Genomic DNA, 144,179 nt, shown 5'->3' with positions numbered 1-144,179 from the left:
GCCTGTGTCCTGTCCCTTTGGAAGAGGATGCGGTGCGAGGTGTACTTGTTGTCATTAGCCATAAACAGAAAGGGTTACACCTACAAGTTGAAGGTGTCATTAGTTTTAGGGATTTGCCATTACCGTGGACCAGACGCAGTGGAGGGAATTGTCTTCCGTACAATGACATGACAAGGCGGCTCTGCAGATCTGAAGTTTGAGGAACATTTAAGTAAGATTTTCTTTTACATATATGGACGGCCACACATGTGCACACATGCACAGGGTAAAAGTGAGATCTTAAAACATAATTTCTAAACTTTTTTTTTTTTGCTTGTAAATGCTCTCCAGAATCCAGACATTTGATTCAAGACAGAGTACAGTATTTTTTTACCTTACTATGATCCTCTGTTTTTATCAGGGAGGGAGGGGGAGCAACAGAAAAGAACTAAAAAGTTTAAAGATTGTCCCAAAGGGATCTGTTTAGACATCAAATAGTTTTTACAAAACCACACATTTTGATGAGTTAAGTGTAAATTCATCAGAAACATATGGATTTATTTTCCTATAAAATTCACATGGACATAAAATATCTCCCCGATCCCCCTCTTTCAATGGTGGGGGGGGGGCACTAAACAAAGACATGTGATATTTAGTTCTTGTCTTCCATCATTTACCATATTTGGACATAAATTTTTAAAAATTGTCAAACATGGACTTTGAAAACTTGAGCAAAAGTACCTTAAAAAAGTACCATTGTTTTAATAAAAAGAAATCATTCCTCAAATTCAATTTACCAAACAAATATCCATGTACTTACCAAAATGAAAAAACCCCACTTAGGACCAGCTATGCTTATGGGAATAAGTGAAATAGAAGCCATTGAGGCCATCTTAGTAATGACTCGATAGGATATGATTTCCAGAAAATGAATACTGTCAATTGAAAATAACAGCCAGTTAACAGAATTTCCATCAATATTTGCCACTTTTGATTACTTGTAATTCTTTCAATTAATGACAAGAAGGAAGAAAATGGAAACATACATATGTTAATAATAAAATTATAGAAAAACAAGCAAGATGGATTTTGTGAATTTACATTTAGGGAGTTTTTAAGATGTGGCCAGCAGCCCCCTAGGAACTTATTCTGACAAGTTTAATTTACATGTTTTAAAATGAGCATTGTCAAAGTTGGCAGAGCTAAATTACACCCAGTTTACCCCTCCTCCATCCCCTGGCTTTTTGTTCTCCCATATCCTACAAATACCAAGGGCATGGGTAATAGAGTCTCTTTTATGTATGGAAGATTCTTTGGGTGATTTGTTAAATTAGTATTGTAAAAATTAATGTCTTTTTAAACTGCCTACTGGACATTTCCATTTGGATGTCCAACTCCACATGTCCAAAACAGGCTTCCAAATGTGTCATGCATGTGCTTTTCTTTCTTTTTGTTTTTAAATTTTTTTAATGTTTTATTTACTTCTGACAGAGCGAGCGAGAGAGAGAGAGAGAGAGAGAGAGCGTGAGCAGGGGAGGATCAGAGAGAGAGGGGAGACACAGAATCTGAAACAGGCTCTGAGCACAGAGCCCGACACGGGGCTCAAACTGTGAGATCATGACCTGAGCCGAAGTCGGATGCCTAACCAACTGAGCCACCCAGGCACCCTGTGCTTTTCTATCAACTGCATTTTTTCTGCCACTGAGGCTCAAAATCTTTGCTACCACTTTTTCTTTCACCACATCTCATTAGCTATCAGCCCAGTAACCTTTTTCTTCCAAGTTTTTCTCAGATCTGCCCCTCTATTTCCTTTCTCTTGGCAACCTTCCTAATCCAAGGACTCATTACCTCAATTTAAATTAATGAAAAGTGCTTTCATTTTTGTCTCCTAACTACAGGAGGCATAGAATACATCATTTCCTTATCAATCTTGCTCCAGAGCCAATTTAATCATATCTCATTCTTCTATGCAATAAAAATAACACTGGATTTGTGCAGCTTCATAATCCACAAAGCACTTTCATGTTAATTAATTTGTTTGATTTTCACACCAAGCCTGTGAGGTGGACAGAACAGGTATTAACATTTCCATTTCCATTTTGTAGATGAGGCAGATAAAACTTGCAGAGGGTATACCTTGCCTGAGACCATTTACACAGTTACCAGTTGGAGCCAGGAGTCCGACTCAAGGTTTTTAACTCTAAGCCCAGAGCTGTTTCCATTCCACCATACTGTCCAATGACTACACGCTGCCTAAATGTCAAAACTGCTTCAGTATGCTCAAGGCCATTTGTCACCTAGTCCAAATGTATACTTATAACTTTATCTTTCATGGTTATCCTACAGAAACCTCTGATCCAACCACAATGATTTACCTCCATCCACGAATTGGCTGGGCACTTTTTACTCATACTGTGACCTTTTAATAAAAGTCTTCCCCTACTCAAAGTCTACCTTCTTACCTTTTAAAATGTATTTCAGGGGGTGCCTGGGTGGTTCAGTCAGCTGAGCCTCCCACTTCCACTTCGGCTCAAGTCATGATCTCGCAGTTTGTGAGTTGAGCCCCAGGTCTTCCATCTCTTCTGTCCCCTCTCTCTCTGCCCTTTCCCTGCTCATGCTTTCTCTCTCAAAAATAAATAAACATCAATAATCAATCAATAACATACAATTCAGTTTCCCTTTTCCATGAAGCTTTCTACAACCATTCCATTAAATGTCAATTATTTTTCACATGCTCAAACTGTCATTTTTGGAATACTTCTTTATATATGATCTTCTGTCTCTTCTTAAATTGTTGCTTTTTTGCCATCTCATTCAACTTTGCACACATCTTTGCCTTATCTACCCCTATAGATTATAATCTGCTAGAGAGCATGGCTGTGTCTTTGTATCTCCTTCAGAAGCTAACAAATGCAACATAAAAGATGTTCAGTAAATATTTGTTTAAATGAATTAAATTCATTTTGATTGAGTTTTGTTAGATGATTTTATATTTGGGATTTCCATTCTGGCCTTATAATAGGATTCCATATACAGGTATCTTGACTGCCCTCTTCAGATGCTTTCCATTTAACTTGATATGTTTTTTAAATTATAGTTACTTTAAATACTATACACATTACATTATTAACCATCATCAAATGAGGAATTTAAAATAAAGTAACTTTTTTTCTTAGTCTCTTCTAGAAATCAAGTTTTCATGTGATGCATTACTTTCTGATTAGGTTTACACAGAGATGGTGTTCACTGGCTAATAGAAAACCAAAGACAAAACAACTTTGATAGGAGAAATATGTCACTAATCAGTAGTATTCACTGAATAAATTGTAAAGCTTTGACAACATACCAAATGAAGTGGACATTTGCCTATATTTTATTCCTATATTTTATTGCCTTTATTTTACGTATTTATTGATTATTTTAAGTTAATTTCTAACACAAGCACAAATATGATAAAGCTCAGCATTTCAATTTGCCATTCAAGATCATTTTCTTTTCCTATTGTTTGAAAATACAACTAACACATTTTTTCAAGGTTTTCTATATTTTTGAAATGTATCTTTTGCAAAGCCAATCATACTAATCCTGGCTTATCTGCATTTATTGGGTCCTTAGCATTTCAACATCTCAACATCATTGTAATATCAACTATCAATGTAGAATAACATTTATTTTATATAGGGTCCTCTCATCTACCTTCTTGAACATAAGGAGTATGTATGATAGCTTTTGTAACATACTGTGTGCTAATTCTGTCATCTGTGTCATTTCTGGGTCTATTTCTACTGATTGATTTGTCTTCTCATGTTACTTTGTATGCCTGGTAATTTTTTCTTAGATGCCAGACATTGTGAATTTTCCATTATTAGGTGATAGAGATTTTTATCCTTAAATATTTTAAGGTTTTTCCCTGAGATAAAGTTAAGTTACTTGGAATTCATTAAATTTTTCTGAGGCTTCCTTTGAAGCTGTCTTAGGAAGGTCCACACAGCCTTCAGTCTAGGTCTACTTTGGCCCTAATCCTCTTTTGAGCCAACACTTTTCTGAAGACTCGATTTGATGCCCCGTGTATCAGGTGATCTTTCCATTCTTGACTGATTGGAACATAAACTATTTCCAGCCCACCAGGAGCCCTAAAGATCATTCTTCTTGCTCTTTTCCAATAGTTCCTCCCTGAGCCTTAATAGTGTCTTCTTATGAATGTGACGATCAACACTCAAGACCAGAAGCCAAAACCCTCTATAGATCTCTGGAATTCTCTATGCAGTTGTTCCCACTCTGCAACGTTGCCTTGGGTCTCTGGCCAGGTTGGCCTTCTTGAACTCTGAGCTCTTATCTTCTCAACACAGGGAATCTAGTGGGTTCTGTTTGAGTTCCCCCTCAGTGAGCAGCCTAGAAATGCTCGCTGAGGAGAAGCCGAAGCAATGGAAGGGCTCACTTTATTTTCCTTCATGTAAAGATCACAATCCTGAACTTACTACTGTTCAATGTCTGAAAACCACTGTTTCCAATATTTTGTCTGCCTTTGTTGTTGTTGTTGTTGTTTAAGGCAGGAGAATAAATCCAGTGCCTATTACTCCTATCGTGACTAAAAGTGAAAGTTCTTAGATAGCATTATAAAAAGTAAAGGTTACTCTAGGGCACAGAGGAAAAATTGAGCTTTTCTTCTCAGGAATTACCAAAAATAAAACAAAACAAACAAACAGAAATGGACATTTACCCTTTCTAAAATAAACCCTTTAGCAATGATATTCAGTTCAGAATAGAAAGAGTAAAATGCATCAACTCTTTAGAATAAAATCCTTGATTTATACATGTGTGAGGTGGTAATTCAACATTTTAAAGGCGATGTACCTAATCTCTTTCGAAATCATTTTAATTTCTTAAAGGTCACAAAAACCATTGTATTGTGTCAGTGGCCAGAAATATGTTCTGATATACTATTAAAATATAAGGTATTTCTCCTTTTGTGTGATTTGGTAGAAAAAATTTAAAAATAGCGTGTTCATAGTCGAAGGGAAAAAAAGAGCAAAAGGAAAATAAAATAAACAGAAAAATCGGTCTGAGCAAGCTGGTACTTTTTTTTCCTTACATGCCCCACTTTGTATTGGTAAGACCAGATAATGAGTAGCACTTTTTCTTTGTAACAATTCATTAATCAGAGAAATGATCCTTGCTAGTGTTTAGATGTTTTACTTAATTTGGTACCTCTGGCCTGCTGCCCCACTAGTGCCAAAATTATTATTTCTCACCCAGCAGGTGATAAATAACAACTTCAGTCGTGATTAATACCATGAATCCTTCAACCTGACTAATGCAAAAAAACTTGAGACCTACAGAACAAGTGGGTGATAATTGTTGTGAGGACTGTTGGAGCTCTGCTCAGCCTGGGAGGAAAGAAATCCACAGGAAATGAAGCGTTTGCTAGCAGGCCAGCTGATCCTAAGAGGCTTCATTAAGCCCAACTCAGCGACATTCGCCATTTGAATACCAGTGCTCGATTTTCTCCCTCCCAACACTAAGTTTTAAGTATCTTCAGAGAAAAGAAACCACTAACTCATTTTTGCATGCATTTAAATATTTACTGAATGGAGGAATGAATGCATGAATGAATAATAAATGAGAAAATAGGAAGTTTTGCCCAAGCACTCGACATGGTCCTGTGGGTCATTGGAGAGCTACATATGGTTATCTCCTGTCATTTCTCTAATAATGCAATTGTGCACAAACATAGTTTTGCTCAAACCCATAGCAAAATGAACATTCTCTGCTGGCAAAAAGAAAACTGTTAGCAATGGCCAGTAACCAAAGCCACCAAGTGCCATCAACTTGATTATTATCATTTAACACTGCACAGTAAGGTAGCGTACCAGTGGTTCCCAGTTAGGCAAACGGGAAGGGGACTATATATTGTTTGAAAAGCTTCACACAATATTCCTCGCTTAGTAGTTGAAAAATTTTTTTAAGTGGCACTATATATTTTAAGTCACAAGTCAATGGATTCATAATGGTGGTCAACCAGTTTAATATGGCCTACGGACATGTTTGTTTGGCAGGCAAGTTACTTTAATTTTTCTTATGTTATTTTAATGCTTTGGGTAGAGGGATGCACTCTCCAGTTTGGCATAGCCCCCACTATTCCCTATTGTCTTAATATCCAGTCTGTCTCATTCTATTCATTACAAGCCTGGCTTCTGAATTGAATTTGTGATTCCTGGCTAAATGGAGAAGTATTAAATAAAAACTGGGGGGGTGGGGTGGGGGACTTAAAAAGAAAAACCTAGGTTTGGGATATGCGGCTAAATATATCCAGAGAGTTTCAAGATTCACAAATTATATAAGCATCAATTTCTTCAGTTAGGAAATATCTTACTTCTGCCCTTATCTTAACAAGAAGGCTAAAGCCTGGCATGGTATCAAAACCACTTGGAAAATGCACAATGTTGCAAGTGATATGGAAACACAGAAGAGGGGAAGGTAACCAATCTAGACTCAGGATAACTAACTCCTAAGACTATGGGGTGCCTAGGTGGCTCAGTCAGTTAAGCCTCTGACTTTGGCTTAGGTCACGATCTCATGTTCATGGGTTCAAGCCCCACATTGGGCTCTGNAAAAAAGTATAGTCCTAACTAGGATTTAAAGTATGTGGAGACACAGGATGAAAGGAGAACCTTCTTCCCTCAACAATATCTCATAATTCTTAATAAAAAGTAAAGAAAAGTACTTGGAATCTAGAATACTGATCTATCACTGATTTACTCTTAAAATTTAGAGAGGAAATTGAAAACCTATACAAATTGATGACCAAAAATATAAATTGAGTTAACAGTCAAAAATCTACTCCTTTCCCAAATCCAATAACTTTTAAAGAATGGTAATCTCTATCTTATGTAAGTTTCAGAGAAGAGAGAGAAAGTGTCACCCAACTCATCTCTTTAAATCAACTTTATTCAAGTATGGTATAATTTTCACAGAATAAAATATAGTTCGATGAGTTTTGCCAAAATGTTTTACACATCTTACAAATGACACCATAATCAAAACATAGAATTTTTCCATTATCCCGAAAAGCTCCCTTGTGTCCCTCTGTATTCAATTAACAAAATAAATAAAATGAAAAATGTTGAAGCACCTTACCCCATGCAACCATTGATCTCTCATCACTATAAATTAAATTTGCCTACGCTAGGATTTCATATATATGTATATCGAGTGTATACTTTCATTTCTGGCCCCTTACCCTCAATAAGGTTTTGAGATTCATCTAGGTTGTTACAAGTAACAATAGTTTCTCCCTTTTTATTATTGGGTACTAGTCCACTGTTTGAACAAACTATAATGTGTCTACACACCTATAGATGGACTTTTGGATCTCTTTCAAAATTTAGGCCATTACCCTAAAATGGGCAAATCAGAGGACTCTAGATGCTGGCGAGGATGTGGAGAAACGGGCACCCTCCTGCACTGTTGGTGGGAATGTAAACTCGTACAGCCCCTCTGGAAAACAGTGTGGAGGTTCCTCAGGAAACTAACAATAGAACTCCCCTAGGACCCAGCAATAGCACTGCTAGGAATTTACCCAAGGGTTACAGGAGTGCTGGTGCATAGGGGCACATGTACCCCAATGTTCATAGCAGCACTCTCCACAATAGCCAAAACATGGAAAGAGCCTAAGTGTCCACCAACGGACGAATGGATCAAGAAGATGTGGTTTATCTATCCCATGGAATACTACATGGGAATGAGAAACAATGAAATCTGGCCATGTGTAGCAACGTGGACGGAATTTGAGGGTGTTATGCTAAGCGAAGTAAGTCCAGCAGAGGACAGATACCATATGTTTGCACATATAGGAGGATTAGGAGGAACTTAACCTGAGGACCGTGGGGGACAAGAAGGGGAAAAATAGTGGGGGAGAGGGAGGAAGGCAAACCATGAGAGACTCTTGAATGCTGAGAACAAACTGAGGGCTGGTGGGGGTGGGGAGGGAGTGGAGGGGGGGTGATGGGCATGGAGGAGTGTACTTGTGGGGATGAGCTCTGGGTGTTATATGGAAACCAACTTGACAATAAACTATTAAAAAAAAACAACAAAATTTAGGCCATTACCAATTAAATTGCAATGAACATTTGGGTACAAATCTTTATATGGATATAGTTTCATTCCTCTAGGGCAAATACTTAGAAATGGACTTGCTGAGTCATACAATAAATACATGTTTAAGAAACCGCTAGTCGGGGCGCCTGGGTGGCTCAGTATGGTTTAGCACCAACTTTGGCTCAGGTCATGATCTAATGGTTCCTGGGTTCAAGCTCTGCATCAGGCTCTGTTTTCGGATTCTGTGTGTCTCTCTCTGTTCCTCCCCTGCTTGCACTAGGTCTCTCAAAAATAAACAAACATTTAAAAATCTTTTTTCAATTAAAAAAAAAAAGAAATCGCTAGTTTTCCAAAATGCTCACACCAATTTATATTCCCACTGGCAGTGTATTAGAATTCCAACTGTTGGGGTGCCTGGGTGGCTCAGTCGGTTAAGCATCTGACTTCGGCTCAGGTCATAATCTCATAGTTCGTGGGCTCAAGCCCTGCGTCGGGCTCTGTGCTGACAGCTAGCACAGAGCCTGGAGACTGCTTCAGATTCTGTATCTCTCTCTTTCTCTGACCCTCCCCTGTTCACACTGTCTCTCTGTCTCTCTCTCACAAATAAATAAAAATAAAAAATAAAATAATAATAATTAAAAAAAAGAATTCCAGCTGTTTCTCCCCATCTTTGTCAATACTTGTTAATGTCAAACTTTTCAATTTTAGCTATTTTAATAAGTGTGTAGTGGTATCTCATTGTAGTTGAATTTAAATTTACCCAATAACTAATGACATTAAGTTTGTTTTCACACATTTATTGGCTACATATATATATACATACATACATATATATATATGATATAATTTCTGTGTAAGTCTTTTGCTCAAGTTTTAACCTGGATTGTCTTTTCATTGAGTTCTAAGAGTTCTTTATGTGCTCTAGATAGAAGACATTTATCAGATACATTATCGCAAATATTTTCTTCCAGTCTGTGGCAACCTTTTTCATTCCTTAGTGTCTCTGGAAAAGCAGAGACTTTTAATTTTAATGAAGTCCAATTTTTCAATATATTCATTTTTTGTAAGTGTTTGTGTCCTATCTACAAAATCTTTACATACCCCAAGGTCACAAAGATTTTTCCCAGTATATTCTTTAATATTTTTTTTGATGTTTATTTATTTTTGAGAGACAGAGAGAGCACAAGTTGGGGAGGGACAGAGAGACAGGGAAGACACAGAATCCAGGCTTTCAGCACAGAGCCCAACACGAGGCTCGAACTAACGAACTGTGAGATCATGACCTGAGCCAAATTTGGATGCTTAGCCAACTGAGCCACTGGGGTGCTCCTCCTAGTATCTTCTTTTAGAATTTTTAGAGTTTTAACTTTTACATAGACCTATAATACATTTTGGGTTAATTTTTGTGTATGGTTGAAGAAGTTTTTTTTTTTTTTTAATATGATATTGAGTTGTTCCAGAACCATCTGTCTAAAAGCATAACCATTTCTCTTTTGGAATTATTTAGTTTTCTTGATTATTCTCCATTGTGTTTCTATTTTCTATGTCATTTTCACTGATTTTGTCTATTGTATGTCCATTTCATATTTTACTTGTTTCAATTTTTTATCATTTTCTTCATAGTACTTATCAGGGGTTAGTGCTCTTTTTCTGTTCAAAAGGTAAAAGCTGAGATCATAGGTCATAAACCTTTTCTCCTTTTTTAATATGAACAATTATTTTTTTCTAAGTTTATTTATTTATTTTGAGAGAGAGAGCATGGGCAGGGTAGGGGCAGAGCGAGAGAGAAACAGGGAGGGAGGGAGAGAAAATCCTATTCCCTCTGTACCGTCAGCACGAAGCCCAACCCAGGGCTCCATCTCATGAACCGTGAGATCATGACCTGTGCCAAGATCAAGAGTTGAACACAACCAACTCAGCCACCCAGGTACCCCTATAATATGAACATTCAAAGCTATAATTTTCCCTTTTGGCACTGCTTAAGTTAAATCCCACAAATTTAGATACATTTTTTTGTTATTCTTAAATTCAAAATGTTTTCTAATTTTCCTTGTGATTTAAAAAAAAAAAATTAATATTTATTTTTGAGAGAGACAGAGCGCAAGCAGGGGAGGGGCAGAGAAAGAGGGAGACACAGAATCTGCAGCAGGCTCCAGGCTCTGAGCTGTCAGCACAGAGCCCAATGCAGGGCTCAAATCCAGGAAGCGTGAGATCATGACCTGAACCAAAGTCAGATGCTTAACTGACTGAGCCATCCAGGCACCCTTGTGATTTTGTTTTTGCTTCTGGGTTATTTTGAAGCATGTTGTTTCATTTCCAAATATCAGGGGATTATCCCTGACCTAAATTTACACATTAACTATTTGTTGAGTATCTACAACAAGTAGGTACACTCTTGGAGATAAGGGGCAGTAAATTAGGCAGCAGATCCTTATCCAGACAACTTACCTTGCACAGACCTTGAAAACTAAAGATTTTTACTAAATAAATGAAAATAAGTACTTTGGGGAATGTAAACATCAAATCTGATTGGAGCTTAACTCCCAAGACTATTAGTCTAGTGATGAAATAAGAATAAGATGCCAAGAGAAAGACAACGGCGGGTGGGTATTCAGGAACTTGATACATTGCTTCCTGCACTGTCCAATGAGAAATTCAGCCCTTCTAAATTCTCCAAGAGAACAGACAATGGATGCCCAAAATGTTCCTGCTTTTGACTGGAAAAAACTTTAAACATCATATAGTCAAATGACTGGCAATAAATACTACTATGAATCTATATTATATGAATGTGTTAAATTAATATTTACATAATTATGGCCTTATATCCAGTAATATATCATAGATTAAGTAATCTTCCAGTCTATTTAAAACATCAACTATTTATGATGAACAACTCGACTGTTAACGGAGTAAGTACTCTTTCCTCGTTAGAAGTCTGGACATTCAAAAAATCATTAATTGCCTTAATTTCATTATTAGCTTTGTCTTTTTACTTTGAGACTCCATGTATGGTCGCTAATGAGACTTGCTATTTGTTTCTCCCCATGGTATATTCTTCTCGGTTTTGTTTCTCTTTCTGTTGTACTAGTCCTAAACAATCTTCCTGTGATGATACCTCACTTATTCCAACACACAAAAAATAAATAGGGCCAGGAATTCAAACTAAATACATACAACAAAAACCTAAAAATACCAATATACTTAATGTTTTATTTTTAATTCTCTCTGGTTTTACAAGAGTGAAACATTACACTGATGACACCATATTGCATTAAGCTCAGTAAGGCAACATCTCTGATTTAAAGAAAAAAAACAGCATAAAATTAATAGTTTTATTTTATAGTTCTTTTACACATTATTGTTTTTAAAAACAATTTTGTTAAGTTTAATTTGAAAACCTAGGCAGTGAAAAACAATAAGGAGCTAATGCCCCAGAAACAATTTTGTGCCTATGAATGGTATTTCTTTAGAATATATTAAACCAAGATGAAATAATTACATGTTCAACATTAAGAAAATATACATGTTATATGGGAGCAGAGAGTTTGCTTTCCTCTCAGGAACACAATTTTAACTCAATAACCATTGAAAGTGCACATATTAAACACTAGGTGTAAAAACCACAACAATATTAAGTAATATCTAATAAACCAAACTTAGGACATTGATCAAACAGTCAGTATAATCACCTAACTTCAAATTTCAGTAATTTGATATACTTGGTCAAGTTTTCAAAATACTTCGTAAATAACAAAGTGTTTTTTTAAATGTATAGTCTTTGACTATCTCACACTAATGGAAAAAGGTAGGAGTCAGGAGGGAAAAACATCATTTTTCAAATTAAAACAATGTTTTTTCCTCCTACACAACCTCATCGGTAGGTAGGCAAGGATAAAATGGGTGCTGTATTATCTTTAGTGTTTTAGTGGGATGTGAATGCTATAGTGACATCATCAAGATGGTGACCATAGGTTCTTCCTGATTTCACTCCCTCTCACAAGAACAGCTAACAACTATTCAAGAACAAGACATCTTTTGGGGCACCTGGCTGGCTCAGTGGGTAGAACACGCGACTCTTGATCTCAGGGTTATGAGTTCAAGCTACACATTGAGCACAGAGTTTACTTTAAAAAATAAATAAATAAAGAGGGTGACTGGGTGGCTCAGTTGGCTAAGCATCTGACTCTTGATTTCTGCTCAGGTCATGATCTCACAGTTCATGAGTTTGAGCCCTGCATCCCTGCATCATGCTCTGTGCTGGGCATGGAGCTTGCTTGGGATTCTCTCTCTCTCTCTCTCTCTCTCTCTCTCTCTCTCGGGATTCTCTCTTTCTTTCTCTCTCTCTCTCTCTCTCTCCTCCACTTGCACAAGCAGGCATGCATGTGCTCTCTCTAAAATGGAAGGAAGGGAGGAAGAGAGGGAGGGAGGAGGAGGGAAGAGAGAGGAAGGAAGGAAAGAAGGACGGTAGGTAGAAAGGGAGGGAGGAAGAGAGACACCATTGAGAGAATCCTAAAACATGGGGTGAGACTGAAGCACCCCCAGCCCTTCAGAGACCAAGAAAGACTACATTAGAAGGCTAAGAAAAGCAGCTACATGCTGACCGCTTTGCCCCTCCCCAGGCCAGCATGGCACCATTCAGAAAGGTCTCCCCTGAGCCTCTGGTTCCTCCACTGGGAACAGAGAGCGCAGGGGGAGCAACCAGCCTCCTTCCCAGCACTGTGGGTCACTCTGCAGTAACATCTTCTCTGACCTTGCACCACAAGAGCGCAGGGGAATCTGTGAGGCCCACTGGGACTGGGACTATGACAGAGAGGAGGGGCTTGCAACAAGCAGCACGCAGATCTTGGCAGACGGAGTGCATGTCTGCAGTGCCCAAGGAGCAATCCCAGCCAGTGGCTTTCCTCATCTGCAGAACCAAGTCAGGGCTGCACTCTGACCAGGGAAACCCAACAAGGTGCAGATCTGCCTGATCCAGATCCTCAGACAAAGTTTTGCTGGCCCTAGAGCCCAGGGGCTCATGCGCAGGCAAGGTGCTGAGTCACAGCCCCACTTACAGCGTCTTCCAGTCTCATCTGAGCAGAAGAGCTGGTGACAACTTCTGAAAGCTGTGCTGGCCGAGCAGCACCCACGCTGAGAGGCAGGCAGAGCCAACAGTTTGCAGGAAAAGCTGATAGTCCTGTTTGGTCGGGGAACTTGACGTGCTGGAGTCAAGACAACAAACAAAGAGCTTCGCCAGCTTTAGCGCTAGTTCTCCTACTGTGCCTGGGCAGGGAATCTAACTCATAGCCCTGCTCGTTGCTGAACACAGCCTGCAGCTTCTCTGATCAGGAAACCTAATCAGGGCACATAGGAAGCCGTGAAGCCCATTCAACAACCCTATGTACAGGGACGCCTGAACAGAGAACGCGGCCCATGGCTTCCCCTGTCTTTAGAACAAAACTGGTGGCCTCACCTGAACAGAAAGTTAAGTGCACCCTCTGGACTTCCCGGGGTTCCCAAACAACAAGGCGTATGGGTTCTGGTTCCTGTCCTGTTGTCCTGCCAGGGCAGGACAGCACAGCCCCACCCATTCCTATGGCACCCAGTCCCAGCCATCTAGCAAGCCTGACCAGAGAATCCAAGCAACCATGGAGCCCATTCTACAGCCTCACATGGGTAGAAAGCCAAGCCAGCAGTCCTATCCACCTGTTCTCAGTCAAGGTACACACCCCACCATCCCAGTCCTTAGAACTCATACAGTTGCCTCACCCAAAATAATTAATAGCAGGCCCTACCTGCCCAAGCACATTACCAGAAAACACATCTAGAAACCCAAAATGAGCTGGGGCGCCTGGGTGGCTTAGTCGGTTAAGCGTCCGACTTTCGCTTAGGTCATGATCTCGTGGTTCGTGGGTTCGAGCCCCGCGTCGGGCTCTGTGCTGACTGCCAGCTCAGAGCCTGGAGCCTGTTTCAGTCTGTGACTCCCTCTCTCTCTGACCCTCCCCTGCTCACGCTCTCTCTCTCCTAGAAATAAATAAAACATTAAAAAAAAAAAAAAAGAAACCCAAAATGAGCTGAATGACTAGGCTACCAAAGCAAACCTGCAAAGTGTGAAAGAGAAGCCTGATTCCAATGTAAGGAATCAAGGATATGAAAAATCAGGTACATCTGACACCATCAAAGCAAATTACTAGAGCTCCAATAATGGACGCCAAAGAAACAGAGGTCTATGAACTGTCAGAGAATTCAGACACCCTCTTAAAGAAGTTTAATGAACTACAAGAAAACAGACAACTAAATGGAATTAGGACTACAACACATGAACAAGACAGGAAGTTCAACACAGATATAGCAACAGTTAAAAAAAATAAAAACAGACATCCTAAAGTTGAAAAATACAATATCTGAAGAATTGAATAGAGTTACAAAAGGAGTTGACCTTGCAGAAGGAAGAAATCAGTGACCTGGAGGATAGGACATTGGAAAGTACCCAGAGGAAAGTCAATGGGAATTAAGGGACTCAAGGAAAAGAAACAATATTTGCATTATGGAAATTCCAAAAGGAGAAGAGAATGGGACAGAAACTATATTTAAAGAGAAAAGGCTGAAAATTAGCCAACCCAGGGGAGAGAAATCTAGATCCATGAGGCTCAAAGGACCCCAAATAAGTTGAATCTGAATAGGGCCATACAGAGACACATTAAATTGTCAAGACTCACAAAGAAATAATTTTAAGAGCAGTAAAAGAGAGAAGTTACATACAAGGGAACTCCCATAAGACTACTGGTGGGTTTCTCAACAGAAACTTTTAAGCCAAGAGAAATATTGTTCAACCATAAAAATTGAGGAAATTCTACCATATGTGACCGCATGATTGGACCTTGAGGGCATTATGCTACACGAAGTAAGTCAGACAGAGAAAGACAAATACTCTGTGATCTCACTTATATGTGGAATGAAAACGAAAACAAAAAACCAAACTCATAGGGAAAAAGGTGGGGCTTGTGGTTACCTGAGGCAGAAGGTAAGAGGAGGGGCAATATGAAAAGGTACAAACTTCCAGTTATAAAATAAGTATTAGGGATATAATGTACAATATCATGACTATTGTCAAGACTGCTATATGATATACACGAAAGTTGTTAGGAGAGTAGATCTTAAGAGTTCTCATCACAAGGAGAACACTTTTTTCCATTTTCCTTTCTTTCCTTTATAAAAAGATGGATATTGGCTGAATTTACTGTGGTAATCATTTCACAAATATGTAAATCAAACCATCATGCTGTATGCCTTCAACTCATGTATGTCAGTTATTGCTCAATAAAACTGGAAGTAAAACAATAAATAATGATGTGAGTAAATCAAAGTTTTAGAACTTTATAAAGGTTAATAATTATGATATAAACATGTATCTCACACTCTAGCAACTACATATATCAGTTAATTGGCACTAAAATTCACTCTAATTACAACTGATTTTAATAAAAATAACCCTAAAGCATTATAATATCCTAGAATACTTTCAGATTCATTCTGAGAAATTCAAATTCTACCAGATGCAACTTCATTAAGCACATTCCATTGCATTTTAATTATTTGAAGACTGATAATCCATGTAACAAGAAATGCAATAGCTTACTATAATAACTAAAGTCACTGTAACATTTCTGGACAAAATTTCAAATTACAATTTAATATGATAAATATAGCTCTTCCTTTTTTTATAAAAATTTTATTTTTGAGAGGGAGAGAGAGGGATGGGGGGGAGGGAGGGAGAGAGAGAGAGTAGAAGCAGAGGAGGGGCAGAGAGAGAGGGAGACACAAGATCTGAAGCAGGCTCTAAACTCTGAGCTGTCAGCACAGAGCCCAATGTGGGGCTTGAACTCGTGAACTGCAAGATCAAGACCTGAGCCAATGTCAGACGTTTAACTGACTGCGCCACCCAGGAGCCCCTAAATATGACAATTCTAATCAGTGAATTCATAAAATGACATTGGGACAACAGTCTAGCAATTTGTATAAACAAGTAAATAAATAAATACACAAACAATAAAGCCAAGTCCTTAACTGTCTCATTTCTTGCCTCGAAATTTCGGGAATGACCATAAGAAGCACATGGATCCGAGAGCCACAATGAAAACAAATACACTTAAAATTTTAATGTATTTATTTACACTTATATTACATTTATTTATTTACATTAATGTATTTACCTTTTTTTATTTATTTCTGAGAGACAGAGAGAGAGAGAGAGAAAGAGAGAGTGTGAGCAGGGGAGGGTCATAGAGAGAGGGAGATACAGAATCTGAAACAGGCTCCAGGCTCTGAGCTAGCTGTCAGCACAGAGCCCGACGTGGGGATTGAACCCATGAATCATGAGATCATGACCTGAGCCGAAGTTGGACACGTAACCGACTGAGCCACCCAGGCGCCCCTGTATTTACATTTAAAACAATACATGTAAAATGTTTAAATTTACTTCTGGAAAAAATAAAGTCAAAAGCAAATGCCAAGCTGAGGACAAATATCCACAACACCTATGAAAACGATGCATTAATTTATCTGTGACACAAAGATCATGTCATATAAATCAACAAGAAACAATCCAAATGGCGACAGACAAAACCAGAGGTGCAAATAACCAGTAAAGATATGAAAATGTTTAACCTCACTTATCTAACTGGAGATACAAGACGCAAGAGTAATGGGATATTTTTTACTTAGATTGGCAGATATAAATGTTTCACAGTGAAACAGTTTTAGGGGAATCTAAATTGATATAACTTAGCTATGTGACCCTGAACAAATTCCTTAATCTCTCTGTACCTCCTCGGTTTTCTCATCTTGAGAAAGGAGATGATATTCAATCCTAGGTTTACTGCGAAGAATAAGTTATTTAATATCTGTGCAAAGCTTAGAACAATGCCATATACACTACTGGCACTATATGTCTTTATTAAATAAATATGTTCTAAAAACCCAGACTATTTTTTAGAGCAGTTTTAGGTTCACAGCAAAGTTGAAAACAACAGAGACTTCCCTTGTACTCCCCGCCCTCACATACACATTATTATTGAGAACATCCCCACCCAAGTGGTACATTTGTTACAATAGATGAACCCACATTAACAGACCCATCATACCACCCAAAGTCCACAGTTCAGAGAACAATACAGTTCACTCTTGGTATTGTACACTCTATGGGTCTGGACAGATGTAAATACACTTTTTGAAAGGATAATTTGATAATATATACTTTTAACATTTATTAAGAACCAGAAGCATATACTCTTTGACAGAAAATTTCTACCGTTTGGAATTTACCCTTCAGAAATATTTATATAAACATGTGAAGATATATGTTCAACAACGTTGATTATAACTTATACACCATTAAAACCATTAAAATCTCTTATTAATGGCACATCTTCATATAATGAAACATTATGGGACCACTGTACATGTGTCCACAACCTCTACTCTATAGCCCATAAACTGTCAAAAGAAGATATATATGTTTTTAAAAATATATTCATAACAACAGTGAAAATCACCAAGAAAAAGTGCTCCCAGAGGGTCAGAAATTCTGAAGAACTCCTGATTAAAACAAATAATGCAGATGGCATTAGATCTACAAAGAAATGTTTGGAAGAAATCAAAGCTCCAAATGATAGAAGGTTATCACAAAAAAAATGAATGTACGGAAAGTACATCAGTCAGTGGCACGTTATACAAAGCGCAGAAAGGGGTCCTAGGTATTCAAGTGATTAGAAAAAAATGAATTTTGAGAAGCCAGGCTAATGGAGCGCTTCTCCACCTCCAGCTTTTGCTAAGAATACGAAGTAAGTGTTCAGTCGCAGTATTGACTCTCAGATGACGCGGGGAGCACAGATTTGGGATCAGAGAGACAGAAAAGTACACAAGGAGCAACTAATCCCTAGAATGAGGAACAACACACTCACAAGACAAACTGCCACCAAACTCAATTTAGAAGCCTATCATGACAAATGAGAGCCAAGTAAGGTTACATTACTAGCACCTGCAAAGAAATGACTAGCAATTCTCAAATGCAAAGAAAGATTAGCAGACAACCCAGAATTGTCAAACACATAAAGAAAACCAACCCCATGAGAAAAAGACCCCAAATTCAAAAGAGAAACTATCATCCAAAATGAGTAACTTAGGCAACCAAAGATAAGTTTAAAATAACAGTATCTTCAGAGACTGCAGAGAATACTGTTATCTGTGAAACAAAAATAAATTAAAATCTGGAAATTAAAATCACTCTTATTTGGATAGCAGCTTCTGCTAAGATAAGAGTAATAGGGGCCAGATTTACCCTCCAGCCTGAAATACCTAAAAGTTCAGACAAAAACATGAAACAATGATTTCAAGACACTGGATATGAGGCAGCAAAGGACAGTGATCCCTGAGAGATGAGAAAAAAAGTGATTCCTAGGCTTGCCCCCCATTATTGTCTTGAGTTTCCAGGACAGGGCACAGGGAAGAGGAACCCGAGCAGGGCCGGGCAGACTCCCTAAACTGAGGAGGTAGAGGGGAGAGTCCAGGGAGACAAAGGCAGCTAGAGTTTGCAGGGTAGAATAGTAGAAGGAAAACGGAACTCCAGAGATCAACAGAGGGTCCCCTTTGAATGTACAGCAGGATACTGAGCAGTGCACATGTATGAGGAAATTATCTGGGGCTGAGGCCAGAACACCTAAAAGGATTAGAGAGGACTGTATGATTAGAGATCCTACAAGGGTAAGAATAGTGTCTATTCTCACCAGTGAGATTTTAAAATATAATTCACAAAATGTTGGTGTATTTCAGAGTCTTGTCTCAGGAGAGAATAATTAGCCCTAAATACTGTTCCTCTCATGCCTGACAAATACTACAAACAAGACCTCAAAGGATCAAAGTATTTCCAAGTAAATGAACTGCATCCCAGAACAAAGCTTGAGAATTGTCATAGAAATGCAAAATTCTCCAGGTCCCCAAAAGATAAAATTCACATTATCTGGCACCGAATGAAAAGTTACCAGGAATGCAAAGAAACAGAAAGATAAAACCTATAATAAGAGAGGGAAAAAAAAAAAAAAAAGCAGTCTACATGTGGGAAAACATAAAACTTTCATGAGGCAAAATGAAAAATCTAAATGAATGGAGAGATTTACCATGTTTTAAGACAGGAAACTCTATTTTTTTAATGTCCATTCCCACCTAATTTATTTTCAACAAAAAGATATTTTATTCTTATTTAACATTATGTTAGAGGTGCTAGTTACCATAATATGACAAGAAAAAGAAACAAAAATGTAAAAGAACTAAAACTGCCATTTTCTAGGAATTGTATTATTTTATCCATAGAAAAAAAAGATCCTTAGGTCATTAGAAGAAGGTTCAACAGGATTACAAGTGTAGATTTCACATAAATGTCAAGAACATTTCTTTATACCAACAATTTAAAATTTTAATTAAATATCATTTATAGTAGCTAAAAATAGAAAAAGTGAGCAAATAGCAACAAAATCAACAAAAAAAATTTCTCTGTGGAGAAAAACTTTATTGAAGGACATTAAAGAAACATATGGAGGCATGACACATTCATGAATATACTCAAGTTTGTAAAGGTAGTGATTCTTCCCCAAGTAATCCAGGGATTCAATGTAAATCCAACCAGAATCCGAGTTTTTGTTTTGGGTGCAATTTTAAAAGTGGACTCTAAAATTTGCATGAAAGTGCAAATATCCAACTTCAACTCCTGAAGACAAAGAACATGATGAGATATTTGCCTGATCAGATGTCAAAACTTGATGTAACTACAGTAATTACGATCATTTGGTTTTTATTTTTTATTTAGAAAATTTTTAATGTTTTTTATTTTTGCAAGAGAGACAGAGCATGAGTGGGGGAGAGCCAGAGAGAGGAGGAGACATAGAATCCGAAGCAGGCTCCAGGCTCTGAGCTGTCAGCACAGATCCCGATGCAGGGCGCAAACCCAGGAACCGTTAAATCATGACCTGAGCCGAAGTGGGACACTTAACCCACTAAGCCACCCAGGAGCCCTGAGCATTTGAATTTGATGCAAAGTAGGTTAGTCAATTTATTAGACCACTGTCATAGTATAGCCAAGAAACAATCCTATGTGCAAGGGACAGGAAATAGAATTGGGATTATGTACCAGCCAGGAGAAATTCAGACCAGTCAAGGTCAATAAGCACTGTTGGGAAAATTAGTTATCCATTTTGAGAAAAGGATGAAGTTAAATAGCTACCTCATACCATCAAAAAAACAAAACAAAACAAAACAAAAACAAAAAAAAACCCAGATATACTTGGTACATTAAGAACATGAATAGGAAAGACAAAACTTATGTCAGAAAATGTTGAGGCGTGGCTCAATACAGTGGGTTGATGTTCAACACCTGTGACACTATCCTTTTAGGGTTCTGTTCTCTCCTGCAGAAGCCAGAAATTTAAAACTTGCATTTTCCAGACTGCTTTACAAGTAGGGCCCTGGAGGTTACTTTGTTTCAATCAGATGCATTTGTGAAAATCTTGAAAAGTGAGTGACATGCAAGGTACAATTCTATTTCTCTAGCGAGCATTTCATAAAGGTTGTTGTTTCTGTAGCAGCATCAGCAGAGGTCCTGGTAGTCTGGTCCCTAGCATTGTGGAATTCAGAGGCAGGGTGTGGGTATCCACGTTGCCAGCGCGTAGGACAGCTGGCACCGTTGGACTCCTGCTCCATGCTGCGGCAGGCCAAGAGCATCCCCATCCTGGCAGCCTGTTGGTCACAGCAGTGACGGAACGGCTGGGGAGCCCACGGTTTCCCGACAATAAGAGGCAGAGGCCTCGCTGGTGACCAAGTTCTAAGGAATCATCCCTGAAGGTACAACCTAGATGTTTCTTCAGTACTTTCAAAATTTCTGTCAGCCATTAATATCTGATAACAAATTCCTTCTTGTTTAAACTATCTAGAGTAAATTCTAGTGGGGTTTTGTTTAGTTTTGCTCAATGTTTTAAAAGATTTGTTCATTAATAGGATCATCATATACTGTCATCAAAATACCCAAGAGGTAGGTGAGCAGAGTTTAGTCCTTTGTAGGACAATTCTTCAGGCCAACCAGTACCTGAAGAATTTGACTTTCTTTTTTTTTTTTTTAATAGTTTACTGTCAAGTTGGTCTCCATATAACACCCAGTGAGAACTTGACTTTCTTTCCTTAACTTTTATAGAAGTGTGCTCTGCAGTTGAAAATTTTATCTTTCTCAGCATATCTGATGTCAGTTTCATTGTCTTCCTCCACAAATTTCAACGAAAGAATGTGCTTCGGAATTACACAAAATGTCCTTTGCCTGTATTACTTGACATATGATTTTTTAAGATATCCCCTAAGTTGGTAAAGTAAGCAAAGCGTACAAAAGGAACACTAAAATACACAGAAAAATTCTACTCGACATCACACAATGAGCTTATTAGCTTCCAGTTATGGGCTCTATGACATGAAGATCCACTATAACCATATTGGTTCCCAAGACTGTGTCCACTTGAGAGGTTAATATGCAGAAAATAAACCAGCCACGAAGACTTAGGAAAACAGTATGGCCTTCTTATTCTCATGAATGATGGGACACTAAAACTGACCCCTGAATTATACATAAGGATTGGGAAGGGTGTCTTTTTTTTTAATAAACAAGGCACAAAAAGCTCAAATCATAAAGGAAAAGACTGACCAACATTTCAACTATATAAAGCTTAAGAACTTCTGTACATTAGAACATATCATAAATGTGCTGNAAAAAAAAAAAAAACAACCTTAGACTCTTACTTCATTCCACTAAAATTAATATAAATCACAGAAATTGTCAGGTAGTCCAAGATTCAATTTTCAGCTGTTTATAAGAAAAACATCAATCTTTTTTAATGTCTATTTTCTGAGAGAAAGAGAAGGAGAGAGAGAGAGCAAACACAGGAGAGGGGCAGAGAGAGAAAGAGACAGAGGATCCAAAGCAGGCTGAGAGCAGATGGCTTGATATGGGGTTTCAGCTCAAAAACTGTGAGATCATGACCTTGAGCTGAAGTCAGGACGCTTAACTGACTGAGCTCCCCAAGTGTCCCATAAGAAAAACATTTTAAATATAAGCTTATAAGTAGGCTAAAAGTAAAATGATAAAAATAAATAGATCTTGCAAATATTAGTAAAAAGAAATATAGAGTAGCTGTACCAAATAACTAAAGTAACCAAAATGACTAAATATCAAACAAAAAACTTTAAACCAAGAAACATTACCAGAGATAAAGGACAGTACACATCAATAAAGGGATTAATTTTCCAAGAAGAAATGATAATCTTAAATATCTATATATACACCTAACAGAAGATCTTCAACTAGTATGAAAAAAAAATTGATAGAAATGAAAGGAGGAAAAAAACACAAAATTCTACACTCTTCTCAGTAATGCAGAAAAGTAGGCATAAAATTAATAAGGTTATAAAAGACCTGAATAAATTGTTAACCAATTAGACTAACAACATTTACAGAATAGTTATCCAACAATAGCAAAATACTCTTTTCAACTGCACATGAAACATTTACCAAGATAAACTATATTCTGGACCATAACACAAACTTTAACAAATCTAAAAGAAATGAAATATAAAGCATGTTCTAGAAATAAAACCAAATTAAACCACAAATCAATAATAGAGTGACATCTGGAAAATCCTCAAATATTTTCAAATAAAAGAATACACTTATAAATAATCCATGGGTCAAAGAAGAAAGCATAAGGGAATTGGAAAATATTTCAAACTGAATGAAAATAAAAGCACAACATCTCAGATTTCCCTCTAAGCAACGCTTGGAGGAAAATGCTTAATATTAAAAGCTTATATTAGAAAAGAAACTTCAAATCAGTCTAACCTTCCACAGTAAAACTATAAAACATAGAGCAAGTAGGGGCACCTGGCTGGCTCAATCAGTAGACCATACCCAACATGACCCTATCTTGATCTTGAGGTCATGAGTTCAAGACCTACCTTGCATATAGAGATTACTTAAATAAACTTAAAAAAATGTAGAGGAAGTAGAAGGAAGGAAATAATAAGAACAAAGAAGAAACTGAGAATGACAAAACTACACAGAAAAATCAATGGAATCAAAACCTGGATTTTAGGAAAAATAATTAATACAACTAATGAATCTCAAAGCAGACTAAGAAAAAGAGAAGACAAATATTACAAATATAAAGAAGGAAAGAAGGGATATTACTACAGATGCTACAGATATAATCATGGAATACCAAGAACTCTATGCCTTATAAATTCAAAAATGTGTAGAAAAATACGCAAATTCTTTGGAAAGGCACACACCAAAACTCTCTCAAGAGAAAACCAATAACTTGAATACTCCTAAATCTATTCAATAAATTAAAATTTAATGTTTAAAATCTTCCAACAGAGAAGCTTCGAGGCCTAGCCAGATGCATTGATAAATTCTACCAAACATTCAAGGAAAAGATAATTATCAAATGTAAACTCTCCCTAGAGGAAGAAATACTTCCTGTTTCATGTAATGAGGCCAGCATTAATCTGATACCAAAACAAAAGGTATTACAAGATAACTGGAGACCAGCAACTCTCAAGAATATGAACACAATAACCCTTAACAAAATCTAGAAAATCATATCCAAATACATCATAATCATACAGGATTTATCCCAGGTAACTAAAGTGGACTTAATATTCGAAAATCAATTAATGTAACTCTTCATTTCCACAGACTATGGGAAAAAGAGCATATGATCATCTGAATGGGAACAGAAAAAGCCTTTGATAAAATACATCATTCATTCATAATTTAAACACACATACACAAACTCTACAAACCAGAAACAGAAAGGAACTTTCTCAATCTGTTAAAGGGCATCTACAAAAACCTATAATCATACTTAATGGTGGATTAAATACTTTACCCCTAAGATCATGAATAAGGCAAAGATGTCCATTCTCATCACTCCTGTTCAGCACTGTACTAGAAATCCTAGTCAGCGCTATAGGCAAAACCAAAATTCAAAACAAAGCTAGCAAAATGCACATGGATTAGAAAGAATTAAATAAAATCATTTCTATTCACAGAACACAGGACTGCCAAAGTCAAAAATCCAGAGAATCTACTAAGTTTAATCACAAATTCAATTACTGTAATTTGATAAAAATGTAAAAAAAAAAAGATTCTAAAGATATAAATCCAGTCCCAATTCTTAGGAACTTAAAAACAGTTTAGGAAAATAATTATATCAGTCTAGATATAATCAATCTTTTTAATATTTCCTTTTAAGACTCAATAAAATATATAAATTGTTAGCTCATAAGACGCAACTGGTTATAATTAAAACAAGTTCAAATAAGTTCAAAAAGTTATAAAGTTTTATTTTAGAAAACAGTATCTTGAAATATCTCAATGCATAGCTACATTTAACCCATCCTCATCAAGCAACAATCATACACAATGGCAATAAAAATAACTACTCATTATCTGTTCTTCAAAAAAGTATCAAGATGTATTAAATGAACAGATTGACATTTTACAATTCAACTTTCCTAGAGTTGGGCTCCTAATGAACTAACACAATGTCTACTTGTCCAGTAGTCAAGTCAGTTAAAAATAGTAAGTTGGGACTTCTAAAGGGTTTAATAGGAGACATATTAAATCTATAATGTCCGTCATTCAGAAGTCATCAAATGATACTGTAGACTGTATCTATCTTGATTTAAACTTTCTCCACTGGGTGTNGAAGAGCACTGGGTGTTATGTGGAAACTAATTTGACAATAAACTATTTGTAAAAAAAGAAAAAAAAAGAACATATCATAAATGGAGTGAAAAGACAAACCACCAACTAGGAGTACAAATATTTGTAGCACTTAGGGCCAAGTTAGCATTAATATCGGTAATACACAAAGGACTCCTTTAAATTATGAACAGGCGGGGCACCTGGGTGGCTTAGTCGGTTAAGCGTCCGACTTTCGCTCAGGTCATGATCTCGCGGTTCGTGGGTTCGAGCCCCGCATCGGGCTCTGTGCTGACTGCCAGCTCAGAGCCTGGAGCCTGTTTCAGTCTGTGACTNAAAAAAAAAAAAAACCTCTCTCACTATTCATAGTTTTAATTTAAATAGAGGATCATGCTACTTATTTTAAAGTTCAGTACATATACTAGGTATTTTGTCAGTAACACAACACTTAACTTTTTGTACAGCAAACTAGCTTTTCAGTGACCATTTTTAGATACTATAAATTGGCTTTGTAGACCCAAATTTAAAAGATAAAAGCAGATAACTAAATCACCATAATGGATGGTCAAGGTTTCTACTTTCTAATCCATTATTTTGATGGTGATTTACTCAACACTAGGGAAAAACAAGGCCTCCCAGAGTGATCCACAATAATAAGTCTTAAGGAAGAGTAAATAACTCAACTTGGAAGAAATAACCATTGTCTCCGAATGTTTCTCATTTTAAAATAAAAATACAGACAGTAATAAAGACAAAGATCCCAAAAAAATGAAAACAGAAGGAAAGCTTCTGGACTCATTCTGTGAAGCCAGCATTGCCTTGATTTCCAAACCAAAGACCCCACCAAAAAGGAGGCCGATATTNCTAGAAATAAATAAAACATTAAAAAAAATTAAATAAATAAATAAATAAATAAATTATGAACAGGCAAATAACCTAACAGAAAAACGAGCAAAGCCAACATGAGTAGTCATATCACATGTAAAAAAGGGAAAAAAGAACTGGCCAAAAAATATATAAATATATACTTAGCTTACTGGTAATCTTGAAAATACAAATTATAACATTAGGAAATACAACGAATAATTCCTTGGCAAAGAACTAGAAGTATAAAGTGCAAACTGGCACAAACATTTATGAAAACAATTCTTAATTACGTACTTAAGTTAAATATACACATACTTGACAACCCAGCAATTATACTCCTAAGTATATGCCCTGGAAAAGTTGTTGCACGTTTATACCAGATATGTACAGGATTGTTCCTGAGCAACATTTTTTTAGAACATCAATACTCTGGACACAATCAAAATGTCCACTGATAAGGGAACAGAGAAATCAAGTGTTATATTTGCAGATAAAAGAATACTATGAAAAATTTTTTTTAATGTTTTATTTATTTTTGAGAGAGAGATAGAGACACCATNTTCACCATGATCAAGTGGGATTCATTCCTGAGCTACAGGGCTGGTTCAATATTCAAAAGTCAATCAATGTGATACATCACATTAATAGAAGAAAGGATAAGAACTGGAGGATTCTGTGAATAGATGCAGAAAAAGCAACTGACCAAAAACAGCATCCTTTCTTAATAAAAACCCTCAAGAAAGTTGGGATAGAAGGAACATACCTTAATATCATAAAAGTCATATATGAAAGGCCCACAGCTAATATCATCCTCAATGGGGAAAAACTGTGAGCATTTTCCCTGAGAACAGTAACATGACAGGGATGTCCACTCTCACCACTGTTGTTTAACAAAGTGTTAAAAGTCCTAGCCTCAGCAATCAGACAACAATGGGGTTGGGTGGGGGAGGCATCCAAATTGGCAAAGAAGTCAAGCTTTCACTTTTTGCAGATGACTTGATACTCTATCTGGAAAACCTGAAAGACTCCACTAAAAAACTGCTAGAACTGATACGTAAATTCAGCAAAGTCGCAGGATAATAAAATCAATGTACAAAAATCAGTTGCATCTCCATACACCAATAATGAAGCAACAAAAAGAGACATCAGGGAATTGACNTTTGAGAGAGAGATAGAGACACCATGAGCAGGGGAGGGTCAGAGAGAGAGGGAGACACAGAATCTCCAGGCTCTAAGCTAGCTGTCAGCACAGAGCAGGATGTGGGGCTCGAACCCATGAACCGTGAGATCATGACCTGAGCTGAAGTCGGACACTTAACCGACTGAGCCACCCCAGCAAGCCAAAAGAATACTATATAATTAATCACTGCTAAGTACAAGAAAATGGATGAAATTCAAAACTGTAATATCGTGGGAGAGAAGCAAAACACAGAAGAATGCATATAGCATAATACCATTTATAGAAAGATCAAAAGCAAAAAAATTAAATCATGGAAATTAACACAAAATTCAGGACAGCAGCAACCTCCAGTGGTGGAGTAAAGAGCTGAGATTAGGTGAAAATAGTGTCATAGAGAGGTCTTTTAGATACTAGTAAATGTTGTATTTTTTTAACTGGTGCCAATATGATCTATGTAACAATATATTAAGACACTGTGAAAGAAGAATGCATTTGTATGTTATATCTTCAAAAGCAAACTTCTATAAACTTATGTATAACATGTATTAAGTAAATAAAACTTATAAAAAAAGAATGGGATAATTGACTGCCCTCAGTAGCATTTGAGGCAAGGGAGTGGCTCACTGGTATACAGGAGTTTTAATTATTTTCTCCTTTTTGTATATTTAAAATTTTACATAATAAAATCTCTTTAAGAATTTAGCACTTTTCATTCTAAATGAGCATTTCTTGTCTCAAGATTAAAATGTAGCCTAGATTTCCAGTTTTAGAATGTAGAAAGCTAAAGAAAGTATTGCTCCCACCCTTGTAATAATGATGAACTGACAATCAACAAATTCACCCCAGTTCTTGACCGGCGGAAAGCGGAGACTGCACGGCCAATGAGCCAGGTCTAAGGAGAAAAAATACACAAGCATTTGTTTAGTTTAAACAGACACTATTGAAATGTAAAAAAATAAACAGACACTACTGGACAACGGTAAGAACTCAACTAAAATTTCTAATTAATTGCTACAGGCTGAGCGCAGCCTGACAAAAGACTATTAAAATCCTGGGGCCACAGCAAAAGAGGAATTCACATTCACTCCCAGGATCTTGTCTAAGGACTTCACAGAAAGTTTACAAAAAAAAAACAAAAACAAAAACAAAAACAAAAAACTCAGAGTCAGAGTAGGAATCTAATAAAGTGTCCCTTGTGGTCCCTTGACAAGAAGAACAGCAGTAGCTGCAGTAAAGTCACAAAGACCTCACCTGGATCCTTCTCCTCTCTTTCTCACATGGAACAAAAGGTGTCANAAATTGAAGAAGACACAAAGAAATGGAAAAACATTCCATGCTCATAGACTGGAAGAACAAATACTGTTAGAATGTCAATACTACCCAAAGGAATTTACACATTTAATGCAATCCCAATCAAAATAGCACTAGCATTCTTCTCAGAACTAGAACAATCCTAAACTGTATATGGAACCAATAGCCAAAGTAATGCTGAAAAAGAAAACCAAAGCTGGAGGCAACACAATCCCAGAGTTTTAGCCTATACTACAAAGCTGTAATCAAGACAGTATGGTATTGGCACAAAAACAGACACATGGATCAATGCAATAGAATAGAGAACTCAGAAATGGACCCACAAATGTATGGCCAGCTAAACTTCAGCGAAATAGGGAGTATCCAGTGGAAAAAAAGACAGTTTCTTTAGCAAATGGTGTTGAGAGAACTGGACAGCAACAGACAGAAGAATGAAACTCTACCACTTTCTTACACTATACACAAAAATAAATTGAAATGGATGAAAGGCCTAAATGTAAGACAGGAAATCATCAAAACCCTAGAGGAGAAAACAGACAACCTCTTTGACCTTGGTCACAGCAACTTCCTATTTGACCTGTCTCCGAAGGCAAGGGAAATAAAAGCAAAAATGTACTACTGGGACCTCAACAAGATAAAAAGCTTCTGCACAGCAAAGGAAACAATCAACAAAACTAAAAGGCAACCAAAAGAATGGGAGAGGATATTTGCAACTGACATATTGGATAAAAGGTTAGTATCCAAAATCCCAGTGAACAAATGGACAGAAGACACAGACACTTTTCCAAAGAAGACATCCAGATGGCTAACAGAAACATGAAACGATGCTCAACATCACTCATCATCAGGGAAATACAAATCAAAACCACACTGAGATACCCCACACCAGTCAGAGTGGCTGAAATTAACAACTCAGGAAACAAGAGATGTTGGCAAGGATGTGGAGAAAGAGGAACCCTCTTGCACTGTTCGTGGGAATGCAAATTGGTACAGCCACTCTGGAAAACAGTGTGGAGATTCCTCAAAAGATTAAAAATATAATTACCCCACAGCCCAGCAATAGCACTAGTAGGAATTTATCCAAAGGATACAGGAGTGCTGCATAGGGGCCATGTAGCCCCAATGTTTACAGCATCGCTTTCAACACAAGAGGAATAAAACATTATTAAAACATTGTTGTCTCAAAAAAAATAAGATCCTTGAAACTATCCATTTATCAAATATAAATTGTGGGTGCTCTGATGAGATGTTTAAAAATTCAAGGGGCGCCTGGGTGGCTCAGTCAGTTAAGCATCCAACTTTGGCTCAGGTCATGATCTCACAGTTCCTAAGTTCGAGCCCTGCATCGGGCTCTGTGCTGACAGCTTAGAGCCTGGAGCCTGCTTCGGATTCTGTGTCTCCCTCTCTCTCTGCCCCTTCCCCACTCGTGCTTTGTCTCTCTTCCTCTCTCAAAAATAAATAACATTTAAAAAATAAATAAATAAAAACAAACAAACTTCAACTCAGTTTAGATATGAAGAATGCTTTTAAATGGTAATCTGTTCCAGGATTTAAGTACCTTGCAATTATTTACATTTTCTGAGTACATACTTTTGAAGAACATTTTTCCCATGCTTAGGTTCACCATGTACCTATTAAAGTAATCTTAAAAGTATGGAACACAAATTACTTGCCTTAGAAAAGACAGTTTATTCCATGTATAAAAAGCTCAGAGTGGCTCTCAGAAAGATCGGAAAGAAATAAATACACCAGCCATCCAGTTCTTTGAGCTTTATTTTTATATGCATACATGTTTGAAGAAAAAAAAAATTTCAAGATATAGAGAGTACAACATAGCAAGTGAAACCATTCAGAATTACTTTAATTAACAGTATAAAGTACGTGTATAGGATACATTATATAATTTATTCTGAGGTTTCAGAAAACAGTGTTTTTGGTTTTAAAATTCTGATACCATCATTTATCAGGTCTTTCACATAACATATTTCAAGTTAATTTTTTTAAATGACTAAATTAAGACGTGTCTCTAAGATGATCTGATAGATGAGCTGGCTTTACCACGATCTTCAAAATAGTGCTGTTCAATTCTTCTACAGAAAGCAAGGAGGTTGCTATAGTTTTTCACCTTCTCAGAAAGTTCATCATTGGTCAACTGTGTGGTAAGAATGGTATACAAATGGCCAAATACCAGTGCATCTAGTTCAGTAGGCCTAAAACACAAATAGAAATGAGAGTAACATGAACAGCATTTAACCTGTATGGTAGAATATACACTACTTTTTAAAACATTTTATTCATCCATTCAAAAGAAAGTCACATAAGAAATAAATCCTACCTCAACTTGATAGACTTTATTTTGTTTTTACTTGGAGTTTCTGTTGTAAGATAGGGAAAAAAAAAACCTTTTATGTTATGATTTGCTAGCTGTGTGACTTGCTTTTTAAAGTAGTAATACATTAAAACAATTTTGGTGTCATTGATTATATTCATTTTACTCATTAGTTTATCTGCTGAACAGTTCTCCAGTGTGCCAGGAAGTGTGTGCTAGGTGCTAGAGATACGAGAACCCCAAAGGTTCTAAGACATGAACACAAAACATAAATTACCACAGCACAATTTAGTAAGTGCTTTAATAGATGCATAAACAAAATGGTATCAAAGCACAGAGGATTTCACTGTGAGGCAGGGACAAATGACACCTGAATACCCAATCATATATTAACAACAGGATTTAATTTTATTTTTACCACTTTTTAAGTAATTTAGCTTTCTGAAAGAGAAATAAACATAGCTTCAACATATATTTTCTAGGGCTTTTTCCCTTTAATTATATATTAGTAACAAAAAAACAGAAATTCATCTACCTCACTACTAATGGTCTATAAATGAGGCATCGCCAAACTACATTATATTAAAATAATTGCCAGCACAATCTTACTAAAAAGAAAATATCATCATAATTAGGAGCTAATTATTGCTGTCAGTCCCACAGTGACAAAAAGTTTTTGAGAAAATATGTGTTAGCCTACCTAAATGTCAAAGCATGTTACAATAATCTAGTTTAGAAGAACAGATTTTGCGGTCCATCATATCTAAGTTTGAATACTATTTCTGCCACTTACTTACTAGCTATGTGGCCTTGATCACTAATGATCAAAGACCTCATGCTGCTGCATGGCTTTAAATACCTCTTTATGCCACTAATTCCCCACGATTTGCCTCCAATCCCAGCCCCTCTTCTAAACTCCAGAATCATACATACACACATACTCCATAACACCTCCACCTGAATGATGAATAAGCATCTCAAACATGCTCACCCCATTTCCTAAACTAAAAGGCACCACTACCCTCTCAGCTATCTGTGCCAAAAATCTCAGGGTTACTATTGAGTCCTCTCTTTCTCTTGCCCTCATATCTATTAGCAAGTGTTGTGATACACAACCACCAAACGATGTCCTGGCTACTACTAATTCTCTCTCTCCATTATCGTCTACTCTGAGCCACCATCTTCTCTCCCCTAGACCACTGCAATAGTCTCCTAACGCCGGTTCTCTTCATTGTCCAGAGTAGCCAGAGTGATTTTTTTTAAGTCATCACACATACCACTCCAAGCATAAAATATTCCCATGAATATCTATTCCACTTACAGTAATATGCCAAACTCATTACATGAAGCATACAACGTCCAGATGACCTGGCCACTGCTTATCTCTTCAGCCTCATCTTCTACCACTGTCAACACACAGCCAATAATGGCCTTGCTTCTTCCATTCGAACATAACAAACTCAAGCCAATCTTACAGCCTTGACGCAATTATTCCTGCTGCCTAGAACACCCTTCCCTTGACTTCACATTGCCGGCTCCTTATTTTTCAGAGTAAGGTTTAAATGTCACATCTTAAAGCCTCCCCTGAACACCCAAACTAAGTGGACATGCAGTCACTTACTACCATGTGATCCACTTTAATTCTCCATGCAGCACTTAATACTATCTAACATTTGTTGTTAGGTGTCTGTCTCCCTCTACCAGGGAGATCTCCACTTGTTTCCTGCTGTGTCCCTAATAATTAGAACAATGCCTGCTATAAAGTAGGTTCTTAGAAATATGTTTTGAATGATTAAAAGGGTGATGCATTTCTATCACCACACTAAAACTGTGTCCACTTGTTTCCCCTCATTATGTTTTTTTTAATGTTTTTTTTAAAATTATTACTTATTTTTGAGAGAGAGAGAAAGAGACAGAGTAGAAACAGGGAAAGGGCAGAGAGAAGAGGGAGACACAGAATCCCAAGCCGGCTTCCAGGCTCTGAGCTGTTAGCACAGAGCCTGGTGCAGGGCTTGAACTTGTGAACCACAAGATCATGACTGAGCCGAAGTCAGAGGCTTAACTGACTGGCCACCCATGTGCCCCTTCTCCAAGCTCTTTAAAGGTAACACTGTATGTATCTTTTATATCCCCAGTTCTTAGAAAAGGATCTAAGGAACTGAATCTGTATTTGCCGGATGCAAATAGAGAGAGATGCATCCTGCCTAAGGTATGGAGGATATTTAGTTTTTCAATAGTAGTTATTCACATTCTTTCAAAGCCTTCCCTTTTTTGACACACTCATGAAGAATTACTATTCAGACTGAGGGTAGCCAACAGGATAGTTTAAAAAGATCACAAGTGTCCTTGGACTTAATAGCACCATGATCCTATCATACAAATGAAGATTCAATAACAAATGGATGCCTGAAAAGAACCAGGGATGTAGAAGGTGGATAAATGTAGAGCTGAGGCACTTTGTGAGAATTAATATAAACATTAACTATTCCATATCCCTAAACATATTTCTTAAAAGATATATCTTATCTCACCAATTTTTCCTAATCCTTGTTTAGGATTAACTACTCTTTGCTTCCTGAATTAGATCATGAAAAAAGGTGAATTTATTTCCTGATGTAACTTCCAGTAGTCTATGTAGGTGGGCATCTTTTATCAATAAATGAAAGCTCTGAAGGAGTTCAAATATAAGTATATTTTCAAACTAGTGTGGTCCAGAAGTACCTCTGAAGTGGTCAAAATATTATTTACTGCAAATATACCTCCACATAACTTCAAAAGTTGCTGAATTATAAGGGTAATAGGCATACAGAAATTGATCTTATGTTATATAAAGATAGCAACTTTGTGGCAAGTTACTTTAGAATATCTAACAGGCAGTAGAATACAATATACTGTATCAAATGAAACATACATAACTTCTAATGCATATTTTTTGTAATCTTTACAAATTTCAGCGATTACTTATATTAATTATATATATATGACATATATAAATTACTAATNACCTAAAAGTCAGAGCTATAAACATAAAACTGTCAATTTTACTATATATAAATACCGTAACAAACCTAATTTTTTAAAACAAATTTTAATGTTTATTTTTGAGAAAGAAAGAGCGTGCGAGCATGTGCGTGCAGGGGAGGGCGGGGTGGAGGGGGGTAGACAGAAGATCTGAGGCAGGTTCTGTGATGACAGCAGAGAGCCCAATGAGGGGCTTGAACTCACAAACCATGAGATGGTGACCTGAGCCGGTCAGATACTTAACCAACTGAGCCACCCAGGTGCTCCCAAATTTAATATTAATTTTTTTTAAGTTTATTTATGTTGAAGAGAGAGAGAGAGAGAGAGAGAAATAGTACATGTGCGTGCACAACAGGGGAGGGGCAGAGAGAGGGGGAGTGACAGAATCCTAAGAAGGCTCTGCACTCTCAGAGGGAGCCCCACACGGAGCTCGATCCCACAAACCAAGAGATCATGTATGAGCTGAGACAAAATCAAGAGTCAGAGGCTTTACCAACTGAGCCACCCAGGTGCCCCTAGACTTTATCAAAAAAGGGGGGGGGGGGGCAATAAACTCAGAAAATATTTGCAATTCATATGCAAGAAAAAAAAAACACTTTGCCCAATATTTCTACTGAATTGTTCAAGAGCCAAGATCCTGATGAACATCCAGTTTTAATACCTTTTCCTATACCATATTAAAAAAAAAACCAACATTCCTACCCTTCTGCTAAGTAGTGGATTATAATTTGAATACTGACAGCAATTCTCCTAAGATTTTTAACATCTTTTATATATATTATTACAACTAGCTTTATAGACTTTTTATTAGAAAAATATTCAAGGGTCATAAATATATTTTTAAGTTCCTTATTTGCATTATCATTCTCCCCACATTTCTGTTATTCTTTTTTTTTCCCCTATTTTTATTGAGAAATAATTGACACACATCACTGTATAAGTTTAAGATGTAAAGCATGACGGTTTGATTTACATATACTATGAAATGATTATCCCAGCAGGTTCTGCTAACATCCATCAGTTATCTACTCTTCTTTCATTTGAATATCAAAATAAAAATACTGTAAAATGTGAATGTTTTCTTCATCTTTCCCATTTAAAATTTTTCTGCACTCAACTTTTTTGCTTTATTATGATTGCATATTTCTTTCTGATGCCTTTTATAGTCAGTCTAAACACATTAATTTTGTCTCAGTGTTCAAGTAGTTTTTCTCTCCCTTATATTACTAACTTGCCATGTCTTCATACTCTAGCAATAATCTACGTATTCTTTCTTTATATACGAATCACGGATCTTTAGGATTGTCGTTCAAGTTTGTAAATCAAGTCCCTTGCCAACCTTTTTTATATATAATCTTTGAAATTTTGTCCTTAATGTTCTTGGGTGGTGACTTTTAAACTTATTATTATTAAAGTATAATAGACACACAATGTTAGATTAGCTTCAGATGTACAACATACTGATTCAACAATTCTATGCAGTACTCAATACTCACAATTACTAGTCACCATACAACATTATTACAATATTATTGACTATATTCCCTATGCTATACTTTTCATCTCCATGACTTATCTGTCCTATACCTAGAAGTTTGTACCTCTTAATTCCCTTATCTATTTTGCTTATCTTTCCCATCCACTTCCCTTCTAGTAACTGCCAGTTTGTTTTCTGTGTTTAAGAGTCTGTTTTTTTGTTTATATATTCTGTTTTGGGTTTTTTTAGATTCCAAATATAAGTAAAATCATATGGTATTTGTCTTTCTTTGACTTAGTATAATACCCTCTAAGTCCATCCATTTTGCTGCAAATGGCAAGACTCATTCCATATGATTAATACTCCATGTTATATGCATATATATCATATATAGTGTATTTTATTACATATTACGTATATACACCTACATATATCCATTCACCTATTGACAGATACTTGGGTTGCTTCCATAATTTGGCTTTGGTAAATAATGCTGCAATCAACAATATTAAATATGTACTGTTTCTCACAGTGGCTGCACCAATTTACATTTTTATCAACCATACACAAGGCTTCCCTTTTCTCCATCCTCACCAACACTTTATTTCTTGTCTTTTTGATAACAGCCATTCTGACTGGTGAGGTGATATCTCACTGTGGTTTGGATTTGCATTTCCCTTATGATTAGTAATGTTAAGCATCTTTTCATGGGTCTGTTGGCCATCTGTATGTCTTCTTTGGAAAAATATCTATTCATGTTTTCTGCCCATTTTTTAATCACATTGGTTTTTTGATGTTGAGCTGTAGACGTTCTTTATATATTTTTTATATAAACCCCTTATCAAATACATCACTTGCAAATATCTTCTCCCATTCAGTAAGTTGCCTTTTTGTTTTGTTGGTGGTTTTACTGTGCAAAAACTTTTTATTTCGGGGTAGTACCAAGTTTATTCTTGCTTTTGTTTCCCTTGCCTGAGGAAACATACCCGTAAATATGTTGCTAAGGGTGATGTCTAAAGGATTACTGCCTGTTTTTCTTTTAGTTTTATGGTTTCAGGTCTCACATTTAGGTCTTTAATCCTTTTTGAGTTTATTTTTGTGTCTGGTGTGAGAAAGTGGCCCAGTTTCACTCTTTTGCATGTGGCTGTCCAGTTTGCACGCCATTTATTAAAAACACTATCTCTTCCCCATTGTATATTTTTTGTCTCCTTTGTCACAGATTAATTCATCATATATGTGTGGGTTTATTTCTGGGCTCTCTATCCTGCTCCATTGATCTATGTGTCTGACTTGGTACCAGTACCATACTGTTTTGGTTACTACAGCTTAGTAATATATCTTGAAATCTGGGATTATGACACCTCCAGCTTTGTTCTTCTTTCTCAAGATTGCTTTGGATATTTGAGGTTTTCTGTGGTTCCATACATATTTTAGGATTATCTGTTCTAGTTCTATGAAAAGTGTTATTTGTGTTTTGGTAGGGATTGCATTCAATCTGTAGATTGCTTTGGGTAATATGGACATTTTAACAATATTAATTCTTAAAATCCATGAGTAGACTACATCTTTCCATTTGTTTATGTTCATGTTAAATTCCTTTCATCATGTCTTATAGTTTTCAGGGTATAGGTCTTCTGCCTCCCTGGTTAAATTTATCCCTAGGTATTTTTATTCTTTTTGGTGCAACTGTAAATGATATTATTTTCTTAGTTTCTCTGTTACTTTGTAATTAGTGCATAGAAACACAATAGATTTCTATAGATTAATTTTGTATCCTGCAACTTTACTGAATTCATTTGTCAGTTCTCATAGCTTTTTGATAGAGTCTTTAGCATTTCCTATATATATTATCATGTGATCTGCAAATAGTGACAGTTTTACTTCTTCCTTAACATCTTCTGGATGTCTTTTATTTCTTTTTTTATCTGATTGCTGTGGCTAGGATTTCCAGCACTATATTGAATAAAAGTGGTGAGAATGGATATCCATGTCTTGTTTCTGATCTTAAAGGAAAAGCTTTTAGTTTTTCACAATTGAATTTTATCTGGGTTTTAATATATGGCCTTTATTATGTTGAGGTATGTTTCCTGTATTTCCACTTTGTTGACAGTTTTTATCATGAAGAGATGTCATATTCTGTCAAATGCTTTTTGTGGTTCAACTGAGATGATGACCATATGGTTTTTATCCTTTCTCTTATTAATGTGATATAGCACACTGATTGATTTGAGAATGCTGAATCACCCCTGCATCCATGGAATAAGTCCCATTTAATCTTGGTGAATGATCCTTTTAATGTACTATTTCATTCAGTTTGCTAAGATTTTGTTGAGGATTTTTACATCTATACTCATCAGAGATATTATCCTGGTTTTGGTATCAGAGTAACGCTGGCCTTATAGAATGAATTTGTACGTTTTCCTTTCTCTTCTATTTTTTTGAATAGCTTGAGAAAAATAGGTATTAACTCCTCTTTAAATGTCTGGTGGAATTCACCTGTGAAACCATCTAGTCCTGGACTTCATTTGTTGGGAGTTCTTTCATTACTGATTAAATTTCTCAATTGGTAATTTCTTTATTGAATAAACCTCAATAAAACCCAATTCCTCTCTGAAATCTTTCATCCTAAGATTGCCACATGTAATTTTCCTCTCTGAAATCTTTCATCCTAAGATTGCCACATGTAATTTTTTTTTTTTGCCACATGTAATTTTTGCAGCATTTCTTCAATATCCTTTCCCATCGGTATATGAAGGTTTACTTTCACCTTTTACCATTTAATAGTTAATAACAATACTCTTCCTTTTTCAAATATAACTCTTCCAATTTCTCAATTTAAGCTAGTTTTGAAAAACATTTACTGAGCCCCTGCTACCAAATAGGTTTTGTTTAGAATACACAGACGTGCAGGGAGCTCATAAATGCTTTACAACAGTGTAATTCACTCAGTAATAGAAATATTATTAAAAATATATATGTAGATAATATAAAAATAACACTTTAAGAAAAGTTTTACTTTTTTATTCCAAGTCCATGCTCACAACATGAAAAAGAACAAATGACCTAGCAGTCTTTCAGTAAGTGTCNAGTGTTTTTCACTCAGTAATATAAATATTATTAAAAATATATATGTAGATAATATAAAAATAACACTTTAAGAAAAGTTTTACTTTTTTATTCCAAGTCCATGCTCACAACATGAAAAAGAACAAATGACCTAGCAGTCTTTCAGTAAGTGTCTTAAAAGATATCACATCAGCAAGATAGCTTTATATAACAAGGAATACAGATTTTGCTTAACAGCATTTCAGAAATATGACTTACAGATTTAAAAGCTACCAACACTATATACTATTAAGAATAAAGAGACCACCCAATGTTAATAATTGTCTTGCATTATTTCTAATTTCTTTCAATTTCACTCTACTTTTTTCTTTCCACCATTTATTTTCTTTGTCCTCTTTTCCCAATTCCTATTCTTGCTGCAGGATCTCCCTCAACTACCCATTCCCCTTCTCTCATCAAGTACAAATACTGAGTTTCTTTCATGAGTTCTCTCAACATCCCCAGAAGGTAAGCTAGGAGAAAAACTTATTCTAGTTTTAGAGGGTAAGGGGAGGGCACACAGGGAAGTAAAGTAACTTGCCGAAGTCTGATATACATTAGAGCCAGGAAGAGAATTCAGGGCCACTGACATGGAATCCAATACTACCTGATCTCGTAATATCTTAAGTATCCTAAGCTAGTGTTCTATTCACTAAGGTATAGTATCTCACAAAGTAATGACTCCTGACAGATAAAAGGATGAGAAAAATTCTGTCATATCAAAGTGAAAATACAAGTTACTTTTTCCTAATTCCAGTTTAGTATTATTAGACAATGGGGTAAAACTAAAGTTAAAAATAAAATCTATTCATTTTTCAATCGTTAGGGGAAAATGTTTATTAAGTCTCATACAAGATAAAATTATTTCAGAAATCTACATCTTAATATTAAACAGTTCCTCCATAGCAAACTTTTGCCTGTTCTAAAGTTTGAATTTTTCATTACAAGCTTAAATATAACTGTATCCTTAAAAGAAAAAACATTTTTTTATATTTCCACTAAATTACATGGTAAATGATAGCTGGTTATGAAGTCCCTGATACTGAGTTAACGGAGAAAAATAAGTGAGATATATTCTCCTGGCCTCTCATGAAGATCGCATGTGTAACAAAATTAACTCCGAACACATAACAATGCACTTCAAAAATAAAACACACCTCTTCTGGGTTTTCCAACCTCTAAGAATTCCTTATCAGCAAGACAAGGAACTACTTGATACTAACATGTGGATACATTTCTTTTGTGTTAGACACACAGAGATCTGTTGATCTCTGAAGCACAAATAGATTCTATATTGCAAACATTACTAACACAAGCTGTAAACATAAAATTGATAATTTTACTACATATAAATACCATAACAAACCTAATTAAAACAAAAAATTTTTTTAATGTTTATTTTTGAAAGGGAGAGAGAGTATGTGCGCATGTGCAAGCAGGGGAAGTGGACAGAGGATGTAAAGCAGGTTCTGTGCTGATAAGAGAGAGCCCAATGTGGGGCTTGAGCCGAAGTCAGACACTTAACCATCTGAGCCACCCAGGAGCCCCTAAACCTAATTATTAATTTTTTTTAAGTTTATTTATTGAGACTGTACGTGTGAATGCACAAGCGAGGAAGGGCAGAGAGGGAGACACAGAATCCCAAGCAGGCTCCGTGCTCTCAGCCTGGAGCCCAACACAGGGCTCGATCCCACAAACCAAGAGATCATGCACAACCTGAGACAAAATCAAGAGTCAGAGGCTTTACCAATTGAGCATACAGGCAGAGAGAGGGGGAAAGGGGATCTGAAATGGGCTCTGTGCTGACAGCAGAGAGCCTGATGTGGGGCTTGAACCCACAAACTGCAAGATCATCATCTGAGCCGAAGTCAGACACTTAACCAACTGAGCCACCCAGGCACCCCTATTTTCATTAACTTTTAAAAGATAAGTTCATAACAGTGCTTGTCCATCCAACAATATTTTATTTTTATTCACTTTTCTAATCCCCAGGGTATGACCCTATATAAAAAAGTATAGTTACTCTTCATGTTTTAACAGTACTTTGCAAATGTAGAATTTTATTAAGATTATGTAGTTCCATACACAGCATCTGGAACTACCCCTAGTAGCACCTCTATCATATCAGAAAATAATAACTGGTTTACATGTGTGCCCTTAAGACAAATTTTTAATGGCAAGAACTACATTTTAGAAATTTTAGTCTCCCAGAGCCTAGAGCTATGTCTGATACCCAAGAAGTGCTAAGTAAATGTCAAATGAGGGCAAAAATGAATTTAAATAGAACAAGATCTTTTCACAAATATTTCTTGATAAAACAATTCCTCTATGATAAAATAAATTTGTAACCTAACAATATAGAAAAGAAACTAAAAAGAGATAAAATTTCTTACTGCTTATTGAAGAAATATGGTTGTGTTCCCAGTCTTTGAGAAAGTGCTTGACAGCACTGGTCTACATCTTCTAAGACCTAACAAAGGCAACAGACCACAAAGAAAGTATTTAAATTAGCAAAACAATAAAATGTGTCTAATACGTAATTTGCATCACAGTTTATAACAAAAATACAAATTTAGGTAACCTTTTATAATATATTTAAATGAGACCACAGAACACACAGAGAATAAAAGCGGTATTTTTTTCATAAGCAAAACTTTCTGTGTAACGAATAGGAAGACAATATAAGAACAGATGTCCTTTAAACACAAGTACACTTAAGTTACTTATAAGGATTACTATCAAGAAAGTTTTTATCTCAAAACTCTACACCCTACAAAAATGTTTTCCTGAATCCATAAATTCAAATGACTGTATGTATATTAAAAAAACTTGCTTCATAAAGATGACACTGCTGACCCACCATGAGTAAAAGCATTTGAGTTGTTTTCTTGCTAGTGGAGATGGATTTCATTTACTCAATCCCTATTCATTTGCCCAATCCCCCTTGTGGCCAGTGGCACACATCGGTAAACTGGCTGCTAGGACTATGAGAACCTTGGAAAAGAGACATTATTAGTTTAATCACTGAATTAGTTCAATCTCATGACCTTGACAAGATACATATTTTTTAAATTTTGCTACTTCAATAATTTAAGATTTAAAAAAAGATATATTAACCACTGTATTTAACAAGGTTTTGTTGTGTTTTTTTTAAGCCCTGATGTTACAGATCTATATTTATTGACATAAAAGATGCCCACAATGTATTGGTGAATAGGAAAAAAAAAAAATCAGAATGTAGAGTGACAGGTATAATATGATCCCATTTAAGGAAAATGTTATTAAGAGATATCCAGAAGAATGTTCTCCAAATAGTTAGCAGTGGTAATTTCTAGGTGGTAGGATTTCAAGCAATTTCTATTTCCTTTTTGAAGTTTTCTGTGTTATGTAATATGTTTTACAATAAGCATATATGATTTTTATAAAACAAATGAAAACCACTTCAAGTCAGGAAAAAGGGCAAATTTTTTCTTAATTTTTTTATTATGCTGGGATTTTTTTTAAAAAATTAATACAAAAAATAAATTTCTTAATGCATTAAAGTCAACGCTTTTGTCAACTTTAACCTGAACTCACCTGGTCCAGAGTCTTGTTGCCCCATCCAATAGCTTTCATCTTACGTTTAACTTCCCACTGTTTCTGATAGGCCAAAATATGATTCAAGGGCCAAGGGTAAGGAGATCCATATCTAGCATGAGTGATCTAGAGCAAAAAGATTTGTTATAAACATGACTCTTTCTAAAAACAAAGCCTGTTTTTACAAATAGAATTCTTAGGAAAACATATTTTCAGAACACAACACAGCAATTTGAAAAAAATACATCGCTTGCAATCTAAAAAATTAAAATTTTAAGCCATTCCCTTTAAAAATATATAAACTTTTATGTACTTTGCAACCAGTTATATCAAACAATGACACACAGCTTCCCTAAAATGTATGTGCAAGCAAAATTAAAGTAAGTGAAAAACTATATCACTAATGGTATAAACCACAATGTTTCATTTATGAGCAGGGACTTAAGATTCTGAGCAAAAGTGTTTTCTCATTAAATTTTAATTAAGATAAATGCTGCAGAACCACTCACCTCCCCTACTGTAGCTTCATCACACCACTGAAGATACAACTAGGAACAAAAGAACAGTCACTAAAACTTTAGAACACCAAAGAGAAAATGGATAAAGAAAATTATTTCTTGCCATGGTGATTTTTTATAAGCCAACTTTATAAATGTCCCATATAAGAGAGTTTTCCTTCTTTGGCTAATGTTGCTATACAGAATTATTAAATTTAATTAATGGTACTACTTAATAAAAGTATTTCTTACTCATATAGTATATCTCTAAATACCATCGAAGATTTTACATATATTAATTAAGAAAACCTCCCAAGACCAAAGTCAGATAATGAATGGGCAAGAATCACTCCTTTTTACAAATAGAAAAACTAGATCTGAAAATGTCAGGCAACTTGTTCAAACATAATAACCAAATAATGCCAGGAACCATCCTAGTCCTAGAACTGACTGACTATATTCCTATTTTGCAATAATTTTTAAATAACCCATGAGGAAAGATTATCTTTTATAAGAGGAAAAGCTTATTTTCAAGGCCTATTATCTTCTATTGTACCTCTGCAGTCAACAGCATATTGTTGACTAATTCCATGTAGGCTTTCATTTCTGCTTTTTGGACTTCATCCAGCCCATCACTAAGAGAATGGCCCTAAAGGGAATTTAAAAAAATTTAAAAGAGCATCATATTAAATAGACAAAAACTTTCAGTTATCTTACTACCAAATAATATAAATGTTTTTACATCAATGTTTTTACAACAAATGTCCAGTAAACTTCTAAAATATCTCCTAAAATAAAATTTTATAACAAAAATGGTTAAATATCTGCTACCATGACAAAATAATACGTACTGTTTATATGCTATCATAAAAGTGTATCTTTCAATGGACAAAATTACATTTTTAGTTATTTCACAAAAGAAGAAAACAAGAATGGTCAGTAAACCTTGTTTTTCTAAGAGACTAATCTTATTAGTAATAAAATAAATGCCAAAAGATTGACATGTGCTGCTTATAAAGTGTTCAAAGGTGAAAAAAATGTTAGTAAATATATAGGGAAATAGACATTAATTTTTAAATTCTAATATACTATAATAATGAGAAAAATGCATAAAATGGTATACCCTTTAGTTCAATCCAGCCATCTGTGGTGAGATTTTAAAAATGCACACCCCCTTCAACATCACAGTATTACTCTTAGGAATTTATCCTAAGGAGATAATCTGACAAGTTTACAAAGGTGTCTGCAGAAGAATATTTACCTGAATACTCGGTAAGAGCCAAAAACTGACTACAACTTAAGTATCCATCAATAAAGACTTAAATAAATAAATTATAATACATCCATATAAAAGAATGTATAATACTATACAACAATTTAAAAGGACGATGTATTTCTGTCATCATTAACATGAAAGAATTTCCAAACGTATTGACGATTTTAAAAGGCAGGTTGCAAAATAGCACATAATAGTAAGATCTATATTTTTCTTTATATGCAAAGAAAAAAGTCTGGAAAGATGTTCCCCAAAATGTTAATGGGGGTCGTCCTTTATAACTATTTTTTTTGCTTTATAACTATTAAACCTAAACTGAATAATTCAAATGTATATATTAATATTCAATTTCCAAATATATCCTATATTTCCTTCTCAAAGGTTAACCTGACATTTTATAACAACCTAAGTTTTCATTTATGACCAAAATTCTCATAAGTGTAAGTCAGAAAATTATCTACCATTTTGTAAAGATCAAATTACATCTTTTGCCATTGATTTACATTATGGAGAAATAAAACTTACACTTTAGAAATATTTCTCCACTAGTTTATATTGGCATTTTATGAAACTAGGTTAAAATCAATGTAAATGTTTAGACATGCTAAAGAATGATGAATGACTTAAGAGTAACTGTGATCAAATATATTTAATATCTTTTTTATTACCTTTGCTTTAACGAATTGTACTATTGGACCAAGTTCTGATACTACTTGATTTCCTACATGAATAAAAGGTACTTTACCTGTTGGGGAAAAAGAAATGCATGAAAACACTTTCAGTAAATTAACATAAAAATGTAATATGTTTTATTAAAATACTGACCTTGTAACCCTATAACTTTTGAAAACTATAGTTAAATGTGTACCTTAAATTTTATGAACTTTTTTTAAGTTTATTTACTTTGAGAGAGAGAGAGAGAAAGAGAGAGTATGAGAAGGTGAGGGTCAGAAAGAGAGGGAGAAGATCCAACACAGGCCCTGAGTTATCAGCATGAAGCCCAATGTGGGACTTGAACTCTCCAACCCTGAGATCATAACCTGAGCCAAAATGAAGAGCCAGACGCTTAAATGACTGAGCCACGCAGGCACTCCAAATTCTATAAACCATTACTAATTTTAAAAGAAAAAAAGGAGATTCATTTCTAGAATTCTCACTTGTATATAATAACTGACCACAATAATATTCCCTTTTCAGAACTAACACTAACAATATATAGCAATATATATATTTAATATATATAATATATATAGCACTATACATATATATACTATATAATATATATAACACTAACAATATATAGCAGTAAATGCTAATTATTCAACTTACATGAACAGGCAGGACATTGGTTCACAACCACTGACAGGTTTGTAAGAAATGTAGTGGGTCTTTTTCTTCAGAGTACAATGAATCAATCTATTTTTAAACTACTTTTAAGAAAAGACCTTTTTACATCTACTTTTAAACCTCGGACACCCATTAAGTTCAATATATTAAGCACATGATGGTACATTAATAAATGTCTTTGACTCAAAAAAAATTGTAATTAAGAGAATTAACAATCTTTGAAGGTATGCTAGTTTATGAATTCTAATACAAAGTATGCTCCCAGATACATTTGGGGGGAAAAAATAAAAGCAGGCTTATAAAAACTGGTTTCTCTATATAAACGTCATATTAAAAAAGTAATATTTCATTTTTATGAAAACTAATAGTTGATGAAATTATCAGAGATGATAACAGTCTCCAAATAGCAATGAAGTTCACCCCAAAAACTAGAGGATGAAACCTGCTGTCAGAGCTAGTTCAAATAGAGTTCACACTAAGAGCAGGCTTCTCCACAGTCCTCTTCAACAGCTGGACTCCCTAGGCCTCATGCAGCCCTAAAGTAATGGATGAGGTGCACAGCACCAACAGAAGCTTCACCTACATTCATGAGATAACATTCATTACATGGGAAAGGCAGGTCTTCAGGGAAACAACTCAACAGATGTATTTCAAAGACATTTCCATGTTACCAATATAAAAACACTGCATTCCACATCCCTTTCTTCTAATCTCGCAAAGGAGAAAAGAATTTATCTGGGTAAGTATTAGGTCATAGTGTTTTTTAACTTGAGATAAAATCTTTGTAAGTACTGTAATGCTAGAAATAGTGCAGGTCCTCTGAGATAAAATGATCTAAGAATGAAAACTATGTGTGGATAAATGCCTAGACTAAGGCTATTTTTAGGGCATAGCATTTTGAAAGCGAAGTGTATTTCTCATTTTGAATAACCAGTTAGGCATTTTTAGATGGAGTTTGTATTTTATTTCTTTTCTTAAAAATACTTTCAGTATTAGGCACCTGGGTAGCTCAGTTAAGTTTTCTGACTTCGGCTCAGGGCATGATCTCCGTTTCGCAGGGTCAAGCCCCATATTGGGCTCTCTGCTCTAAGCACAGAGCCCACTTCAGATCCTCTGTACCCCTCTCTCTGCCCCTCTCCTGCTCATGCTCTCTCTCTCGCTCTCTCAAAAATAAATTTTAAAAAATATGTTTTCAGTACTGTAGATTATGAAGCAGGAAATCAGTGAGGGTGGTTAACTGAATACTCCTATATCTCTAAATATAAAGAAATATATAAAAATCAAGGCAACAAATTAGAAGTAAATAATGTTTTTTGTCACTAGCCTGACTTAGAGCGGAGCCAATGTTGGGGTGCCTGGGTGGCTCAGACAGTTAAGCATCTGACTCTTAATTTCAGGTCGGGTCATGATCTCAAGGTTCTTGAGTTTGAGCCCTGCCTTGGGATCCCTGCTTAGGATTCTCCCCAAACCCTCCCACCCCCAACTCTCGCACACTCACATGCTTGCTCTCTCTCTCAAAATAAATAAACCTTAAAAAAATGGAGCCAGTGTTACATCCTTATTATTTCAGGTATCAAGCAAAAGCACAGTGAGACATTTATCCTCTGGCACCAAAGACCATTTAAAAAAATGAGGGCCCTATTTCTTATTTTAGGCAAAATAATCATTTTTACAACTTTTGTTTTTAGGGGCTCCTGGCTGGCTCAGTCGATAAAGCATGTGACTCTTGATCTCAGGGTCATGAGTTCAAGTCCCGCATTGGGCATGGAGCCTACTTAAAACAAAGATTTTTTAAAAAGTGCTTTTAAAAAAGAACCTTCATTTTTAAAGGAAGCAAGGAGAAAGCAAGGAAGTTTGCAGGTTCAGAAAACATTAGAAACAAAAAGAACCCCAGAGACCATCTAATGCAATCACCACATATTACAGATGAAGTCAGTGAAGCTCAAAAAAGAGAAGTGAAATTTCCCAAAGAAACTGTTAATAAGTGACAAGGTCACAGAAGGATTAGAGTAAAAATTTTCCTAGCTCTTAGCCAAGCAGTCTTCTGACCACTCCATGATGCTCTCTGCTTTAAAAATCTACAAGATCACGAAAACCAATAAAACTACCCCTGATCATGCCAAATCATATGATTGAAGAGAATAATACTAGTCATAAGATGAAATTTAAATAAATGCCTTAAGAGAAAGTGCCATTTTCATCTACTTACAGGAGACTCCTCCCTATGAATGTATATAAACACACATATACATACGTGTGTGTATGTGTGTGTATATACATAGATAGACAGACAGACAGACAGATAGATAGATATGTAGCCTCTATAGTATTTATTTATCTTTCATAGAGTCTATAAAAAGTCAGATATCTACCTAGGTGATACTCAGTACAGTCATTTTAGGAAAAGAATGAATTATATGGCTTTACCTCATCTGCCAAAGATAGTAATGTTAGTACTATTAGAATGTTAGCTTTTTTATATGAATAGCTATACTCTTTATATGACTATATAAAGGAAAAAGATAGAACTCAATATAATTCATTTCACCAGAATTTAGAAAGTTTATAAAATCTCTACACAAAATTAACAGAAAATGAGTCAATGAATGGTCTTCAAGAATCTAAAATATGTCTATGCTTACAAATCTAGAAATTCTTTTGTGGAGATGTTTTAAAATGTATATTCATAAATCTATAAATGCAGATGTATTAATGTAGAATTTTCAGTGTATATGGAGGCTTTCTTCACAGCTTTTAATAATTATTACTACCTTTAACAATCTAAGATGCAAAGAAAAAAATGCTTTATACAAGTCATTTCTTTTTTTTTTGTTTTTTTTTTTAATATTTTTATTTATTTCTAGGAGAGAGAGAGAGAGAGAGAGACAGACAGACAGACAGACAGCATGAGCAGGGGAGGGTCAGAGAGAGAGGGAGATACAGACTCTGAAATAGGCTCCAGGCTCCGAGCTGGCAGTCAGCACAGAGCCTGACGCGGGGCTCGAACCCACGAACCACGAGATCATGACCTAAGCCAAAGTCGGACACTTAACCGACTAAGCCACCCAGGCGCTCCTATACAAGTCATTTCTAAGTTATCTTCACAGTGAGGAAACAGATAAATGTCTCCCTAAAAGAAATGTAACTCACACATCCCAACCATTTATACTCATGGATTTACCCATAAAGGAGTGATTCTGTGTTATTACTGCACCAGCAAAACCATACCAATTCTACTTAACATCTATGAGCTTTGTGGCACTACATTTTTATAAAATTATCTGTACCAGGGGCACCTGGGTGGCTGGGTCAGTTGGGCGACTGACTTTGGTTCAGGTCATGATCTCACAGTTCATGAGTTCAAGCCCTGCATCCAGCTCTGTGCTGACAACTCAGAGCTCAGAGCCTGGAACCTGCTTCAGATTCTGTGTCTCCCTCTCTCTCTGTCCCTCCCCATCTCGTGTTCTCTCTCGCTCTCTCTCAAGAATAAACATTAAAAAAAAAATAAAAAACTGAAAGTTACAATTAAAAAAATTTATCTGAACCATATTTATTTAAAACTATACCCTAATCTACTAATACATGACACACAGAAAAGGCAACACTGATTATAAAATACAGCAGAAAGGCTAAAATTTTAATAAAAAGTATTTTAAAACCTGTTGAAATAAAAATAAAACAAAATTAAATTAGAAACCAAAAGCTTTCAGAGATGACCTTAAGATCTTTGACAAGTTAATTATTCCACAATCTCTCTTCTTCCCTCTGTATAATAAGAGAGTACAGTTTAGAGAAGTGTGTTTAATAAAAACTGGATTCATTAATATTAAAATTTGTTTTCTGAAGTGGAAACAGCACTATGTAAATAAGATTGGGGATACTTGAGATTATGTATTTTCTTAATATTTCTTAGTATTTCCTGTAACTTTCCACTAACCACCTGTGACCACAGAGTTGAAATGAATAGCCATGTCCACCCAAAGATTATCAAGTTTACAACTGTTACTTTATAAAACCATGGGAAAATTCTTCAAAGGGTAAACAAAACAAACAAAAATAGGCATTTTTAAAATCTAGGTACAAACTGAACTACCGTTACAATTTTATCAATACAGAATATTAATGAGAATTTTTAAAACACTTACCAGATGGAGACATATATTCTGCATTTGCCCTACAAACCACTTTGACAGGCAGGTTACACATCTGCAAAAAGGCCTGCAAGTCAATACAAGTATAATTAGCCTCGTGAAAGTATATATAAATTTGAACACAACTTGTTATTTATTTTCTAAGCTTAAGTAATAGCTCATAGAGTAACACCTTATTGGAAAAGAATGAATCAATTTAAAGTGAAATACTTGTCCAAACAAAATCATATGTCATTTCAGTGCTAAAAACATCAAGAACTTAGACACAGTAAACATATGTATGACACTTAGACCATTTATACACACTTTTAAAAATGTAAATTATCGGGGCGCCTGGGTGGCTTAGTCGGTTAAGCGTCCGACTTTCGCTTGGGTCATGATCTCGTGGTTCATGGGTTCGAGCCCCGCATCGGGCTCTGTGCTGACTGCCAGCTCAGAGCCTGGAGCCTATTTCAGAGTCTGTGTCTCCCTCTCTCTCTGACCCTATCCTGCTCACCCTGTCTCTCTCTCTCTCTCTCCTAGAAATAAATTTTAAAAATATTTTTAAAAAATGTAAATTATCCATAATTGTTTTATTGCATTAGTTTATGTAAGTCAGCAATACTATATGTTGGTTTAATTTTCTTTAATAGATGACTATAAAGTCCAAATTTTATAAGGTATTGCTTAATTCCACTACTCTTTACAGGATCTTCATCTTAGTCTTAGAGGAAAACTCTCAAAGCATTATTTTTGCTACTTCCAAGTTCTCTCCTATATACTCAATATTCTAATGGGTAGCTTTTATGCTCACTGATTCACTTTTTAAAGACACAAGTTGTTGATTTTCACTTTGTTTATAGTAACAAAAATTTCAAAAGCAACTTAAATGTCTAACAATAAAGAACAGGTAAATCATTTATAGTGAATCCAAACCATGGAATGTTATGTAATCACTTTTAAAAAATCATGAATTATATCTTCATACATGGCTGTCTGAACTAAGTTTATTTCCCAGCCTCCCTTACAACTGGATGTGACCAATGTCTAAATTCTAACCAATGGGTCTTAAAGTTCTGGGCAACTGCTGGGAAGTTTCTTCAAAAGGACGGGAGATAACCTCCCCTCTATTTTTCCTTCCTGCTCACTAGAATATAAAAAGGATGACTATAGCCACAGCAGTCAAACCAAACTACGAAGCAGAAGCTGAGAGAAGACCGCAGAACAACAAGGGGACAGATGCCTAGGTCCTTGATAATCACAAAGTCACCGAACCTACATTACCTGTGTTTATAAGAAAAGAAATAAACTTCTATCTTTGTAAGCCTCTGCTATTTTGGGTCTTCCATAACCTCTAGCCAAACCTAATTCTAACTAAATTCACAAACAATTACCGTGTCTGGCTTTAAACCCCACCTCAGCCAACCAGAAGTGATTCTGTATAAATGTACACTGTCATCTAAATACTATCCCCTGTGCTTCCAAATTGTAAGAGTCAACTACTTGACTGACCCACAAGTATACACTAGGATCAAAATTAGGTGGAAGGCTTATTAAAACATAAATTGCTAGGAATGGAAGAATTAGAGACGGTAAGTATCAACAGCTCTTTTAAGAAGAATGGATGAGAAGAAAAGAAAGAAGGGATTAGAGGGGTCCTTCCTTCTATTAATGTGTAGCTGTACCCGATGATGGAGAAAGGTTGGGCCTGTTAAAACATAAGCAGGAAAAAAAAAAAAAAAACCAGCAAAAACACACTGAAATGATACGAAACAGGCAGAACAACAGGCATACAAGATTCATGAGAAGGTAAAAGGGATGTAAGAGCACAGGTAGAGGGATTTGGTTATTTGTCAGGAAACAGGACAACTTTCTACTCTGATGCAAGGGGTGGCCGGTGTCAGTGATAACTGCAAGATGGTAAGCAAGAAGGACAAGAAAATGAGAATGTTCACATTCTGTGAAATGGGAGAAGCAATCATCTGCTGAGAATGAAGGAATAAGGAGATAGAGGCCTTCAGAGAAGAACAAAAAGAATCTGAAAGAACTACTTAATATCTTCTCAAATGTCTCGTTGATATTCCCTTGTTAGTTAACAATTATAATACTATAAAAATAGTAAATACGGTATACTTTGCTAAACTAAATGTACAGTGGCAACTATACTAATCTTTTCCAAAAAGCTGTATTTCACTTAAAAAAGATTAAGCAATATGATAATGTTCTGCGATCAAAGCCATGTTTCCAGTCCTGTGAATTTTTTACTTTTTCACTTAAAAAAAGTTTAGCAATTTAGCAATGCTCAACTTACCACAGACCTCAACTGATGACATAATTCTAGTTACCCAAAGATTAATTTTACAACATTTACTACAATTAATCTTCATCCTTGATTCAAAAGAAATTTTATGAATTAACCTGCAGTTCCCAAAGAAGTCGATGTCACAAACAGAACATTTTTATTCAAATATTAAAAATTCAAACTAGAACTGTCTTTGAGAATATAAAAACTTCAAATCCAAACCAGGCTTTCATCCAAACAGTATTTCTCCTTTATGTTGTAGGATGGAAGAAAATTTCTGAGAGGTTCCAAAATAGTATTTTCAACATTTACTTTTACTCTCAATCTCTTTCTTAGGTTGGAACGATACACCAACCTGAAACACATTTTATTTTCAATTCTGAAATTGCAGTCTGTGTATGTTTATCCTCATGTGACTCCAAAGAAATATGTAGTTCTAATTATAATAAGGAAATTAGAGTAACTCAGCTAACTCCTAATCCTCCGCTGGATATTTTACTCTGAACTAATTCAAGTGATTAACAATATAAAATAATTTGCACCAAAAACTTAGCACATACTATCAGAATAATGATCAATAACTGTGCTGTCCAATATGGTAACCACCTGTGGCTATTTAACTTAAATTTAAAATAATTAAAATGGAATAAAATTTTTAATTCGGTTCCCCAGTCACACTAGCCACATTTCAAGTGCTCTATAGCCACATGTGGCTAATGTCTACCATATTTATTGGTATGAACATTTACCTCATTGCAGGAAGTTCTATTCGACAATACAGATTTACAGCAATGGTAATCAGTGCACAAAAGACATCTTAGCAAGACAGGCTGACATCATCTGAAAGTGATCAGGCTAAATATTATGAAAACAATCTGTACAATATTAGAGTGCCAATAAACTCTGCAACTGATCAATCAACTTTTGATGACAGTGACACATAAAGCACCATAATATTTTCAGTTAAAAAAATCTAAACTAAATAGGGTTTACTCTGAGCAAATCTGACAAAATGGTTAGATAAATTTATTAACATGTGAAAACTAAGAACTTAAGAATGAATAAATTAAAACTACAACCAATAAATATATTCACTCTTTGAATGTAAGAAATTTTTTAAATACACACACATACACACAAATTTTTTAAACACACACACATACACACATAGGACATAGTACCTGCCTTCTAAACTCTGAAATTTAATAAGCTTGATGTAGTTTCAACATATTGAATAAATTAAATTCACAGCATTAAAAACTGTATTGAAGCGATGTTGATACATTTTTTATTTCCTAAAAAATACACAAAGTAATACCAGATCACAGATAAACAAACATAAAGCAATGAAGTTACACATTTATCTCTCTAATCTTCCAAAAATCTACTAAAATAACAGCGAAGAAATAGAAACTGATAAACCCAGAAAGACACAAAGAAGCAGACCAGAGCTATCTGCCCATTTTGTCAGATAGAAAGCAGACTCAGCAGGGCAGAGGAAGCTGACACCCAAGAGCATGCAGAGGGAAAAAACCAATGTGTTCACATCACAGAAACTAGGAAGATTCCAAAACTGAAGGCACCACGTACCACAGACAGTGGAGGTGAGGTAAAGGACTAAAAATAAGAGTGGCTGAAGTCTGTACAAGATCACACAACTAACCCACCCCCGACCTAGTAGGAGACAGGTTTATTCTCTGAAGAAACCAAACCAGAGAGACTCCTGACTCAAGGCTCAAGCAGCACAGCAGGGGGGAGTCACACTGAAAAGAGGAACTTAAGGGAGAGTGTACACACTGATGGAAAAGACCCACAGCACCCCTGTCCCTTCTCAGCTTTCACACACTGGCAATGAATTTAAGTACCTCCAAGATAAGAAAGATAACTAGAGAAAAGTCCTATAAATGCTGATAGTTTTAGTAGGGATGGGGGACGCTGGGATAGTCACCAACAAAAATGGCAGCTCACTGTGCAATCAGTCTACAGTTAAGTCCACATGTCAAAAAGTCCCTCATCCCCCCATCAGCTTTTTAGTGCCTCACTCTTAAATATAAATTGCTAGGACAGATCAATAGCGATTTGAGGAAAGCCTCGAACATAAAATATAGAGCCAAAACAAGCCACAAAAAAAAAGAAACTGCCAGGAAACAAAAAAATACAGAGAGAAAACAACCTCAAAGAAAAATTATAATTAATATTTACTGAGCGCTTACTAGGTACCAGGTACTTTGTGGCCAAGAGGTAGGTACAACAAATATGCCTATTTTAATATGGGAACACACAAACATATAATGAGGTTAAGGGATCTGAACAAGCATACAGGAAGGAAGAAAGGAAAGGAAGGAAGAAAGAAGGGAGAGAAGACAGTAGAGAAAGAAAGGAAAGAAAGGGGAAAACAGAAAAATGAAATTGAACCATACAAAGGACTGAAAAAATAAATGACAATGACATTCAATGCCTCAAGAGCAACTCTAAAAGCTCGATGGTAACTTGAAAGCTCAAGGGCTTCCAAAATCTTGTCAACCTAAAATTCTACATGTGGCCAAGGTATTAATAAACTGTGAAGACAGAATAAATATAGTACCACATAAACAAGGTCTTTAAATTTTTATTTCCCGTGTACTCTTTCTCAGGAAGCTAATGAAGAATGTGCTGCACAAAATAAAAATAATAAACCGAGAAAAAAAAAAAAGAATACAGGATCCAGAGACTATGGGGATCGAACATAAAAGCAAATAGAATTCCCTGGATGATGATGAATAGCAGTCATAAGAAAACAGCTCTTCCAATTTAAGCAAAAGGAACAGGAGTTTCCAACACAGTATTTCTGAGAAAAGACAGAAAGGATCTGATGTATTTAACCACTGTAAGAGGGAGTATTATAGATCAGTCAGCATTTAGAGGAGAGAAAACTATTCAAATGAATTAAAAAAAACAATTAATAACCCAAAGGGAGAAAATCCTAGAGAAAGAATATGTTCATAATACACAGAGCCACTCAACTGAGATCAACACTTACATTCTAATTATAATGTAAACACTGAATATTAATGTAATCAAGAAAGTGAGAACACTATTGGGAAGATGGAGAAGGAGAGGGGGTAAGTTTTAAGTGAAATAGTATTTTAAATGAATAAATTAATATTTTAAATGAAATAGTAACATAAGCATCTTACTTAAAAATACAGAGGTAAATACCTGGAAAAATAATACAGCTAAAAGAATTGAAAGTAGTTATCTCTGGATATCCAGCTCTGGGTGGGGTAAGATAGGAGAGTAGACTTTTTCATTTGTGATGAGGCTCTCATACATTACTGGTGGGGGTGTAAATTAATCCAACCACCTTGAAAATGTGTGGTATTTTCTACTAAGCACATGACTATCCTATCAGCCAACAATTCCATTCTCAGAAATATATCAAAAAGAAACAAGGCATATGTAGCCACTACCCTACACATATACAAAAATGCTCTTAGCAGCTTGATCGTAATAATTAAATACTGGGAACAACTCAAATATCTACTAATATGAGCAACAAGCTTGACTTTAAAATCCCTAACTCCAGGAATGTCTGAGTGCCTCAGTCCGTTCAGTCTGTTACGCGTCTGACTTCAGCTCAGGTCATGATCTCACGGTTCGTGAGTCAGAGCCCCTCATCAGACTATTTGCTGTCAGCACAGAGACCACTTCAGATCCTCTGTCCCCCTCTCTCTTTGCCCCACCCCTTCTCTCAAAACTAAACATTAAAAATAAATAAATAAAATTCCTAACTCTAAGCTTAAAAGGACATATAATGTCACCAACTGCTATTATGAGAAAGGAAAGTATACACAAGGGTTATATTTTTCTTGATTCTGAATTCTTCAGAAAGAGCATTCATTGAGAACTTTTAAATCAGAGAAATTCTAGAAACAGTCCCAGAACATGATACCTACAATACTCCATAAAGAGCCTAAATTCTATGTCTTCAATAATTACTTCTGAATTGTATCTTCTGGGAACCATGGCTCAGATCTTTTTGTAAAAACTGGTTTTGAAAAACAAAATATATTTTATTTGCATATAAGTGAAAGTAAAGTCAACAGCATAGAGAACAAGAACATCTGTTACCAGTCAAGTAGACCATTACAAATACCTTAAATCCTAGATTCAGAAGGTGTTGTTTTTAATAACAATGCCATTGCTTTGATCAGATTATAAAACTAAAAGTTTAAATGTTGAGAAAACCTTTTCAAATGTTGTACATAACAGCATATAAGGAATACAGACAGGGATTCTGTTACAGTAATCTTTCAGTAACATAATGACAAGCTTCTGATTCTTCTCGCTTCTCATTTCAGATTCCTCTCACTTCTCATTTCAGATTCCTCTGTCTTCTAAAACTAGCGTTTACTGTTGAAATTCTCAATTATATGCCAGATAAGGATTATCAGCTCAATAAACAAATGAACAAACATGAAAATCTCAACAATACATCAAATCACAAAATGAAGACTAAAGAAGTCTAAATCTCAGTAAATCTTCTAGTGTTCTTCCGATGTGAATTTTTTTAATGTAGCAACAGAAAATTCTGATAATAAAAACATTTTTTTAAAGGCTGCTTAGTCAAAACATAAAATTTGTATTCAATCACGAGTTGGAATATGAATCAATAGAGTTTCTTGAACAGTAGTTTGGCAACATCTATAAAAATCCTAAATGTACATGTCCTTTGACCCCACAATTGTATTGTTAAGAGTATATCATATGGACATATCTGCCTAAAATTACATAAAATATATGTTAGGATATTCATGCCTAAACCCCACTTATAGTATAATTATACTATGCTTATAATAATAGCCTAATACCCATCAATAAGAAACTGACTCAGTAAACTGCGGTGAATCCATCAATGGAATATTTGTAGTCTTCAAGAAAGAATGAACCCCAAAACCTAAAAAGAACTTATCAAACCCAGGGCAAGGAGTGGCTCGGTCAGTTAAGCATCCAACAGTTCATGAGTTCGAGCCCCACGTTGGGCTGTGTGCTGACAGCTCAAAGCCTGGAGCCTGCTTCTGATTCTTTGCCTCCCTCCTCTCTCTGCCCTCCCCTTACTTGCTCCCCCCAAAAATAAGTAAACATTAAAAAAAATTTTTTAAGAATTTATCAAACCCAATACCCAAAATACAAACAATCCAGTGAAGAAATAAATAGACATTTTTCCAAAGAAGACATCCAGATGGCTGTTAAACACAAGAAAAAATACTCAACATCGCTTATCATCAGGGAAACACAAATCAAAACCATGATGGGAGACCACCTCACACCTGTCAGAATGGCTAAAATTAACACAGGAAACAACAGATATTGGCAAGTATGCGGAGAAAAGGGAACACTCTTACACTGTTGGTGGTAATGTAAGCTGGTGTAGCCACTGTGGAAAACAGTGTGGAGGTTCCTCAAAAAGGAACCTTACTCAGCCATCAAAAAGAATGAAATCTTGCCATTTGCAACGATGTGGATGGAGCCAGAATGTATTATGCTAAGCAAAATAAGTCAGAGAAAGGCAAATACCATATGATTTCACTCCTATGTGGAATTTAAGAAACAAAGCAGATGAACACATGCGAAGGGAAAAAGAAAAGAAAGCAAACCATACAAGACTCCTATGGAGAACAAACTGAGGGCTGATGGTGAGAGGTGGGTGGGGGGTGGGCAATCATAATAAGAAGGACACTCGTGATAAGCACTGAGTGTTGTAAGTGATGAAATCATTAAATTCTACTCCTGAAACTAATATTACACTATATGTTAACTAACTAGAATTTAAATAAAATTTTGAAGAAAAAAAAAAAGAGAAGAATAGAGTTGCTCCTGAACTGAACTTTTTTATACTACACTCCAAAAGTCATTTCTCATCTGGAATCGTCTGTGTGGCTGCCGAATGACATGAGACAACATACACCAAATGCAAAATTGCTTTGTGTTATTTTTCTTCAAAAGCTTGGGGCAAAACATTAAAACACAGCTCAATAAGGCCTGAAAATGGCTAATTTATTTTGTCCATGCATAGGTTCCTGTGAACTAACTTGAAAGGAAAACATGATTCTGAATATCTAGAATGAATGGAAAATATTTATACATTCATCCACATACTCAATACATATTTACTGAGCAGCTACTATGTATCATGACTGTTCTAGGCACTGAGAATAGAACAGTGACCTTAAAGTCTCTGCCTTCACCCACCAAGTTTACATTCTAATGGAGAGAGATGCTATGCAAATAAACCTGAAAATATGTATGGTGATTCCTGCTACTAAGAAATACAAAGCAGTATGAAGGTATTGCTATTATACATAGAGTGGTCAAATGAGGGCTCACCAATAAGGTAACACTGGGGCATAAACCTGAAGAAAGTTAGGGAGCCAGCCATGTTCAAAGGCACTGAAACAGTCTTCTGCTTCTACCGGTGTGTCCGAGGAACAACAAGACCAGTCTGACAATGCAGATTAAGGAAGTGAGTGGTAACAGGGAACATCAGAGACAATCAAAAGAGATCAGGTAGGGGTTACAGATATTTGTAAGGATTCTAACTTTCACTTTGTATTAGATAAACAATAATAAGACGGTGCTCAGCTGAAAACTGCTGGAATCTAACGTTTTAAAGGATTACGAGCAGCTCTTCAAAGATTAGATTGTAGACAGTAGAAGCAAACAAGCAGAAGCACTGGTCGGAAGGATTCTGCAATAATCTAGGAATGAAATGATGGTGGCCTGGATTAAGATAGGAGTACTGGAGGGGACAAGAAGTCGGATTCTGGCTACATTTTTAAACTAGGGCTGAAAAGGTTTGCTGACAACTGGGTGTGGATATAGGAAAGAGAACTCCAAAGATGGCTCAAAGATTCTGACATGCAGTCGGAGAAAGACAGATACCATATGTTTTCACTTACAAGTGGATCAGGAGAAACTTAACAGAGGACCAGCGGGAAGGAGAAAGGGAAAACTAGTTGGGGAGAGGGAGGGAGGCAAACCATGAGAGACTCTTGAATACTGAGAACAAACTGAGGACTGATGGGTGTGGGGGGAGGGGGGATGGGCATGGAGGAGGGCACTTGTGGGGATGAGCACTGGGTGTTATATGGAAACCAACTTGACAATAAACTATGAAAGAAAAAAATAATAAATAATAAATAAATAAAAGACCGTTGCCTATTTTTAAAAAATTCTGATGTAAACAAGTAGAACAATGGAAATGTCATTTACCAAAACGGGAAAAACTGTGGGATGAGCAGGTTTTGGTAGGAGGAGGGAGACTTAGGAGTCTTTAGAGGGACTATTCTAATATCCTTCCTTGTCAAACTTCTGACAGGCAATGACTAGCAGACAACTCTGCTTTCTTTTCAAAGACCTGGTCACTAAGGCACAGTTATACGCTTTGAAACCAGATCAGCAGATTCTACCGAAATGTCGAGAAACCCAACTTTAGAGGCCACTCACCCCACTTTTCTTTTGTGGACAGAGGTGACAGAAGTACCTACAAATCAGTATAATCTTTCTTTGTCAACACTTTCCTGCAAGTATGGTAATATCGAGGTACTAAGAAACGGGTAGAGCTATAGTTATTACGCAGAATAAAAACACAACCAAGGACAGCTTTTATCTATGGTCTCTTCTGTCCCCTGAAACTATAGCACACCAAGTTTAAAAAGTGAAAAGTCAATGCCCAAAGTATAAAAAGGATGGACATAAGTCAACACCAAAAACACCAAATAATCTGATTAATAAGTGAGCAGAGGACCTGAATAGGCATTTTGCCAAAGACATACAGATGACCAACAGACACATGAAAAGATGCTCAACATCACTAATCGTTAGAGAAATGTATATCAAAACCACAGTGAGATTTATCACCTTTACACCTGTCAGAATGGCTAGTATCAAAAAGACAAGAAATAAAAAGCATTGGTGAGGATGTGGAGAAAAAGGAACCCTCATGCACTACTGGTAGGAATGAAAACTGGTACAACCACTATGAAAAACCTGCATGGAGATTCAAATCCAGTCATTCCATTACTGAATATTTACCCAAAGAAAGCAAAAACAGTAATTCAGAAGATATATGTTTAAGTATCCATCGATACATGAATGGATAAAGATGTAGTGTTTGTATACACAAACACAAACCATGGAATATTACTCAGCCATCAAAGGAATGAGATCACTTATATGTGTTCTAAAACATAAAACAAATGAACAAAAAAACAAATTGACAATTGCCAGAGGGGAGGAGGGTAGGGGGATGGGAGAGTGGGAGATACAGGCTTCCAGTTATGGGATGAGTAAGTCACAGGTATAAAAGGTACAACACAGAGTTACATGGTTCTGTACCTTATGGAGAATTATAAGTCCTCAGGAGATTNCAAGTCTTATAATTAATATAAGAAAATTATAAAAATAATAAATAAAATAAAAATAATCATCTAACAAAACAAAACATCTCAAAAATTATGCAAACCTAGTTTAAGTCTTTGTTCCCAAAGAAATATACAAAAAATATTTCAGAAAGAATCTGGAGGGGCAAACTTAATGAAATTAAATTTAAAGCTGAAAATATCATCAATCTCTTTTATGGAAAATAATAAATGTGATGCTTCCTGACAGGAGAAGGAAAACAGAATCTGCAATATCAAAAACCCTGAAATATCAAACATCTTTTAATTGCATTAGTTTAACAACAATAAAACAAAACAAAAAGGTAAATAAAAATATTCAGTTCATAAAACGACGAGAATGGAAACACAGCTAGCCAAAAACAGGCTTGCCCTGGCCATTACATTTGCACAGGGAGAATGCTGTGACATTCTGTTCTACCATCATTTAGAGTAAGGTGACTTTCTGTTGCTGACTCATACACCATACCAATGACTGGGTGACAATTAGCACATCTCCACTCCTTAATGGTTACTGGTTAAGTGCCTAGCATAACCTAATGGATCCGAAGAGAGTATAGACTTAAGAAGCACAGTGTGGAAGACGACTAGAATGCCTTTTGAAAAATGAAAATCCTCTGCATCAATTTTAAGAGTCTGTATAGAACAGTAAGACTTAACAGAGCAGAAGCCTCCCAGCAAGACATCTCTGGGTAGAATCTTGGTGACTGACTGTTACAGAGGTCCTTCACCTGATAAGCTGTCTTATTTCTTTTTTTTTTTTTTAATATTTTTTATGTTTATTTATATTTGAGAGAGACTGTACACAGGCAGGGGAGGGGCAGAGACAAGACAGAATCTGAAGCAGGCTCCAGGCTCTGAGCTGTCAGCACAGAGCCCACCCACATGGGGCTCAAACTTACAAGCCATGGGAATCATGACCTGAGCTGAAGTCAGATGCTCAATCGACTGAGCCACCCAGGTGCCCCAAGCTTTCTTATTTCTTAAATGAAGACAATTTATTAGGCAGATTAATTGAGGTACTATATGTAAAACACTTTACCATTCGGCACACAATAAATATAAGGCATTACTATTAAAACTAGGTAGTAATAATATTAGTAACAAAAAATACTCATGTATCCATTTGCAAAGGAAGAAAGACTATTTAACCTTGGTGATTTCAAAAGAAAGCTGACTTATTTTATTAGCTTTAACATCTCCTTAAGAGAAAAGATGAATAATTATTATATACTGTAATTTCATTATATTTGTTCCTTTATAATCAAAACAGCAAATTGTACATAAGATAAAATCTCTAAATAGGTACTAAAATGATAAATAAGGGAACATAACCAAAAGTATTTTTTTTTTAATTTTTTAACGTTCATTTATATTGAGAAAGACAGATAAAGTGCAAGTAGGGGAGGGACAGAGAGTGAGAGAGACAGAGAATCTGAAGCAGGCTCCAGGCTCTGAGCTGTCACCACAGAGCCCAACACAGGGCTCGAACTCACGAGCTGTGAGATCATGACCTGAGCTGAAGTAGGACACTCAACCAACTGAGCCACCCAGGCATCCCCAAAAGTACTTTTTTAAAAAATAAGGTAAAGGGTAAACATATGGTTTCTATATTTGCAGTACCTTATATAAAATCTTTTAAACAATACAAAAACAACTGAATAAACATGTTTTGATACTGACATAAACTTTTACTTTATGAATAATTTTTCAAAGTCAAACACAATCACAAAACTAATAAATGAATTGATTATAGGCCTCCCTGTCCAGACTGTAAGCTCTATTAGCACACACTGACCATGTCTATCTTGTTCACTATTTTATCCTCAGCATACTATAGGTTCTCATGTAACATTTGCTCGAGGAACAAGCCATAGATAGACACAATAATAAATACAAACATACCTAAGTTTGTAGAAAACTAGTAAACTACAACAAAGACTAGCATTTTGTTATTTTATGGAACCAAAGGTTATTTCATTAAAAAATTAGATGTACCTCTTGTTAAATTCAGAGTTATTTTTAAAAATCAATAAAATGATAAATATCAACAAGCAGATATTTTTTTAGAAAAATAGTTATAAGATTTTAACTTAAAAAACATTATCAGATATAAAAAACTTTAAATAGAGCAAATCTGGTACCAAAACCAGGAAAAGCTACTGAGAGCACATACGAAGACAGAACACATCAGAGAACAGATCTTTTTTAATACAACGCTCACCTGAAGACTACTTTTGGAATATTTAACCAACTTTAGGTACATCAAGATCTGATAGCTGTACAAAAAAAAAAATCAAGGGGCACCTAGGTGGCTCAGTCAGTTAAGCGTCCGACTTCAGCTCAGGTCATGATCTCACAGTTTGTGGGTTCGAGCCCCACGTCAGGCTCTGTGCTGACAGCCAGCTCAGAGCCTGGAGCCTGTTTCAGATTCTGTATCTCCCTCTCTCTCTGACCCTCCCCTGCTCACACTGTCTCTCTCTCAGAAATAAATAAAACATTATAAAAAACAAATTTTTTTAATCAAGTTCAGAAAGAGCAACAAAAGAGATAACAAGATTAGGAAAAGATACAAGCTCTCCATGTTAGAATTAAATATAAAAGTTGTAAGGTCAATATTAAGCATAAGGAACTATAAAATGGTCAAAGGCAAAGAAAGAATAATTCTTATAACCCAAGAACCTAAAGCAATACCAGTCACATATTTGGCACTCAATGAACAATTTGGAAGTAAAGAAAGGAAATTACTTTTTTTTTTGAGTTCCTATAATGAGTATTTTAAAGTTTTATTATTTATAGATAAATATTCCCACTGAGAAAGACAAAAACAACAACAACAACAAAGCCCACCAAATTTTAAATTTTTAGGAGAAGCTAAATGTTAGATGGCAGGGATCTAAAATTTATTCATTTTGGGGCACCTGGGTGGCTCAGTCGGTTAAGCGTCTGACTTCGGCTCAGGTTATGATCTCACAGTTCATGGGTTCGAGCCCCACGTCGGGCTCTGTGTTGACAGCTAGCTCAGAGCCTGGAGCCTGCTTCAGATTCTGTGTCTCTCTCTCTCTGACTCTCAAAAATAAATTAAAAAAAAAAAAACACATTAAAAAAGTAAATAAAATGTATTCATTTTGATAAACTAATAGCAACTCCATATTGGATCATTTACCAATAAGCAGCACCAACTATCTTCTTTCTTCTTCTTTATTCCAAAAACAAAATGAACATTTACTTGTCTTCCAAGTTAAACACACAAGAATACTCTGTGTTTAAGTAATAAAATCAACACTGCTTGCTAATAAAAATATAAAAATGGGGGGGAGGGGGTGCCTGGGTAGCTCAGTTAGTTAAGCATCCTACTTCGACTCAGGTCATGATCTCATGGTTCGTGGGTTCCAGTCCCACGCCAGGCTCTATGCTAAGAGCTCAGAGCCTAGAGCCTGCTTCAGATTCTGTTTCTCCCTCTCTCTCTCTGCAACCCCCGATCCCCAACTCATGCTCTGTCTCTGTCTCCCAGAAATGAATATTTTTTAAAAATTTGTTAATATAAAATTTTAAGGAATTGTTCTTAAAGTTTTAAAAGATTAGGTGCTTTATGCTGATCAATATTGTGGAACTTAAGGGATTATAAACATGGCTTCTAAATGTATGTAGATCACATTAACAAAGTTACCAAATTCTAGATAGGGAAAAGCAATTTTCAGTCTAACCATGTAAAGCTATCCTTAGACAGCAGACCCCTCCAGTTTTCTGTTTTAGGACAAAGCTTCTATTCATTTCATAATTAAATTTGAAATATTTCATATAAGAATTCCCTAAAGACTATTCAAAAGCATGGAATACCATTTTCAGGGCACAAAATGAAAATGGTTCTGAATTTTAGTTCATATCTTGTTTTACCAGGACACAAAAGAAAATCTATGACAACAAAGAATTATTTCCCCCTTACTGAAGAAGCATGTTTTAAAATTAAAAACCATGAACAAATCTACCTACAAATAATTCATTTTTTATATCAAACAGCTGCAGACCCTGTAATTGAAATAATGTATCTAAGGTTACAAATGAAAAGTGTTAGATATCATTCTTGAAGTGACAGATTAAGTTTCTAATCCAGTTAAAGTAATAGCCATATTTGTAGTTTAACATAAATTAAGACCTTAATTATATTTGTGACTATTTTAAACAAAATAACAAATTTCTTTGTACCTGAGAATGTAATTTATAGCAAAGCCAGGTTCATTTTCCAAACCAATCTATTTCACACTGCAGAAGTACTCTGGTATAATGGTATAATGTAATTCTTGTTGTAGAATGTTGAAAGAGTAGATACACTAAGAGCACAGAAGAGGTTTGAAGATAAATGAAGATGCTATTCATTCAAGGGTAATTTCATCTTAGAACTATATGAAAGATGTTTTGTTCACACAGGCTAGTGTATGGCCTCAAATTTAAGTGTATTTTCAGCTCAAATATAATGCTGCTAGATCGATTATGCTGATACTGTATATCTAATAACGAAGAAGTCTAGCCTTTTTCTATTTAAAAAATAGACTGCCATTTTTTCATCGTACTGCTAGATCTTTATTGTTCTGTTTAATAGCAACAAATTTTAAAATCCTGCTTGCTATTTACTTTTTAAACAGAAAAGTATATGGTTGATATTCTAAATCACAATCTCTCCTGACTGCAACAAAGTGCATTTTTGCTAAGTTAAAGAGATACTGATGTTAGCAAACTATTACCCTACAAAACCATTTTATTTCACTAATTACTAAAACTGACAATTCTAAAAGCCACCTAATTGTATTCTGAATATACTGAATACACTTCATTCTCCCAAATCCTGTAAGACTAATTTAAATGTTTTATGTATACCATACCATTTATATGCTGAGGAATTAACACTGAAAATGTTTTTAATTTGCTAAATTCTGTGTGCAATTTAAATTTGGTTTTAATTATCTCAATTTAAATTATCTTTTCTGGAGATCATATTTTATATATTTAAATTCTTTCAAGTTTTAGAAGCATAAATCACCAAAATACTTTAATACTCCTGGGTATATAAAAGGTGATATAAGACATTCAATCTGAAGAATTTAAATTCAGTAATATCAAGGAAACATCCTGCAGCCTCCATTTTTCTCATTTTAGAATACTGAGAAGGATTTTACAAGTCTCCTTATGTAACAAATGTTCCCTGAATTCTCTCTACCTCTAGCTTTCCTTCTTCTAATCTTGAAAGTAAATAGAGAAACCTCATTTTGCAGAGGATGATCAAAGTGGGACAGATAAACAAACATCAAAAAACTTGAACTTAGATCTAACATTTTAAAATGTTTAAAAACATGTTAAAAATGTTTCTTATAAAACAGTGCCCTCTTAATTATCTATTGAAATATATCCACTGGTCCCACCTTTGTCAGGTTTGAACTGACACTTAGAAATTGCATACAACCATAAACAACTTGTTTAAAGAAAAAGTCTGTCCAACCAAACTGAAAATTCAAAATCATTTCCTCTACAGCTGTCAAGGTAAGCTGTCCACAGTTGCCATCTGAATGCCATGACATGTGTACAGTGGCTCTATTTTCATAATCACTGTTATTTCTCCAGTGGATCAACTGACTCGCAGTCCAAAGGAGAGCTACTCCTTTCTCCTGGTCTTCCCAATCACTACATGAGGATATTATCGTTTAACTATTAATACGCCCACCTAAAAGGCATCATTTGCTAAAAGGAAAAAGCAAGGGTCAGCTAACAATTTATCAGCAGATCTGACATGTTCATGTTCGTGGTCCAGAATTAACAGGGTCTATAAAAATGTTGACTTTTTCAAATGATACAACATATTCAACATAAAAAAAAAATAGTCCTTTTTCTATTGTCTTCCCTTTCATTCTTAGAGACAGTATTTATCCACAAAAAGTATGGAAAAACTAGAAAATGAAGTACAATGGTGATATTTCCCTTGACCAGGGCTTAAGTGTCATTTTTACAGGAAGTGAGTATACATACTGAGTGAAGTAAAAAGCAGCATTCTCCTTTATGCAGCGTTCTAATAATGATCATCATTATTGTTTAAGACAGTCTAAAAATAAATTCCAACTTTTACAATAGAGTAAGCCATACAAAAAAGGAAAATACGTTTATTTTTAAATTGGCTTCATATATAATAAACAAAATCCCTTCTAAAACTTAGTAGAAAGTAACATTTTATTATGTACATTCACAAAGTATGTATATATAAATCTTTATAGTCAAAATAGGTTCTAATTCAGCATTCAACATCACCTTGTATTTCTATTGCTATTTCTATTGCTTTCACTATTTTCAAAAGAACTTCTCATTTATTATCTAACTTGAGCTTCACAATAACTCATAATATAGGTAAGACTGCCTTTTTCACATCTCAGAGATCTAAAAGCTGGACACATTTATCTTTCACACCTTAATGTAATCTATAAATTATAAGATATAGCTTGCTAAGAAATGTCAGAAATGATTTTTGAATTAAATGTCCACTTATGTTTGGAGAAAAATTCAAAGACCTGCATCACTGGACTGGACTACTATGCAACACAGTGTTAGGAGCATGGATTCTTGACCGCAGACTCCCTGGGTTTGCACTCTAGCCCTGCCAGGTACCACCTAAGGAGGTTTGAGCCATGTGCTTTAATTTCCTAATTTGTTCAATGGAAATGATAACACTACCTACTTCCTAGAATTGCTGTGTGTGAAAATCATCTCTAATACCTAAGGTACATTTAACAAGATGTGGCACATGGAGTAAGTGCGATGTAAATTTTAGCTTCGGTTATTATGGTTGTTCATAGTAACGTTACCTGCAGAATGCAGATTATAATAGCACCTACCTCATTTAGTTGTAAGGACTGAAGGAGTTGATAAGAATTACGTGCTCAGCACAGTGACAAGCACATGGTAGGTATTCAACCAATGTTGTTGCTGTCTGTTACCTCCACAATTTGGGGCTCTGTGACCTCGGGCAAAGCTTTCCTTCGTTTCGGTTTCCACATCTTTAAAAATGAGGTTCATATGGGATGCCTGGGTGGCTCAGACAGTTAAGTGTCCGACTTTGGCTCACTGTTCCCAAGTTCGAGACCTGCATCAGGCTCTGTGCTGATGGCTCAGAGCCTAGAGCCTGTTTCAGATTCTGTGTCTCCCTCTCTGTCTCTGTCCCTCCATAGCTCATGTTCTGTCTCTCTCACAAAAATGAATAAACATTTAGAAAAAAAAAATTAAAAAATAAAATAANACTACTACGCTTATGGTAAGGACTGAATGAGATTATTTCACATAAAAGCTCTCAGTAGAATGCCTTAATCAATAAAAGTATTCAACACTTTTAAAACAAATCTTATTCAGTAGTTTTTTAAAAATACATTGTTTGAGTTAAAGTATTCAGTATTAACATTTTTTGGGTACGGCATAAATGATTATAAAAATTATTAATTTTCACACAAATTCATATATGTCCAAAAAAATTATTAAACCTAACATTGATTTTAATGACTTCAGTGTGTTATGGCATTAGAAAGCCTGCAAACTTCCATTCCTCCTGCTGACATGGATTATATACACTTCTGTCAATGAATAGGAGAGAAAGAAAAAATAACCAACATCAGTTGCATATTTATATTATGCCAAATACTTTTTTCTAAGTGCTTTCTATATGTATTAACACATGCAATCCTCATGACCTCCAATAGAATAGCTTCTATTATAATTCCCTTTTACAGATGAAGAAACTTGAAACAAAAAGTAATGTTTCAGGTATGCTGTATTTGGATGAGACCAGCTGCCCATTTCATTTGTGGAAGCTGCTTTAAGATAGCATATTCCAAATCAGTAAAGACCTAAACTTCTTGAAGAAAATAAGACATTTTTTTTGCAGAAAACTTGCAGGGGAGTTCATATGTATTTGCTCATACTGTATTTCTTGACATGTGCTATTCCATATAAGAGCCATCAGCTACATGTCGCTACTGAGGCATCTGAAATGTGGCTAGCAGAGTGCTCGCTTCGGCAGCACATATACTGAAATGTGGCTAGCAGAAAGTGGGATGTGCTGTTGGTGTAAAATACACATCAAATCCTGAACTTAATATTAAAAAAAGTAAAACCTCAGGGGCGCTTAGGTGGCTCAGGGTGAAGCATCTGACTTCAGCCCGGGTCATGATCTCACAGTTCACGAGTTCGAGCCCCGCATCAGGCTCTGTGCTGAGATAGCTCAGAGCCTGTGATCTGCTTCAGATTCAGGCTCCTTTCTCTGCCCCTTCCCTGCTCACACCCTGTCTCTCTCTCTCTCTCAAAAATAAATAAACACTAAAATTTTTCAAAAAAAAGTAAAACAACCCATTAATAAATTCTGTAGTGATTACATGTTAAAATGATAATATACATTGAGTTAAATAAAACATTATTAAAATTAATATCATGTTTCTTTTGAAAAAATGTTTAAATGTTTATTTATTTATATATTTTTTGAGAAAGACAGAGCACAAAGGGGGGAAGAGCAGAGAGAAAGGGAGACAGAATCAGAAGCAGGCTCCAGGCTCTGAGCTGTCAACATAGAGCCCGACGCGGGGCTCAAACCCACCAACCAAGAGATCAAGACCTGAGCTGAAATCAGATGCTCAACTGACTAAGCCACCCAGGCACCACTGGCCTTTTTTAATGGGACTATTACAAAACTTTAAACTACATATGTGGCCAACACTTCATACATTATATATCTATTGAACAGTGGTTTAGGTTTAGGAAGTGAGACAATAGTAACAGAATTATTATCAAAGTTCTTTTCCCAAACACATGCACATAGATTGATATACATATATATACATACATATACTGCCCCCCCACACACACACTGCTCATGACAACCAGAGGAACATGATACATTAATATGTCATTATATTCAACATACAAGATTATTATATAACTAGGCAAACACTTCAGATAACAACAAAATTTGTGGATGAGAGGGAAAAAAGCAAATCTAAGAGAAAATAATAGCCATGGGGAAAAAATTTATTTTCTTTTAAAGTGAAATCATAAGGGTTCCTTTAATCAAAAAAGATCCAACCACTTAGTTCCAGGAGTATAATAAATGCCAAGTCTATGTGTTAGGTAAAATTTAAATTTCCTGATGGCTTAACTGGCAGACTATTAAAATATCTGATGCTTCATATCTGGTATCTTCTAGAAAATATCCAATTTATGGATACCTGTCACATTGTTTTGATCAACTTTACACATTTAACTGATTCTTCTAAACGGATACTGGCCCACTATATAGAAGAAAATTACTCCATAAAGTTTACATCAGATATCTGGAAAAGTCACATTTATAGTCATGGCTACTATCAGCTGTCAAGTCAAAGAATATTGAAAAAACCAAGAATTTTTAATATATGCTGGTTAATTTATCATCTAGGTGACATATGTAGGATAACAAAAAAATTGAAATGGTTAAGCAAAATACTGCATTTTTAAAAGGTTCTTTTTTCTGGTTTTATTTTTAATTGCAACTATGATTTTAAAAGCCATGATTAAAATAAATTAACAGGAACCATAAAAAACAGAGTTGCTAAATAAAGTACACACTATTTCTTTTTTCTTCCCTTCTCCAGATTATTTAAAACATTATTTTTTTTAAATGGTAATATACTGGGATCTTGGTTTGTACTGAAAACTAGTTAATTCCACAGTTTCTCAACATTGATACTATTTTCATTTGAGGCTGGGTAATTGTGGAGGGACCATCCTGTGCATTGTAAGATGTTTAACAGCATCCCTGGCATTTACCTACTAGATGCCAATTGCACCCTCCCCAACAGTTAGAACAACCAGAAATGTCTAAACGCTGACAAATGTGTTCGTGGGGTAGAAATCTCCTTCAGTTGAGAACCCCTTCTATTCCTACTCAAAATATCTTCCTATTTGGTAAAAATTACTTTGATAACGCTAGGGGCTCTTCACAGGGGATCCCCAGATAGCTTTAGCAAGATCAGTAAACCCACTGCAACCACATACAGAATAGCCTAGGTATGTTCCATTTGTGTGTGCACACTGGCATGTTTTCTGGAGAAATGTTTTACAGTTTTCATCAAGTCCTGAAAGAGTTATCCCCAAAATGGCAAGGAATAAAGGGTTAAGAATTAGTGCTTCAACTAAAAGATTAACTGTGTCTTAAAGCTATTTTTTTTTCAAGGAGAAACACTGAAAATACTATTTTATACGTAACAAATAATTTGCTTGTGCTATCAGTTATCAGGCAAAATTGCTTTCACCACACTTACAAACCTTTCACTCAACAAATATTTACTGAGTACATCCTGTATGCTACGCATTGTTATTTATTAGTATCTGAAAGCTAAACTTAAATTCTCCCACAGCAAAAAAAGAAAAAAACAAGATTAACAGCAGCATAAAGCCCATATTTATTGCATACAATCACTGAGAATTTCTGCTTCTCTAAAGTGAACATAAGAAAAAAATACACTAGTTATAAAACTAGTATCTAAAGATAAAATAAAGGTAAATAGATAAAAATAAATGTAATTTACATTTCTGATAAAAAGATACACAATAAATCTAAAAGAAAGAAACTTAAAGATACTTATAGATCCTATGAATAAATTATTGTCCAAATACATTTCTTTCCATGTTTTCCTTCTTTCCCTGTCTTAACAAAAAAAAACGTACTGAATGACATGCTATCAGACAGTTACTTAACCCAGAGGATACCAAGTTGAACAAAAAAATGTGAGATGACCAAGTGCCTTATATCATGCCTAGAACAACACAGCACAAGCTCACAGGCCCTTCTCTTCCCTTTCCTTCTGTCCTCCAGAAGTTCACAGTCCCATCTCCAAAAATGTCACGTCTTAGGTTTCTCTTTTATCTTTTAGGTGTGCCACAATAAAACCCTCTTTGTGATTCAAACTATGTAAGTTAACTAAATAAATAATAGCTAACTGTGTAAAACGTTTGAATAATTTTAATTCTATAATCTACATAAACATTTCTTTTTTTGTTGTTTGCTTAGTGAATTGTGGTATATTCAAACAGTGGGATAACATACATCAATAAAAATGAGTAAATTAGAGGTATATCTATCAATATGGACAAATATAAAACACAATGTCAAGTACCAAAAAAACAATCAAATAACATACAGAATTTGTTTTAAATTTACATGAATTAAAAAAGCGATCTATAATACTAGTTAGGTTTGTTCCTTTTTTACATATGCATAAGTTATCCACAGTCAAATCATATGATAAGCAAATTCAGTATAATGAAAGAGAAGGGAGACAGAAGCAGACTCACTGAAGGTTATACTGGGCCCTTTGGCAATATCTATAAGGATTTATTTTTCTTAAGTTTTTCTTTTAATTCCAGTTAATTAATATATGTTGTTATATTAGTTTTTAAAGCAAATAATACACATGTATCCTATTCTTCCTGTAGTACAGTTTCAAGTTTATAGGACCAATAGCCTTTTTTGGATTCCACAACTGTAGCTACAATGTGAAGAGCTACTGCATGCAGTAGTGGTTTAGGGGTAACAGGCATGAATATAATCCATAAATACATAAGGAATACCTAGCGAAGAGTATGTCTACTTTAAGATTACCAAAAGGATTTAGGCTAGGCTGAGCACAATGAAAGACTGATGCTTAAAACTATGTGGTAAATAAATGTTTACCAATAAGTTATTAAATTGTGTCCATAAATGAACTTATCACCACAAAAAATCAATACCATCATATGGAGCCAAAAGCTAAACTATGAAGAGTTTAAGCATATAAGTGATTTTTATAAAAAGAATGAAGACTTTTATTTTATAGACTGATAATAATTAACTGAAAATATTACATAATAAAATTATACTTCACAGAAGAGATGTTATAGTGGTAACGGTAAATCACATAGGAAAATTATAGACATACCACATCAGAGACTGCCTGGTGAGGAAAACACAGTTGCAACTCAAAGTGAAAAAATACTACATTATTTACATATTCACCTGCACAGCAAGAGAAGCTGCATTGTCAGAAAGCAAAATTTGCTCCCCTGTGGAAATACAATGAAAGGTCTGAGTCAAAAATGAGATTGCTAAACAAGTAAAATACACTTCTAAATATTTTTATTTTAAACCTCTATTCTTATTTTTAAAAATAAAAGGTACAGCCTTTCACCAAAGTGAACAAGTTCTCTATCAATGCTATTTGCAATCATCGTTTTGATTAAAGTATCATAAAATGTACATAATGATAAAACAAGACTGTTTCCTCCAAAATTATTTGATCATTTATCGTACTTTACCAACAATATTTAATTAAAATCACTCACTTAAAAACAAATTTATTTTTCAAGTTTTCAAGAAATATTATTCCTCTTTTCATTAAGTAAAATAGTATGTGCTCAAACCCCTCTAGTTAAAAGTAAAAGCATTCAAAATCATATAAAACCGGCTTGCAGTTAATATTGCACAGTGTGTCTAGGTCTGTCACACAAAAGAAAGATGACAAGTTTGCAGCAATAAAAATTCCATGCTTAGAAGACTGGGGCTGCTGCCTATTAGTCTTCATTACTTTGCAGTCTTCTGACAACTGCAGCAGGCTGCTGAGCCCCAAATGGGGTCCATAATGTGATCTGATGATATATGAAGAGCTGCTAAAGGGAGCCTGAACCATCCTAGCCTATACATTTTAACAGTTCCTTTTTACTGAGAGCCCACTTTACCACAGGACTTCAAAAATCTGCTGTGTCAGCTATTGGCGCAGTAAATCTGCCAACTGCTCCTGCAACCGCATCATTTTACACTGCCTACAGCAGCCAATATAATGAGTCAATAATAAACTAAGGACCTTATTGGCCATGAATAGTTGGTTTACACTGGCAGATACAAGTTTAGACAAACTCTCCAATACAAATTATACGAGAGAATCCACTCTTTATGTTTTATGTTCTCTCTGGGGGTTTTTGGGTAACAAACATATTGTTATACATAACCCTTTTTAATTGTGAACAAGTACCTACCTTTCAGCTGCTGATATAAGGTAGCATTTTCAGGCCAAGGCTCTGCAGCTGTGGAAACAAGGCAGCGATAATTAGGTACCTAAGGCAAATGCATATCAATAACCAAATTAATAAGCACAAACATTTGCTTAGAGCATTTAATTAAAAGTCAATCACCAAGGTTACCTTATATATATGGCAACTAATCAGAGCACCTTAGATTGTATGGTATCCTGTATAAGGAGGTTATTAGATCATTTCTTTTAAATGCATGTTTGGTTTATTATTTGGTGGTGGGTTGTGTTGCTGTTGTTCTTATTGTTGTTGTTGTTGTTGTTGTTGTTTTAATGGATAAGAAGTGGAAGACATCTTGCCCAATCAAAAGTGAAAATTTAAAAACTAAAACAGCCTATATGCTACTACTGCTTTAGCCTCCAAAAACAGGCATCCCAAAATGTTGCTTAGAAGATACTGAATTTGATTCACTATCAAAGAAGTGAAACAAAATTTTTAATATTTTATTGTAAACTTTTAACAAAGTAAAGTTTTAAACAGACATCACTGCATGAAAGAATCAAATATATCTCTTTCGGGCTATGCATCTTTCCTTATAAGCTGGTAGTATTTAAACTTACAGAAGAACCTTATTGTATTCTAGAACATTCCATTGTCTTGAATCCACCACCACCACCACCACCACTCCACAAAAATAAATTGGTATAACATGATGAAGCAGTACCTACAATGTGAAATAAAGCTACTAGTAAAACTAATTTCAGGCTTGAGTCTGGGCTTGACGATAATCCTTAGCCTCTCACTGAGATGCACTAAACAGCCCAGGGAGTGGGGAAGGGAGAGGACCTCTTTAATTTGTTTTTACTCATACTTCAGAATGAAAAGAAAAACACAGTATCATTATAAATTATAAATGCTACTTTTGCTTTGGTTTGGACTACACAAAATCAAACTCATATTTAGGAATAATACCATGAAATCATCAAGCAAATAATGGACCATACATAGTTTTGTACGCTGTTGCTCATAATATTATACATATACGTAAAAGCTACTGAATTTCAACTCACATACCAAAAAACAGTAAAAATTAAATATTTATATGTTACTATAAAACTTTTAACAAAGTAAAATTTCAGTAAGAACCCAATTAACCTGTGTAACAGTGTTTTTAAAATAAAAGTCAGGGAAACAAAAACAAGCTGACATTAGCAAATTACTAAAAAATAACCTTTTAGGATAAATTGTATGGTCAGCACACCTACACTGTTTACATCTATATGAGAAACAATACAATGAGGTTCATTCGTTCTAAGATCCTACATCACTGAAGATTCAATTATTTTAAAAAATTCAATTATATGCATCTTAATCTTATTAAAGCAATAAAGCATAAGAATAAAACTTACAAAAATTTCAAAGATACTGAAACTATGTTTCTTGAGGGCACAGATATGTCCAATCTATGTTACCCTGTACCATGTTCTGCATACATTAATTGTGTGTAGAAAGAAAGAAAAGAAAGAAGACATTTGATTAAACCTACCACTCTGTTCCCTAAACATTGTGGCTAATCAAAGTTTCACTGAACTTAACATTATCAATTACGCTAAAGTAATGGAGTGTTCTAATTAGATATTGTGGTTTATTTTAACTTACGGTTAGCTGGGTTTTACATGTACTGAACAAGGATTACTTTTCAAAACAATGGAATAACATACACCTAGCACTAAGCATATACTCAAAATAATTTTAAGTATTCTCTGATTACTCAGAAGCTACTTAACTACTCTGCAATACTGCACAGTTCTCATATGAACAGCAATTTACATGTTCAGTAGCTCCAGGTAACAGTTAATTTATTATTACCACCATGGATTCTCCAGTTCTAATACAACAGACATTTGTGAAAGTAATAGAGACATATCACTTGACTACAAATAAAAATAAAGAAGTTGCCTATAAATACTAAAATCTCTGTTATAAAGAACAGAAGACACAAACAAACCAGAGTGAAGGGTTATGTTTTCCCTGATCCATGATACAAAATATATTCCAACTCAGAAACTACTTTTGAAAATAAACTCTCAAAAGCAACTCTGCCAAAACATCTGATGTTATCTTCACAAATAAAACCTTTCCTTTAAAAAGAGACAGCAAGTAGATTGCCTTTATATATATGTCATATGTATGTATACATATGTGTATATGTATGTATATGCATATGTGTGTGTATACATATATATATGTGTCAGTTTAGCAGCCTAGCATTCTAATATATCCATGGACCAGGAGGCAAGAAATGGTAGAGTATGCAAGAAATGATCAACTGCCTATCTCACCCTTGAGCAGCTCAGAGTTTACAAACATCACTGATTTAAGTGCATCGCCCACAGGAACCAGCTCAGATAATTACATTTTAAACATGACATGGGAGAAGAAATACCTAGAGTGTTATTCGATAGAGTGCCAAAAGTGAAATCGTAAGTTGTAAGGCATGGCAATGGATCTACAAACCAACCATGCAAGTATCTTACTAGGAAATGAACTCTGTTAACTGCCTTCATAAGTAAATCCATGAATCATGAACATTATTATCCATACATAACAAATATCAATGCTTGTTTCTTGGTTTGGGCAATATTAATTGAAGTTCTCTTTACTGAGAATGCCTATTATGTGAAAGACAAAGCCCAAAAATGCAACTGCTTTCCCTATTCCTCTTTCCCAAGGTTAGACAAGTCAATACCCACTCCTTGCTCCTGACCACGTGTAAAAGAAGGAGATTAAGAATTTAAAAGTATGGTGCTAGCAACAGATCTTAAAAATCTGTAGCATTTAGAAAGAAATATCTTGGGGTGCCTGGGTGGCTCAGTCGGTGAAGTGTCCCACTTCAGCTCAGGTCATGATCTCACAGCTCGTGGGTTCGAGCCCTGCATCAGGCTCTGTGCTGACAGCTCAGAGCCTGGGGCTTCCTTCTGATTCTGTGTCTCCCTCTCTCTCTCTCTCTCTCTCTCTGTGGCCTTCTCCCACTTGTGATCACTCTCTCTCAAAAATAAATAAAACATTAAAAAATTCTTTAATAAATAAATAAAAAGAAACATCTTAATAATAAAACATTTTCATCTCTTACTAGTTTTACTTCCATTGGCCCAAAATGTTTTAAACCACAGACTAATTCAACAGTGAGTAAAATTTCATGACTCACCTATGCTATGTTCAATTTCTACCACCAAAAGTACTCCCTGGTGCAAATTCAGTGCCTTTTAAACTTGCCTTTGGGAAAGAATAGCCTTAGAATAAATATAAAAAGTAAAACTCAAAGCTTCTGAAAAAGAGTTTGATAGGAAACAGGGACTAGGAAAGAATGCTGTCCAATGCTATCAACGTACAAGATATGGTATTATTAGTGCATCAAAAGTAAACCTTATGCTTAACACACATCAACGGTTGGTGTGGCTCTTGGAATAAAGATCAGAATCCTCAACTTGGCATTACATACCACCCTCTCTACCTCTCTGGCCTTCTGGCCTCATCCTAACTCCCCTCTGCCAATGCTACACTCTAGCTACACTGGCCTTCAGACAGCTTCTGAATGCACCATGTTCCTTCCTGCCCCAAAAATTCATTTGTGCTGTTTCTTCTGCCCTGGAGCCATTTTCCACTCCTAGTATGTCTCAGGTCACACATGCTGAGATGTGGGGCCAGCTTCCTAGACGTGCTACCTGAGCAACTGCACATGGCTCACACTTTAGTAGGACTCCACTCCTGATTTTTAAGGCTATTACACACTGCTACTACAGCCTTGGTATTGCTTTGAACACAAGGAGCCTCACGTTATCATTTTGCACTGGACCCTACGCATTATGTTGCCAGTCCTATCCTCAGAGAAGCCTTCAGTGACCTCCCCAAATAGTGCAGATACTCTCTTTACAAGCTTGAAAAGCATGCAATATCCTTTGTTCCACTTATCATAGACAACATTTTTACACTGGTTTGAGGACTACCTGATGTTTATCTCCCCTACTAGAACATAACACCATGAGTCTAGTGTTCATTTCTGGTCTTTGCTTACTACTTCATCCCAGGAATCGAGCACCTAATAGGCACTCAGTAAATGTTGGCTGAATAAATGTTTTTATTATTACCATTATCAGTACTGTTATTATTCTGTACTGTTTGGGTTAAGAATGTAGCAGACAAGATAAAGAAATTACAAAACATGGCCAAAAGGGAAAAATTTTACCAAGTAAACTTTAAAACTACAATCAATAACTCAAATACAAAACTATCAAGCAGTTGCCTAAATAACTGGCAAAATCTAATTCTATAAACTTACCTATGCACTGACCCTAAACCTGGCAATTTGTTTCTTTGTTTTATATCAAATATATAGTTCCCATTTGATATTACTGTTGTAGCATTCCTAAGAGGAACACAAGGCCTTCTGTTATCTGACAAGTCATCTCAGTATTCCCCTTTCCACATCCTACAACTCTAACTCAAGCTTTACCACTTTTTAAAACCTAATCCCCATCAATAAAATATTTGAGGTCCAAATATTTCAGGTCCAAATAGATTTAGCAATCAAAGGGCTGGTATCCCTAAGCTAACAGATCATGCATGTTAAAAAGCATACACTAAAAAAGAAAACGGAGTTAAAAAATAAATTGAAGTCCAAGCTCCAATACTTTCTTCCTATACATCAAAGGATTGTCTTACATGACACAGAGTGAATACACCCCACTCCACTTTGGAAAACACTGCTCTAATAACTACTTATCTGATGTTTTAGCAGGGAACCCAGCTGCTCACATATCCCTGAACAAAGAAGAGTCCTCTTCTTTTCTAGAGAAATCATCTTTTTTGACGATGAGTAAAGGTTGTAAAGAACACATACATACAAGTTAACAAGACCCTCATATCCCCCTGGAATATTTAATGCTATATATTCCATGCTTTCTCACCTCTGTGACTTCATTCAACTTACTTCCCTCTGGACGGAATACTCCCTTCACCACCAATACCCAAATTCTAGACCTTTTGCAACACCAAGTTTAAATGCCACCTACATCAAAAAGGCTTTTTAAACTGAACAAATTTAAATTCTTTTATCTGTACTGTCCATAATAGTTTGTACTTGTTTCATACCATATATTACTTTCAACTCTATTCTATGATTATGTCAATATCTTATCTCTCTTTCTAAGCAGTAAGTTCCTAGAATGCATAAAAAAAAAAAAAAAAAAAAATCCTATGTTCCTAAGATTACTTATTAAAGGCTTGACTTCTCAATGCTCCAAAGTGAGTGGGGCATTTACAGTAATATATGTCAAAATATGAAATACAAATTAAGCTAAATTTAATTTTCTTAGTGTCATTAAAGTTAATATCTTTATTACAAGAGTTTCAAAGAAAAACTACCCACCTTTCAGAAATTCTTTCACAATAAGAAACCTCTATATCATTTTCATAACAGCAGTAACTTACTCGAGGGTACCTAGTGACCCATATTAATTCATTATCTAAAATCAGAATAACTTCTTATTCCCTAGCAAAAGACCCATGAAAGTGTTTTATTATTTTTATAAAGAAAAAACATATTTTATTATTATTTTATAAAGAAAAAAATCTAAAAGCAAATATCAGAACACCTCATAACTAAGAGGTTAAGAAACTTAGAAAGTTTCTTATCTGATTAACATTATTAAAAGCCTTTTACCTACTTATCCTTTTACTTATTTTCCAATTCTGCCAAGGCAAAACTGCCGTGATTATTTTTACATTTAGTGCCTTTTTTACCAGAAGCAATGGAGATGCCTCTCAAAGTTTCAGTCTTCAGTGAAATGGTGAGTTTTTTAATCGAAATGAGTGTTTTTAAATTTTTCAAAGAAATTTTCTACATTCTTGTAAGTATTTATTTTGGAGGAGAACAAAGTTTTAAAAAAAGAGAGAGAGGGGATACATACTCTTGGACTTTTGAAAGCTGTAAGATAAAATAAACAAAAGCATAAATAGTGTTAGAAATGTACACAGGGTAAAACAATATACATAGCCCCCCAAAATACATATTTGTTTCTCATTTAATTATCTTTAAAGTATCCTCTATTTTTAAGCTTTATCAACCAACACAACATAACAACAACAAAATCAATATCCTTTACTACTAGTCTATTATAACTTTTAGAGAAATGACTACTGGTCCATAACTTCACATATAGCTAACCCTATGTCTCTTCCAGATGCTATATTTTATCTGCAGGTAAATTATTCTCTCAAGTTTCAAATTGGGTCATTCCAGAGGCAATGTTCTATCTATGCCATTCAATACAGAGTATTTCATGGTATGAAAGTGCTATGAGCCAATAAACATCTTTTGAGGATCTAATCTAAGAGGACAAGAGAGGGGCCATGGAAAGAAGTGCCCTCTGTTGTGTTTTTTAAGTTCTGCATTCTTAATGCACAACATGACTCTTCTGGCATATGAATGTAGGTGAAGACATAATTTGTAGAATAATAGGCACTAATATTACATGCTACTTCAGGACTGTCATATTTCCAATCCATCAAATTGATTAATGCTATAATAACTATACACAACCCTATCATTTGTGCACTAATGAAGTCAAACCCCGTATATCCTTAGGCAACTAAATTCCAAAAGCTCCTGGATGTCATCTCTTCAGCTTCCTAAGACTATTTAGACAGTGTTATACAAAAGGAGTAAGAAACATATGTAGCCTATCTCTAAATTTGGATGGCCTTCTGCCAAAGGTATGAATGCAAATACTACTGAGATAACAAAATACTCAAAAAGCATTTGGCAGCTCATAAACATGGACAAGTTACGGCAAGACACACCGAGAAAAGAAGGAAATAAGTTTACTAGTTTGACATAAATACTATGCTGATGATCTCCATGATATCACCACAGACATCTATCAAGTTTCAGGCAATTATGATATAAAGCCTTCATTTAAAATGCACTTTTCAGATGTTTAAAGTATGGTGACATGGGACATCATCAAAACTAGAATTTTAAGAGCTATGTGTTAGATTCAACAGCAATTTAACCTGCAGACTACAGTACAGTTCAAAGATAACACTATATCCCAGAAAATGCTGATTGAAAGTATTAAATATCATGTCCCTAAGCTACTGTTTCATAGGATATGTTTAATGACACTACACAGCATGTATAAGCAGGAAGTGACCCTTCCCATAAAAAGAGTTTAAAACCATTGTGCCATCACCCAATAGTCAGAGATCAATGTTCATGTCAGAAAATGGCTCATGTTGGAGAACAAAGAAGTGCAGTGTCATGGTGTCTTTCCATAAACCTGAAAAAACTGGCAGGTAAGCATTTTCTAACATAGTAGTACGGTTACGTGTCTTAGTCCATTCGGGCTGCTATAACAAAATACCACAGACTGGGTGACTTATAAACAACAGAAATTTCTCACAGTTCTGGAGGCTGGAAGTCCAAGATCAGGACGCCAGCATAGTCAGATTGGGGTGAAGGCCTTCTTCTGAGACTCTACCTGCTGATGTCTTCTTGTGTCCTCACATGGCATAAGGGACTAAGGAGCACTCTGGGATCTCTTTTACAGCGGCAATTTAAATGACCCAAAGTGACAGCATGTGAATGAATGACACAGCAGAATTACTATCCAAGGCAAACAGGTTCTAATAACTTGCCATTCAGAAAGCAGAAGACAAAAAGTAAAACTGATTGAAAATGCAAGAAAACTAGTAGAGGGCAGAACTTCCCCTTTACAACAAAAGTTAAGGCCCAAATGAAAGTAGAAAATAATGAAAATCTATCTCCTTCTGGTCAAACACTACCTAAAACTCTATCTAGGTAGATAATGATAATGATGACAATGGTGATAACAGCTAAGATTCCAAGACACATAAAGCTTATATCCAGAATACATATAGAACTCTTACAACTCAATAATAAAAAACAAATAACACAGTTTCTTTAATGGGCATAGGATCTAAAAAGACTGTTCTCCAAGGAGATAATATGAATAACCAACAACCACATGAAAACATACTCAATATTAGTCATTAGAAAAATCCAAGTCAAAACCACAATAATGAGATACCACTTCACACCCACAGAATGGCAATAATCAACAAGATGGGGTAGGGGGGACAGAAAATAAAAAATATTTAAAAGATGTAGAGAATTTGGAACTCTCACACACTGCTGGTGGGAATATAAAAAGTTTGGCAGTTTCTCAAAATGTTAAACACAGGATTACCATATGACTCAGCAATTCTACTCCAAGATATTCACCCAAGGAGAAATGAAAAAAACATATATCCACATGAAGACTTGTACATGAAAGTTCACACCAGCATTATTCTCAATGACAAAAAGTGTAAACAATCCAAATGACCATCAACTGATGAATGGATGAACCAAATATGTTATATCCATACAAAAGAATAGTGTTTGGCAATGAAAAGGAACCAAATGTTGATACATGCTACAAAAGGGATGAACTTCAAAAGAATTATGCCGAGTGAAAGAAGCTAGTCACTAAAGAAAACAAATCGTATTACTCCATTTATATGAAATGTTCAGAATAGGCCAATCTACAGAGATAGGGAGTAGATTAATGGTTTATTGAGGCTAGAAATAGGAAGTGATTATAAATGGGCAAGGGATTTCTTTCTTTTGGGAGTGATGGAAATGGTCTACAATTAGATTGTGGTAATAATCACAACTCTGTAAATATCTTTTTAAAAAAAAAAATCACTGAGGGGCACCTAGCTCAGTTGTTCAAGCATCTGACTCTTGCTTTTGACTCAAGGTCATGGTCTCACAGTTTGTGAGTTCGAGCCCCACATTGGGCTCTGTGCTGGCAATGCAGAGCCTGCTTAGGTTGGGATTCTTTCTCACCCTCACTACTCCTCTCCTGCTCACGCTTGCTCTCTCTCAAATTAAATAAGTATTTTAAAAAATCACTGAATTGTACACGTTAAAGGGTGTGTAAACTATACTTCAATTAAGTTGAGGTAAACAGAAAATTTTAAGACTCTTATTGAGTCTATTGTGCACTTAAGTGCCTGACATGTTAACTATCTCACAACTTTATGAAGTAGCTACTATTATTATTATCCCTAATTTACAATAAGAAAACTGAGACACAAGCATATGTAATTTACCCAAAGTCACAGTGTTTATAAGTGACAAGAGCCAGGATGTGACCCCAGGTAGTCTGGCTCCAGTCAGTGGACACACGATTGTATTAGCTAAAAACACAGCCCACAAATAAACATTCTTGGATAATAACTAAATATTACAATTAAAGCAACTATAATCATCTTACAACAGTGGTTCTTAGCCCTTAGTATGTAAGAATCATCTGTGGAGCTTCATAAAATTATGTATTTCCACCACACCCTAAACTCCGAGATTCTGATACCATACAGAGATGAGGACCAAGAATGCAAATGTGCCACAAGCACTCCCAGTAAATCTGATGCAGATGGTCTGTAATTACCACCAAAAAATGACTGTCCCTGGGACACAGAATGCACCTGATCAAAGATCAAGTTCTTTTCACCTCTTTCATTAATTTGCCTCGGAGAATGTGGTAGAGAGGCTCTGTGTAGATTAATTTTATTCAAGATTTCTGCCCATCTTATTCTACTTAAATATTTGCGCATATGGCTTAAAGCCATGTTTTAAAACATGCCTTAATAACATGTTGCAATTTTACAGTGTTCCAGAGTAAGCCTTTAAGATTAATGAACAGAAGCATCACTTATTTTGGAACCAAAGTGGTCAAATGATAGTTTTTCCATTAAATGTAATCAATAAGGAAAGTAAAATTAAGTTAGTCATTATGAGACTTGAACATGAACCATCTAAATCTATCTGTGTGAAACTGGAGATCAATTTCAAAATGGCATTCAAAAATCAATTTCATAAAACTAACAAACTTCTGGAGGTTAACAAGGGTCAAGAAAACTAATTCACAGCATCAACACGCCAATAACTGAAGCTAAAGTGAATACAAGTTAAATTTAAAACCTTCCATTCTTTCTTAGTAAGTACATGTTTCATCATTCAAATAGTCATGTTTAGACTTTGTCACATTATAAAAATAACCAGCCATTTGTCATTAATTTCCAATAAAAAGCAGGTCAACTACATGTGATCATAAATAGACATGAACCTTATAGCTAGGACTCAGGATTGGAATTCTCTTTTTAAAAATGGTCATCTGGGGCACCTGGGTGGCTCAGCTGGGTAAACCTCCAACACTTGATCTCGGCTCCAGTCATGATCTCACAGTTGGTGAGATCAAGCCCCACACCAGACTCTGCGCTGTCAGTGCAGATTCTCTCTCCCTCTGCCCCTCCCCAGCTCACACACACACTCTCTTTCTCTTGGTCTCTTAAAATAAATAGACATTTAAAAAAAACAGATACACTACTATATTGAAATTATCTGTTTCAGGGGTGCCTGGGTGGCTGAATTGGTTGAGCATCTGATTCCTGATTTCAGCTCAGGTCACGATTCCAAGGTTGTGGGATCAAGTACCCCACTGGGCTCTGTGCTGAGCATGAAAACTGCTTAGCAGGTTCTAAGATTCTCTCCCTCTCTCCCACTCAAGCTCTCTCTAAAATTGGAAAGGAAGGAAGGAAGGAAGGAAGGAAGGAAGGAAGGAAGGAAGGAAGGAAGGAAGGAAGGAATTAATTATCCGTTTCAATGGATGTGTCCTGCATAAGAATGTAAGTTCATCAAAGGTAAAAACTGTTTTTACTCTTCTATGTAATCCAACAACTAGCAGAGGACCTAGCACAAATTAAGTACTCAACCTAACAAATATATTCTGTATTCCTACAGAAGGAATTCAAGCAGGTCTTTTGCTATCTAAAGCCTGAAAGATATCTGACAGCAAAAAGTTGCTTCAACTCTGGAAATAAAACTATCAAACAAAATTAAGGAATAACATCTCAACAAAAATGTGTACTAAATTCAACAGTAAAAACTCATAAACTCATTTTCTCTCCAAATTGTTTAATGATTCCTGGGGTGCACAACCCAATCATCTATGGAGGTTTTAAAAATATCCTTGCTCTAGATCTATCCTTAGCCTTCACATGTAACAGACTTTTGGTGAGAAAAAAAGGGAACCTGTGTGCAAGTGCATGGGTAAGGTTTGAGAAATGCCATGCAATGCAAGCCTGGCTTATTTTAGAGAGCTCCACAGATAACTGATTGTCATGTGCACCCTACCACCTTTACACACTATTCTACCCACACCCACGTCCCATCCACCCCCACCTCATTTTAGAACCTCTATTAGTTCATGAAGGGGACTAGCCAGTTCCCAGATTTAATTAAAACAGACTCCACTGACCCCTGTGCACCAGTATATCATTGCCTTGTTTCCCGTGGCATATTAGATTTCTTAAAGACAGCCACAATACATCCTGTGCTAGAAGCTCTTTTAGAACCTCACCAATGCCCCCACCTACTCCATCCCCCTATCAAAAGATAAAATCTAAATACCCTTCCCTCGAATCTGGGCAGACTTGTAACTGTTTTGACTGACAAGCATAAGACAGAAGTGATGCTTCAAGACTTCCAAGGCAGAGTCATAAAAGGTGATGCACCTTCTCCTCCGGTAGCTTGAACACATGCCTTTGGAGAGCTGAGTAAAATGTCTAACCTCTCTATGGCCTTCAGACTCTGAGGAAGCCCAGACCACATGGAGAGGCCATATATAAATATTCCAGAAGACAATCACAGCTGAGTTCCTAGTCAGCAATTCTTAGACATGTGAGTGATGATGCTCCTAGATGTTTCTAGCCCCCAACTGTTGGTTCACCCCTAGCCTTTGAGTCTTTCCAGCTGTGTATCCAGATACTATGAGGTAGATGCAAGCAATCTCTCCAGTGGCCTGTCTGCATTATGCTACCCATAGGATTCATGAACATAATAAAATGGCTGTTTTACATCCTTAAATTGTGGTGTGGTTTGTATATTACAATAGCAACTGAACAGTTACAGTTTTGATAGTTACTATTAGTTACAGATCTATCATTAAAGACAGCCTTCTATATTAATCCATCTGAAGCCTCAGAATTCCCTCTGTTCATCTAAATCACACTCCTGACCATGTCGCATTATAAATCCCACTTTCCTCCTTCAGACATGGATTTTAATATTTACACCTTCCCTCTAATCAGTTCCATTTTATTAATCCATTACCTTGAAACTTTACCTTCCTGAAATCTCACTCTCCAGCTTCCTGACCACATTTCTGCTCCTTGACTGCCAGTTCTCAGAATTTGGAACCCAGTGACTACAATGGCTTACCTCCATCCGAAACTCTGGTCTGTTGGCAGTTACTACATTATTTAGGACATGAGGAAAAAAAGAATCCAAGAGGAAAATGATTTAAGTAGGCTAGCTAAACTCAAAGCTTACTATAATCTTTTCACAAAAAGCAGACTAGTAAAGCCATTTACCTCTGATACAAAGATAATCCAATAACAGTAAATAATGAAACATACTTTATATCTGTCTTTAAACTGCACTCCATGATTTCTAAGACATTATCTCCCTTTCTAAACACTTAAGATTAAAATTACTGTACATTCTCCAAATAGCCACCACATGATAGTATAGGAGAATCAGTACAAGTATATATGACAAGAAGGGGAAATCTGTTTGAGAAGAAAATACATCAAGAATAATTCACAATATAGGGGCGCCTGGGTGGCTTAGTCGGTTAAGCGTCCGACTTTCGCTTAGGTCATTATCTCGCGGTTCGTGGGTTCGAGCCCCGCGTCGCGCTCTGTGCTGACTGCCAGCTCAGAGCCTGGAGCCTGTTTCAGTCTGTGACTCCCTCTCTCTCTGACCCTCCCCTGCTCATGCTGTCTCTCTCTCTCCTAGAAATAAATTAAAAAATATTTAAAAAAAAAAAGAATAATTCACAATATAAACTAAAAAAAATAAATATAAACTACCACATAAATACCTAACATTACATAACCAATTCTCATCCACTAGCCAAACTAGGTCATCAAACTGATCAACAGTAAAAATTACAATGATAACAATGCCTTATGAAAAAAAAAAAGTAGCTTTTATTTTTACATTCTTATTGACATATAATCTTCTTTTAAGTTATAAAATAAGAAAATCACAAACTTATCATTCATGATGCCAAAGCAGTCTGCTATAATGCAAAGGCTAACAATTAAAAGAAAAGGAGGTCAAAAAGCCAGATCATTAAAACATCAGCTGCCAATACTAACTTACAGAAATAAATGCTGGAGTAATGATAGCCCTCTTCCTGTCTAAAAAATGATACAATTTATTTGTATGAAGTTCTAGTCAGTGCTCTAGTTTGAACAGGTAATGAAATATGACAGTGTGGGGCAATTCAATTATAATATCTAAGGATACTATATCCCCTGGGATAAATAAACCAAACTTTTTTGAAAATCCTAATGCAGATTAAGCCATGAAAAAACTTCTTTGCTTTATAAAACTTTGCTGACAAAAACATAATCAACACAAAAACACAGCTAAGTGTATAAGCACAATGAAATGCTTTTTACGGTTTCTATTTTGCTAACGCAGTTACAGTTAATGGGAATTGCCATGACAAAATGATTGTTTTTATGAAAAGAACCCTCTTTATCACTAACCAATCAAATTTCATTTTTATTACTGATGTAGAAAAGTTCAAAACCATGATTCATTTATAAAGCATACAAAAATAAGAAGTGTTCAAGAATAGAGTAAGGATCATTTACAAAGCAATAAAAAATTAAAACATGCATTTCTCTTACTGGCAAGGCAAATATTTCTACACATAAATGTCTGTAGCTGAATTTGCTGAATATTATTACTTCTGTCATTGAACAAAAAAATGAGAAGCCTGAATTTAATATCTCATCTCCATTTGGTATCCCCAGTCCATTTGATAACTGCTTATCAAGAAATGCAAAAAATGTTTGAAAAATGTTAAAAAATTTGATGATTTTTTTCCAATTTCACTCAAATATGAAAAGCTTAAGCTAACATTAATAACTCAAAAATCTTCACAGAAACAAGACTAGGAAATCTTTATGGGGTACACATCACCAAAATCTTTTAAATTAAAAACCAAAAATTATGTCATTTTAGAGCATGGAATGTTTATAAAGCTACAAGAAAATTAAAACTCACATTATAATTAACTATGGACTACTTCAAGGTCAGGAAATTTCAAGTTATCTTAACATCATATCAAAGTTTTCTAAAAGACGACAAAACACTGCCTCTGAGGGGCACCTGGGTGGCTCAGTAGGTTAAGCATCCGACTTCCGCTCAGGTCATGATCTCACCGTTCATGGGTTCAAGCCCCGCGTTGGGCTCTGTGCTGACAGCTAGCTCAGAGCCTGGAGCCTGTTTCAGATTCTGTATCTCTCTCTCTCTCTGACCCTCCCCCGTTCATGCTGTCTCTCTCTCTCTCTCTCAGAAATAAATAAAACATTAAAAAAAAATTTTTTTTTTTTAAAGAAAATACTTGGGGCGCCTGGATGGCTCAGTTGGTTAAGCGTCCGACTTCGGCTCAGGTCATCTCACAGTTCGCGGGTTCGAGCCCCGCATCAGGCTCTATGCTGACAGCTCAGCGCCTGGAGCCTGTTTCAGATTCTGTGTCTCCCTCTTTCTCTGTCCCTCCCCCACTCGTGCTCTGCCTCTGTATCAAAAATGAATAAACTACAAAAAAAACAAATAAAAATAAAAAAGAAAATACTTCATTGCTGACACAAAAACAAAATGTTGTAAGGTGCCTGGGTGGCTCACTAGGTTAAACGCCCAACTCTTGATTTTGGCACAGGTCACGATATCACAGTTGGTGAGATCGAGCCCCGCACTGGGCACTGTGCTGACAGCATGGAGCCTGCTTGGGATTCTCTTTCCCCACTCTCTCTCTCTGTCCCTCCCCAACTCATGTTCATTCTCTCTCTTTCAAAATAAATAAACCTTTTAAAAAATATAAACATGCCTGTTTTGATATACTTTCAAGATGCTTAGAAATGGATTCCATAGAACCCATAAAACTACTTTCCCAGATCATACTATAAATTAAAGCTACTGCTAGAATGAAGTTATTAATAAACTTAAATAATTAAGCACCCACATGTCCACAAAGATAAATGAAATATTGAAAGTCTTCTTTTTTTATCCTTTATATAGTTTACTGAGCTTCTAAATAAAGAACAGAACAGATATTGTACTGATTTCAAAAGATTAATAATTATAGTATGATGAGATTAACTGATATGCTTAAAATACAGAAAGGCATTGGTGAAGTAATAAGGTCATTCAGAAAGATGGTATAGGGTTACTAAAAATAAAGATACTTTGGACAACCCGCTGTCCAAAATGGCAATAGGCTAACATTACACATGGAACATCCTCAAAGGCTCTCAGGCAATAAAAGTAGTAACAAAAACTATCATGTATTAAACATTACCATATATCACCCTATACTAAGTGCTTAATTATATTATAAAACATATTATCCCCTTTTACAAATAAAGAAACTGTGACCTAGGACAGTATGCCCAAAATCACAGAACAAGAGGGAGAGCTGAGCTTAGAACTCAGTTCTCTCTTACTCCAATGGCCCACTTCCTAATCTTTATATTCTATTACCTAATGGAGCTTCAATTTCCTCATCTATAAAACAAGAATAATATCTATTAGATAGGATCAAGGGTGCCTGCAAGGCTCAGTCAGTTAAGCATCCAATTTCGACTCGGGTCATGATCTCACAATTTTTTAGTTCAAGCCCCACACTGGGTTCTCTGCTGTCTGTGCAGAGCCCACTTCGGATCTTCTGTGTCCCTCTCTCTCTCTCAAAAAAATAAAATAAACATTAAAGAAAAATTTTTAACAGGATCAAATTGTTAATATTAGCAATTACGTATATCAATCATCTAAAACAGTGGCTCAAAAAGGACAATTATAGTGCCTCAGATACAAGGCTAAGTTAAACATTATTCTTTTCTCATCATATTTTAAAAATCTGAATTATCTTCACCATCTTGTAAATAAAAAACCTGAGACTTTAAAAAGGCAAGTAATTTACCCAAGGTCACATTTAGTGAACAGCCAGGTCTGACTTACTCCAAAGTCAACCACAAGTGTAAAAGAAGGTGAAAGAAGTGATTGACTGACTTGCTGGGGCACCGACTGGCTCAGTCCGTGGGGCATGTGACTCCTGGTCTTAGGGTTTTAAATCCAAGCTCCAATTTGGGTGTAGAGATTACTTAAAATCTTAAAAAAAAAAGAAGTGATTGACACTGTGGGAGATTTCTGCTGCTTAGGGCTTGGCACCTCTCTCTCCTTTTGTGTGTATCTGGTAGCTCTGTGGAGCCCTAAAGCCTGGAGCCAGTCCTAACACAGGGCTAAGCAAGAAGGCCTGTCCATCACAGCACTCCATCCTTTTGGCTCCAGTGACTACTCCAAATGTGCTCACACAACCCAAATGGGGATACTCAGCCCTCCCCTAGGATGTACTGAAAAAGCCTGCCATTAAACAAACAAAATAAAACAAAACAAAAAATACAAGCAAATTAATATTGAAAATACAGACTGTTATAAGTGTTATAAGAGATTTTGAAAATGATTCAATTTTATCCCTTTTCCAAAGTTCTAAATTTAGCATATCATCATCTAGAGATCCAACCTATTAATTCAAAAATTAAAAATTAAAAAAATTAAAATTAAAAATTATAACTTACCCTTCCTTACCATATTACTAAGTAACAGGAACAATTCAAAATCCCCTTCCACTTTAAGGGGTGATGGGCATGGGGGAGGGCACTTGTTGGGATGAGCACTGGGTGTTACATGTAAACCAACTTGACAACAAACTATTTTTTAAAAAATCCCCTTCCACTTTAAGAAATTTATCCAAAGAAACTACACAGGAGATACACAAAATATCTATAAAAGCACTGTTTACATCAGAGAAAAATCATATATACCAGTGATGGCTTTAGGATATACCAACTTAACTACATTTACCAGAATTCTCTTTCTACTGTTACTGATTAAGAAAAGCAGCAAGGGATATTTTCTAGCCAACTCTGGAAGACAAAAGAGAAGCAAAAGTCATTTTGTAACATATAAACTCCTTCTCCCAGTTAGCTGAACACTAAATTACATGCTGCTGTGAAGGGATTTTGCAGATAACAAAGTCCCTAATGAGATTAACTTTACATTAATTAAAAGGGGAATGGGGTGCCTGGTGGCTCAGTCAGTTAAGTGTCCGGCTTCAGGTCAGGTCACGATCTCACAGTTCATGGGTTCCAGCCCCACGTCAGGCTCTGTGCTTTGGATTCTGTGTGTGTGTGTGTGTGTGTGTGTGTGTGTGTGTGTATCTGCCCCTCCNGGGATATCATCTTGGGTGGGCCCGATTTAATCGGCTGGAAGTCTTTAAAGAGAGGGCCTATGGGTTCAGACACTACAAGCAGCCCCTGCTGCATGTGCCCTTTCTTCTTCCTAGATCTCCCATTCCTGGCTATCTGCCTTGTGAACATGGTCCTCAGTTGGCCCACCCCCACCACAGCATAAGCCAATTCCGTGTGTGTGTAGACACACAAACATAAAAGCTTAGAGCTAAAGCCAAAGGCAGAGCTAGATATCAAAATCCCACAGCTTCTGCTTCTCTGGCTGAACTAATACAACACCCTAACTACCAACCAAAATAAGAATGGATAAGTTATGATTTCTTCATGAAGTACTATATAACCACTGGAAATGATGATGAATAATTCCATTTGCAGACGTGGAACCAGATCTCAACAATAATATGACAAAACAGGTTACAAAAAAGTATGTATATTCTATAATTTATGTTTCATTTGTTTTTTAATTTAGGAGCAGAAAAGAAGATAGCTCTCCTCACCAAAGTTTTAATGATGAGGGTGAAACTTTAAAGTCTTAATCTGGGTGTTACAATTTTAGGTGATTTTTACTTCATTCTTCATATTCGTTTGGATTATTTCATTGTCTAGAAGGCCATGTATCATAATTATTATCAGAAAAAAAGGGGAAAAATGAGTAGTTCCCATTTGACAGGAAAAAATATAAGATAGATTTACAGGTTAAAATGTGCTCAGAGTCTTAAGGGACAAACAAGAGTTACATACGCAAAGTAGGCATTTCAAGCAGAGGACAACACATGCCAAGAATGAACTCTACAAATAGTTCAGAAAGGTGAGAATTTAAGAGTGACAAGAGATAAGGCTGAAGAGATGGACTAACTTATGACAGGTCTTAAATGCTTCACTCCACCTAACAATATGGAACTAAAATTGAAGATGTAAAAACAAGAGTCATATTTGCATTTTAAGAAAATAACAGTAGGGCACCTAAGTGGCTCAGTCATTTAGGAGTCCCACTTTGGTTCAGGTCATGATCTCAAAGTTGGGAGGGGAGGTTCAAGGCTCACGTCGGGCTCTGTGCTGACAGCTCAGAGCCTGAAGCCTGCTTCGGATTCTATGTCTCCCTCTCTCTCTGCCCCTCCCTGCCCTCCCCCCTCTCCAAACTAAATAAACATTTTTTTTTAATATTTTTATTTATTTCTAGGAGAGAAAGAGAGACAGCATGAGCAGGGGAGGGTCAGAGAGAGAGAGGGAGACACAGACTCTGAAACAGGCTCCAGGTTCTGAGCTGGCAGTCAGCACAGAGCCTGACGCGGGGCTCGAACCCACGAACTGCAAGATCATGACCTAAGCGAAAGTCAGACGCTTAACCGACTAAGCCACCCAGGCGCCCCAATAAATTTTTTTTTTTAATTTTAAACAATAATAAGGCTCTCAAGAATATCACAGATAGATGCAAGACACCTTTAAGTGTTTCTTAAAGAAGTATCAGGGGCTCTTGGGTGGCTCAGTCCGTTAAGCGTCTGACTTCAGCTCAGGTCATGATCTCACAGTCCGTGGGTTCGAGCCCCACGTCAGGATCTGTGCTGACAGCTAGCTCAGAGACTGGAGCCTGCTTCAGATTCTGTGTCTCCCTCTGTCCTTCCCACCCCCCCTCCCTGCTCTCTGTGTCTCATAAGACAATAAAAAATTTAAAAAAAAAAAAGTATCAGTATGTTGGCTCATACCCACTGAAAGGAAGAATAAGCATGCTATTAAATACACTAAAAATTAAAGCTCTCAACTACAAAACCAGATTCACAACTACTTATTGTATTTATAATAGGATTATATAGATATGTACTGCTAAGCTCTTGATGCTGTTTTCCACGAAAACTATATTATTGCCAGAAACAGAATATTCTCAATAATTGTTGAATTTGAGTCACACCTAAAAGTCGCTTGCAAGTCAAACACAGGGTTTCACATAAATCGTAATTTTGGTCACCCTTATTTCACTACTCACCCAAATACAATCTTTTAAATTTTTTTAATTTGTTTAAATTACACAAGTAAAATATTCTCACTGTAACAATTCAAACAATTGAAAATGTAGCTCCTCCACCCTCCACCAACTCCTACCCTTATTACTTTGAAATTACAAGTTAAAATTAATTGAATATTCTGTTTTTCTGTGCTTACATAAACATATACATGTTTATGTAGGGTTTATTTAACAATGGGGTTCATACAGTATACATATTATACAACTTGATTTTATTTAAGATAATCTTAAATTTCAAGCCAATATATTTAACAGGTGTGTCTCTTCATTTCTAGTATTTGCAATAATGTGGGCATACCATAATTTGGCATACAGTTAGGACATTTCTGGATTTTGGCTATTGAAATTAATGCTATAATGAATATTGCTGTATATTGCTTTAAATAATATATATTTTTTTATCAGATAAATTATTCCCTGAAAAGTTTCTGGATCAAAGGATGGTATTTTAATAAATATCGCTATATTAAGTTCCCAAGATGTAATAATTTATAGGTTCACCAAGAGTTTGAGGGTAGATGCTTTCCCCCCATGCCTTTGTTAGTACTAGAAATTACCATCTTCATTTTTCTGCATCTCACGAGATGGAAAATTATCTACTTTCATTGACAGAGAGCATCTATTCGTACGTTCATTGTCCGTTTACATTTCTCTTTTGTGAACTGCCTGTTCCTATCCTTTACCCTTGATTCTACTGATACTATCATTAGTTTGTAAAACTTACATCTTTTATCACATAAAGCTTTTTAAATTTTTCTGCAATCAAATCTGCCAATTTTTTTCTCCCAAGGATTTTGGATCCTGTGTCTTGCTTAGGCTTCCTCAGCTACCCAAGATTATTGAAATTATCTCCTATATTTTCTAATTATTTTATTACAATTTGGCTTTTGTCCTTATGTTACATTTAAATCTTTAATTCATTTGGAACTTACTCTTGTGGTGTTATGACTTAGGAACTGTGCCAACACCATTTATTGAATTATCCATCTTTAAATGCCTCCTTCTAGAGTAATAGTAGAGCATTGCAAATAGCTAACGTGACAGATTAAAATTCCTAGAAATTCTTAAATTTTACTAACTGAAACAAAATTCCAAACTCATTGAAAGTTTATGAAAAGATACTTATCATTTTTTCTTTAGAAGAAATCACATATTGGGATACAAGCGTACAGCATACCAGTATCAGCATACAATATGAAATGGTCGATTTTTTTTAACATGCCAGAAATGGAAATTAGGTCAATGATGTAACTTTTTATTTAACATAATGGTAAAAAATAATAATAATAATAATCATTGTTTGAAATCTTAAGATTGTTCACTCATTCAGGTCACAAATTCTATTAAGCACCAACCTACAGGTGTTCAGGATACAATGGGGGACAAAACAAGTAGATCCCCACTTTCATGAAGCTTGTAATCTAGTGACAGCTTCCCTCGCTGCAAGAAATCAATGTATTTAAGTGAAAAAGGAAAAAAAAGTATGTTCACACAAACGCAGTGCAATAAAAAACATTTTACAAATTTTATGACACATTCAGTTCTTTCCATTTCCAAGATATGACTCCACTTTAAATGTGCCTATTTATCCTGGTAACTGTCTCTTTACTCAGGTTGAAAATACTGCTGGGAAGTTGGATTAACTCCACTGAAAGATTAACTACCCCATCAATACACACCTACAATACCTATGTCTAGTCTCCTCACTTCCTCAACAATATTTCTTTCACTGCAGTAAATAAGAACCTCGAAAAGAGAAAACATAAATCTATTTACATCAACTACATTCAATCCATCAAATCAAAGGTGTTTCTAAAAAATATATGTAGGGGCACCTGGGTGGCTCAGTCAGTTAACCATCTGACCTCTGCTCAGGTCATGATCTCACAGCTCGGGAGTTCGAGCCCGGCGTTGGGCTCTGGGCTGACAGCTCAGAGCCTGGAGCCTGCTTCTGATTCTGTGTCTCCCTCTCTCTTTGCCCCTCCCCTGCTCATGCTCGCTCGCCCTCTCTCTCTCTCAAAAATAAACAAACAAATAGCAAAGATTAAAATATTTACAGACTGACTTTTTGATGAATCCTACAGACCTAGCAAATGGCAATACTGTGTTGCTGGGAGAGAAAGCAAGAACTTCGGTGGCCCTTCAATAGCATTATGTAACAAGGGCAACTCGTTAGTGACAATCACCTAGAACTTCAGGTCCAACGAGGAAGGCTAACCCCACTCTCAGACTGAATGAAGCCTTATAATACCTGGCCCCTGCAGCCACGCCCCCTCATGCCAACCCACGACATGGTTCACGTACCCTGGCCCTTCCTGACCCAACTGGAGGGGAACCAAAGTACTCTCACGAGAAAGAAGGCGGTATTCCTGCCCCTGCTGGGTGACCTTGGCCAAGTGTCCCCTCCTCAGTTTTCTCATCCGTGAAACGAGGCTGGTACTCCGTGCCCGCCCCTATCCCCAGGTCTGGGTTCTGCATCTAATGCCGCAAGGCTGAGGCAAAGCTGCAGCCCTCACCCGCACGCTGCTCCCCGCGACTGTCCCGCGCCGCCCCCGCCTCCACCCGCAGCCCGCGGCCACGCGCGCTACCTGCCATCTGCGAGACGAAGGCTTCCGCCGCTAGAGACATGTAGGCTGGGCGGTCCTGCGCCCGCGGTTCCGGGTCCCCACGGCGCTCGGCGTCCTCTTGGCAACCCCGGCGCACCTAGCTGCTACCAGGCCTGTCCCGGCTGAGTCTGGGACTCGCGCAGCCCACCCTGGCGGCGGCGTAGTAGGCGAAGACCCCAAGGTTACTGCCAGTAAGGAACTTCCGGCGCAGCTGACAATGGCGCGAGAGCGCTTCCGCCGGCGCCGCTCCGCCCCCCTCCCTCGGCGCGCCGGGTTCCTTACTGCAAAACTACCCGCGGCAGCCAAGCGCGCAGAGGTGTTGGATGCTTGGTTCCCGACCGCGGAAAAGGGGAATTCGGAAACGGGGATCCCGGATGCTTTCACTATCCTTTCTGTAAGCGAGAGTTTTGTAAGCAAGTAACGTTGTTAAGTGCATCACACCAGCCACTTTAAAAAATGTATAAACAGCATTCTGTTTCATGTCAGCTTCTCAACAAACCCGATAAAGCCGGTATTGTTATAGCTATTTTAAGAGTAAGGAAACAGATTTAGAGAGTTTAAACTGCCTACTCAGGGAGTATGATGAGGCCCAGATTCAAATCCACGTTAAATTTCCTCTATTCCACTATACTGCTAGGTTGATAAGTCCATGGACAGACATCAGTGCTTATTCTTTTATTCAAACATGCTTGCCAAAGAGGAGATTTGACTAACACCTAAGCTGAGAGATAGTTTGCCCTTCAACTCCGTACACCTGAAATGAAGCTTCTGCAGAATACAATACTCTAGTTTCACATACTTCTCCCTTTTGGAGGTGGGTGAGAGGGACCGGAAGAGGAGGAGACATTAAATCCATAAATGACTTTCTATACAGTTTAAACAAGCTGGACAATTAAGGAAACATCAGAATATGTTACAGATTTGGAGGCATAAAGTATTACAAGTGAAACTGACTTCAGAGATCATCTGGTGAGCCAAAGCCCCCTTTCACTGATGAGAAATTCATAACAGGTTACCACAAACTAAATGGCTTAAAACAACAATTTTATTCTCTCCCAGTTTTAGAGGCTAGATATCCAAAGCCAAGGTGTCCACAGGGCTGTGCTTTCTCTCAATACTCCAGGAAAAAGCCTTCCCTACCTCTTTGTAGCTTCTGGCGTTTGCCGTCTTTGGTCTTTCTTGGCTTATAGACACATCACTGGAATCTCTGCCTTCATCAACACAGGGTATGAAGTATGTTCATGTCCAAATGTCCCTCTTCTTATAAGGCCACCAGTCATTGGATTTGAGTCTAAAACGAATCCAGTATAGCCTCATATTAACTTTATTTCATCTGCAAAGACTCTATTTCCAAATAAGGTCATATTCACAGGTACCAGACATTAGAAACTTGAACATAGCAGCATTGTTTTTCTTCTTTTTGAGAGAGGGAAGACACAATCCTACCCACTACACTAAATAATAAGATTTTTAAGGATAAATCATCAGTTTGCCTCACCCTGAAACTAGGAAACTTGTTAAAATAAATTTAAACTCACTCCAAAACTTAAATCAACATAACATAGCAGTGTTTGAAGACACAGTATCTCCTCATTGGCAGAGATTCAGAGTTGATGAGAGACTGAAATAATAGGGTTTTTTTGGTTTGTGCTAAGGGAGATAACACTGATAGTAAAGAATATACTATGCCCATGGGTAAAAATGACCAGGAGAAATGAACTGTTCCAGATATTGGGTGTCAATTGAAAGAAAAGCTCCAATTCCTCTCTGTTTCTCTGCACAGTGAAGTAGTATAACTTGTAAAAGTAAAGATCTGCCCCCTATTCAAGTTCTATTACCAAGTTTGGTTTGTCACTTTTTAAAAGCAGGAATAAAATTTTTGACTACTTTTTTTTGTTGTTGTTAACATTTTATTTATTTTTTGAGAGAGCATGGGTGGAGGAGGGGCAGAAAGAGACAGGGACAGAGTATCAAAGCAGACTCTGAGTTGACAGGCTGACAGCAGCAAGCCAGATGTGGGGCTTCAACTCATAAACCGTGAGATCATGACCTGAGCCACAGTCAGACACTCAACTGACTGAGCCACCAAGATGCCCCTTTTGACTACTTTTTGACACATGCAGATTTTTTTTTTAAGATTTCTCCATGTCATAGAGATTATGTGAAAACATGAACCAAAGTCCTTAGTATTGGACCAGGGAATCCAAAATCCAGCAAGTCCAAAAGGCAAAGGTGAGCCCCAAAATGGAAGGAGAATTGCAAGAGCCAGGGACTGGGCATACATGCAAGAGAAATAGAGCAAAATTAAAGGCAAAGGAGAATGTGCCCTCAAAATTTCAGTTAGGTGTCTATGGCTTGATGCATGGATGAACCAGACTGGCTCAAAGATACTGAGATGGGACTGATCCCAAGCAAACTTTTGAGGAAGAAACAGGGATCTGCTGGGGGCACTGTCTATATTCAACCCCTTTCATCATTGTAGTCAGGGAAACAGACTCATCAGCGCCATATGGATTCACTTTTTCTCCCTGACTGATGGTTCTTTTGCTTCCCACACAGGCTAATTTAGACTGGAAAGAATCTATAATGTGGGAGGTCTTTATTACTAAAAATTAGATCCAATAAAATGCAGATGGCCTGACGGTATCCACAAACAAGCTGTCTTTGAATAAATAACCAACTGGAGAAAATGTATTTATGCATCTGTATTAGAACAACTGGCAGATTTAAAACTGAAGATCTGTTTAAGATCACAATTAAGGAAAATACAAGAAAACAAGCCACTGGAATTTTTAAGGATGAGGCTATAAAACAAAAGTGCTAGGGAACCCATATGTTACTATAAGGATAATCACACAATTATTTAAAATAAAATATTAACGCATGCTATTAACATCGTTTGCCCTAATGAAATCACTTTTCTTGCAAAACTGTTCCATCATGAGAATATTTCCATGTCTCGGATCTAGATTTTGCATTACTATATTGAATAGGAAATATACAGCTATTGTGATGAATATATACTTTATTAACATTGAAATACTAAGGCATTTTATCTGCATTTCATTTTTCTCTGACAGAATGTTAATGTTTTAAATGTAAATATTTTCTTTTTTGAAAAATGCCTGCAAGATAAAGTTTTGGCTGAGATCCCTTCAAGATTATATTACTTATTTGACAATGATATAACAAATGCAGGCCTTTTATTCAAATTAGACCATCCTCCTACCCTCACCAACAGAATTAATTATGGATGATTCTATCAATCCAAATAAAGTGTAAATGCAATTAAAAACACTAAGGTAACCATGTTGCACCCCAGAACTTTTTGTTCATCTGTTAATAGTTTTTACTTCCCTAAAAATAGTGGAGGGGCACCTAGGTGGCTCAGTCAGTTAAGCATCAACTTCAGCTCAGATCATAATTTCACCATTTGTGAGTTTGAACCCCATGTCCATCTCTGCACTCATAGGGCATGATCTTCTGTCTTCATCTTTCTCTGCCCTTCCCCCATGCTTGCTTGCATTCTCTCTCTCAAAAGTAAATAAATATTTTTTAAAAAATAAAAATAACGGAACTGTAGACAACTACAAGCGATCTAACATATCAGGTTTGCAAAGATATTTTTTAAAGGGTATGGAAATGTGGCAGCCATTCGTCCTTATATCTCTCAACTCTTCTTTCATCCATTTTGCTTAATTCCTAAGAAATCATGATTGATCTTGAACTCAGTTCTTACCATTTTCTCACTTTCTGGTCCCAGCCTCTTGCATTTTAGGCTAGCACACCCTCAAATGAACTACAGGCATATTGACTACAACACTACACTTTGGGAAATACCTGCACTATTGATTACAGTGGGCCTAGATTCTTCAAATATTAAGCAGTTTTCAACAGAAATTAAAATGCCCAATTTCTGCCTAATTTGGCAGAATGTGTACGTTGTCTCATTTTCTTTATTTTTTTTAATTTTTTTTTATGTTGTATTTATTTCTAGGAGAGAGAGAGAGAGACAGCGTGAGCAGGGGAGGGTCAGAGAGAGAGGGAGTCACAGACTGAAACAGGCTCCAGGCTCTAAGCTGGCAGTCAGCACAGAGCCCGACGCGAGGCTCAAACCCACGAACCGCGAGATCATGACCTAAGCGAAAGTCCGGCGCTTAACCAACTAAGCCACCCAGGCGCCCCAAGTTGTCTCATTTTCATAGCCTTATGTTTTTATTGGGAACTGAGTCTTTTAACCATATCTAGTGAGGGTGCTTTTCACTGGTCGTTGATAAATGTCTTATCTACCATTACAGGAACTAAATTAATTAGGACTTTCCTGGCGGCAAGTTACAAAGACACAATTAAAACTAGCTAAGCAAGTTTAAGTTTATTGCCTCATAGTAGTGGAAAATACACCAGAGTAATTCACAAAACTGAATGAAAAGTTCTAGGAACCAAGATATCAGCTCTGTGTCTCTCCTTCCACTTCTCATATCTGTTCAGCGTTATTCTTTTTAGCTGAAGACACACCTTCTCCCAGCTGGCAGGACAAACAGCTGCCCAGATAGCACCAATTTCACATCTTCTTACATTGGCAGCCCCAACTTCCATAAATTAATAATCCCAGAGAAGAATTATAATCACTTGGATGTTGTCACCTCTGAATGAAATACTTTGTGCAAGTGAATGGGTTCCATGATAGACCAGGCAAAAGAGGACTAGAATCTGTTACAAAGGAAAATGAAAGAAAAGATGCCAGGCAAACCAATGCCATAGTACCACAGTCCACAAAGAAGAATCAAGAGTGCTGTAGTGGGGCTACTACTGGTTTTAAAACTACAAAGTCACTTAAGCTCTTTAATATGTTTCATTTCCATAAATGGGGTCATAAAATGTAATGATGCCTTGACTACCTCCCCTAGAGTTGGGGAGGGGGAGAGAAATTCAGATGATTGTGTTAACTAAGAGGAAAAGCTGAGGATGCCTTCAACAGAATTATTATGTTTATTATTTATATAGATATTTATTATATTATATATATTATGAAAGTAGTTACTTTCACATAAATGTAGTGAGCTAACTTAACCCTAAATCACTACAGCAATAAACTTGCAGGGTTTTTTTTTTTAAGTTTATTTATTTCTTTTTGAGAGAGAGAGAGAGAGAGAGAGAGAGAGAAGCAGGCTCTGCACTGTCAGCCCAGAGCCCAATGCAGAGCTCAAACTCACAAACCGTGAGATCATGACCTGAGCCAAAGTCAGACACTTAACACAGAGCCACCTAAGCACCCCAACTTGCAGGTTTTCGAAACAAAAAAGAAAACCACTTACACAATGGTCTTATCCCATTGTGAATATATTGCCCTTCCAGAGCTGGCTAACAAGGATATATTCCTTCTGAAGCTATAAATAATATGTGTGAATTAACAATCTGGAGAATATGAATGATGCTATGTTAAGTAAAAAAAGCAGAATTTAAAAAGTACTTTATGGGGTGCCAAGGGTGACTCAGTCTGTTAAGTATCCCACTCTTGATTTTGGCTCAGGTCATGATCTCATGGGTGTGTGAGTTCCAGCTCCGCATCCGGCTCTGTACTGACAGCTCAGAGCCTAGAGCCTACTTCAGATTCTGTGTCTCCCTCTCTCTCTCTCTGCCCCTCTTCCTCTCATGCTCCGTCTCTGTCTGTCTGTCTCTCTCTCTCTCTTTCTCTCTCTCTGTCTCTCTCAAAAATAAATAAACATTAAAAATTATAATTAAAAATATTATGGAGATCAAAAAGTCTAGAAAACACTAATTAATCCAAATTAAATAAGTTTCTTTACTATAAGACATCTTAGAATTATAGGGACACCTGGGTGGCTCAGTCAGTTAAGCATCCAACTTCGGCTCAGGTCATGATCTCACAATTTGTGGGTTCGAGCCCTGCATCGGGCTCTGTGCTGACAGCTAGCTCAGAGCCTGGGGACTGTTTCAGATTCTGTACCTCCCTCTCTCTCTGACCCTCCCCTGCTCATGCTGTCTCTCTCTCTCCCAGAAATAAATAAAACATTTAAAAAAAATTAAAACTTCATAGAACTATAAACATGCTCCTAAGAATTATGAGCTTCCATAATAGAGAACGGTATGCAGATTTCTACACTTTTCTTTTTCCAACTAACCTAAAGTTTCCTTAACCAATCTCTCCAAAAGAGTTTCTCAAGATGAGATGCATCTTGTAATACACTTTGGAATTTTAGACCACTCCATAAACCAGCTTTCCTTCGCCTCCTCTCTGCCCTCAAAGTCAAACACAGAATCTAGGAACTTTATTTTTATTTTACAGGAAACAGACCTTTCAACTTTGGACAATTGCCACAAAGTACTGCTAGTATTGTCACTAGCATGTCACTGAACAGCATACTGAAAGCCACTCTAAAGCAGGCGCCAAGAGCTGGAGACCGTGGAAGGGTGTGCTGAGGAAGAGAGGGGCTCTGTGGAAAGCAGGAGGGAGAACAAGGAGCCATTTGAGTCAAAAGGCCCAGGAGTTTCTGGAAACTCACAGGCAATCTGGCAGCACAGTTCCCAAGAGGTCTGACTAAGGATCAGAAAGACTCTGTAGTTCTCAGAAGAAAATCCCCAACCCTAGGAGTCCAGAAGCTGCAGGCTCTTTCCAGAAAGGAGGAGCTCCTGCCAGGGCCTTTCCAGACTAACCCTATAGGTGAGTAACAGCCTGGCGGGCAGGGTGGGGACAAGGCTGAATGGGATTCTATGTCTCAAACAAAACATCCTAAACATTCCAAACACTCTAAATGAAATTTTTAATTGAAATTTTTTACTGAAAAGTCTCTCCTCAAGAAGTACTCTGTCAGCACAGGAGAAAGTGCTTCTCTCCATGAAACTTTAGAAGAAATTATAATGACAGTGGGAGATAGATAGCAAAGAATTGGATGGGTTTATCATAAATCTGTTCATTGAGATGTTGCATTCATTTAAATAGAAGTCATATAAAGTAATAAAAAATCTTTTGCGTGACATTTTCTAGTATAGAGGATGACAATTGCTTGATTATCAAATAATAATGCAGATAGATAGATAGATAGATCGATAGATAGATAGATAGAGTCAGATTTATCAGTGCCTGCCTCATGGAACCTCACCCAGTTTCAGGTCCTAAATTTGCTCCAGTTCTGACCAAGTCTGAACCAAACCTGGTAACATATTGGAAACCTTACTCCTATCATACATTGGGTCTGGAATTAGTCTTGTTATTCTAAGTCTGGCATCCAGGGCACCTATACTTCAAACCCTGACCTTCATCTTCCCTGCTCCCTATATTATAGCTTCATGCATGCCTAATCTGCATTATAGGACTTCTTTCCCAATTTATTTGGTAATCCATTTTTCTCCTAGATATACATCTGGTCCTAAACTCAAGCCCTTTTTTTCTTTTTTAATGTTTTCAATTTATTTTTGAGAGAGAGAGGGCATGAACAGGGGAGAAGCAGAGAAGTGGGAAAGAGGATCCAGGCTCTTCACTGACAGCAGCGAGCCCCCTGAGGGGCTTAAACCACGAGATCATGACCTGAGCTGAAGTGAGATGCTCACCCAACTGAGCCACCCAGACGCCCCTAACCTCAAGCCCTTTTGACTGGGGTCTTGACAGTCACCCTAGTCCTTGTCAGTAGCTAACCTTGGCACCCTCCCACACCATCATTACCCTTCTGCTGGGATCTTGCTTCCAACTGGACAGAAGTCTCACAGCCACTATTCTTTCACTATTTCACTTAAATTATCACCATTTCATAGAGATCCCTGCCATAAGGCCTCACCCCAGATATCTGACGTTTTTAATATAGGCACAAATCAATTAGGATGAAAGTTCATACCAGTTCCCTGGGCATCATGATTTGTAATGCTGTCAGCTCCTAACCATCAGTCTTAGCCCTGCTTATGCCCAAATAGCTCCCCTCTCCCAGCAATCTTCCCAGCATGAGGCCCCAAAATACTTTTTACAAATTTAACAACTTGTTCTTTTCTTATGTTCTTAATCTCTTCTTTGAAGTCTATAGTTGTATAAATCAGATATTTTGTACTATCTAACCAATTTTTCCATTAATTGAACTTCTTGGGGTCTAATCATGCCATATGGTATATTTGCTGACCTTCACTCATAGTAGATTATTTCCCTGTGTATTCTGTGATTTTAATCTGTGAATCTTTCTCTGTGGAAATTATGTGCAAGTATGATTAAAAGTATACCCCTCCAGAAAGGTTTTTCGTTTGCTTCTACCAAGCACTTCAGAAGTAATACCAGCATAGCCTACACCTCATTATTTTTTGGTTGATTTCTCAGTGTGGGAAAGTTCCTGGGCCTCTACAGATAGTGTAAATTCAAATGACAAATCTATTGAGGACTTGTGGTTACAAATTTGAAGTGGATATGACTTTAGTCCACCCAGAATACAAATGAAAATCATCCAACTGCTGGTTGCCTCCTTGTGTTGGTTGATTTTTGCTAGCTTGCCCTTTCTCTGAGGCCACAACCTTTGGGGGCTTGAGCATTGTGGGGATGTCTAACTTAACACTGGCCCAAGGCCTCTCGTGTTCTTGCATGGGAAACAAACCCAAGGCTCTAGGCTAACAAGACCAATAAACTCTCCAGGACAATCATAGCATTATCTTCCACCACCCTGTTTTGGCTCTCAATTCAGTCTTCACTTTTGGTGTATGGGGATGTTTTATTTTACCCTGATTTCAGATGGCTTATGAGAGATGTTTTCAGGTTGTTTAATCCCCAATTTTTCTGGAAATAGAAGTGTCAGTGTGCCTTTTTTTTACAATGAAAAATTCAATTAGTTACTCTATCAGTATAATTATATATCATTAATATGACTTTTATATAAACAAAAACTGCCTTCAAGAAAAACAATAGAAGGCCTTACAATGATGTATTTGAGGGAATATCTTATTGTCATTTATATATTTGTTATAAATCAGAAAGCCTAGAAAATAATTTCTGCTCTGTGAAATAACAAAATAGCATTCATTTACTGTTATCTTTTTGCATGTTCTTTGCATACCCACTGCCACTCTGGGTTAGGCCATTTTCTCATGAAATTTATGAAATAGACTCTTAATTGATTTCCACATTTCCAGTCTGTCTCAGCTCCAGATCATGCCACAGATAGCCATCAATTAATCTTCCTAAAAATGCTGCATTTGCAGTAACATTCTTTTTATATATCTCTGATACTTCTCTACTCAGACATTTACCCACTATCCCTCTGTACCCTTTTTATTCTTGCTTTTGTTCATAATTTTTCTCTCATCTAGAAGGCCTTTCTTCCTTTTCTCTGTCTTTCCAACTCCTGCCCACTCTTAAGGTTCTGTATAAATCTTCCATCTTGAGAAGTTCTCTTACCTACCCCCCTGGAAGCAATCTTGGCCTCCCTAGCACCCAATTAAGTGACTAGCATCTGAAATATTCACTTAGCATTTATCATATGGAACAGAGAATTCTCAATTTTCGAACAAGTGTGTTCCAAAAGTAGCTTTATAAATTGGCTGCTTAAAATACTAAGGACAATTTCCCTCAGAAGTTAGATTGTAAATACTGGTTCGGTTTTGAAGCTAGCTCTCAGACCTCTGTTCAGCCCCTGAGGAAACTGAACCAAAGTACTAAATAGTAACAATTCAAGAATCTGTGGGTCAAACTTTATACTATCTAGAAAAAGCAAAAGAATGAATATTAATATATTCCTCCCTTTTGGTAAAGCAATAATGTCCACTATCAGGCAACTTTCACCTCAATTTAACAAATATTTATAGGACAGTTATTAAGTGCCAGGGACAGTAGAAATACAGTAATGAAGACAGACACAGCCCTTGGCCTCATAACAGTCTCCTATCCCTACCCCTTTACGTATTAAATCTTCCCCCATCTCAACGTGCACTTCTTCCAGGGCCCAAAGTTTCTGATCCTGCAACTGGGTTGTTGGAAATAAGTGCCATTCACTGATGTGGGAATTACCAAGGAAAGGATGGCTTTGCTTGCTTTGGAGTTTTTTTGGTGGCTCGCTTTTTGTGATACTAGTGGCAATGAATATGGTTTCTACTATTGTTATATTTTGTTTGGAGAGAGATGGTGTTTTTAATAACATGGAGGACATTTTATTTTATTTTTTAATTAAAGTTAACTAATATGAGAGAAGATTATGTATTCTATTGGAACTTAAAGTTTGGTATGCTATAGGACACCATGTAGAGATCTGCAGAGTGAAAAAGAAAGGAAATCCTGTCTTAGAACTTAATGGGGATAAGAAGCGACCTGGACTAGAGATAGAGATTTAGATTCATCAGTGATTCATTCTCATCATAAGTATGAGTAAGATCATTTTTTGTAAGTATAGGCTGCTTGAAGGTTTATTTTTTAAAGTGCTAAATTGGCAGTATCATCTTATATTTTATTTTGTTTTTTTCCTCGAGGGCATTCTACAACAGCAACTAGTATGCTCCCCTAGGGCTAGAACCTTTCCAGTCTAGCTTTATGCCTCATAAAGACTCTCATACTATATGGATTCAGTAAATATTTGCCGATTGTTCCACTGTGTCAATGTTAGATTCTGAGACACGTCAATAATTTCCCTAGGGTTAATAAAAGTAATTGTAAACAGTTGGATAGTCTGATGTACCACAGGCTGGCTAAATATAGCAATAATAGCTACCACATTTGCTAAAATAACAGCTAAGCTGCTATACACAATTTGGGATTAAAGACTCATTAAATAATAATGCAATTCTTTCCAGCCAAACTATCCGGCTTATTCTTCCAAGACAGGCATTGAATATTTCTGTTCCCATGTTTATGATGACTCCATTTATCTTACCCGGAAAGATTTTATCACTTTTTCCCATAGGTCCACCTTCTTCTACCTTGTTAACCTTTCTCAAGTCCTGTCTGTAAAGGCCTTCCTAAACACTCCGGCCCTGAGTTATCAGCACCACCCAGTACACATCACCCTGCTTCCTTAATTTTATCTATGTAGCCTATCTTCCCAGCCAGATTGAAGAGGAGTTTTTTAAACCTTTTGGTATCCCCCCCACCTTGCCTAGCCCAATATGGTGAAATAATAGCTATAATAATTACTCGTTATTGGTGATGATTGAAGGATAGTTATCAAATAAGTCATAGGATCATAGAATATTAGAATTTGAAGGAAACATTGGCAATTCCATGGTGTCAGTCTAACATCTAACAGACATTGTGCATTTGTCCTCAAATTGACTACATAAGCTAATTAGAGGTTCCCAGCTAGGATTTCCAAGACAACTGCTAAACTGAGGTCCTCTGATGGGGAAGTAGGTCAAAAAACAATCCAGTCTAACTCAGTATTCTTGTTTTGGAAATGATGAAACATAGTTCCAAAAAGCCAAAATTATTTTTCCAAGGTTGCACAACTGGCTAGTGATTTTATCAAGTTTATCTAGGTAAACCTAGTTTACTGATCCCTGAAGGTTTTTGCATAACGCCAAAGTATTTGGAGACTGGTACGTTAGCTATATTACCTATATAAAGGACATACATACTTGACAACTCTCCCTTTCTGCTTTCAATAATGGTATTTTGAGTTCAAAATCTATTGAATAATTGAACCAGACAGTAATTGGATAAAAATAGTCTTTTCAGTTAACCAAAATAACTTTGAACTTAAAAATGTTCTTTATAGTTATTACCACTGAAACTCAACTCCGAATGGAGTAAAGTAGGAGAAAACTTCCAGAATGTAACTGCTTCCACTATTTTATCCTTCCTACCAACTCCCACAGGTCAAGGATATTATGAATTACTAAATCCTCCAAGATACTTCTATAATGTAAATATGGCTTCTTTGGTGTTGCAAAATTACCATGCTTCATTTTGTTTTGAACATCCTAGATAGAGTTCAACCAGTAGTCTTAAAATATAGGAAACTCTAAAAATGGAGTAAGCTATAACATGGTCAATACTTCAAAAAGAGAGTTTATTAACTAAATAAGCATATTTAGCTTCCATTGCATCCTCTCAAAAGTCTGCAATGGGAATAATCAATGCCAAAATTTAAAGAGCTATTCATTTCATATCTATGCTTATTAAAAATCTGGAGTATTGAACATATGCAGAAATCTTCAACAAAATATTAGCAAACTGAATTGATGGATCATGAGGATAAAATGGATCATGATGGCTAAAAATCATATGATCATTTCATTAAATGAAGAAAAAACATTTGATAAAATACGACATCCACTTATAATAAGAACTCTCAGCAAAGTGGGTATTGAGGGAACATGCTTTAACATATTAAAGGGTATGACAAGCCCACAGCTAATATCACATTCAGTGGTAAAAACGGAAAAGTTTTTCTCTAAGATCAGGAACAAAATAAGGATGTATACCCTTGCCACTTTTATTCAACACAGTGTTGGAAGTCCTAGATAGAACAATTAAGCAGGAAAAAGAAATAAAAGACATCCAAATTAGATGGGGCGCCTGGGTGGCTCAGTCAGTTAAGCATCCAGTTTCGGCTCAGGCCGTGATCTTGTGGTTGGTGTGTCTGAGCCGGGCATTGGGTGAGAGCTTGAGTCCCACTTTGGGTGAGCTAGTGCCCTGCTTCCAGTGAGCTCAAGCCCCACTTTAGGCTCTGCGCTGTTAGCTTGTGATTCTCTTTTCTCCCTCTATCTCTCTGCCCCTCACTCACTCTCACCCTCTCTAATCTCAAAAGCTAATTAGTTAATTAATTAATTAAAAGTAAAATAAAATGTCCTCCATATTATTTTTTAAAAAAAAAAGACATCCAAATTGGGAAGGAAGAAGTAAAACTCACACTATTTGCAAACAACATGATTTTATATACAGAAAACCTTAAAAGACTGCCAAAAACTATTAGAATAAACAAATTCAGTAAAGTCACAGAGATCAATACACAAAAAATCTGTTATGTTTCTATGCAATAACAACAAACCATTAGAAAGAGAAATTAAAAAAAAAACGCATTTACAATTGCAACAAAGGAATAAAATACCAAAAAAGAAATAAAGAAATAAAGGAAGAATAAATACCTAGAAATAAATTTAACCAAGGAGGTAAAAGACTTGTACACAGAAAACTATAAGATATCAATTAAAGAAATTGAAGAAGATACAAACAAATGAGAAGGTATTCCATGCTCATGGATTGGAAGAATTAGTATTGTTACCTAAAGCAATCTACAGAGTCAATGTAATTCCTATCAAAATTCCAATCACATTTCTCACAGAAATAGAACAAATAATCCCAAAATTTGTATAAAACCATAAAAGACACTGCATAGCCAAAGTAAACTTGAGAAACAAGAACAAAGCTGGAGGCATCTCACTCCTTGATTACAAACAAAATTAAAAAGCTATAGTGTAGTGATTAAAACAGAATGGTATTGGCGTAAAACCAGACACATAAATCAGTGGAATAGAAAAGAGAGTCCAGAAATAAATCCACAAATCTCTTCAATAAATTGTGTTGGGAAAACTAGACAGACACCTGCAAAGGAATAAAACTGGACCACTATCTTATATTGTACACAAAAACTGACTCCAAATGGATTAAACACTTGAGTTTAAGGCCTAAAACTATAAAACTCCTAGGAGAAAACTGAAGCGGTAAGCTCCTTGACATTGATCTTAGAGATGATTTTTTGAGATTTGACTCCAAAGGCAGAGGCAAGAAAAGCAAAAGTAAACAAATGGAACTACATTAAACTAAAAAGCTTCTGCACAGCAAACAATCAACAAATTAAAAGGCATCCTACCAACTGGAAGAAGATATTTGCAAATCATGTATCTGATAAGGGATTAAAATCCAAAATATATAGAGAACTTACACAACTCAGTAACAATTAAAAAACAAATCTGATTAAAAAATAGGCAGAAGATCTGGATACACATTTTTTCAAGGAAGATACACAGATGGCCAACAAGTACATGAAAAGATGCTCAATATCACCAATCATCAGGGAAATGCTAATCAAAACCACAATGAGATATTATCTCACACCAGTCAGAATGGCTATTACCAAAAAGACAAGAAATAGCAAGTGTTAACGAAGATGTGGAGAAAAGGGAACCCACACTGTTGGTGGGAATGTGAATTGGTGCAGCCACTGTGGAAAACAGTATGGAGGTTCCTCAAAGAAATAAAAACAGAACTGACATATTATCCCGCAATTTCACTTCTGAGTATTTATCCAAAGAAAACAAAAAACACTAATATGAAAAGATATATGCATCCTTATACTCATTGCAGCATTATTTACAATAACCAAGATATAGAAACAACCTAAGTGTACATTGATGGATGAATGGATAAAGATTTGGTATATATATTACATATATATTAATATATATACACAATGGAATACTAGTCAGCTATAAAAAAAAAAGAAAGAAAGAAATCTTGCCATTTGCCACAATATGGATAGTTCAGAGTATTATACTAAGTGAATTAATTATACTAAGTGAAATAATCAGAACTAAGTATTATACTAAGTGAAATAAGTCAGATAGAGAAAGCCAAATACCATACAATTTGGCTTACGTGTGGAAAATAAAAAACTAAACTAAACAATGAATACAGTGGTGGTTGCCAGAGGGAAGTTGAGTTGGGAAGTGGACAAAATGGACAAAGGGGCCAAGAGTGTAGACTTCCAGTTATAAAATAATTTAGTCATGGGAGTAATGTACAGCATGGTGACTATAGCCAATAACATGATATTGCATATTTGAAAGTCGCTAAGAGAGTAAATGTTGGAAGTTCTCATCACAAGAAAAACAATTTGTAACTATGTATGGTGATGGATAGTGACTAGACTTATTGTGATCATTTTGCTATTATACAAATGTCAAATCATTGTCTTATACACCCAAAACTAATGTTGTAAGTCAATTATACTTCAGAAAAATAAAAAGAATTTTCTACTTCAGTAAGAAAGAAGTACCATTTAATAGAAGAATTCGTTTTCTTGCTCTTTCCCTTCCCCCATCTTTTAAAATGACAATTAAAAAAAGAAGTATAAATTTTACTTTTCAGACAATTTATTCAGTCTTGCTATTGTTATATCTCCAGGGACTAGATTTACATTTTGAAAAAATACCATGATGTACAAATGTGCATACTATACTCAGCCAATATATCATAAGATACTATATAGTAACATCTGGGAATATTAAACTTTGCCTTTACTGGCAACTCAATTGGCATCTTTAATTTATAGTGCAGATGTTTTATACTGATGTGTTTTGGAAATATTTGAAGTATTCTCAAGACAGTATTCTGAGGTTTCTGCAGTGGTCCACTTTAGTCTTTTGAAGTTCTCTGTACAATAGGATACATGCATAGATTTTCCAAAACATGCTTTGGTGGGGATAAAGAAGAAGAAGAAGAAAAGTTCAAGTAGGCATTATACAAAGCTTCCCTGAGTAGTCTGTCCCTAATTCCTTTTTGGCACCGTTGTTTTGGCAGTCAGTGAGGTTTACGATACCCATCCGATAAAACTGTTCCTGTTTCCAGACTGCTTTGTGGAATCTAAATCATTTTAACGCCTTATATTTATGAAACACTTTTATTTCTAAAGTACAGATATGAAATTTTAATTTTACCTCTGAGCACATCATATTTTGGTTGTGCATTAACCAGAGGGTGATGCCCCATGATAGCAATTATTGTCCGTGTGTGTGTGTGTGTGTGTGTGTGTGTGTGTGTGAGGAGACGGCTGATGAATCTGATGTGTGATGACGAGTCCCTTCCACGATGTTGCCCTTGAACAGAGTTCTTTCATTCGGGTCCTTGGCCTTTTCTCCTAGAGCTGGCTCCTATTCACACACCCAGCTTCTCAACTTGAGCACAGTCTGGCTTTTGTTTAAACGGAGCTGACTTTAACCATCTGTTGCTAGTGTTTGCCAGTGGTCCACCACTGTGCCACATGCTTAAAACGTGGACTTTGGAACTTCTTAAAGCAGAGTTTACATCTCCCCTATGTCAGTGTAATGTAATTAGCACATAGAAAGCACAAAGACTTTGAAGCCACATATGCTCAGGTATGTGAGCCCTGGGTCCATTATTTACTACCTCTGTGACTTTGGCTAAGAACGCTTATGGGCTCCCAGTTTTCCTTCTTCTATGATAGAGACAACAAACAATACTTTCATGATTAGGCTGTAGTGAGGATTAAATTAGAGGAGGTGAGTAGAACACTTTCCCACAGTGTCAGATCCCTATTAGGGTATGCAATTGATGTTCTCTGACTGACTTGGATTAGCAGTATTAAAATGCACACTGCTTCAATTCCTTTTTTATTGTGGTAAAAAATATATAACACAAAATTTACCATTTTAACCATTTTTAAAATTTTTTTAATGTTATTTTTGAGAGAGAGTGCACGTGCGAGTGGGAGAGGGGCAGAGAGAGAGAGAGAGACAGAATCTGAAGCAGGCTCCAGAATCTGTGCTGACAGCTCAGAGCCTGACACAGGGCTCAAACTCACAGCCTGAAAGATCATGACCTGAGCTGAAGTCAGACGTTTAACTGACTGAGACACCCAGGTGCCCCCATTTTAACCATTTTTAAATACAGTTCAGTGGCATGAAATACATTCACCACCACCAGCATTCATCTCCAGGACTTTTCCATCTTCCCAAACTGACACTCTCTGCCCATTAAACATTAGCTCCTCTCCATCTCCCCCAGGGCCCTTGCAACCACCGTGCTACTTTCTGTTTTTATGACTTTGACTACTCCAAGTATCTCATATAACTGGACTTATTATAATATTCATCTTTTTCTTCATTTCTTATAAATTAGCTGCTATTTGGGACTTTGTTATTGATTACCTTGTCTCAGCATTAAATTATTAACACTACCATACTTGCATTCCATTCAAGATGCTAGGGTTTAACATAATGCACCTGTGTGTATCTGTATCTTAACTATCCATCTAATAAGAGATTCGACTAGATGGTGATGATAATGATGATGATGATGATGATGATGATGATGATGATGATGATGATGATGTATCCTTCAACTGTTATCTCCCCAGCTTTCTTTTTGCCCTCTGGAAAAGTCTTTTCCTTGTTAGCAACTTCCTGTCATCCTCAGCCTCTTCATAAAATCTGATTCATCTCTTGCCTCTGGAGAACTTAAGAACTTTCTGTGCCCCAGCCACCCAGCTATAGCCCTGTGGAGTGGAGGCTTCTCATTTTCCATCTCTCAATGAGCCTGGAGACTGTATTGACATTCTTCTAATATTTCTGTTTTGAAAAGCATTACTCTTGGGGCACCTGGGTGGCTCAATTGCTTAAGCATCCAACTCTTGATTTCTGCTCAGGTCAGGATCTCAGTGTCATGAAAGCAAGCCCCATGTCAGGCTCCAAGCTCCAAAAGCTAAATGTTAAATTTTGAGTGTATGTTCAAATGTGCACTTTCTAAGAAGAAAATTAATCACTTCCAAAACATCTGTAAATAGTTTATGACTCAAGGTAGATTACTATATCTTTAAAAGGTCAAATTTTGGAGAGTCTGGGTGGCTCAGTCCATTAAGTGTCTGACTCTTTTGATTTAGGCTCAAGTCATGATCTCACAGTTTGTGAATTGGAGCCCCACATTGGGCTCTGCACTCACAGCACAGAACCTGCCTTGGGATTCTCTCTTTCTCTCTCTCTCTCCCTCTCTGTCCCTCTCCCCACTTGTGCTCTCCTTCTCTCTCTCAAAATAAATAAATAAACATCAAAAAATAAATAAAAGGGCAATTTTTATTTTCATCTGCATTCCTTGGAAGTGCTGAACACAGTGTTAAGACATTCAAGAAAATTTTTTTGTGTTTGCATTGCATAACTAAATCCAAGTTAGTTAAATACAGTGTAATCATGATTTCAGGAATACAATTTAGTGATTCATCACTTACATATAACACCCAGTGCTCATCCCAGCAAGTGTCCTCCTTAATGCCCATCACCCATTTATCCAATCCCTCTACCCATCACCCCTCCAGCAACCCTCAGTTTGTTCTCTGTATTTAAGAGTCTCTTATGGTTTGCCTCCCTCTCTGTTTTTATCTTATTTTTACTTCCTTTCCCCTATGTTCTTCTGTTTCGTTTCTTAGATTCCACATATAAGTGAAGTTATATGATATTTGTCTTTCTCTGACTTATTTTGCCTAGCATAACATGCTCTAGTTCCAACCACGTTGTTGCAAATGGCAAGATTTCATTCTTTTTGATAGCCAAGTAATACTTCATTGTATATATATGCCACATCTTCTTTATCCATTTACCAGTTGGTGGACATTTTGTCTCTTACCATACTTTGACTATTGTCAGTAGTGCTGCTATAAACATTGGGGTGCATGTGCCCCTTCGAATCAGTATTTTTTTTTAGCCTTTGGATAAATACCTAGTAGTGCATTGCTGGGTCATAAGGTAGTTCTATTTTTAACTTTCTGAGTAACCTCCATACTGTTCTCCAGAGTGGCTGCACCAATTTGCATGCCTACCAGGAGTGCAAAAGAGATCCTCCTTCTCTGCATCCTCACCAACATCTGTTGTTGCCTGAGCTATTAATTTTAGCCATTCTGACAGGTATCTCATTGTAGTTTCGATTTGTATTGCCCTGACGACTAGTGATATTGAGCATCTTTTCATGTGTCTGTTGGCCATCTGAATGTCTGCTTTGAAAAATTGTCTATTCATGTCTTGTGCCCATTTCTGCACCTAATTATTTGTTTTTTGGGTGTTGAGTTTGATAAGTTCTTTATAGATTTTGGATACTAACCCTTTATCTAGTTGGTCACTTGCAAATATCTTCTCCCATTTCATCATTTACCTTTTAGTTTTGCTGATGTTTCCTTCACCGTGCAGAAGCTTTTTATCTTGATGAGGTCCCAATTGTTCATTTTCGCTTTTGTTTCTCTTCCCTATAGAGACATGTCAAGGAAGAAATTGCTGCAGCGAAGGTCAAAAAGGTTGTTGCCTGTTTTCTTCTTTAGGGTTTTGATGGCTTCCTGTCTTACGGTTAGGTCTTTCATCTATTTTGAGTTTATTTTTGTGTATGGTGTAAGAAAGTGGTCCAGGTTCATTCTAAATGTTTTTGTTTTGTTTATTTTTTGAGAGATACAGAGAGAGAGAAAGAGTGAGCATGAGCAGATGAGGGTCAAAGAAAGAGGGAGACAGTGGATCTGAAGCAGGCCCTGCACTGACAGCAGAGAGCCCAACGTGGGGCTTGAACTCATAAACCGTGAGATCATGACTGAGACAAAGTCAGATGCTTAACTGACCGAGACACCCAGGTGCCCCAAGAAATATTTTTGAACTGACAATGTTTTACTACTGTTAATCAGTGTTAAACTGATAATACTTTAAACTGATTGGTGATAATGGTATTTAAGAAGGCCTTTTGTAATTCCAGGGTTATAAAGTGCTTATCATTTAAGACACTTAAATGTTTTATAATTTTTAATTATTGTTGAGCTTGACCCTTAGTGACCCTCATAAGCCTGGCTGAGGTCTAATTAAAGATTTCTTTTTTTCCACCTCTTTGACATTCACAAATTACTGTATTGTTTAGCAAAATCCATCGAAGGCTTTCAATTCTTACTCTCCAGGAAAATACTGCATAATATAATATAATACAATATACTATAATATATTCAAGTTCAGATTATAAGTTATCTTGCCTTTGTAAATGGGGTAAGAATTGACTTTGAGCATGGAGTCAAGCTTGTGTGTCCTCCCCTAGTCCTTTGCTCTACCACTAGAGGAAAGCCATCTTCCTGAGCTTTAGCTTATTTACCTATAAATTCATTAGTTCCTAAAGTATGTCACAATGTATTGTCAGTATTAAGTGAATTATTATTTTTAAAAATAGTCTAAAGAAGATGAAACAATAAAGTATATAGTATTATATTTGGTCAAGGGGAATATATATTTACATATATATGTTGTATATCTAGATTGTATACTTCAAGAGATCCAAGATTCTGTAAATTATTGAAGAAATGAATGATTTCGCCACAGCTGCTTCTGATATTGGGGGGAAAACATTCTTCACTTATTAGCATCTTTCCAGAGTGACTCTCCCATCTACCTGTGCCTGCATTTGCCATCCCTCTAGTTTTCTTATTTGTCAACTCAGTCAGTGCCTACCTTGGTCTTCTAAAGGCCACGTTTGTTAAGTAAATATTATAAAAGCACATAAACACTGACTGCAACAGATGTCTCCTGAATCTCCCAAGGATAAACTGAATAGATAGGTTGGCATAGCTAACATGGAGCTGTCCGTAAATCTGCTTGGTCTGTCAAAAGGAAGAGAAGAAGAATTGTGCAGGAAGTAAAACAGTCAATGAGACAAATTAAAGGAAATAAAGAATTCTGGTGTGGTTTAAAAAGACAAGTTTAAGAACAAAATGATAAAGACCTTTAATCACATCAGAAAGTCTATAAAATTGTGTGAGTACAAGGACCCGAAAATGTTCATAATAAACCTTATCCCGTTACATAAGGAGATAAAAGGAACTACCAAACCTTCAGAAAGGTCATCTCTATCATATATGAGACAATCACGGAAATTTTAGTAATAACTGAATATTTAACAATGTTGAGGAATTCCTTGGGATTTTTTTTGATGTAATGTTATTGTGGTTATTTGTTTTTGAGTCCTTATAGAAATACATGCTGAAATATTTATAGATGAAAAGATATGATATTTGGTTTTATTCCAAAATAATTCAATGAGATGGGGGGTATAAACAAAACAAGATTGCACACGAATTGATCATTGCTGAAGCTCATTGCTGAATACGTGGAGGCTCGTTTCTCTCTACCCTTGTGTACGTTCCAACTTTTCCATTTAAAAAATGGTTTAAAATTATGAAAGAATATCATTTACATGCCCATATGACAGGGCAAGTTTCACGGGTACTGCTCCTTCTCATGATTGACAATTAAGCCCTACTATTGCAAAAAGCCCTCCCTTTGCAGATGCTGGCTCCTCCAGAGACCCTCAATGGCATTACATTAATGCAAAGACCCCCTTGGGCTGAAGAGTGGCTCTGACCAACTTAAGAACAGAATGAAATCATGATAAAGATGACTATCTTTATCCTGTAAAGAGTGTGCAGTGTGTGCCTGTAAACTGTAGTACATGTTTTAGTGTTGGTGTAGACTCACTGAATGACTACCTTTTTTAACTAGTCAGTTTTTAAGTTATTAAAATAAAATCATGTTCATAGTTTAAAAATCCAAATAGTACAGAAGATGGAGAAAAGCAAAAATTAAATTCTCTCATCATCCAATCTCATTAGATAGAACCACTTAATTAACACTCTGAGTGTCCTTCCAGAAATGTTCAACGTATACTTGCACGTGTGGTTGTAAGGGAATAGAAAGATTATTTGAATAAGCACAAAAGTTACTGGGCTTTTGGTTAATTTTATTATAAACAATTATTGGTGAACATGTAACACATCTGTATTTTGCAGCCTACTTTTACACTTATATATCTGCAAAGTTGTATATTCATAGAACTTAATCTTAGCTCTCTTGTCCCATATGATTTCCCATATCATTCTAATATAATTATTTATATTTTTATTGATAATTTGAAAATAAATCTAAACTTTTCACCTTAATATAAAAGAAAATACATTAACATAAAAACAAATTAATGGCTTATTTATTGTTTCTTTTTTAAATTTTTTTGAATGTTTATTTATTTTTGAGAGAGAGAGAGTGTGTGTAAGCAGGGGAAGGGCAGAGAGTGAGAGAGACACAGAATCTGAAGCAGGCTCCATGCTCTGAGCTGTCAGCACAAACCTCGACTCAAGGCTCGATCTCACGAACTGCCAGACCATGACCTGAGCTGAAGTCAGATACTTAACTGACTCTGCTACCCAGGGGCTCCTATTGTCCTTTTAACCCTTCAAATTGAAAATGTTTAGATGGATTTTCTTTTGGGGCAATTCCAGTGCCCTCATCAATGAAGTAGTATAATACTTTAGTGCATGAAAAGACAATAACAAGATTGTTATCTTTACTTGATCTTATGTCATCTGCCTGAATTAGGAGTAAAAATGGTTATGTTATAAGTATATGCAACACATTTTTAAAGATACATTAAATTGTAAGAGTAGCTTTTTTACATTACCTCTCTGTAGTGTTTAGCCTTTTTTTAAGCTGTAAGGTTTACAGCAATAAAAAAAAAAAAATTCCTGTTCTTTAAAAAAACTTCAATGCATTCATTTTCCAACAACTATGTAATTACTGCACCTAAGATGATTCTCAATTTAACATTAATTACAGGTTCTTTTTTTCCAGTTAATTCTTTTTTTTATTGCTTTTTTAAAAGTTTATTTACTTTTTTAGTGATCTCTACATCCAATGTGGGGCTCCAACCCACTACCCAGAGATCAAGTGTCCAATGCTCTTGGACACTTTGCCAGCCAGATTCCCTTCCTGCTAATTTTTTTACAATATTCCAAGATTCATCTTAGGCTTCAGTTAGCCAATACAATCTTATTTTTCAAAATGGCCCCCATTGATGTGTGCTCATTTGGTTTGTGTTCTTCCAATGGTTACTGATATTTCAAACTACTAAAAAAGAAAAGGTGACTCTTACTTTGGTTACTTGTAGTGCTGTCTTCATGGGCACATGACCTGTGCAGGCACATAAGATCACAGGTTCAAAAGAGCCCCACTCTTGGTTTAATGCTCTATCACTGTGTTGAAATTCATAATAATGTAATCCTTGAACTTGGCTTACATGAGTGAAGTCCAAAGGGACAAAATAGCATGGTGTAAGCAGATAACACACAATGTGCACAATGTATGTGAACCTGATGTTCCTTGCCACCCCACTTTCATATAGCATTCCTGATGCTGCATGAACACAGAATTCCAGTAGATCCAGCATGGGATTCAAAGCAAGCACAGGCAAGCATTTTATGGAAGCTGTTGGCTTGCACAGAGTCTTAGGACAATGTGCATGTATCGAGAAGTGAAAGATGGGCTCCAGAGTGGCTTAGTCGGTTAAGTGTCCCACTTCGGCTCAGGTCACGATCTCACAGTTCATGTGTTCACGTCCAGCGTCAGGCTCTGTGTTCACAGCTCAGAGCCTGGAGCCTGCTTCCATTTCTGTGTCTCCCTCTCTCTCTGCCCTTTCCCCACTCTCACTCTGTGTCTCTCTCTTTCAATAATAAATAAACATTTTTTAAAAAGTGAAAGAAAAAACAGGTGAGTCAATTTTTTGCAACATACGCAGTGTGGTAGTAAGAAGGAAAACATATACACGTGCAGGTACAAGCTACAAACACAAATTGTACAATTTTGGTGACCCTGCATGCAAGTTCAATGTTCTCATATAATTTGGGGGTGTCTGGGTGGCTCAGTCAGTTAAGTATCCAACTCTTGATTTCTAGTCAGGTCATGATCTTAACGGTCCGTGAGTTCGAGCTCCACTTTGGGCTCTGCACTGAGCTCAGAGCATGCTTGGGATTCTCTCTCTCTCTCTCTGCCCCTCCCTGCTCATCTTTTTTTCCTCTCTCTCTCAAAATAAATAAGCATTTAAAAATTGAAGAAAAAATAAATGTTCTCAAGTAATTTCAATAAATATATCTGAACAGATTTAAAACTGGAATTCTGAAATAGAAAGATGAATGGTAAAAAAAAAAATGCCAGTAATTTAAAATGTCAAATCAGGGGCGCCTGGGTGGCTTAGTCGTTTAGGCGTCCGACTTTCGCTTAGGTCATGATCTCGCGGTTCGTGGGTTCGAGCCCCGCGTCGGGCCCTGTGCTGACTGCCAGCTCAGGGCCTGGAGCCTGTTTCTGAGTCTGTATCTCCCTCTCTCTGTGACCCTCCCCTGCTCATGCTGTCTCTCTCTCTCCTAGAAATAAATAAAAATATTAAAAAAAAATAAAAATAAAAAAAATAAAATGTCAAATCTTCTTTACTCAGAGCAACATGAAATAAATAAAAGAACACCATGACAAGTCAACAGAGATACTGTAGGAGAAGTGGATAAAGCTTTATATTTTAGTATCTTTAATGACACTTTTCTCCCTGACTTTTGAGCAAGGGGACCCCCTTTTCATTTTGCACTGGGCCTCACAAGTTCTGGAACCAGCCCTTACAGGTTCTCTGACTACCCAGGAATTCTCCTGCAGGAAGCATCTGTCTTCCATTCTGAAGTCATTAGTTCACTCTGGCAGCTCGAGTCTGGCTGGAGAAAGGACATCTTTATTTTGGCAAATGGGCAACACTCACAAACAGAAGTAGCAAAAGGAATAATCATGTGTCCTGAAATCGAGCATGGTAAAGTGCTTAGGCTCTCACGGATTAGGTTTGCTTTCCTTTGTTGCCGTTTACAGCTGTGAATTTTTCACACTGAAGAGCAGTTGTCAAAATAAATGTTTTTCCTTCACCACTTCCTTACAAAAGCTCAAGACTTTCAGTGCCAACTTGCTGTGAATTTTCTTTTCTCTTAGAACTACTGGAAATGACCCAACTGTGTTGTTAATTTTTATTATGTGCTTTTATGTCATTGTCTCTGATGAACCGTCTTCAGAATATTTCAACAAATAGTTATTGAGACCTAGCCTTGTGGGAGGCACTGAGCTAAGCACTTGGGAGATCAAGCAAAATAGAAAGGGTGGCTGGCCTCAAGGGATTTAGATGGAAAAGTCCTCCAGGGGAAACAAGTAAGGCCAAAATGTGATGGTGAGCGATCTGGTGGTTCGTAGGCCAAGTCTTCTGTTTCCCACGCAAGCTAGTGAACTTTATCTCTTACGGTCCATAAATCACTCCCCGTAAAAAGCTAAGCACATTAAGTTAACTTAGAGTACCACTGGATAAAGATATTAATATTGCCAGAAATGGCAAGAAGGGGTTAAAATGGATTCATTTGGGAGGGAAAATGCTCCTTTGAAAGAAGCTGTTATCCTGATGAGTTAAAGTTTCAATTTCAATGATTTGAAAATCTAAGTACAGAGATGCTGCTTTGGAGACTCTGACCTAAATGAAACTAAGCCCCAAATCTGCAATTCAGAGTAACTCCACGGACAATGGTCAGAATCCTTCCTCAAGTTGTGACAGGTGCTGTCATACTTCTAGAGTCCATTTATCCATAGATCTCTGAGGTCTTTTTTTTTTTTCAACATTCACTCACTCTTCTTCCTTCTTAACACCTACAATAGGAATAATAATTTGTGATGTGCTTTTAATACCAGGCTCTTGAGAGTTGGCCTGTGGTTGTTATAAACACATTCTTGAACATGATTTAACATATACTTAAAATTAATTATTTGATGCTAGAAGGCAGAAATTCTTTGGAACTTTTTTTCATGAAACGCTTGTGGATCTGTTTACTCCCAACCGTCCCTAGTTGCCTCTTACTTATCTATTCCCCAACATCTATTCTTTCCTTCTTTTTGGCAATAGTATTCTTGATCTGTAGCTGAGCCCATGGTCACCTGGCATAAAGACATTTCCCAGCTTCCTTAGCAACTGATAATGGCCACATGATGAAATTTTACCTAATGTGATATAAATAAGATACATGTACATAGCATCCTTCTTTCTTGTTGGCTGGAATGCAAATGGGACAGCTGGAGACTTAGCATCCCCTTTGGACCAGGAGATAGGACACTAAGGACAGTAAAACAGAAAGATAGGAGGGACATACATGCCTGACGACTTCCAGAACTGCTTATTTCTAGACTTTCACATGAAGAGAAATAAAGCTCTAACTTATTAAAGCCACTATTATTTTGGGTGCCTGTTACTTGCTGCTAGATCTAATCCTAACTGATACATTTTCATAGAGATGTCTGTTTCATCTGTCTTAAGTGAACTCAGTCTCAATATTTATACTGTTTTTTCTACATTGAAAGCTATTGCTCCTTCTGCTAAAGTTTCCTTAAGGAAAGTTATGCTCTTCACAGTTCCAGTTAATTCTAGTTTTAAAAAGGCTTTAAACAGCATAGCAGCTGCAGATATTAAAGCAATAGCTGCAAATACCAGTTATTGGCTTTCTGCCAACATGTATTCTAATTCTGCTTAAAAAAAAGTTCCACCTATTCTATATTCTAATTCTGTCTAAAGCATTCAGCTCTAAGCCCACCTCTCGTCTACTTTCTGATCCTATCTATCCTACCTGCTTCCACAATTTGACATTTAATTAGCAAAAAAAAAAAAAAAATTTAAGGGGCGCCTGGGTGGCTCAACCAGTTAAGCGTCTGACTCTTGATTTCAGCTCAGGTCATGATCTCTTAGATTGGTGGGATCGAGCCCCATGTTGGGCTCTGTGCTGACAGAGTGGAGCCTCCTTGGGATTCTCTCCCTCTCTCTCTGCCCCTCCCCTGCTTGCTCTCTCTCTCTCTCTCTCTCTCTCTCAAAATAAATAAATAAATTTTAAAAAAATTTTTTTAAGAAACAGGGCATGTGGATTCCACTTCAAGCCTGGACCAAGTCTGATGGAAGCATCATTTCCCTTTCTAAGTGGAGGTTAGGAGAGCGTTTCCTGTGGCAGCCAATGAGGCTGTTGCTAGAATGGAAGAGTCAGGAGATGCCACAGTTGTGAGCCAGAAGACAAGTGGTGTGTTTCCAATCCAACGGACAAGGTGAGAACTAGATGGATAATAAACTAGATGGACAAATGAGTTATAGACTCACTAGTGGATAAAGTCTCAGTGGGATGGACAAGTACTCTACTCAACTGGGTCTGAAAGAGCGGTTTAAGATTTAGTCCTGCAGCAGCATAAGCACCAGGGGACCCCTTTACCTCGTTCCCTGCAAACACAAGTGAGGGACCTTCCAATGGCCTTAAAATTAAAAATAGAACCTAGGATCATAAGGAAATTAATACAAATATGAGTTGGACATGATGACAAGTTAAAGTGATAATTTTAAGGAAAAGTCATAACTGTGGTTAAGATCAATGAAAATTAAGGTACATAAATAGATAACTGTGTAAAAAATAAAAATTTGAAGAAATCGGGGTGCCTGGGGGGCTCAGTCGGTTAAGCATCCGACTTCGGCTCAGGTCATGATCTCACGGTTAGTAGGTTCGAGCCCCACATCAGGCTCTGTGCTGACAGCTAGCTCAGAGCCTGGAGCCTGTTTCAGATTCTATGTCTCCCTCTCTCTCTGACCCTCCCCTGCTCACGTTGTCCCTCTCTCTCTCTCTCTCTTTCAGAAATAAACATTAAAAATTTTTTGAAGAAATCTATGAATGTAATTATGATTCTGTAATTGGTTTAACTCTTTAATTTGAATTTTGGGGGGGTCCAGATGGAAGAAGTGCTATTAATACCAAATGATAATCACCAGTATAAGGGCTTCTATCCATTTTAAGCTACTCAATTTCCTTTATAAGGAATCATGTCAAATGTCATACAAATCCTGATGCATTCAACAAAATTTTAACTGAAAGTGAAAAAATACCAAGAAAGTTGGAAATTAAATTAATAATTGAAACAAACCATTCCCAAATAATATCAGAATATACGGGTTTGAAAAACTTGGCACTTTAATCCCTACCAAAAGCAAGAGTCAAATATATCAGCCAGTGGCAATAAATATCCAGAATTTAGCAAGAAAACTAAAGGAATAGATTATAACTACACTCCACTGATTCTCAGGTAGCATCTTTCCTTTCCTGTTCTCTTTAATGAAGCAATTTGCAGGGGTGCCTGGGTGGCTCAGTCGGTTAAGTGTCCAACTTTGGCTCAGGTCATGATCTCACAATTTGTGGGTTTGAGCCCCGCATCAGGCTCTGTGCTGACAGCCTGGAGCCTGCTTTGGATTCTGTGTCTCCTTCTCTCTCTCTGCCTCTCCCTCCACTTGTGCTCTGTCTCTGTCTCTCATAGAGAAATAAATGTTAAGAAAATTTTTTTAATAATGAAGTGATTTAGAGGATAATCTCTTATCCCTGAGAGCTGTCCTTTCCTCTTTTTTATCTTTTCTTTCCTGGAAAATGGTTCTTAGCAGTGGGCCAGGGAGCCTCATCCATAAGGGGTACAGCTGTGCCTCCCAGAAGGACTAGGGATGGGGGAGCCAGCCCAATCTATTGGACATCTGGAGATCTCTAGGCCAATTTGACAGAAAGAATGAAACAAGCATCAGTTTCCGATCTGATTTCCTTCTTTGCCTCAAGGCCATATTTGATGCCTTTGACACGAAGGCAGGCAGAGTAAGAAACTCTGAACTATTAGCAGAAAGTGTATAAAACAAAGTACCTACTGAATGTCAATGAATATAAAACAGTAGCATGAATTCTGCCTTTTACTTATAATGAAGTCAGCGAAACAAGAAACAACCATGGGTCATTATCTTTTTGTGTATCTGTATCATCCACTAAACTTTAAGTTCCATGACAGTAGGGACTATATTCATCATATTCATAGCTGCCCATTGATACCCAGTCCTGCCCACCCAATAAGTACTTGAATAAATGAATAAGCATACACTATTGAAGTAACAACAAAAGGCAGCCTCCACATAGTCATGGACCAAAATGTGGGGTACATGAGGAATAAAGCAATTAGAAAAGCAGAGAGAGCTAAGAGGACAGTCAATGGGTTTGGAGGGTAAGGTTAGAGTTGAACCTTCTCACTATGTGCAGGATAAAAGAAGCTCTCCCAGCTGGCTAGAGACTGGCAGCTTTGGGACTATCTGTCCTATCAAATGTATAAGGCATTCTCAAGAGAGGACATAAAGCAGCAAATGCTCCAATTTCAATGTCAAAGATGTCTATCCCATATGGGACAATGGTTGTATTTTGGTAGAGGTCCCAAGAACAATCTCTCCTTTAAAGTCTAGAGACCTTCAAATAAAAGACAGTAATGAGACTTTCTTTGGTCACTAGACCTGGTGAGGAGACTCACTGATGGAAATGTCGTCTCACCTTTAACTGAAAGAGGAAGGATCCAGTTTTCTTAAGGATTCATAGATATTGAAATAACTCCATTTGCCTTCCTTTGCCATTATCATAGGCCAAACCCAGTCTGGAGTGGTGAGAAGTCAGATCCTTCTCTGACCAAGTCTCCTTCTCTTCCCCCAAAATTCTGGTTACTGGCAATAAAGTTTGTGTATCAGTCAGAGGCCCATTAGAAAGCAGATGGTATACTCAAAATGAGATAATTTGAGGAGATGTGGGTAAAGGGACTCTTTACAAAGATGTGAGTGGGGTATAGGGAATCCACAAGGCAGAGTACTATAGTGCTCCAGGGCTGTTACCACCCTGCAATAACAAGGGTATAGAGAAGTTACTGGAACCTGAAGGTTGTACACAGGATGCCAGACAGGAGCCAGGACACAGCCAGCCTAATGAAACCCCTCAGGGAGGAAACCATAAATACTCTCTTCCCTCTGATCTCCTTTACCAATACCAACAGGAAGCCGAGGGGCAGGGGAGCCCTTTGATGCAATCTCTACAGGTCAATTCTGATGCAGACAGCCAGAGGGAGGAGGATAGGCATGGATCTCAGGGGGTTCCAACACAGCTGTGCTTTATCCATTCTCCAGGAGTCTGTGTCTGGGTAAAGACCCATTCATTTCAAATAGAAAAAAAAAAAAAAACCCTCCCAGAATTAGTCCTTAATCAGACTAATGCAGCGGACCACAAACAAATCGAATCATAGAATCAGGAGCCTAAATTGCAATCCCACTTCTGCCAATAATTGGCCTCGTGACACTGGGAAAGTAAGTTTTCTGTATTTAGGCTTTCTGGTTTGTCCACTGTTCACTGTCTCACGAGAGTATTTTGAGGATACTTGCAGCACTCGACTGACTATATGTTGACCACAATTGTTTTCCTTAATAGCTCGATAACCAGGAACTTCCCTGGTTCTTTCTACTCATTTCTTCAAATCTCAGTCTCTCTCTCCATCATTGTTTTATATTCTTTCCCACTGCCTTTCATCTGACATTGAACTCTGCTTTGTGGTGATGTACTATGAATACTGCTGTGGTTTAATTCCAAGTTCGGTGCATCTGTTGTTAAGCTCTATAAAAAGCAGATCCTTCAAGTTGAAGGTCAACCACACCAATAGCATCTTTTGCAATCCCGATACTGTCACAACTTGTTCAAAACACAAATACTGTTCACAGATATTGTCGAAAATCTCCTTACAGAAGCAGTAAAATGCCAGAAGCCACATTACTCAAAGAACAACTGATTCTCTAGAATTGTGAATATGATGATAATAACGATGATGATGATGATGATAAATAATAGGAGTTTACCTTTACATATGTTTATATATCACTAAACAAATAATGGGTGTTTACGTGTCAGACACCATTCTAAGTATTTTGATATAATTTCATACCCATTATTATTAGGCATTATATGCCCCCATTGCCCCTACTTTGTAGCAAAGGAATATGAGACTTAGAAAAATTAGATTATTTCCAAAAAGTTGTCAAGTATTATTCAGATTCAGGATTCAAATCCGGTTTGAATCTAATTCTATAGCACATGTTCCTAGACACTACAATATAACTGAATTTCAAAAAGGGCACATAATTCAAATTCTCTGACCCAGTAATCCCACTTACATGAATTTTTCCTACTCCAAAAGAAAGGCAATTCTGTTCTGGAAATGGATAGTGGTGATAGTTGCACAACAGCATAAACATACTTAATGCCACTAAATTGTACACTTAAAAATGAGCAAAATGGCAGATTTTAGGTTATGTATATTCTACCACAATAAAAAATATTTAAGAATTCAACAAGAAAAAGGGCACCTGGGTGGCTCAGTCAGTTAAGCATCTGACTTTGGCTCAGGTCATGATCTCGAGGTTCGTGGGTTCAAGCCCCGCATTGGGCTCTATGCTGACAGCTCAGAGCCTGGAGCCTATTTCTGATTCTGTGTCTCCCCCTCTCTCTGCCCTTCCCCTGCTCACACTCTGTATCTCCCCCCGCCTCTCTCAAAATAAATAAACGTTAAAAAAGAAGAATTCAAAAAGAAAAAAAGAAGGCAATATTTCAAAATTTAAAAAGTGATTTTTGTAATACAGTGATTTAAATGCTTGTGTGACAAAATCAATTATAAATATACATTACCTATTTTGTTTCTATGTATAAAATTGTCTACTCAAGCTGGCTAAAAACTTTGGAACTATATTCTTACTGGAGAGGTAGAATTTTTCTTAGGTTTGATATTGCCATATATTTGGGCATGGCAATTTTCAACTAAAAATCAATAGCCATCTAAATTAATATTTAATGAACAGAAAAACAAAGACAGCTTTAGCATGAAGTGACTCAGAAATTTTGCCATCCACCCACCACTGAGGATTATCTGAGGAGTTACTATAGCAAACTGAGGAATGTACCAAGGAAGAGAAAGACATGGGAAAAATTAAAGTTAGGTAAGAAAGGGGAAAAAAGCAACAAAGATGATTGTTGCTACATTATTTTTAATTGCCAATTAAATAGGAAGTAATGGAAATGTCCACAGAGAATGAGGAAATTAACTAAACTATGGTACTTCCTCTTAAGAGAATATTATGAAGCCATTAAAAATTGTAAGTACAAAAATTCTTATAACAACATGGAAATAATGATGGCTCAATGTTAAATGAAAAAAATAGAATGCAAAATTTTATTCACATTATGCTCATCAGCAATATAAATGTATGCAGACTGCAATAAAACATGCAAAAATAAAGCCACAGTTGTGATTGAGTGGTAGAATTATGGGCGACTTTTCACCCCTCCCTTGTCTAAACTTTCTGTAATGCCATTTCACTGTTGTAATGGTTACCTATTGTTATAACACAAATTATCCCAAAATTTAGAGGCTTAAGACAATAAGCATTTATTTTCCCACAGTGTTTATGAATCAGAAATCCAAGTACAGCTTTGCCAGATGCCTCAGTCTCAAGGATGACAGCTGGCTCAAGGCATGACCAAGAAAAGATCCATTTCCAAGGGCACTCAAGTGGTTGTTGACAGGACTAGGTTCTTCTGAGGTTGTTGCATCAAGGGCCCGGGTTTCCACCCTCTGACTCTTACCAGGGAGGCTACCTCAGTTGCTTGCTATGTGGCCTGTCCGTAAAGCAGCTCAAAAAATGGCGGCTGATTTTCATCAGAGCAAACACAGTCTGGCCTGATGGAAGCCAGAGAGTGGCTTTTTGTAGCCTCATCTCAGAACCAAAACTTCAAATTATCTTGGCTCCATATTCTGTCAGTTGGAAGCAAGTCATAGGTCCAGCTCACACTCGAAAAATTGGGACCACTGGCATCATCTTAAAGGCTGCCCACCACAGTGGTCATTAAAATAAAAGACTCATGAAATAGAGCTCTTCTTTTCTTTTTATCATCCAGTCCATGACCCATTATTTTTAGGGACTAGGATTCAGCAACTTCTTTTAGCACAAGTGCTTCTAGACACTGGAAATACCAGCAAACATGGTCTCCCCTAAGGCCTCTAGAAAGGAGTGTACCTCTGCCAACACCTTGGTTTTAAGCCAGTGAAACCTGCATCTGCCTTCTGCCTCCAGAATGCAAGATGATAAACTTGGGTTGTTTTAAACCACTAAGTTTGTGATAATTTGCGAAAACAGTAGTAGAAAACTAATACAAGCCACAAGTCAAACAAGTCACAGAAGTGTAGCTTACCCAGTCTCAGATTGAATGGTTGTTTTATTACAACGGGTTGCACAGATATATAAGAATTCTTTGGGGCCTGGCTTGTAGGGTCCTGTGAAAGCATTTAAGCCTGCTCTTGCAATCATTAGAAGTAGTCACAGAAGGAGTGCTCTTAAATCTCTCATTGACTTTTCTCACTGAGTTGTGATAGTAACTTTCATCCACCACAGAAATTGATTTTAGTTAGTGAAGAAATTGGAAAATATATGCTTGTTTATTTCAATCAAAATGAATGAAAAAAATAAAGACATTTAGCTTCTACTGATACTCTGAGAATACAAAGCCTGTTCTCAGCTTTAAATCCAAGAATTCAGAGGCATTTTGGCAAAGGCAAAGAATGAAGGAAGAAAGGGAGGAAGGGAAAATCCTTTAATGTCCATGTAAGTAAGAGAGGCCTGGCTAAAAACTTGTCCTTCATGGGTTAAGCTAGATCTAGCAGATAAAGACAGCAAAGCCCATCCTCCAGGGATGGGAACACATGATTCCAAATTGTTTAGCCATTTTAAAGCTAAGGCTAGAGTGTAGGGAACTGGTAAGTGCAAAGAGATAGACTTCTCCTACTTGAAAATTCCATAGGATTTTTTTTTCCTTTGCTTTCCACTCCACTTCAGATGTCCGTGGATGGAGACCTACAGATGAACGTGAATGTTAAGAGGCAGATTTTCCTGATGATGCACTTGCCAAGCTTCCACTAACACTTCAGGGGATTATGTGCGACTATCAGTGGGAGAATATCTCCCTAATACTCTATTTTTAATTTTTTTTTCAATTAACAATTATGTTTAGTCAATCCCCAGCAGGATTTGTTGGTAAGATTGCTGGTTTCCTAATGCAGGTTTCTTTTCAGTTAGCCAAGCTAATTCTGATGACCTGTTTTCACTTGATGATATACTGTTAGGTATAGCCAGTGTCTACCTAAATGCATTTGCGAATTAAATCTTGTCTGGGAAGATTTGTTCATTCAACCTAGGGATTAGAAATTATATTGACCCAAGAAGCAAGACTTGCTATATTTAGTCTGGGATCTGTGCCAAACATGTATAGCCAGACCAAGGGATTAGGGAGCCCGGACATCAGTTTTACTCCAGTGCCTTGTAAAAAAAAGTTAGCAATTATGCTACATCATTGGAAAGATACAATTCCCAGGTTTCAAATTATTTAAAATTTTTTGTGTGGTGCCTCATTTTCATATCAATAATATTCAGTGCATAAAGGGAAAAGAAAGGACTAGAAGGCGAAAGAAACGGCCTTTAGCGAGGACCAGCTGATAGTTTTACTCCCATCCTGTGATGAGAAAACCAAGCCACAGAGAGGATAATTAAGTAAATTATGGAAAGGTACAATTAAGTTGGTAGCAGGATTAATACTCCAGCCTAGACCTATCTGACTCCAGATCCTATGCTCTTATCTTGTTACTATTCATTCTACCATTGTGTGAGAGAAAAGGGGTGTGTATGCTTCATTTCAGATGGAAAAGTAAGTGAGACCAATATAATAATGGAATGAGTTCAGAATCTCCCAAGAAAAGCTAAATAATAGCTTCTGAGTCAAACTCCCATCCCTTTTTCAGACAGTCATTTTCCTCCTCTTCTGCCTTTCCTTCCTAATAAAAGCACGAATGAAATTAAACATTAAAACTCCAGGAGGAAAAATATCTCCAGGAGGGCACAGATTGTCATTTATCTTTGTATTTCCAGTGCCTTATACTTACCTGGCCCAGATTAGGTGCTTGTCACTGGCTTGTCATAGGAAAAAGAAAATGAATTAATAAACCAATGAAGATTGTTCTATTTATAATGCTCATTGGAACTGCTGTTTCACTTTCAAATGTAGGAAAGTATTTTGTTATCATATAAGCCAGCTGTTTTGAATATATTAAATATTTCAAAATTCTGAAGTGTGTTACTAAAGACTGGTTCTGAACATGGAGCTATTTTTCTTCCTCACTATACACAGGCACATATACACATATATATGTAGTGCTATATTTTTTTAATGTTTTATTTATTTTTGAACACGGAGAGAGGCAAAGAGAGGGGGACGGACAGAGGATCCAAAGGGGACAGCAGCAAGCTCGATGCGGGACTCGAACTCACAGACTGCGAGATCATAACCTAAGCCAAAATTGGACTCCCAACCAAATGAGCCACCCCGGCGCCCTTGTAGTGCTATGTTTTTATTATACTCCCCGAAATGATTTAAAACCAGTTTATGTTCAGAGGTATGAGCTCTCTGAGCTCCAAGTAACATTCTCAGAAAGGGCCTTTTAAATTTTCATTAATTAAAAATAAGATCTCTAAAACTGAGAGCATTCATAGGTCTCTCTAAACTGTAGGCATCTCTTGGGAAGTATTTATAAACTGTCCAACTGTAATGTAAAATACTTTTGAAAATGTGGGTAGATGCAGAGGATATTACCAGCAACAGAAACTAAGAAAAAAGCGGTAGTTCATATTTAAAGTCTGGCTGTATTTGAAGCAGCTATATGTACACAGCCCCAGACAACAGTTAAAAATTTCCAAAGTAATATGTACTCATGCTCTGAGAATTCTTCTCAAAATGTACGCCTAATGTTTTCCACATTAGACTCTTCTTTAGAAGCAAATATGGCATCTTAAGTGCCTTCTAGCAAAAAGCAAACAAATTTTAGAATTTTCATGTAAAGCATTCCATGAAATGCCTGATTTCCAAGTGAAAAAATTCCTAAGGAATTGTAATTAAATATAAGTTTTGCTTCAGTGAAAACCCCGTTTCCAGAATGTTAGTTCTATCAAAAGTGGGACATTTGCTATGAAAGACCTTAGTTCATAACCTTGAGAATAGAGGGGTTTTTTTTCTTCATAATACTATCTTTGGAGGATACATTGGTATAAAGAATATCAATACACACAGGTCATACATGAGGTGTGTTTGGATTGATTATATGTTCTTAATAGCCTAAAATCTAAATGAAGAGGGTTTTTAATAAGAAAGTAATATAGGACTATAGAGATCTTTGTATGTTATAAGAATACATGGGGAGGTGTGTTGTAATGTGAATAAGACTAATTGATCATCTTATTGGAGAAACACTTATCTCAAGATGAAAAATGGCCACATTATTGTTTGACATTTGGATTGTCGATGACTTGACCAGAAGAAACCTTAGTCACACACTCCAGAGACATGAACAGTTCAAGAGAGCAGTTTCTTGCCAAAGGTCACTGATAGAATAATAGGGTTTTTTCTTCACCATCTGAAGAAAGTCTGATGCTACTTATATCCTAGTGAAGGGGACATAAAACGATGGCCAAAAGTCATGCTTTTATTAAAAATAATACCATTGATGTAACAATGAAATGACAGCATAAACTCTAAGATTTCTTCATAATAGAATCCCTAGATTGTATACTTAGGCCTGTAACCTATACTCTGCTCATCTGAGGCACATCCAAAGTAAAATATTCAATTCTTTTTGAGAAAATACAAACTAAGAAAATACCAAGATGAATCACTAGTTATCTACCTTGAAAATCATTCAAATGAATAGAATTCTGAAGATTAGAAGCCATACTGTTTCTAACCTTTCATAATAAAAAGAGACTTTATGTAGGCTTCAGAGTAAAAAAAAAAAAAAAAAAAAGATAAAGAGGGACTCCTGGATGGCTCAGTCAGTTGAGCATCTGCCTTTGGCTCAGGTCGTGATCTCACTGTTGGTGAGCTCGAGCCCCACATGAGGTTGTCTGCTGTCAGAACAGAGCCCACTTTGGATCCTCTGTCCCCTTCTCTTTCTGCACCTCTCCTGCTCTCTCTCTCTCGCTCTCTCAAAAATAAATAAAAACATTAAAAGAGAGAGAGAGAGAGCTCCAATGGACCTCTCCTCTCTCATGCAGTTAACGTTGTCAGATAGAAAGCTTGGTGGATGTTCTTAGTCATGCCATGCACCTTTGCTAATTTCAGCATTTCCTGTCTCCTAAAGCTGTTCATATGAAGAACTTTAATCTTTAAAACTATTTGTGATTTCAGTACCACGTTAGCAAATACCACACACCTGAATTATTTAACAAGATGTTGGTAGGGGCGCCTGGGTAGCTCAGTCGGTTAAGTGTCTGACTTCAGCTCAGGTCATCATCTCCCACTCTGTGGGTTCGAGCCCCGCATCGGGCTCTGTGCTGACAGCTCAGAGCCTGGAGCCTGCTTCAGATTCTGTGTCTCCCTCTCTCTCTGACCCTTCCCCATTCACTCTCTGTCTCTCTCTCAAAATAAAATAAAGACATTAAGAAAGAAAAAAAAGACGTTGGTAACAATGCTAAGATGACTGGTGGACATCAAGTACTCCCAAACCTTGAACTTCTCACTCTCTACCGAGGAAAAGGTTTCACAAAATTACAAATTTTAACCAATATAGTGACACCCCAAGGGAGACACTAAACCTAGGGTCATATCTGGGGAAGTTAGAATTCCCCCCACTACCTCCTTACCACAGAGATTTTGCACAATGGATTCAAGTTAAAATAGGCAGACTTGAAGGCAAAAAAAAGGTCAAAACAATATAATATGAAGTCTGAGTTGCATGTACAGGAAGGGAGGGAGGCAGTACCATTCCCTGTCAACCTTGTTAAGAGTTAGCTATATATAAGCTTCAGGCTTCTTACATCAACACTCCTCCCACACAACAGATGTACACTCCTTCCCTGCCTATCTTGGTCACTCTGTCAGCAAAGGGCTCTCCAAGCAATAGTACCCCAATTCATGCTACCCCTATAGACTGTTGTGAAATTTATCTGCTGGTGCTTACAAGTAAATAAATCAACTACAGAATTTTTTTTTGCCTCACCAGTGTGAAATAAATAAATGTTGAGTTCTTTTAGGCTTGAACAACCTCATCTTTTTAACCAATGGCACTATTGCTCAGTAGGCTGAAAAGTACAGTGTACTTTGGGTAGAGACAAAGACGGACCTAATAACCAAATCAGTGTAGGATTCAACATGCCTAGGTAACCCCCATGTAGTTTGAAGAGCATGGAAGAAACTCAAAAACATCTCACCTATCCTATTCAACGGGGAATCTGAGTTTTTAAGTCCCAGGGGAAAATGGATGGATCTCCAAAATTAACCTTTCCCAAGTGCCTACCAGTTCCATGGATTTAGTAAAATTGGGTTTTTGCCAACATTATTTTTACAAGATTCTCTGCAGATCAGCATATTACTTGCAGTCAGAAGTTGCCAAAATCTCATAGTTTATGATCCATTCTGTGGGAGATGACTACAGGATTCTCTTCCACTCCAGAAACAGACCTGAGTCTAGGAGCCAGCTATCTTTGGAAAGATGAAAGATTACTAGAAACCAAAGTGTCATGACGTACCAGCTGAATTTCTGGTCTATAGACAGGTGGTAGCATCCTTTCTGCTATCTGATTTTGAGGGTGGATTGTGTCCTAATAAAATCATTCAAGTGCTTGCAGAGTTTTATCATTTGTCACCTCTGAATCATAAACGTTAAAGCTAAAAATGGTGAATCAGAGTTCCCAGAAGGCAGCCAGTCTACAAGCATGGTCTTTGTCATTAACTTCTGTGTTGCTTTTGACTACTTCTTAGGAAGAAGTCCATGTAAATAATTCCCAAAGTCCCTCTCTCTCTTCTCTGGTCTCCTACTTCTTAAAGTTTACAATAAGCACATTATTTAATAATCAAGTCCTCAATACCAGAAATTTTAGTAAGAATGAAGAAGTGTTTAAATTTGTTTCAGATTCCCATGCAGCAAAATCAGGTGGAATTCCAGAATTTTCCATTTCCTAGTTGTATGATCCTAGGAAAATTATTTAACCTCTCCCAGCCTATTTCATCCATCTGTAAAATAGAACCACCCTCACTGGATATATTGTAAGAATTAAATGAGATATAAGATAACTAGAATTTCATAGGCACATAAGAGATGTTAGATTCTTTTTAAGAAAAATCCAAACTGATTTACATAGAAACTGGTAAATGGACATGGGTGGGGGAGGTTGTTTTTGTTTTTGTTTTTGTTTATTTGTTGTCAGTAATGTCTTTAGGGTTAATTTATCTCTTTTCACCATTTCATAATCAACCTTGTTTAAAATTTGCCTATTGCTGGTTCTAAATGTTTATATACACACAATATTATATTCTGTTGCCGTTGTCCAGTTACCTTTATTTTTTTATTTTATATAATTACATAGTCTTTATAATGTTCATTTTGTGTATTCCATAGAGTGATATATGATAATTATTTATTTCTATCTCTGGACATATAGTTTCTTTCCATTTCAATAGTATTATCAATAGTGTTGGAGGAGAGAGGGAACTTCGTTCACACAAGAGCTTTTCCTACTTTGTTAATGTTAATGTCTTAGGATACAGTTCTAGAAATGATATTACTAGATTAAAGAGTGTGAACACATTTTTATAGTTTTGATTTATTTTTGTTGATTTTTTTAAAAAAATTTTTAATGTTTATTTATTTTTGAGAGAGAGAGAGAGAGACAGGGCAGTAGTGGGGGAGGTGCAGAGAGAGAGGGAGATACAGAATCCAAAGCGGCTCCAGGCTCTGAGCTGACAGCACAGAGACCTACACAGGGCTCGAACCCAAGCACCATGAGATCATGACCTGAGCCAAAGTTGGACACTTAACTGACTGAGCCACCCAGGTGCCCCTGCTTTTGTTGATTTTAAGTGCAGGGAAAGAAGGAGCTACTGGGAGGTAGGATTATCAGAGGTCTGAATATGGAGATTTGAAAGGTGAGAAAAGGAATATTCCAGGAAGAAAAAAAAAAAACAAACCAGAAACAAGTAAGAGCTTAATATGGAAAAAAGGGGAAAAAGACAGAAGGAAATTAACCTGTTTGAAGTAGAAGGATTTTTTTTTAGCAACAATGGGAAATCAGGCCAGATGAGTAGATTCTTATTAGAGGCGCCCTTGAGATGAATAGTGTAAGCTTTCTGTCTATATCTAGAGCCCAGGGCAGTGGCACAGCTGAGAGGGAGATAGTCCATGAAGAATCACTGGACAGGACTGAGGCTGAGCTGGACGGGAAGGACACCGGAGTTGTGGGAAATATCTATAATGTTTTATTTATTTTTTTATTTTTTTGAGAGAGAGAGAGAGATAGTGTGAGGAGGGGAGGGTCAGAGAGAGAGGGAGACACAGAATCAGAAGTAGGCTCTAGGCTCTGAGCTAGCTATCAGCACAGAGTCTCCAACCCACGAACTGTGAGATCATGACCTGAGCCAAAGTAGGACGCTTAACCAACCGAGCCACCCAGACGCCCCATGGGGAAATATCTATAATCAGAGCTTCCCATGTGATGTCAAAGGAGAGGAATGTGGAAGGTGAATCCAAATGCTTGAAGAGAAAAATGAATAAAGGAACTTAGAAAGAGGTTAGAAAGAGAATGAACAAAATTGTACTTCCCCAAAATTCTCACCTGAGTGACTGGAAATGAGAAGGTGGTGTCACTACACTGAGAGCAGTTGGGTAACCAGGAAAGAGAACCAGTTTACTGGAGGGGCAGATTGGGCAGGAGATATGATTTTGAGTTGATAGTAGGATATTCAGGTGGAATGGCCATGTATAGGCAGTTGGAAGCCCTTATACAGAACATTACAATACAGGACATTTTATCAGAAGATGGAAAAGGGACTATGGAACTTCTGAGGTGGTCAGATTAGCCATGGCCTTGGACCAAAGCAGCAGGCCATCTTAATATCTGCCTGTGGCCTTCCAGGACCACGATGTGAGTGTCAGAATTTTTATCAGACATCATGTCCCATTCTCTACTTCCATGATCAACTATGTAGTAAAACACATTTGTGGTGAAATGAATTTTGTTTCAGAACAAAAAGGAACGAAATGTAGAATTATTTCATTTAAGGTACCGTAGGCACAAAATCAGCAATGCTAGTACAGGCTGAACCTATTTTACTTGGGGGCCAATAACATGTTGTTCATGAATTATTAATTTTTTACTTCAGAAGATACCTGTGTGAAAAAACTCCTCTAAAATATATAGTAGAGATCCTGAAACTCAGAAAATTTCTGAAGAACAGTATAAATACCTTCCAAGAAACTAGCTACACGATATTGAAAATTTGGCAGGCCTCACACCTGCAAAATCTTACAGATGAGCCCCCATGTCCACACCAAACAGTCAGCATTCCGGATTCATCTTTTAACTATAGAAAATTCCACAAGAAGAACCTAATAATCCCCTGGGTCATCCAGAACCACTAAGCACATACCCTGTATTCTAAATATAATCCTTTACATTTTTCCTTAGAGGAATACTAATCACATGTGCGGGCCATATGTTGCAGTTTAATATCTCCCCAATCAGCAAGAAATTTCCTCAGATTTTTCACAGGATCCCTGAGGAACCAGAAACAGACAGCAGGAGAATCCAGTTTGAAGTCATCATCTTAGATTGAATTAAATATAATCATGTAATGGTACCAGGATCTGCTAGAAGAATTTGGGTGTAGTAAGTTTTCCCAAACTTGTGTGTTTTATCTACCTTTATTTTTTTGTGTTTTTTTTTAAATGTTTTTTATTTATTTCCGAGAGAGAAAGAGAGAGAGAGAGACAGCATGAGCAGGGAAGGGTCAGAGAGAGAGGGAGATACAGAATCTGAAACAGGCTCCAGGCTCTGAGCTAGCTGTCAGCACAGAGCCCAACACAGGGCTCAAACTCACAAATCATGAGATCATGACCTGAGCCGAAGTCGGACGCTTAGCTGACTGAGCCACCCAGGTGCCCCTTATCTACCTTTAATTATTGCTCTTAAATGTCTGGAGAAATTCTTCCATTAAAATATTTTAAGGTTCAAGAAACATAAATTAGACTTGGTATGAGGCCACTGTTAATCACCTCAAAAATCACACTATCTTCAGGATAAGTAGGGAATGCACCAGAATAGCTCAGAGATAGTGGGACTGCTTGTGGCAGTTGGGTCCCCCAACACAATCTGTCTACTGTACATTCTCAGTCTGCAGAGGAGGAAGGTTCTGGAAATTGCTGGTGGTGAGCCACCCTAAAGCCCTGTATCAGACTCACCCCTGGAGCTGTTAAATATATCCATCTCCCTGAGCTGTGGGTCTCTAAGGCCTTCTGAATGTAGAGGCCCAGGGTCTCCTGGTTTCCCAAGGTCTGTGAAGTCGGAGTGAATGACGATGGAAGGGGGTGGTAAAAGAGAGTGAGAACAGTGGTTCTGATTCTTTTAAACTGATAGATGCTCACAGAATTACATATTTTTTCTCTTTTGTAACTCCACGAAATATGCTCATTGCAATTAAATAATATTTCGCAGTTCATTACCCTGTAATGAATGTAGCCTTTGGGTATTTTTGAAAACTAAAATTAGAAGAAAAAGAAGCAAGAAAATGTATTGATTAATGCACCTATGAGGATCTTTATACTATCTTTTAAGCAGACTAATGAATATTTTAAAGCAAAATAATAACATGAAAATAAATAAACTTTGTAGTTATAATGATAACTTGCTTTTCAAAACAACCACCAATGAATTTACGTTGTCAAACCCATTTCAAAGGTGAGAGACAGTAAGACATGAAGAGATCAACTTGCCGTCACATACAATATGTTGCTAAGAGCAATAGTGGCTGTCTGAAACTGCTGGCCGAGCCCGGTGACAGGGATTACCAGGGCATTTGTCACAAGTTTCAAAGTTGTACCCAATTTGCTTAAAAGAGGAAACACTTTATCTGCATGCTCCCCAGGTCTGTAGGTTTCTTTTACACCCTCCAGATTCAAGCTGCCTTTTGGACCCTCTATTGGGCCAGGGAAAGTGGACAAAGCTCACTTACGTGTATTCAGGGCCAATGTCAGTCCTCCCTCCAGACCCCACCCGACCACCATGTTTCTCTTATTCCTGGGGTAATTCATAACTAGGGCTGGAGCTGAAGACGAAACTAGTGGCCAGCCTCCAAGGTCCTCACTTCCTGCTCTTCACACCCTTGTATAGTCCCCTCCCACCTTGGATCAGAGCTGGCCTGTGTGACTGGTAGAACATTCCAACATGGAGTGTGTCATTCCAGAGGCTAGCTCAGTAGGGTATTGAGGCTTTTGCCTTGGTTTCTTGAATTTCTTGTTTTGGAGGAAGCTAGTAGCCATGTCACGAAGGCACTCAAGCAGCCCCACAGAGAGCCTCATGTGGTGAGCACTGACCGGCCAGCCACGTGAGGGAGTCATGTGAGGAGTAAATCCTGCAGACCCAGCCAAGCCATCAGACCATTGCAGTGCAGCTGATCTCTGACTGAAACCTCATGAGAGATCCTGAGCCCAAACAACCCAGCCAAGCCACACCAGGATTCTTGACCCACAGAAACTGTGAGGTCATAGATGATTACTGTTGCTTTAAATAAATATATAAGTACTTTCTATATATTGTTTTATTTACTCCTTACCACAGTCTTATGAGGTAGATACAATTTGTTCATTTCCCCATAAGGTGACTGAAGCCCAGGAGAGGTCAAATGGCCTGTCCAAGGTCAAACAGTAAGGAGTAGAGTCAGGATTCAAACTCCAGTGCTCTGATTTCCAAGCCCATGTTTTGGAACTGGAGTGGGAGATCACTCAGTCTCTTTGAGCCCAAACAGAGAGGATTCTGTGCTGCGAAAAGCTCCTCCTCCACTCCTTGCTTCATGCCACCTACAGCACCAGCCACCTTTTGTGGGCTGTGCTGGAACCAGACAGCCACCCCAGGTGCTCATCTGCATGTGAGATTTGGGAGAGCCCCAAGCCTGGTCTGGCCAAAGTCTCCCATCCTCTCTCCTGAAGTTTCCCTTTCTAGACTCTCTCTAGGACTCATTAGGGTCTAGTAAAAAAAAAAAAAAAATTAATAAATCCCTGATTACAATTTGAATGTTACCTGAGAAATGTACATCAACCCGTCGTCACCATTCTTGACCTATTAGCAGAGAACAGAGCCCAAAGGAAATAGACCTGGAAGATATATTTGAATTTAAAGGGCATTTGAGAAAGATCTGAAAATGCAGCATTTCCAGATGTTGGAAGGCCTCAGAGCGGGTGAATACCCCGTAGGTGAGCAGAGAGTACTTCCTACACACATATCCCACCCACACCCCAGACACAGGAAGAGAGAAAAGTTGAACTTCAATTATCCAAACTTTGCAATCAGAGAACCCAGAGATATGCTGTCTTAAATTTAAGTGTATGTATAATTTGGTGTGATTTTGAAAAGCACAATTTTATCTTAAAGGACTTACTTGTACTAGAGGTGAGGCACAGCAAAATTCATTTCTGTTTTGAAAACATTATGCTAATTTATATATGCCAGATGCAAATGGGCAAATAATATACGATTCCATGCATGTAAGGTATCTGGAATAGGCAAATGCATAGAGACAGAAGTGAGAATGGTGCGTGCCGGGGCGGGGGATGGCAGGCGGGTAGGAAATGGGGAATTTGTGCTTAATGGATACAGAGTTTCAGTTTGGGGAGATGAGAAAGTTCTGGTGATGGATGGTGGTGATGGCTGCATAACAACGTGAATGCACTTCATGCCGCTGAATTGTACACTTAAAAGTCTGTACAATGATAAATTTTAATTTATGTATATTTCACCATAATAAAAAACTTATTTTCTAATCTTTTCTGTTGCTAGAGCTCCAAGGTCTATATCTGGTCTCACTAACTCCTTCCCATTTTTCCTCCAAAGTGTCTGTTTTATGTTTTTCTATCTTCTTCCTTGCCTCAAGCCTTCATCATCTCTCATGAAGGCTATTGAAATGAACCCTTAAATGGCTTCATGGATACCGCCTCTTCTCATCCAATCTGTCTCACAGCACTGCTTTCTATGTCGTCCAAGAGCTTAACTCTCTCGGTGCCTCACTCTTGCCTTCAGAAGAAGCTTAACACATATTAAAACAGTCTTCTCTCTCATTCAGAAGGAAACCCAGGCTGAACACCTGTTTTTAACAAGCACTATTCCACTTATTTATTTTATTTTATTTTATTTTATTTTATTTTATTTTTTAAGTAAACTCTATGCCACATGTGGGGCTTGAACTCACCGCCCCAAGATCAAGAATCACATGCTCTACTAATTGAGCCAGCCAGACACCCCTCACTTATTTTGACTGTGAAATATAACATATATGCAGAAGGGTGCATAAGCTTTCATGTATGATTTGAACCATTCAAGTAACCTGGTTGAGATAGAATATTGCCAGCTACATTATGCTAATTTAAATAGTTAGCTAAGAGCTAACTGACTAGACAGTATGGGTAGATGGTGGAGTAGCATAAAGTGCCTCAAGGAAAGAAGATACAGAGACAAATTTCTCTTACTTTATCGTCTTAACCCAAGCATGGGAGAAAGACCCTTCTAGCAGGACCAGAGTGCGACACATGGACAATTTCTTTAAAGAAAAATCTCTTCAGGAACCCCTGACTGGCTCCGTTGGTTGAGTGGCCGACTTTGGCTCAGGTCATGATCTCATGGTTCTTGAATTCAAGCCCCACTTCGGGCTCAGTGCTGTCAGCACAGAGCCTGCTTGGGATCCTCTGTTCCTCTCTCTCTCTGTACCTCCCCTCCTTGCGCTGTTTCTCTAGAAATAAATAAATAAATAAATAAATAAATACATTTAAGAATTTAAAAATTTAAAAATCTCTTCAGTAATTATGGTGTATAAAACCAGTGAAACACTAAGCAGATAAAGAAGGGAATCCAGAGTTAGGAAGATGAATACTACAGCTCCTTTCCTTGAGGAGACCAACACCATGCAGATCATTGCAACAACGTTTTGTGTACAAAATGCAAAGTGGAGCACAGGGGGTTTAGGAATTGAATTAAAGTTAATCAAACTATGAAACAAAGCAAGAAGCAATTGGCAGCGGGATCTTTGCCGTCACTTAGTTCAAAATTCCCACTTTGAGCTGAGAAAGTTCCTGGAAACCGAAAGAGATGGGGGGGGGGGCTACTCCATTTCTCTAGTGCTGGTCTATGAAGCAACTCACAATGAGTTTCCAGGGGAAGTTGTGGAATCCCTTCTCCAGAGATTTTATGATAGACATTGAAGCCTTATGTATCCAATGGGCTGCCAAATTTGTTAAAGCAACTGGATGGGCGCCAGACTGCCACTTCGTTTTGTGCTGTGTAGACACAGTCCTAAGCATGTGAAGCTCCCTTAAGGCACTTAAAGTTATTTTTGGACTTGTCTGATCTCCCTTACTACTCAGTTTTTAAGTTCCTTGAGGGCAGTGCATCACACAGGGTTCTGAGGGGCACACATTGGACCCACTCAAGTTAGATGAAACAGGGTGGGAGGTGATTAGGTGTGGTTCCCCCAGAGAGCCACAGAACTTCGCACGAAGGAGGCTCTCCAGCCAGCCAGGAACACCTCCCTCAGTGTAAGCCAGCACAGGTCCTGGAGCTGGCATCACAGTCGTGGCCAGGAGAATCAGCTCTTCCTTTACCCCCAGAAAAAGTGGAGACCTATTGGAGGAAGAAGGAGTAGGCACCAGGTCAGCCAAAATGACCAAACCGATGGCAGCCACAATGTAGTACAAATGTACAAAAATTTTAGTACTTTTGGCCAAACGAAGATGCCTAGGACAGTACATATCTATTTTAAATTTTCTCACAAATACTTAGAGGTATCAAGTTGCTAATAAAATAAGCCAACTTTGAAATAAAGCCAACGAGGGGCTCCTGGGTGGCTCAGTCAGTTAAGCGTCTGACTTCGGCTCAGGTCATGAACTCACGGTTCGTGGGTTCGTGCCCTGCGTCTGGCTCTGTGCTGACAGCTAGCTCAGAGCCTGGAGCCTGTTTCAGATTCTGTACCTCCCTCTCTCTCTCTGACCCTCCCCTGCTCACGCTGTCTCTATCTCTCTCAGAAATAAATAAAAAACATTTTTAAAAACTTGAAACAAAGCCAACGAAAGAACTAGCATTTTCTCATGGTAGTTATTTAACCTTAAACTAGCCTCCTGGAGGCTCCACTGGACCTGTGCTTTGGGTGTGTCTCCCTCAGAGACCACCTTGACATTTCATTGGTCTTTCTACAACATAAATGAAAGAGGGCTAGCAACGGACATTTTGGTGTTGCTCCCCAGAAAAAATACAAAACAAATTAAGAATATTGTTCTTATAAAAAGTTTGCTTGTACCTTTGGAAACTTGCTTTTCATATAAAAAGCAGAATTTCTTTAGTTTTGCTTTGGAAGTATGGAAAAATGATAAGAAGTCTAGTTTTAGAGGGTGGTGGATGGGCAAAATGGGTGCAAGGGAGTGGGAGACACAGGCTGCCAGTTACAGAATGCATAAGTCATGGGCATAAGAGGTAGAAATGTAGTCAATAGCATTATAATAGCAATGTGTGGTGACAGATGGTAGCTACACTTGTGGTGAGCACAGCATAACGGATAAACTTGTCCAATCACAGTGTTGTACACCTGAAACTAATGCAGCATTGTGTGTCAACCATACTTCCATTAAAAAACTATGTTCCATAAAATAAAACAGAGGATCGTTTCCCATATTTCTCGGTTCTCCATTTTACTTAAGCTAAACATACTCTCTTCTTATTCTTCTGCTAATCATGAATTCTGCTTTTATCAGCACGATTCAGAGTTTGTTTCCAACTGGTAGGATGAAAATTGAACATATGTGACACCCAAGTGCTGAATTCCCTGTTGAAGAAATGAATGATAGACCTTATCTATCATTTATTCGACTCATGTGTACACCCATGTATATTACAGACATTTTTATTTAATTATTCAGGAATTGGCCCATGAGATGCATTACCAAATTCCTCTGGGGTCTTCCGCTGACAAAAATAAATGCAAAGGCTGTGACTGTCAAGTGCAATTTTCCCTTTTTCATATATTTTAAAGTAATGTCTTTATTACCTCTACATTTAGTGATTCATTATTTAAAACTTTTAAGCAACATAGAAAAGAACTACAAAGAAAAAAATCAACAAAATCCTGACATGTAGGAATAACCATTGTCAGCATTAGGTGAACATCTTTTTTGACATTCCTATCTATGTAAATGCACAGGAGGAATGATAGATGAACACACGCAGAGATAGCTTAGTACACAGAAATAATTTTGTAAAACTGGGTACATACTGTGTGTGTTGTTTTTAAAATAAAAATATTAAATTTAACGCACAAGAGAAACAGATGAAACTAACAGGTAACTATTTCTTCTTTACTAAGAGAGTAGTCCCTAAAAGAGCCTTCTGACATTAAGGGGGGAAAGTACTTAAAAACTTGGACATTTTAGGGGTGCTTGGGTGGCTCAGTCAGTTAAGCATCTGACTTCAGCTCAGATCATGATCTATCTCACAGTTTGTGAGTTTGAGCCCCACATCAGGCTCTGTGCTGACAGCTCAGAGCATCAGCTCAGAGCCTGGAGCCTGCTTTGGATTCTGTGTCTCCCTCTCTCTTTGTCCCTCCCCTGCTCACTCTCTGTCTCTATCTCACAAGAAATAAATAAATAACCATTAAAAAAAAATTTTAAGTTTGGACATTTTAGCAACTCAAATGTGTTTTTACATTTTATGAGTGCCCCTAATACTACATAATCTTAATTCGGAAAGCTTTACGTTAACTCTATTTGTTCTGAGTTCAAATTGTTAATTATGTTTTACAACTAAAATTTGAAGGGAATGGGAGCACCTGGGTGGTCCGTCGGTTAAGTATTCCACTTAGACTCAGGTCATGATCTCGGTCGGTGAGTTCGAGTCCCATGTTGTCGGGGTCTGTGTTGACAACTCAGAGCCTAGAGCCTGCTTGGGATTCTGTACCTCCTTCTCTCTCTGCCCTACTCATGCTTTGTCTCTCTGTCTCTCTCTCTCTCTCTCTCTCAAAAAAATAAAGATTAAAAAAATTAATAAAATAATAAAAGAAATAAAAGAAAGTTGGAAGAGAACAGAATTGAAAACTCTGAAACTTTTATTTACAAATAATCAGGGGCTAGCTCACCTTTGTCTTCGTGATGCATATGAAGTTAGGAACAGGTATAAAGCAATACTTTTATTCATCTTCAATCATTCAGACTGAGGTTCATTCAGTTCTTTGGTATAATAAAATATGTAACATAGTTTTTGTTTATGAGACTCGTTAAGAAATCTGTAACTTTTTTAAAAGCTTTTTTTAATATTTATTCTTAATTGTTAAGAGAGACAGACAGAACAGGAGCAGGGGAGGAACAGAGAGAGAAGGAAACACAGAATCTGAAACAGGCTCCAGGCTCTGAGCTGTCAGCACAGAGTCCCACGCAGGGCATGAACTCACAAACCGTGAGACCATAGTCCGAGCTGAAGTCAGACGCTTAACTGACTGAGCCACCCAGGCACCCTAACATTTTTTGTACAAACTATATAATTTCCGAAATTCAGGGCCAAGCCAAAAATCACACACTTTCAATAAAAGCAGGCTTGGACAGTTCTTGGAATGCATCACCATGTAACGAATTCCAAAGCTTCCTCAGAGGCACAAACACAGCTGGTTTTGAAGTTTGCAAAGGAACCATATGCTACTAGAAAAAAAGATTATTCTGGTTATATGTGGGCTTTTATTTGCTGTCAAAACAGAAGAATAAATCGGGCTTCTTGTCAGGTTAATCCAAGGAAGTTTAAATTGTTTTTAAAGTGG

The 144,179-nt window shown here is 36.7% G+C and overlaps 1 protein-coding gene across 2 annotated transcripts; it reads right to left on the bottom strand.

The window, feature by feature from the left end:
* Positions 1–29,966: 29,966 nt before the first annotated feature.
* On the bottom strand, positions 29,967–95,053 carry MTX2 (metaxin 2). 2 transcript variants are annotated; one of them, XM_077751117.1, is made up of 11 exons: positions 94,834–95,053; positions 72,781–72,828; positions 71,765–71,811; positions 48,985–49,057; positions 44,161–44,237; positions 42,773–42,865; positions 42,229–42,267; positions 41,720–41,845; positions 40,537–40,613; positions 30,547–30,586; positions 30,363–30,421 (listed from the first exon to the last, which is right to left on the bottom strand). In XM_077751117.1, exons 1-10 carry the CDS (start codon positions 94,871–94,873, stop codon positions 30,574–30,576), a joined length of 633 nt encoding a protein of 210 aa, XP_077607243.1. In that variant the 5' UTR covers positions 94,874–95,053; the 3' UTR covers positions 30,363–30,421; positions 30,547–30,573. The 2 variants fall into 2 exon arrangements, with proteins under 2 accessions (XP_077607241.1, XP_077607243.1); XM_077751115.1 differs by lacking the exon at positions 30,547–30,586 and having other exon boundaries at positions 29,967–30,421.
* Between the last annotated feature and the right edge of the window lie 49,126 nt (positions 95,054–144,179).

Source organism: Crocuta crocuta, unplaced genomic scaffold, assembly GCF_008692635.1.
Source record: "Crocuta crocuta isolate KB4526 unplaced genomic scaffold, BGI_CrCroc_1.0 scaffold219, whole genome shotgun sequence".
Lineage (NCBI taxonomy): Eukaryota > Metazoa > Chordata > Mammalia > Carnivora > Hyaenidae > Crocuta > Crocuta crocuta.
Note: the sequence above shows the minus strand (reverse complement) of the source record. Positions and strands in the feature narration are given on the sequence as shown.

What these genes read in the sequence shown, in the direction of transcription:
- MTX2 (XM_077751115.1), bottom strand. Translation starts at nt 94,873, where the DNA reads ATGTCTCTAGCGGCGGAAGCCTTCGTCTCGCAGATGGCAG. An exon ending in ATATGCTGTTGACTGCAGAG is followed by an intron (nt 42,268 to 42,772) that starts GTACAATAGAAG and finishes TTTTGTTCCTAG; the next exon opens with TTGTATCTTCAGTGGTGTGA. An exon ending in CCATATTTCTTCAATAAGCA is followed by an intron (nt 30,422 to 40,536) that starts GTAAGAAATTTT and finishes TTTGTGTTTTAG; the next exon opens with GCCTACTGAACTAGATGCAC.